This window comes from Bufo bufo, chromosome 4 (genome assembly GCF_905171765.1).
Source record: "Bufo bufo chromosome 4, aBufBuf1.1, whole genome shotgun sequence".
Taxonomy (NCBI): domain Eukaryota; kingdom Metazoa; phylum Chordata; class Amphibia; order Anura; family Bufonidae; genus Bufo; species Bufo bufo.
In genome coordinates this window covers 502,763,402-502,907,580 of record NC_053392.1, presented here as the reverse complement: position 1 = coordinate 502,907,580, position 144,179 = coordinate 502,763,402, and the positions used below count along the sequence as shown (strand labels likewise).

Here is a 144,179-nt window from a genome sequence, read left to right as displayed (position 1 = left end):
CAGGGTATGTCTATATGAGTGAGAGGCTTACAGATCACAGAGCGGAAGGTGTGTGTGAAGCAACACTGGCCTGAGTACGGATCTAAGGGAGACCCGAGCCTGCATTACTTTGTTCTGGTGTTATGGACTGACTACCTGACTCGGCTGGGATCTGGCTATACTACACTGTTAGTTGCCTGGAAATATCAATAAAACGGAATCAAGTGACTTTGTTGTGTCCCTGCTTCTTTTCAACACTGGTCGTAGGAGCTGACGGCTCTCACGTGCCGGAGACCAGGGCAAGCCTCCGGGACGTCAGGCATGACCGAATTACAAGAAACAAAGACAAGAACAGGAGGGCACAATGTACTGCACCGCGCAGCGGGTCAGAACCCACTGCAGCACTGACTAGCAATACTCTGGAGGGGTGTTACTAAGCAACTACCCAGATTTCACTAGAGCCTCAGATGGTGAGGATAGGCTTGACCATCGGTAGTTGCCAGGGGCGACTCCAGAGAGTAAACCAGCCAGTGGCAGCAGAAACCGGCAACCAGAAGGTACCTAAAAGGTACCAGCAGTACGTTGCGCAAACAGGCAAAGCATAGCATGGCAAGGCAAGACAGGAGGTGATTCCCCCTCCGGGGAATGCAGGGACCCCCTTCCGTTGGTGGATATGGACATCGTACAGGCGCAGGAGTATCGTACAGGCGCAGGCACTCAGCGATACTGCGCCTGCGTGGGATTTCGGAGGCCAAGAGAGGAGGAAGCAAGGACGGTGCAGTGAATAAATTAAATGACGTAGTGGAGGGGGCGGCGACGTTCGGCTCTGATGTGGGAGTACATTTATTTCTTAGGAGGCGTGCTGGGCTTGGAAGAAAGGCCGGCTGGGCACTGCAGGGAGGCGTTACTGGGCACTAGGGCAGAGTAATAACGCCCCTCTGGGCACCTTGAGACTTAATTTGCATATCAGAAAAATCGCTTTTTCATCTGAATGAAAAGTTGAATAAAAGAAAGAGGACACATGCAGGAATGAAGATACTTTATTGCACGTTGCTATGTTAACAGTATTATAGGCTCAAAATAGGTGACAGATTCTCTTTAATGACTCTTTGTAATGACTCTTTTTGTCTTTGTAAAGCAAAGGGTCATCTCTTGATGAACTTTTCAATGTTAGTTGACTAATGTATACAACACTGCCATCTAGAGTATGGAATCTGTACTGCAAAATATTTACTAGTCCCCTTTTACAATGTGTTGTGCCTACAGTGCATCTGTAAATTACAAACGATCCAGGAGACAAAAAAAAGTCTGAAAAGTGAAAAAAAAAAAAAAAAAAGAATCCTGAGAAAGGTAAATTGGACTTTAGGGCTGAAAAGTAAAAGAAAAAACAGGATTTTGACAAATGCACCAGTGATCCAAATTCAATGGGCTGCATCATTAAAACAACCCCATTACAGATGCCCGATCAGGAACCCATATACACTGACAAAATTGTTTCTATTCTTCGGTTAAAGAAAAAAAAATCCACAATGGTCACTGAAATAACTTGAAACTGACAAAAGAAAGAATAAATAAAAAGGTACTGAAAATTAACTAATGAAAATCAGACATTGCTGTTGAATTGTGGTTCGACAAAATAATTTATTAAAAAAACAAATGAAAGTGGCCTGGACAAAAAAATTGGTACCCCTAGAACTGAAAGATTAAAATTGAAAATAATTTGACCATAGGAACATATTTAACCACTTCCAGTCACACTAACGCCGAAAGGCGTCAGTGCGGCGGCTCTCTCAGGTCTCGATGACGCCTATTGGCGTCATCTCGTGAGACCCGAGATTTCGCGTGAACGCGCGCGTTCACAGCGGCGCGCTGCTCGGAAGTTATACTACAGCCTGCCAGCGATGATCATTCGCTGGCAGGCTGTAGATGTTAAAAAAAAACGCATCAGAAAGGTATATCAGACGCTGTTTTGTTAACAGCGTCTGATATACCTGCTACCTGGTCCTCTGGTGGTCCCCTTTTGCTTGGATCAACCACCAGAGGACACAAGCAGCTCTGTAAGTACCACCAAGCACCACACTACACCCCCCCTGTCACTTATTAACCCCTTATTAACCCCTGATCACCCCATATAGACTCCCTGATCACCCCCCTGTCATTGATCACCCTCCTGTAAGGCTCCATTCAGACGTCCGTATGTGTTTTGCGGATCCACGGATCCGCATAACACGGACACCGATAATGTGCTTTCCGCATTTTGCGGATCCGCACATTGCCAGAACTATAAAGAAAATGCCTTTTCTCGTCCGCAATTGCAGAAAAGAATAGGACATGTTCTATATTTTTGCGGAACGGAAGTGCGGACCCGGAAGTGCAGATCTGCCATTCCGGATCCGAGCGGGACAAAGTCTGTCCCCATAGAAATGAATGGGTCCGCAATTCCGTTCCGCAAAATGCGGAACAGAATTGCGGAAATGTGAATGGGGCCTAAGGGTCCCTTATCACCGCCAGTTAGTTAGTTACTTGTTAGGTAGTTAGCGCCCAGCCCACCGCAGTCACTGATTAGTCGCTGATTAGCGTCATCGCTGTCGCTAATCAGCACTAGTACTATATAGTGTCTGTAAGTGATCAAGACTGATCGCAATCAGATCTATATCAGTACATTAGGGTCACCTTAGACTCTACAAAAAACGCAGTGTTCGCCCGATCAGGCCTGATCTTGTGCGCACACTTGCGTTCAGTCCGCCCCACCGCAGTGACAGAATTTTTTTTTCTGATCACTGCAAAAACACAGTAAAATCGCTGCGGCGCTATAAAGATCACTTTTGAGGGGCATGGCGAGTTCATAGATTATTTTTTTTGGCACAAGTTAGCGGAAATTGTTTTTTTTTTCTTGTTTTTTCTTACAAAGTCTCATATTCCACTAACTTGTGACAAAAAATAAAATCTTACATGAACTCACCATACCCCTCACGGAATCCAAATGCGTAAAAATACCCTGTGAAATCCTAAAGGTACTCATTGGAGTTTGGGCCCCTTTGCGCATCTTGGCTGCAAAAAAGTGTCACACGTGGTATCGCCGTACTCAGGAGAAGTTGGGCAATGTGTTTTGGGGTGTATTTTTACATATAACCATGCGTGAGAGAAATATCTCTGTAAATTGACAACTTTGTATAAAAAAATTGAAAAAGTTGGAATTTACAGAGATATTTCTCTCACCCAGCAGTACTTTTTATGAGGGCATTTTTAGGCATTTGGATTCCAGACTTCTTCTCACGCTTTAGGGCCCCTAAAATACCAGGGCAGTATAAATACCCCACAAGTGACCCCATTTTGGAAAGAAGACACCCCAAGGTATTCCGTGAGGGGCATGGCGAGTTCATGTAAAATGTTATTTTTTGTCACAAGTTAGTGGAATATGAGACTTGGTAAGAAAAAAAAAAAATATAAAAATCATTTTCCACTAACTTGTGCCAAAAAAAATAATAATTCTATGAACTCGCCATTCCCCTTACGGAATACCTTGGGGTGTCTTCTTTCCAAAATGGGGTCACTTGTGGGGTAGTTATACTGCCCTGACATTTTAGGGTACCTAGAGAAGTAGTTTGGAATCCAAATGCGTAAAAATGCCCTGTGAAATCCTAAAGGTACTCATTGGAATTTGGGCCCCTTTGCGCACAAAGGCTGCAAAAAAGTGTCACACATGTGGTATCGCCGTACTCAGAAGAAGTAGGGCAATGTGTTTTGGGGTGTATTTTTACATATACCCATACTGTGTGTGAGAAATATCTCTGTAAATGACAACTTTTTACATTTTTTTATACAAAGTTGTCAATTTACAGAGATATTTCTCTCACCCAGCATGGATATATGTAAAAATACACCCCAAAACACATTGCCCTACTTCTTCAGAGTACGGCGATACCACATCTGTGACACTTTTTTGCAGCCTAGGTGCGTAAAGGGGCCGAAAGCCCAAAATGCCAGAACAGTAAACACACCCCACAAATGACCCCATTTCGGAAAGTAGACACCCCAAGGTATTCACTGAGGGGAATAGTGAGTCTGTGGGAGATTTTTTTTTTTTTGCCAGAAGTTTGCAGAAATGGAAACTTTATTATTATTTTTTTTCCTCAGAAAGTGTCATTTTCCGCTAACTTGTGAAAAAAAAATTCAATCATACATAAACTCACCATGCCCCTCCGCGAATACTTTGGGGTGTCTTCTTTCTAAAATAGGGTAATTTGTGGGGTATTTATACTATCCTGGCATTCTAGCACCTCAAGAAACATGACAGGTGCTCAGAAAGTCAGAGCTGCTTCAAAATGCGGAAATTCACATTTTTGTACCATAGTTTGTAGGGATCGACCGATATTCGGCCGATATTGAGGATTTTTATCGGTATCGGCATCTATTTTGCCGATATACCGTTAACGTATTGGGAACACAGAACGCGCTGCTCTCAGCGCTCTCTGTGTTCCCTCCGCAGCACAGGGGAGAAGGAAGCAGTGTCTCCCTCCCCCTGTGCTGCTGCTGCTGCTGCCGCCAATGAGAGGAGAGAAGATAAGAGGAGGGGAGGGGCTGTGGCCACTGCACCACCAATGAAGATAAGTCTTTCATTCATTTACAGGAGGCGGGAGCTGGCTGCAGAATCACATAGCCGGCTCCCGACCTCTATGAGCAATAGCTGCGGTCCGCGGTAGTTAACTCCTCAGGTGCCGCGGATCGCAGCTACCGCTCATAGAGGTCGGGAGCCGGCTATGTGATTCTGCAGCCAGCTCCCGCCTCCTGTATATGAATGATTGAGAGACTTATCTTCATTGGTGGCGCAGTGCGCCCCCCCCAAGCCCCCCAGTATTAATCATTAGTGGCGCAGTGCGCCCCCCATCCCAATAGTAAAAACATTGGTGGCGCAGTGCGCTTCCCCCCCCCCACCCAGTATTACTCATTGGTGGCAGTGGCCACAGGATCCCCTCTCCCCTGCTCCTCCGATCGGAGCCCCAGCTGTGTAATCCTGGGGCTCCGATCGGTTACCATGGCAGCCAGGACGCTATTGAAGCCCTGGCTGCCATGTTCAGCTCCATGCTGCTGTGTGCACAAAGCACAGAGCAGCAGGGACAGTGTGAGATCCTATTCACCCTGATAGAGCTCTATCAGGGTGAATAGGACAAGGGCTCTAGTCCCTAAGGGGGCTAAAAGTTAGTAAAAAAAAAACACAAAAAAAAATATTAAGTATAAATGAAAGAGATTTAAAAAAATAAAAAATAAATACACATTAACAATAAACAAAAAAATACACATTAACAATAAGCATATTAACCACTTAAGGACCACAGGTTTATACCCCCCTAAAGACCAGGCCCTTTTTTACAAATCGGCACTCCACAACTTTAGCGGTTTATTGCTCGGTCATGCAACTTACCACCCAAATGAATTTTACCTCCTTTTCTTCTCACTAATAGAGCTTTCATTTGGTGGTATTTCATTGCTGCTGACATTTTTACTTTTTTTGTTATTAATCGAAATTTAACGATTTTTTTGCAAAAAAATGACATTTTTCACTTTCAGTTGTAAAATTTTGCAAAAAAAACGACATCCATATATAAATTTTGCTCTGAATTTATTGTTCTACATGTCTTTGATAAAAAAAAAATGTTTGGGTAAAAAAAAAATGGTTTGGGTAAAAGTTATAGCGTTTACAAACTATGGTACAAAAATGTGAATTTCCGCTTTTTGAAGCAGCTCTGACTTTCTGAGCACCTGTCATGTTTCCTGAGGTTCTACAATGCCCAGACAGTACAAACACCCCACAAATGACCCCATTTCGGAAAGTAGACACCCTAAGGTATTCGCTGATGGGCATAGTGAGTTCATAGAACTTTTTATTTTTTGTCACAAGTTAGCGGAAAATTATGATTTTTTTTTAATTTAGTTTTTTCTTACAAAGTCTCATATTCCACTAACTTGTGACAAAAAATAAAAGCTTCCATGAACTCACTATGCCCATCAGCGAATACCTTGGGATGTCTTCTTTCCAAAATGGGGTCACTTGTGGGGTAGTTATACTGCCCTGGCATTCTAGGGGCCCAAATGTGTGGTAAGTACTTTGAAATCAAAATCTGTAAAAAATGGCCGGTGAAATCCGAAAGGTGCTCTTTGGAATGTGGGCCCCTTTGCCCACCTAGGCTGCAAAAAAGTGTCACACATCTGGTATCGCCGTACTCAGGAGAAGTTGGGGAATGTGTTTTGGGGTGTCATTTTACATATACCCATGCTGGGTGAGAGAAATATCTTGGTCAAATGCCAACTTTGTATAAAAAAAATGGGAAAAGTTGTCTTTTGCCAAGATATTTATCTCACCCAGCATGGGTATATGTAAAATGACACCCCAAAACACATTCCCCAACTTCTCCTGAGTACGGCGATACCACATGTGTGACACTTTTTTGCAGCCTAGGTGGGCAAAGGGGCCCATATTCCATAGAGCACCTTTCGGATTTCACTGGTCATTTTTTACAGAATTTGATTTCAAACTCCTTACCACACATTTGGGCCCCTAGAATGCCAGGGCAGTATAACTACCCCACAAGTGACCCCATTTTGGAAAGAAGACACCCCAAGGTATTCGCTGATGGGCATAGTGAGTTCATGGAAGTTTTTATTTTTTGTCACAAGTTAGTGGAATATAAGACTTTGTAAGAAAAAAAAAAAATCATCATTTTCCACTAAATTGTGACAAAAAAAATAAAATTCTAGGAACTCGCCATGCCCCTCATGGAATACCTTGGGGTGTCTCCTTTCCAAAATGGGGTCACTTGTGGGGTAGTTATACTGCCCTGGCATTTTCCAGGGGCCCTAATGTGTGGTAAGTAGGTAAATGACCTGTGAAATCCGAAAGGTGCTCTTTGGAATATGGGCCCCTTTGCCCACCTAGGCTGCAAAAAAGGGTCACACATGTGGTATCGCCGTATTCAGGAGAAGTTGGGGAATGTGTTTTGGGGTGTCATTTTACATATACCCATGCTGGGTGAGAGAAATATCTTGGCAAAAGACAACTTTTCCCATTTTTTTATACAAAGTTGGCATTTGACCAAGATATTTCTCTCACCCAGCATGGGTATATGTAAAATGACACCCCAAAACACATTCCCCAACTTCTCCTGAGTACGGCGATACCAGATGTGTGACACTTTTTTTGCAGTCTAGATGCGCAAAGGTGCCCAAATTCCTTTTAGGAGGGCATTTTTAGACATTTGGATACCAGACTTCTTCTCACGCTTTGGGGCCCCTAGAATGCCAGGGCAGTATAAATACCCCACATGTGACCCCATTTTGGAAAGAAGACACCCCAAGGTATTCAATGAGGGGCATGGCGAGTTCATAGAATTTTTTTTTTTTGGCACAAGTTAGCAGAAATTGATATTTTTTATTTTTTTCTCACAAAGTCTCCCTTTCCGCTAACTTGGGACAAATATTTCAATCTTTCATGGACTCAATATGCCCCTCACGGAATACCTGGGGGTGTCTTCTTTCCGAAATGGGGTCACATGTGGGGTGTTTATACTGCCCTGGCATTCTAGGGGCCCTAAAGCGTGAGAAGAAGTCTGGAATATAAATGTCTAAAAAATTTTACGCATTTGGATTCCGTGAGGGGTATGGTGAGTTCATGTGAGATTTAATTTTTTGACACAAGTTAGTGGAATATGAGACTTTGTAAGAAAAAATAATAATTTCCGCTAACTTGGGCCAAAAAAATGTCTGAATGGAGCCTGACAGGGGGGTGATCAATGACAGGGGGGTGATCAATGACAGGGGGGTGATCAATGACAGGGGGGTGATCAATGACAGGGGGGTGATCAATGACAGGGGGGGTCTATATGGGGTGATCACCCCCCTGTCATTGATCACCCCCCTATAAGGCTCCATTCAGATGTCCGTATGTGTTTTGCGGATCCGATCCATGTATCCGTGGATCCGTAAAAATCATACGGACATCTGAATGCAGCCTGACAGGGGGGGTGATCAATGACAGGGGGGTGATCAGGGAGTCTATATGGGGTGATCACCCCCCCTGGAAGGCTCCAGGGAGACGCCTGTATGTGTTTTGCGGATCCGATCCATCTATCAGTGGATCCGTAAAAATCATGCGGACGTCTGAATGGAGCTTTACAGGGGTGTGATCAATGATAGGGGGGTGATGAGGGAGTCTATATGGGGTGATCACCACAGTCATTGATCACGCCCCTGTAAGGCTCCATTCAGACGTCCGTATGCGTTTTGCGGATCCGATCCATCTATCAGTGGATCCGTAAAAATCATGCAGACGTCTGAATGGAGCTTTACAGGGGGGTGATCAATGACAGGGGGGTAATCAATGACAGGGGGGTGATCAGGGAGTCTATATGGGGTGATCACCACAGTCATTGATCACGCCCCTGTAAGGCTCCATTCAGACGTCCGTGTGCGTTTTGCGGATCCGATCCATCTATCAGTGGATCCGTAAAAATCATGCAGACGTCTGAATGGAGCTTTACAGGGGTGTGATCAATGACAGGGGGGTGATGAGGGAGTCTATATGGGGTGATCAACACAGTCATTGATCACGCCCCTGTAAGGCTCCATTCAGACGTCCGTGTGCGTTTTGCGGATCCGATCCATCTATCAGTGGATCCGTGAAAATCATGCGGACGTCTGAATGGAGCTTTACAGGGGTGTGATCAATGACAGGGGGGTAATCAATGACAGGAGGGTGATCAGGGAGTCTATATGGGGTGAACAGGGGTGATCAGGGGCTAATAAGGGGTTAATAAGTGACGGGGGGGTGTAGTGTAGTGGTGCTTGGTGCTACTTTACTGAGCTACCTGTGTCCTCTGGTGGTCGATCCAAACAAAGGGGACCACCAGAGGACCAGGTAGCAGGTATATTAGACGCTGTTATCATAACAGCGTCTAATATACCTGTTAGGGGTTAAAAAAAAATCACATCTCCAGCCTGCCAGCGAACGATCGCCGCTGGCAGGCTGGAGATCAACTCTCTTACCTTCCGTTCCTGTGAGCGCGCGCGCCTGTGTGCGCGCGTTCACAGGAAATCTCGGCTCACGCGAGATGACGCCAATCGGCGTTAGTGTGACCTGGGAGCGCCGCAGAAATGACGCAGGTCTCCCGATCTGACCCCCTTAGACTTTTATCTTTGGGGTCATCTGAAGGCAATTGTCTATGCTGTGAAGATACGAGATGTGCAGCACCTGAAACTACGGATACTGGAAGCCTGTGCTAGCATTTCTCCTGCGGTGTTGCTATCAGTGTGTGAAGAGTGGGAGAAGAGGGTTGCATTGACAATCCAACACAATGGGCAGCACATTGAAAACATTTTATAAGTGGTCAGAAACTTGTAAATAACTCATGAAAGAATAAAGTTACATTAAAACCAAGCACACCATTGTTTTTCTTGTGAAATTCCCAATAAGTTTGATGTGTCACATGACCCTCTTCCTATTGAAAAAACAAAAGTTGGATTCAAAATGGCCAACTTCAAAATGGCCACCATGGTCACCACCCGTCTTAAAAAGTTTCCCCCCCTCACATATACTAATGTGCCACAAACAGGAAGTTAATATCACCAACCATTCCCATTTTATTAAGGTGTATCCATATAAATGGCCCACCCTGTATAAAGGCTGGAAAAGTCACGTAATATATACATAACCCTAAATAGGTATCTAGTACATATGACCAGCCAAAGCTATGAGAACAGAGTACATATCAGATACAGTACAAAGAAGTATAAAGTGCATAGTGCAAATCTAACAGAGTACATAGGTCTATTATACTAAACTGTCCACTAGAGAGCCATAAAATAAATACCTGAGTGGTGAACCAGAAAAGCCTCAACGCACGTAACGTGGTACAAAAGGATCAGCCTGAAAAGAAAAAGTCAGTCTCTTTTTGTTTTGAAGCTGAGATGCTGCTCTCTTTTTTTTTTTTTTTCAAGAATTAGCCGATCACCCATTACGATCTGGGCAATAATTACTACTTGAGTTTTTAACCCTTTAGAGATTATGGACTGGCTAGGATACATTTTACCTGCAAAATAGCTACCAAAATTAGCAGTACAGTAATAGAGCAGAATTTAGGACAAAACATTCAGTAATGATATGGGCAGCATTGGTTATTTTAGGTTTAGAAGCAAAATATTGGTATACTAATCCAACATAGCAAAATAACCCTGAATTGCTAAATCAAGACAGGTACATATTAATAAAAATGTGTCTTTTCTGTGATGTATTTTTATTTACAGGATCATTCCAGCCTTCTGGGTTATAATAATGTGCAATAGACCCAACTGACTTTACATTCTGTGCCCCCAATATACTGGCTGTATTTATAGATATACATATAGGTACTCCATTTGACAGATGTAATAACATATTAAGGTATTATATCTGTCAAATGGAGTACATATATATATATATATATATATATATATATATATATATAAATACACAAATATTATACAGCGAGCACTACTGTATATTTCAAATAAAGATGAACTGTATGTGATTGTCACGGCTGAGGATGGGGGAAATCCTCAGCCGTGTAACGCCAGGTCATGTTATGGCCTACTCGGCCAGGAGAACAGGATAGGGAGCAGGTCACCTCCTAAGAGCATCCCTACCCTGACCCTAACTCCTAACTGCATGGGCCGACCTTAAAGGTAGGAGGGCCCATGCGCAGGAACCTCGGATCCCTAACTCACCCTCCGTCCGGTCCCTGCGCTAGGAGTCAGAGTAAGACGCCCCACTCCTCCTAGGCACGGAGGAGCAGGAGTCTCAACGGCCAAGCTGTTGGGAAAATAGGGGAACACAAACAGTACTATGGATATGGCAGGTAATGTGAACTAGCTCCACTTACCTGCCACAGCCTTGCTGACTGGATCCCTGTGCAGGCAAGCTGAAGTCCAGACAAGATTCAATGAACCCAGCAAACACACAACCACACACAGGAACCCAGATCCATAGCTGCACAAATATACACAGGAACAAATCAACTGATCATAACACAACATAGAGTATAACAATTTATGATCACAAGGGTGGCCCACACTGGCAGATGGAAAAGACCAGGAGAGTTCCTCCAGCTTACAAGGCTGGAGTACCCCTCAGAAGTCTGTCTCAACTGAGGCTTTATAGCCCAGGCAGCCACACCCACAAACGGACACACCCAGTGCACACACTAGGAAGGGGATTAACCCTTCCATCACCAGGGAAGGGAAAACACCACTTAAAGGGGAAAGTGCACACAATGACATACAACACAGTGCACACAACACACACACCTAACAAAGGGTTGCTAGGTGTGACCGCATGCCAGGGCAGCAAGCTACCTAGCGACGCTCAGGCTGCTCTGCTGCTAAAAACAACACTGGTTGCCCGCGGCAACCACAAGTGAGACCACAGACAAGCGGCCCTCACCCGTGGTTGAACGCCCATACAAAACCGCAGGCAACCGCATGCGGTAAAGGAGTCACGGTCATGGGCATGGCCGTGACAGTGATTATACAATAACCATTAACTAACACAGGAGATACCATCGATTGATGAATCCATAACGCCAATACGGATTTATGTATATATATTTGGACCAGCCGCATGAGAGATAACGCTTTATGAATTTCGCTGCTACATGAACTATGTGCCTTATTTTTTAATCCACTTTATCATTTTCTTTACTTTTCTCATTTTTTGCAATTTTTTTCCCTTTTTTTTTAAAATCATTCTGTAAATTGATTATATCAAGTTTTTATATTAATAAACTAGTTTTATTATCACAATCAAATGTTTTCTGCATGACCGAAGATATTTAGTGCCGATTTAAACCTTCTTATCCATATATTTACACATATACACAGTGGGCCAGATTTATCATGACTGACAGCTCACTCCACTTTCACATATGGCTAAAGTCAGTTTTAGCCAAGTCAGATTTATGATCGGCCCTTTAAGACTGTAATAAATCTGGTTTGATGGTAGCAGATTATTCGTCAGTAAGCAGCTTTACAAAAGTCGCACGTTTTTACGAAAAAGTCGCACGTTTTTACGAAAAAGTCGCACGTTCTATTAAAAAGTCTCATAAGATAAGCATGGTCCTCACTGGAGTGAAATTGCGCATTTTTTACGACTTTTTTGCGACTTTTTAAATAGTCCCAATAGTAAATCCGTCTAGAGATTAATTTATATAAGAAAACACGCCCACTTTCAGAAAACTGGCGAGCATAGTGCAGAGCAGAAAAAAGTCGCAAATCTGTGCGCAGTTTTAGCGTTTGCGCATTTTTTTGCGACCTTTTCACTCCATTATTCTGACTTGAGCTAATGATAAATCTGGCCCAGTGTGTATATGTATGTATGTATGTATGTATGTATGTATATATATATATATATATATATATATATATACAGAGCACATGTATATAGTAAGAGGAGGAGGATGAAGTCCGGTATGTGCGGCACCCCACCACCGCTGCAGGTTCACTCTCTGCAACAGCATTCATTGAACACATGCCCTTAAAATTAAGCTCCACATGGCTGCTGCCATTGTCATTTAGAAGATACATATAATCCTGGCAGCCAGACATCTTAAGTGGGGAGACACTGACAGGGACGAACGGGTAAGGGTTATATCCAGAGCGTGGAGACTTGGGTAGGGATGAGGGTAGCCGGTATCCGGGATAACGCGGCTCCCTCAACACTGGAGATAATTTGAGCTCTGACCACGGGGAAAAGCATAGGAAATAGGGAAGCGCTGCAATGGTGTACATCCCCTCCCCTGTAGACAATACATCCAGTTAAAGTAGATTACTACAGATTTGAATACTACTGATTCATTTTGCACTTTGGCTCAACACTGCCATCTACTGGCCTTGTTATATATTGCTATTGTGAAGAAGAGAAAATCGCGTTTCGTTTGTAACTATATGCAAAAAAGAGGAGCGCTAACGATGCTATATCTGTAAAATCGATACTTTATTGACGCGGTATAAAAATACATCCAGGAAAAACAATCTTAGTCTACTTAGAATGTGAGCCCTTACTCATGACATAGTAAGATACGAATAAATGCAGCAGATATAGTGGACTCCCACCTGTGCTCTTATTTAGGTTATCACATGACCTAAATTCCATGCTGCCATTCACGTGTGTCAATCTTCAAATAAAAAAAGCAGTTTACATTGTGTTAAGAACATAACATTATTCAACTATATATCGGAAACGGGCAGCATATTCTACATATTTATTGTCTCACAGTTGCAGGATTAAATCCAATCTTTTATTGAGTCCCTCAGGGTGACGGCTGCTTAGCTGAAATATCCAAAAGGATTTCCTGTTCAGGAGTTTTCTCCTGTGATCGCCTCCTCTCGTGGGTACTTCAACCCTCTCAATGCCTTGAATCAGCATGCCGGATGTGTCCCCATCATGGAAAACCACAAAGTGCAAGCTAGCCGCAGACACTCCACGGCTTCCATGATGCGGCACATCCGAGATGTGCTTACGTATTCTCACCTTGATGGAATTTGTAGTGCAGCCTACGTATTGAAGCTGCAAATTCGACATGTGATTAGATATACAGGTTCTTCTAAAAAAAATTAGCATATTGTGATAAAGTTCATTATTTTCTGTAATGTACTGATAAACATTAGACTTTCATATATTTTAGATTCATTACACACAACTGAAGTAGTTCAATCCTTTTCTTCTTTTAATATTGATGATTTTGGCATACAGCTCATGAAAACCCCAAATTCCTATCTCAAAAAATTAGCATATCATGAAAAGGTTCTCTAAACTAGCTATTAACCTAATCATCTGAATCAACTAATTAACTCTAAACACCTGCAAAAGATTGCTGAGGCTTTTAAAAAATCCCAGCCTGGTTCATTACTCAAAACCGCAATCATGGGTAGGACTGCCGACCTGACTGCTGTCCAGAAGGCCATCATTGACACCCTCAAGCAAGAGGGTAAGACACAGAAAGAAATTTCTGAACGAATAGGCTGTTCCCAGAGTGCTGTATCAAGGCACCTCAGTGGGAAGTCTGTGGGAAGGAAAAAGTGTGGCAGAAAACGCTGCACAACGAGAAGAGGTGACCGGACCCTGAGGAAGATTGTGGAGAAGGACCGATTCCAGACCTTGGGGGACCTGCGGAAGCAGTGGACTGAGTCCAGAGCCACCGTGTACAGGCGTGTGCAAGAAATGGGCTACAGGTGCCGCATTCCCCAGGTCAAGCCACTTTTGAACCAGAAACAGCGGCAGAAGCGCCTGACCTGGGCTACAGAGAAGCAGCACTGGACTGTTGCTCAGTGGTCCAAAGTACTTTTTTCGGATGAAAGCAAATTTTGCATGTCATTTGGAAATCAAGGTGCCAGAGTCTGGAGGAAGACTGGGGAGAGGGAAATGCCAAAATGCCTGAAGTCCAGTGTCAAGTACCCACAGTCAGTGATGGTCTGGGGTGCCATGTCAGCTGCTGGTGTTGGTCCACTGTGTTTTATCAAGGGCAGGGTCAATGCAGCTAGCTATCCGGAGATTTTGGAGCACTTCATGCTTCCATCTGCAGAAAAGCTTTATGGAGATGAAGATTTCATTCAAAACCACTGGTAAATGGTTTACTGACCATGGTATTACTGTGCTTAATTGGCCTGCCAACTCTCTTGACCTGAATCCCATAGAGAATCTGTGGGATATTGGGAAGAGAAAGTTGAGAGACGCAAGACCCAACACTCTGGATGAGCTTAAGGCCGCTATCGAAGCATCCTGGGCCTCCATAACACCTCAGCAGTGCCACAGGCTGATTGCCTCCATGCCACGCCGCATTGAAGCAGTCATTTCTGCAAAAGGATTCCCGACCAAGTATTGAGTGCATAACTGAACTTAATTATTTGAAGGTTGAATTTTTGTATTAAAAACACTTTTCTTTTATTGGTCGGATGAAATATGCTAATTTTTTGAGATAGGAATTTGGGGTTTTCATGAGCTGTATGCCAAAATCATCAATATTAAAACAAGAAAAGGCTTGAACTACTTCAGTTGTGTGTAATGAATCTAAAATATATGAAAGTCTAATGTTTATCAGTACATTACAGAAAATAATGAACTTTATCACAATATGCTAATTTTTTTTAGAAGAACCTGTACTGCATAAGTGGTATTGCAATTGAGATAAGATTTCACTGGGAAGACCTTATTATTAGCTGTGGACTTGAAAGTCCTAGCTACCACGGTATGGTCACAGCATATACATTTGTTATGTCCACATTTGTAGCTACCCTTAGTCTTCAACCAATTAGGTTGTGATGTCTTTCTATGCTGAAAGAGGCTTGGACTAACATAGGTTGCTACGCTCTGCGGGCCGCACATCTTACACCCCCCCCCTTGCTATTTTTGCCCATTGTTTATCGAATGCCAGGATCGGAAAATGTCGCTTAATGATCTTACAGATCTCAGGAAACTCCACGCTATATTGTGTTACAAATGTACTCTGGAGGGTTATGTCTGATGATACCCGTGCTTCAGTTTGTATCTGTCTCCTCGATGGGTAAACTAGCAGGTTTCTATCCATGTCCAATGTCTGCTGTACACAACTATCTATATGTTTACGTGAATATCCCCTATGTGTCAATCTGCTCATAATTTCCCCTGCTTCCTCCATAAAGGAGTCCACATTTGTGCAGTTCCGTCTAGCACGGATCATTTAACCTTTTGGTATATTGTGTACTGTGTGTGGTGGGTGACAAGAGGATCCGTGCAATATAGTGTTGCCTGCCAGGGATTTCCTAAAGGTGGAAGCATGTATAGTAGCAGTGGCAGAGTCCCCCCTCAGGCGTAAGTCCAAAAAGGAGATCTCCCGTGGTTCATGATGCACCACAAAAAAGCACTAACGCAAGAATTGAGGTACTGGGCAAAGGGTGGTATGGCCGCCACACCACCAGACCAAATAAATATCAAGTCATCGATGTAGCGGCCATACCACCTGATATGCTCCCAAAAAGGATGGGTGTCGATGAGGCCATGAAAATGTTGGCTATGGAGGGAGAGAACTTAGCCCCCATCGACACCCCAGAAACCTGTAAGTAAAATGAACTATTGAACATGAAGAAATTGCGCCTGAGGAGGAAGTCCACCAACATAACTACATATTTCTGCAGTCCCATTGTTAAGTCAGTGTATGTCCTCAAAAACCACGCCAGGGATCTAAGGGTCAGCTCATGTGGTATGTTTGTAGATAAAGAGATGACATCAGCTGTGATCTATACATAATGTTCGGACCATTCCATGTTGTCAAGTGCCTGTATTACTGATCTAGTGTCTCTAAGGAACCCTGGTATGTGTGGGACTACAGGTTGCAGAAGTGAGTCTACCCATTGTGATAATCTCTCTGTGAATGAACCAATTCCTGCCACTATTGGTCTGAAGGGGGGAGGGAAGACATCTTTATGTGTTTTAGGAAGCGCATGGAAGACAGATATAATCGGATACTCTATATAAATATATTCTGTTTCTTTCTTACTAAGGAAGCCTGACTCCAATCCTAGCGACAATAACTCCATCATTTCCTTCTGAAAGGAGGGGAGCGGGTTGCCTCTTAATACAGCATATACATTCGTATCACTGAGCATAGCCTCAATTTGTGATTTGTACATTCAGCTGTCGAGTACAACCACCGCTCCCCCCTTGTCAGCCTGTTTTATGATTATGTCATCCCTGTCTTTTAACTGCCGCAACGCTTGTGACACCCCCTTGGTCATATTATGGTTCGGCCATTCACCCCTGGATTTGATTTTATTATCCAACATAACCAGATCCTTTTTAACCAACTCCTGGTACCGGTCCAGTGCAGGGGACCTTGATTGGTCCCGATTAGTAGTATTAAAACCAATGGATGTATTAATCCGTTCAACAAGGTCTGCCTGCTCTGTACGGGACTCCTGTAGATTACAAGTATGCATAATTTCAATAAAACTCATACTACTACATTTCATAGACATACTAGATGTACTGATATCAATGTTGGGGGGGGGGGGGGGGTATTACTATATCCTGGATAGCCACGAGGTTGCCGTTTCCATGACCCTCAGGGATATTCTCATGGGAATCCCGGAAATGTCGCCTCGGTTTTTATACCGCGTCAATAACGTATCGATTTTACCTCTGCGAGACTGAGCTGGATTTTGCTTTTTGTGCTGTATATAATGCTGCAGGAAGAAGCAGCTTGTGGGTGACCACATTGATAAGGTATTGTGATTAAAGTGTGTATCAGAGTTTTCAAAAATAGTTTGCATAATGGCTATGCTTCTTTGTACAATCATAACTGAAGGAATAGGTCTTTTTCAGCCATATTATTCCCTGTTTCAAGCTGCACAGCTAGACACATTTCTCTCACAAGCAAGGGGTATCTCCCTTCTGTGAAATCACGGTACTGCTGTGACATCCTTTCCCTTATTTCCCACTATGTTTGTTTTCCTCTCCAGAGCTCACAGAACAAATAAGGAGGGGGAGATCACACTTACTGAAGGCAGGGCACTCCTGTGATCTTCAGAAGCAGTGTAGCAGCAGTTCTTTTATAAGGCTCAGGACCTCAGCTAGCTCTGACTCCCCCCCCCCTCCCATTTCCTGTGAGCTGTCTTCTGTATCTCGGTTACTAGGGACAGATCTTGCCTAACAACAGGCAATAGACTGCAAATTAGGTGGAAGGGAGACCCCAGGCATAATTTAGTTTAAATGAACTGATTTAGAAATTTGCTATTTACACAGTTCTCTATTAAATGAAGTCAAATTGTATGACACTTTTTAAAGGATATAGAATTGTAGGGTATGATTTCCAGGACTAAACACATATCTGAAACTTCGTTAAAAACGCATTTTTGGAAATGCTGAGAAAACCCCACAACATTTTACAATGGAGATGTAGTGCCATTTACAATTCAATAATTTCCTATGTAAGGAATAAAAATGCAAAACAACCTATTGCTTCCCTGGTACGGGTAATGGGCAAGGTAACAGTTTGTTCCATAGTAGGACAGGCTATGACTAGCTGCTATGCAATGTTAAATTACATAACAAGCATATTATCTGTGTCCATTACTGGATTATAAAGGGGTTGTCCGATTTATTTAAAAAAGGTTCCGCAAACTCACGAAATGTGATGAAAAAAAAAAAAAAACTACACCCACCAGTTAATCCCTCATCATTTCTTTCCAGCATTGCCACTCAGGTCATCCCTTCAGGGATTTGTGTACATGACATCAATGTCATAACATATGCTCCATGTTACCACTGTAACCAATCACTGGCCTCAGTAGTATATTGCATGAGACCAATGAGCTCAGTGAATGGCTGCGGCGGTCATGTTAAAAATACAGCAACGTCACACCTGCAGTCGCGACCAGAGATGAGACACTGCTGGCACACCAGTGTTAATCATTTCACCTATTTTAATGTTATGGCTGATGGTTTCTTGTGTAGCATAAGATATAATCAGCATCTACAGTTGCCACATCTTGACAAGCATACGTGTCATTCTGATTGTGTGAGCACTGCTAATGAGCCTCTGCAATCAGGAGGAGGGTAACTGCTGTAATGCACAGCCGCTGCTGCCCTCTAGTGGCAGAGATGAGAGGAACCTTTGTCCCACCATACCTCTGAACATATTTCCTGTTGTTAGGTCTTAACTAGGGTATGGTCTAACTGGCTCTGTCCTAGTACAAGGCTGTATTTGCCACTAGGCAATGGAGGTCCAGTGCCTGGGGCAACATATTGTGGCAGCTGGCAGGGAAATGTTTTCGTATTTATTTACCTTTTTTCACCCTCGTGCCAGACTTGCTCGGTGGGCACTGGGTTTGAGGATGGGATGGACAGCATAGGCTGCACAGCAGTGCAGGAGCTGATAGCTGGAGCGACAGTCAGCATAGCGGCTATCCCAACACAGCCATCCTCCATTTAATGGAGGGTCCGCGACCTGTAAAGTGACAAGATCTGCTGTATGAATGGCCCATTAGAGTCCTAGCTTTTTGCGCTAGTGGTAGCATTTTTAGGCACCATTTTTATATTAACGCACTGTAAATTCAACCTAGGGTGTCTCCCTGCCTCTATTTTTACTAACAGTAACACATCATGGGAGACCAAACATAGTAAGTGAAATAAATGTTATTAGTAGTCGGACAATCTGGTGAACGTTTTGCTCCTAAATCAAGAGTAGAGCGACTGGTACATAAGTACAATTGTATAGACTTGCTGATTTAATGAAAATGAAGAAGGCACACCGCTATTAATCATAGTTACAGGCGAGCTCAGTGCTTCCCTCTGAGCTTTACTCCTAGTACTGCAAACCAGATGTCATGATAGCCAATAAGTAATAATTTTTCATCTGTGCGATGCAGTCAGCACAACGCATCCAGAAACTTTAATTTATGGCTATGGAAACATTTTTTCCAGACTCATTAACTTTTATAATGCAACAATATTCATTCCAATATTGAAAAATGCAGTAGAAGCAATTTAGAAGCCACAACTGTTCATCAGTAGTTTGTAATTTAAAAAGATGTGGTTTTTAATTTACGACTTTCCATTCCTTTTGGGTGGGGGGTGGAGGCAGTCTTGTGTTGATAACTAAAGCATTATCTTTGGGTTTAATTCAGAAGACAACAAAATAAAACGACATATAAGAGCGTGAATTAGGCCTCCTGCACACGAACCCCTGCGGGCTGCAATGCACGAACACTGACCATGGGGCAACCGCAGCGGATCGCGGACCCATTCACTTTAAGGGGTCCGCGATCCGCCCGTTCCGCTAAAAGATAGGACATGTCCTATCTTTTTGCGGAACGGACGTACGGGACGAAACCACTTCGTAGTGCTTCCGTAGGGTTTCGTTCCGTGCTTCCGTTCCGCATCTCCAGATTTGCCGACCCATTGAAGTGAATGGGTCCGCATCCGTGATGCGCAATGCCCTCGGAACGGCGCCCGTGTATTGCGGATCCGCAAATGCGGTCCACAATACGGCAACGTGTGCAGGAGGCCTTAGGCTGCAGCTTGTTTATTGTCAGTGGTGTGTACGGTGTGTATCATAGGGCGCTAGGTAATAACATAAGGTCATCAAAGATTATAGATGGCAATAATGCATGTACTCAGAGAGGTTAAAATTTAAGAAAAACGAGGTACAAGGATCGAAGAACAAGAGGGTCATTCACATGTACAAGATACATTGGCCTCAGGATAACGAGATTTTTGTATAACTTACCAGTAAAATCTCTTTCTCGCTCTTCCTTGGGGGACACAGGAAACCTTGGGTATAGCTCATCTCCATAGGAGGCGTGACACTAAGTGAAAGACTGTTAAGCCCCTCCTCCAGCAGCTATACCCTCAGCCTGGAGCGAGCGACTACCAGTTATGTGCCCAAGTAGTTAAAACAAAGGCAAGGATCAACCAAATTAACACCAACAAGTCAAAACTCCCGTCAGGGCAACCAAAACAATGGGTGGGTGCTGTGTCCCCCAAGGAAGAGAGAGAAAGAGATTTTACTGGTAAGTTATACAAAAATCTCGTTTTCTCGCCCAATTCCTTGGGGGACACAGGAAACCTTGGGACGTTCAAAAGCAGTCCACAAATAGGGAGGGACCACAACCCAAGATGAATTAAAGCACCATAGGCATTAAGGCACCGCCGCCTGCAAGACCAGGCGGCCCAAAGCAGCATCCGCCGATGCATAAGTGTTCACCTTGTAGAACTTGGTGAAAGTGTGCAAAGAAGACCAGGTGGCCGCCTTACACAATTGTTCAGCCGAAGCTCGATTCCGCTGAGCCCAGGAAGCCCCGACCGCTCTGGTAGAATGAGCGGTAACACCAAAGGGCGGTTCCCTGCCCTTAGCACGGTAAGCCTCAGCAACAGCCATCTTGATGAAGCGGGCAATAACCACTTTAGATGCCGCCAGCCCCCTGCGCGGACCCTCCGGAACCACAAATAGAGAATCCGAGCGCCGAAAGGGTCTAGTTACATCCAAGTAGATCCTCAGAGCCCTAACAACATCCAGACGGTGAAGATCCCGTTCCCAAGGATGAGACGGGGACGGGCACAGAGAAGGAAGGACAATATCTTCATTCAGGTGAAAAGCGGACACCACCTTCGGAAGGAAATCCGGAACCGGGCGGAGAACCACCTTGTCCTGGTGAAAAACCAAGAGGGGTTCTACGCAAGAAAGTGCCGCCAATTCAGACACACGCCGAAGAGACGTGATGGCAACGAGGAAAAAAACTTTGCAAGACAACAAGCGAAGGGAAACCCTGCGCAAAGGCTCGAAAGGAGAAGATTGGAGAGCCGTCAGCACAACATTAAGATCCCAAGATGGAACGGGAGCGCGATACGGGGGAGCATAGTGAGCAACCCCCTGAAGAAAAGTCTTAACTGGACCGAGCAGAGCCAGAGGTCGCTGAAAAAGGATCGAAAGCGCTGAGATCTGACCCTTTAGGGTACTGAGACCTAAACCCAAGTCCAGACCAGACTGCAAGAAGGATAAAATCGTGGGGAGAGAAAACCGAAGGGGATGAACATCTAAGGTCTCGCAGAAATTCAAATAGGCCAGCCAGGTTCGGTAATAAATCCTGGACGATGCCGGTTTACGTGCACGAATCATGGTACGGACCACGTCAGCAGAAAACCCCCGCCGCGTTAGGACCGCGGTTTCAATAGCCACGCCGCTAAACGTAGCGACCCTAAATGCTGGTGGAAGATCGGCCCTTGAGAGAGGAGGTCTTCTCTTAGAGGCAGAGGCAAGGGGGCGTCTGCCAGGAGCAACATAAGGTCGGCGTACCAAGGACGACGAGGCCAATCCGGGGCTATTAGGATCGCAGGCGTGCCCTCCGCCGCGATCTTCCGAAGGACTCGTGGAAGAAGAGGCAGGGGCGGAAAAACGTAGAGGAGAGAGAACTCCGTCCAGGGAAGGACGAGCGCGTCCGCGCCGTAAGCGTCCGGATCCTTGGTTCTGGCCATGAAGGTGGGAAGCTTGTGGTTGAATCTGGAGGCCATGAGATCCACGTCCGGACGACCCCAACGCAGGCAAAGAGACTCGAAGACGTCGGGGTGCAGAGAAAAAATAAAATCTTTAGCAAAGACAGCTCTGCAGTGCAGAGAGTGTCTTGCCTCCTTGACACCAAGCAAAAAACTGGTAGTCGCTCGCTCCAGGCTGAGGGTATAGCTGCTGGAGGAGGGGCTTAACAGTCTTTCACTTAGTGTCACGCCTCCTATGGAGATGAGCTATACCCAAGGTTTCCTGTGTCCCCCAAGGAATTGGGCGAGAAACAATATTTTCAACATACAATGGTCTTTTCTGACCCATCGCAAGTTGAAACTAGACTCAGCATACAATGTCTCAGACTCAGATCCAACCAATCAAGGCCACTTCTCTGGTAAACTAGCGGTATTAGTTTCTAGTTAGCAGCTATTCCTGTTATATGTAAGGACTTGTTTTATCTGTCTTAGTTATCTGCTTATTTTCTTAAATCTTCATTTTCTCTTATCTTGGATGACATTTTGGGGCTTTGGAACCGATTACTCAAGTTATAATGGTTTCAACATACAATTGTAGTCATGGAACTAATATTGTAACTTGAGGGAGCACTGTACTTTTATTTATTTTTATTTATGTATTGACATGGACCTTTATTTTTATTGATGTATTGACATAGACCTTTGAATGTAATTCTACCGTTTACAGAGCTGCATTCACGATTCTGTTGGGATTATAAAGAATCTGGCACCAGTTTCATGCTGTTCTATCAGAACAGATACCCTTAGTAAAATGCTGAGTCACTGACTGGGAATTGACCCGCCCATTTGGCTATAATTTGTATGGAACAGTTCCAGGACCAGCCGGGTGCTTTCTCAATACAGAGTGTGCACTGGAGGGTCCTCGTATTTATGAGCTTCCAGCTCTCTCCCCTGCCGCTGGTTGCAAAAGGAAGAGACAGGGAGAGCGGTGAGTTCATGAATATGAGGGCTGCCCAGTGTGCCCTGTTTCATGAACAATCCAGATTTTAGCAAAAGAGCCTGGTCAATTTAACTTCTTGACTCGTCATTTTGGTAGGGGTATCTGTCACCAGGTTATGCTTCTCTCAGATATGGCTGCACAGAACTGGTGACAGGTTATAATGTAAATACAGTGGAAACAATATTAAAGGGCTTCTGTCACCCCATTAAACTGTTTTTTTTTTTTACTAATAATCCCTACACTGCGATCTCTCCATACATAAGCTAATTAATGATTTTCGTTCAGTAGAATTTCTTAAAAATCGATTTTTGAAATATGTAAATTACCTTGCTACCAGTAAGTAGGGCGGCTACTTGCTGGTAGCAGCCGCATTCTCCGATGGTAATGACGCCCCCTCTGCTTGTTGATTGACAGGGCCAGCGGACGGGATCTTTCTCTGCTGGCCCTGCCTGTTTTGATTCAATATCTGGCGCCTGCGCCGCGGCCGTACCTCTCTTCAATCTGCGCAGGCGCACTGAGAGGCGGCCACTCGCTCGGCGCTCCATCCTCAATGCGCCTGCGCCGATGACGTCACATCTACACCCGGCGCAGGCGCATTGAGGAGCGAGCGGCCGCCTCTCAGTGCGCCTGCGCAGATTGAAGAGAGGTACGGCCGCAGCGCAGGCGCCAGATATTGAATCAAAACAGGCAGGGCCAGCACAGAACGATTCCGTCCGCTGGCCCTGTCAATCAACAAGCAGAGGGGGCTTCATTACCATCGGAGGATGCGGCTGCTACCAGCAAGTAGCCGCCCTACTTGCTGGTAGCAAGGTAATTTACATATTTCAAAAATCGATTTTTAAGAAATTCTACTGAACGAAAATCATTAATTAGCTTATGTATGGAGAGATCGCAGTGTAGGGATTATTAGTAAAGAAAAAAAAAAAAAACGGTTTAATGGGGTGACAGAAGCCCTTTAAGGGGCTCAGTCTATTAAAAGCATACATTCCCATCCCCTGCCCTAGATACCAGGTGCGTCCAAATGTCCTAAAAGGCATTTTTTTTTTTAAACTGCCAAAGTTGATGCTTTTCAGCGGCTAAGGCAACCCTACAAGGCATTGTTCCATTGCTCTTTAGGTCTCATGCACGCGACCGTTATCCCTTTTGCGGTCCACATATCCCGGAACTGCAAAATATGCATGCTGTATGTGTCACATCCGCATTTTTTAAGAACCCATTCACTGGGTCCAAGGTCTGCATTTTGCGGACAAGTATAGCACATGTTCTACCCCTTTATGGAATGGACATACAGATGCAGAAAGCAAACGGATCATCTATGCGCTATCCGCATCCATATGTCCATTCTGCAAAATGCAGGCCGTAGAACCATTGAAAACAATGGGTCCTCAAATAAAATGAGGACGGCACACAAACTGCATCTGTATTTTGCAGATGGTGTGTATGGGGCCTAAAGGAGAGAATATGGTCGCTTTCACAGTGTTCAGTCAGTGGCTTCCATCAGTGATTGTGAGTCAAAACCAGGTGCAGGGCCAAAAAACTGAATAAATGCAAACCTTTCCATTATAACTTATCTCTGTGTAGCCTCCACTCCTGGTTTTGGCTCACAATCACTGATGGAAATCACTGACCAAACACTGACGTGTGAAAGTGGCCTTGAACAGACACCCATGAAACATGCAGAACATTAGAAAATATGGACTTTACTGTAATATACTGTATACTCTGACACAAATAAATATGTTCGCAAGACGGAAGACCATGTAAATGCGGCCTAAGATACCATTCACAAGAGACTGTTTTTATGTATTTTTTTTTTTTGCCATTTTGGGGTCATCTGTGGCTGCCACTGTTAGGGTGACATCTGTGGCTTGAATGAATTTATAGAACATTACTAGCGGACACTTTTCTTGGAGCGTTTGTGGCCGGTAGCTGGGCATGAGGGCATCTGTGGCATGCTGTTGTCGGGACATCTGCTGCTGACAAATTCCTGGGGCTAGCTGCATAAGGTCATCTCCATCCGACGCACTATTGAGTGCGTATCTGTGGCTTGTATGTTGTCTTGGGAGCATTTGCAGCTGGTGCTGTTATGGTGGCATCTGTGGTTGGCGCTCATTATAATGTTATAGGGCAGCTGAAGCTCAGACGCTTTCAAAAACATCAGGGCCAAAAATAATAATAAAAAAAAATGGTAAAACTGTTTTTCCTGTTAAAAAAAGGGACAGATAAACACGTATACATGTGACCCTTTTGTTGTCATGGCTTACGCTCAGGATAGGCTATAAATGTCTGATCAGTGGGGAGTTCCACGCCCTGCCGATCAGCTGTTTCAGAGCAGCTCCTGCAGCGGAAGCAGAGTTGCCAACCAATTTTTTTTTGTTTTTCTGGACAACTTATCCCAAAATCACGGACAGCCAACATTTTTTACGGACAAATTGGAAAACTATAATGAATGATAAAGATTATAAGTAATCCATGTCTATAGCTCAATATACCGATAAGAACTCATTACCAGCATTTACTGTGAGCCGTAAAAGGATTATAATTACCATCAAAATAATCTAATCAAGTACCATCTGCCTAAAAAAAAAAATAAAGCACGGACACATCTATTTTTTTTTAACGGACACAGGAAAAAAAAAAAAGTCAAATATTTTTACGGACTGTTCAAAAATTTCTGGACGGTTGGCAACTCTGGTCCCACACCCTGCCGATCAGCTGTTTCAGAGTACCTCCTGCACCAGAAGCCACACAGCTCCATCCTTTGTGTAGTGGACAGATCTGGTACTGCAGCGCTGCTCCTATTCAATTCAGTGCTGTGTAGTTCCCACAGCTGATTTGTGGGGGTGTCAGACTACCACCAATCAGACACCGATAGCCTATCCTGAGCATCAGCCATCACTTCTAAAATCTGGCACAACCCTTTTAACAGCCAGATGTGGGGCTATAGGAGGAGGTAGATTTTTGGGGTTGGGCGAGAATAACTGTTCAAGCTCTAGCACCACTGAACCTCCAGTCACCCAGTTTTCTCAAGAACAAACTGACAAGGACAACTCAAGGGCCTTATATGAACAAGTGAATATAGAGGGAAATGTTCTACACCATCAAGTACAGTATATCAAAAACTTCTTTCATTTACTTATAAATCAATTTTTACTGCCAACAGAAAAGAGCAAACCATCAATCTAATACTATTATGTAATATTCTCTTCCAGACATTCATTTACATGAAACTAATTTCACATTCATAAAAGCAAGCGCTTAGCTCCCAGCTCTGCTAATAAGAGGAATACTAAGAATATATGGAAAAATTCTTTATTCATATTATTGGTATTTCCTGCATGGATGAGATGTGCACAGGGCTTCAACATCTTAGAATATACATGACATACTGTGTGTGAGAGAAATGACTGGCTCTAGCTCATACTGCAAAATATAAAGCGAGGGTCTAAATTCTGTGCTAATGACTTCGGAGTTTAGTTTTTCTTAAACAAAACCCCAATGCACAGGCACAGACTGAAAAGACGACATGCTGTTTTACCTGCAACCACCACTAGATGGAACTGTCACACACTGAACTGAATAATACACTGAAATGCTCCTGAGCTCCCTCTAGTGGTAGCTGCAGGCAGACAGAATTGTATCATTTACATCTGTGTATAAGTAGGAGATTTCTGTATCCGAAGAGCAGAGCTATGGAAGAAATTTAAAGGGATTCTCCAGGAAGGATTTAAAATGGCCGCCACCAACCTGTCCTAGAATCTGAGCAAGACTGGTTGCCTCCACATGCAGAGCTGCCTAGGGGGTGAGGAGACTTGGCCGCACTACACACTATGCTATGGCACTTGGTGAGTTTTCCTGTCAGACAGCTCAGCCATGATGGCATATCACAGGCATGATCACATCATTAGTGTAGTGTGTCTTGAAGCCCCGTCCACTCACCCTCCTAGATAGCTATACAACTGGAGGAATCAGTCCTGTCCATATTTTCTAGGACATTAGGATTCCTGAAGAACCCCTTTTATAAAAACGCCATGATGATAGAAGGTGGAGGCTCCTAAGTTAAGCATCTTTTGCAGCAGAAAAGTCTCAGTCTCTGTATTCTCTCCACGCAGTCTCTCTTTTCGAAGGACAAGTGCGTATTTCACTTTCACCAGACTGTCCGCTTGACATTGGCCCAGATGGAACGCTTTAGCCCTTGGGATAGTTTTACTTCATCCCAGTCTAGTTTTATATCAGGGATCTCTCCTTCTGGTTCTGGGACTGTAGAGAGCGCTCCTTGAGGTGAAGCCACAATGTGGGGCAAAGGGCCGCATTCTTCTCTAAACTCCACCACATGCAGGCCTTTCTTGTTAGCTAGGTCTTGATGGGTCTCCTGTTTTGTAAAGCAGACAGTTAGGATCGGATATTACAATTATTAACACCACCTAAGCGTCGAGACTCTATGAAGACAATTTCTTGACAACGGTAAAACTTTCACATTTCGTTTCTACGTTTAAAAGAGACCCTCCTCTCAAGCGGCAATTTTTCATAAAATGTCAAGAGCTGACATTTCATCTCTATAAAAATTGTAGTAGTAGCAAAAGTCACTTCTGTGATCACAGCGGCAGTGATGGAAATGTATGGCCGTACAACATTTCACATACAAACAACAAAGCTGAGAATTGGGGATCATTCTAAATTAAAGTGGTATTATACCTACTATAAATGGAAAAATAGAAGCTCTTAGCGCACATTTTTGATCAAGCGTGTGTCGGGCCCATCTACCAGGCGTCAAGGTGACTTCCGCAGATGGGTCCTAACATTAGTATACCGCCTCTCTTGGACTTACCTAAGCCTACAATATTCAGGGCAGTGTAGGAACCAGCTACATTTCTACTCTGCGGAAGCCACCTTGACGCCTGGTAGATGGGCCCGACACACGTTTGATCAAAAATGTGCCTAAAGAGCTTCTATTTTTCCATTTATAGTAGGTATTGTACCACTTTAATTTAGAATGATCCCCATTTCTCAGTTCTATTGTTTGCATGTGAAATGTTGCGCTGCCATACTTTTATTCGCTTTCTGAATGCTCGCTTTATGGATATGTGCCTGTGACCATGAATGTGCTAGTCTAAACTTTCTTGTAGTAGTCATGGAAATGTACGTGACATAACCTCCCCACATGGGACATGCAGAGAAGTAGTAGTAGTCCGAAAGCATTTCCAGAGACTGCGCTGAGGTACTAGAAGTCAGCACAGTCTCCTGTACCATGTGGGTGGGCAGGGTGGCATCAGGGGGGGAATTTATGATTTCATCTGAGCCAGAAAACAGACACAAAATCAAATTTGCAATTTTTTTAGGCTGCCTTTGCCACTTTGAAAAGTGGGTTGGGAAGTTAGTGGGTGTGGCTACATATGCTAATTAGCGGACCTCCAGATTTATCAACAGTAACTTTTTCAAAAAATAATTGCAAAAAAGGCGTAATCTTACTCCATTGGAGGGGGGTGGCATAAAAATGGGAGTATTATCTCTAAACAAAATTGTTATGTTTAAAGATACGCCAAATTTCTGGAATCAAAGTTTGGGGCAAAATACGTCAGACAAAACAGACTCACAGAAAAATGACTACAAACATTTCCCTCATGATAAATTCAACCCCCCCTCCTTATTGTTTTATTAGTCAAGTATAGACTTTTAATTTTTCCATACAGAAGATCTACATACAATACAATGCAATGTCTTTGGTCTACAGACTAGTTCCGCTCTAAGACACCACTTAATATCGGCCCTTTTCTCTCTTGTTGACTTTCCATAAAGAAAATCAACTGTGAGGCCGATTTCTTTCTCTATTATATATGGATAGATCAATTCCTCTTTTCAGTTTTCATATTGTTATGCCATGTACATACTGTATACCGTCTACCGCACCCTGGTATAATACACCGTTACCTCCACCATGTACTCCATCCTGGGCCTCCTGTTCTGTATCACACATAAAATGCATATAAGTTTAAAGGGGTTGTTTGCCGCCGGGGGGCATTTAGGTAGACCCCCCCAGCGTGACAGAACCTGCATAGGGAATCATACTTCCCTGATCCACACTGCTGGGTTTTAACTCCTTCACCGCCCTGCCACTTCTGCAGATCTTGGGCTTTCCTGCGTCAACATCTGGTTCGACATGGGTCACGTGCCTGCTGCAGCCAATGACAGGCCACAGTGGAGACGCGTCTTCCATGCATCACCTTGACGTGCAGAGACCCAAAATCTGCAGTGGGCGAAGGGGAGTGAAGGAGCCAGAACCCAGCAGCGGGGATCACGTAAGTACTATTCCCTCCGCAGATCCGGTCACGCTGGGTGGTCTGCCCAAAAGGCCCCCAGGGGTGTACAACCCCTTTAAAGATATATGCACATGGTGCATAATAAAGGGGTTATCCAATCCCTATAATGACCCCCAGAATGCCCGGGCCCCTCCTCTACAGCATACTTACCTGTTCCCCGACACCCGCGCCCCTCAGGATCCCTGCACGGCCGCCACTGCATCTCCCCGTCGCTCGGATCAAAAAATCTGGTGACGGGGGTAGCAGCCAATAGCTGGCTGCAACAGTGACCAGCCTCCCTAGTGTCATCCGTAATGGTAGGGAGGCTGGTCACCGTCGCGGCCTGCTATTGGCTGCTCCCCCCGTTGCAGCGGTCTTATATTGGACGTATTGCTAGTTAAATAAAGCAATGATTTCCTGTTGACTTTTTTGCCAAATCTTTTTGTTCTCGCAGGAGACAGGCCGATGCCAGACAACACACGCACATTTGGGAGTCAAGAGGAATAGCTGCAGATTGAACGGCTCTGCTACATTAGTACACTTTTGACAGACCGTTGTCAGGCATAAAATGGATGGTGACATACCTGCTGTGCCAGACCCAAGAAGAGCGCCCTTGTGAGGTTAAGCATGTTGCAGGAACCACTCACTTTGGCATACATGTCCTGGATTCCAATTAACTTGCAGATGGTGATAACGGCTCTATGACAATGGAGACCGTGACCTAAACAAGAACACAATGTACATAAGAGTAAACCAGGAGTAGATGAGGTTCCTTACATCTCCTCCAAGTGCCGTGAGAAATGCAGTTAAATGCTACTCCTTCCTCCACAATGGAATAAGCGGTCACATCATGGTAAAGCTGAATGTACCTGACTGGTAACTTCACCGAGAACCCCACACCGAAGTAATGAGACAATAGCCAAGATTTAGTTATGTGCCTGAGCCGAAAATCTGTCTAAAAAGAGGCACAAATTGACGCCTATAGGGTTTCTATAGTGTTTCCTGAATGCTCCACAAGGGGTGGGGCTTAGCTACAAGGGGTGGAGCTTTGTGGAAAGGGGGCAGGGCCTAAGGCGCCCCATTCTGCGCCAAAAATTGCTCGATAATTCTGGTGTAAAATTTGAGTCAATGAATGGTTGGTAAAGTCAGAGAAAAGTGTCTATTCCTGCACAACATTTATCAGCCAGCCTGAGCCCCTGTGATAAATCTGGTGCAGGGATAGACAGCCGGTCTAAGCTTACACCATCTATCAGAAAATCTAGGCCAAAGTGTTCACTTCTTTAGGGCGTTTTCTCATGTGTCGTTTTCACACTGTAGTTTTGCAAAAAACGGTGACATAGGAACACACCCTAAATATGACATGAAGGAGGCACGCCACGAGATGTAGACAAACAGCGTGGATCAGTGATCACACAATATTGGTGGAGGGTTTCAAGGAATTTGTCTAGTGGTGGCATAGAACTTATCAGAACTCGGCAGTAAAAATAAAAATAAAATTATTTTTTTTAGTGATACAATTTTTTGGCCCAAATGTTTTATCTTCAAAAAGGGTAACAGGAGAAAATAAAAAGCATTTTTTTTTTTTTTAGTTAGCAACTTTTTTTTTTACTATATCTATTAGTCCTACAAGCAGACTTGAACATGTAATCCTCATGTAGTGCAGTGTATTATGCCACCAGCAGGGCTTAAAGAGCATCTGTCAGCAGCTTTGAGCCCTTAAAAGGGCATCAGTCAGCAGATTTGTACCTATGACACTGGCTGACCTATTACATGTGCACTTGGTAGCTGAAGGCATCTGTGTTGGTCCCACATTCATATGTATCCGCATTGCTGAGAAAAATGATGTTTTAGTATATGCAAATGAGCCTCTAGGAGCAACGGGGGTGTTGCCGTTACACCTAGAGACTCTGCTCTCTCTGCAATGCTGCATCCTCTGCACTTTGACTGACAGGGTCAGGCAGTGTAAAGATGATCTCACCTGACCCCGAATTCTGTCAAAAATCAAAGTGGAGAGGGCCTGGCAGTTGCAGAGAGAGCTGAGCCTCTGGGTGTAACAGCAACACCCTCGTTGCTTCTAGAGGCTCATTTGCATACATTAAAACTAGATTTTTCTCAGCAATGCGGACACATATGAACATGGGACCAACACAGATGCCTTCAGATGCCGAGGGCACATGTAACAGGTCAGCCAGTTTCATAGGTACAAATCTGCTGACAGATGCCCTTTTAATAGGCTTCTGTACATGACGGGCCATCTGGCCCCCAAGGTACTTTCCCTGCACAGAGGTGCTCCTATCCACCATCTGTAGCAGGGTACTGAAACATAGCCACGTTCACTTGAATACTGCTGTGCTCCATATCCTGGTACAGCAAGGGGCTGGAAGTACTGCTAAGCAGAAGACCTGCAGAATGTACAATTCTACCACCATTTTGTTTGGGTGTTTTCCAGGGGAATATTTTTATTTTTTAAAGTGAGAATGGGTTAAAAATAAAAAAAGAACGAAGTCTGCTCAGGCAATCACCGGCCGAGGCGAGTCACCGCTGTGGCCAGTGATCTCCATTTCTGTGTCCTGAATCAGAACCAAGGAGTGGAGGCAAGCAGGGGTGCCAGGGGAATCTTTTAGATTTTTAACCCATTCTGAAATTAAAAACTCCCCTCTCCCCGGAAAACCCCTTTAAACAGCTAAGAAGTTCTATAAGATTTTGTAGAATTCAAGATCCTTTTTTTCTACCACGATGACATTTTCTGTGTCCCTGCCTCCTGTGCGCTGGGATTTGTATTCCCTTTGCTTACTTCTCTAATGCTATTACAAGGAGGAAACGCAGACAACACATATCCGAGGCCGTTCACTTGTCTTGTACGGCAATAAATGCTCTCACCAGAACTGTAATAGGGTTCACCGGTCAGCACCGAGTGAGTGAGAACACATGCCCCACTCTTTTCTTCAGCCTGGCAGCCCAAATAATCCTAGCGATTTTCTGTCTCCGGAAAGCTATGGTGGCATTAAATTATAGTTTAATTTTCAAGAACGCGGCGTTCCCGATAGTGCACCGAAAATCTACTGGAGCAATTTACAGAGAAAGGAGACTGAGTGGCCAGCAAGTGAAATTAAAGATTTCGGCTATCTAGTAAATTAAACTGTGATGAATAGCCTTTTAAAGATCATTCAGATGAAAATGTGTCTAGAGAGTGTTCCCCCTCCTGCCGCAGGAGGAAAATCAATATATTTTTCAGGTCGTAAAAAAAAAAAAAAAAAAAAAAAAAAAGCTACTGGTACTTATAGTTTGTTTTTTCAATTATAGTTTAAAAGAAAAAGAAGTGCATTGGTGCAGGAAGGCATTGCCGGCGGTAATAGGATTTCCCCAGAATTGCTTTACAGATCAGTGCAATCCATCCGACGTGTAAGCTTTCTGTATACCTGGGCACGCTCAAACTTTTACAAGGCAGAGAGAAGACAACACTTTACATATGTAATGTTTCACGGATCAGCGTCACCAGCATAAACCGTTTTTCTAATCTCTATGGACATTTTGTGAAACCCAGTGCTGCCACATCCACTTAAAAGAACCTACTAAGTCAGACATCTGCAAAAAGAGCAGTTATTATTCACTCGCATGAATGGACCGGGGCCAAGACACTAAACGGCGTCCATTGCTTGCGGTAAAATGGTCGCAGTGGCTACTTCCAGTTGCTACCAGGGGGAGCGCTCGCTAGATACAGATTTATACAGCACCCATTGAATTCAATACTGGCTTTATAAATCTATAAGCAGTTGGCATACAGCGGTCACGTGATGTACACCTGCACTGCGCACGCCACCGACAGGTGTGACATGCAAGTGTCTGCAACGTCACCACTGCAGCCAATTGCTGTTAGACTGTTGAGGACAGCGATTGGCTGCAGCGGAAAAGTGGCAGAGGAGGACTGAACCAGCTCTGCAGAGAATGGCACTGAAGAAAGTGGTGAGTAGTAGGAGATTATTTTATGTTTAGACACCAGAGTGGTTGTCGGAATACCGCTTAAAAAAAACTTCTAAAAACGTGATACATCTGGTGGGGCACCCACTGAGGAGTTTTTTTTTTTTAAGGGGCTTCTATGACTTCTGAGTATAGGGCATATGTGTATGAAAGAAAATAGAGATCAGATGGGCAGGGATTTTTTGTACTTCTGATTAGGTTTGGCACTATGATACTGGCACATGGGGGGGGGAGAGGCACTTGATACTGGCACTTTTTTTTGGGGGGGGGGGGAGATGGCACTATGATACTGGGACATGGGGGGGAAGAGAGAGGCACTTGATACTGGCACATGGGGGGGGGGTTTGGCACTATGATACTGGCACATGGGGGGTGGGAAGGAGAGGGGCACTTGATACTGGCACATTGGGGGGGGGGGAGAGATGGCACTATGATACTGGCCAATGGGGGGTAAGGAGAGGCACTTGATACTGGCACTTGGGGGGTTTGGCACTATGATACTGGCACGTGGGGGGGGGGTGGCACTTGATACTGGCACATGGGTGGGTTTGGCATTATGATACTGGCACATGGGGGGGGGGAGAGGCACTTGATACTGGCACTTTTTTTTGGGGGGGGGGGGGAGATGGCACTATGATACTGGGACATGGGGGGGAAGAGAGAGGCACTTGATACTGGCACATGGGGGGGTTTGGCACTATGATACTGGCACATGGGGGGTGGGAAGGAGAGAGGCACTTGATACTGGCACATTGGGGGGGGGGGGAGAGATGGCACTATGATACTGGCACATGGGGGGGGGGGAAGGAGAGGCACTTGATACTAGCACATGGGGGGTTTGGCACTATGATACTGGCACGTGGGGGGGGGGGGTGGCCCTTGATACTGGCACATGGGTAGGTTTGGCATTATGATACTGGCACATGGGGGGGGGAGAGGCACTTGATACTGGCACTTTTTTTTGGGGGGGGGGGGGGGGAGATGGCACTATGATACTGGGACATGGGGGGGAAGAGAGAGGCACTTGATACTGGCACATGGGGGGGTTTGGCACTATGATACTGGCACATGGGGGGTGGGAAGGAGAGAGGCACTTGATACTGGCACATTGGGAGGGGGGGGGAGAGAGATGGCACTATGATACTGGGACATGTGGGGGGGAGGAGAGAGGCACTTGATACTGGCACAAGATGGGGGGCATCTATGGGACACTTACTGGAACATTATTGGGGGTCATTATGGGGGACACTATACCGGCAGCCTATCAGAGGCCGGACACTGAGGGCATCTACTGGGGCACTATATATGGGGCATTTTATACTGGTACATTATGGGGGGCACTAGCAGGAAGGGGGGAGAGGAGCACTATGGGGGAATTTACTGGGGGCACTATATAGGGGTATTTTATACTGGGACATTATGGGGGCACAATGGGGACATTAGCTCAACTGGGGGGGGGGGGCATTATGGTGGGCTTTATTACAACCCTTGCTCTGCTATTCCTCTGCCCTTTCTCCAAATCCTTATTATGAAATCTTTCTCATTAGGATAAAACACAACATCAGCCCCGCCAAGCCCCCGGCCAAGTGTTGAAGTGGCGTCCGAGATCCCCAAGGGCCGAGCCAAGTAATTGTAAGTTTTCATGTGAAATATGTTTATGTTATACACATATAGCCTACACTGTGCCCCACAATATACAGTATGCCGCTACACTGTGCCCCACAATATACAGTATACCGCTACACTGTGCCCCACAATATACAGTATACCGCTACACTGTGCCACACAATATACAGTATACCTCTACACTGTGCCACACAATATACAGTATACTGCTACACTGTGCCACACAATATACAGTATACCGCTACACTGTGCCACACAATATACAGTATACCGCTACACTGTGTAGGGGTTAGGCTCCATTCACACGTCCGCAAAATGGGTCCGCATCCGTTTCGCAATTTTGCGGAACGGGTGCGGACCCATTCATTCTCTATGGGGACGAAATGGATGCGGACAGCACACAGTGTGCTGTCTGCATCCGCAATTGCGGAGCGCGGCCCCGATCTTCGGGTCCGCAGCTCCGGACAAGAATAGGCATTTCTATAGGGGTGCCGGGCGGGTGTGTTGTGGACACGCAATTTGCATTTAAAAAAAATATACATTATATATGGAACATACTGCTATTTCGAGATTAGGGACCTGTCTGACAGGCCAGCCTCTGTGAATGGAGAGGTGGCCGCGCATGCGCAGCTCTTTCCGTTCACTTCTATGGGAGTTCTGAAAACAGAGGAGCATGCTTACTGATATATCATATATATATATTTGAAGTGATATTTAGCATGGAGAAAATACACTAGCGCAACAAAGCCTTCACTTACCATGGTTCTGTTTCTTCATTTTAATTGTAGTTCTCTTATAAGTTGATGTTATATCATGAAATACTAGGGGAAGAGAGGAAATTAACAGTTACGGGTCACAAGCTAAATAAAAGACCAATAGTAACAAGTTAAAGCTCCTGAAATGGCAAAGGTTTCCAAGAATTTCAGAACGCTCTGAAACTCTACCAAAAACTCTCTCTCTCTCCAAAATTCTTATTTGTTCCACCCGCCCTGCTATAATGTATTTCCTCCCTATACTATTGAGCACAGAACCTTGTAAATCCTACTATATTCAAAACAAGCTTCTTAAAGGGTTTCTGGTTGACATTAGCGATGTACTAATGTCAGCTGAACCTAACTAGCCTATTACTAGTTTTATCCATGTCCCCGTTGCTCCTGCTCCTAGAGGCTCCGTTCTCCCACCTCTGTCTCCTCCCTGTAAGTCTTAATTGACGGGGTCAGGCAGCGTTGGCATCCTCCTGCCGGCCCTGAGCGCATGGTAAATCTCACGCCGTGCAGTATTCAGCGCAAGCGCATTAAGGAAGTCGTCAGCCAGTGAGCTACCTTCCTTCACTATGCCTGTGCAGAATACTAAACGGCACAGCGTAGGCGCGAGAATTACCATGCGCTCAGGGCCGGCAGGAGGATGCGAACGCTGCCTGGCCCTCTCCATAAAGACTTGGAGGGAGGTGACAGAGGTGGTTACTTAGCTGCTTTTTTCTTGCCATAATACAAATTCTAACAGTCTATTCAGTAGGACTATCAGCTGTGTATCCACCTGACTTCTCCTCAACGCCACTGATGGTCCCAACCCCATTTATAAGGCAAGAAATCCCACTTATTAAACCTGACAGGGCACACCTGTGAAGTGAAAACCATTTCAGGGGACTACCTCTTGAAGCTCATCAAGAGAATGCCAAGAGTGTGCAAAGCAGTAATCAAAGCAAAAGGTGGCTATTTTGAAGAACCTAGAATATGACATATTTTCAGTTGTTTCACACTTGTTTGTTATGTATATAATTCCACGTGTTAATTCATAGTTTTGATGCCTTCATAGTCATGAAAATAAGGAAAACTCTTTGAATGAGAAGGTGTGTCCAAACTTTTGGTCTGTACTGTATATATATATATATATATATATATATATACACATACATACATACACACACACACACACAGGCAGTAGGCTTGTGAAGATGTCAACAATGGAACAGGCAGCATCGAGACCAGCGGCTGTAAACTCGGACCACCTGCACGCACACATTTTAGGCGCTCATAATCTTGTCTGAAGAACTCCTGCACACATGTACGCTCAGAAGATACAATTGTTCTCAATGGGATAGGGGAGTAATCTGCTGCTAGACACCTCCGCTGGATTATTTCCCCCGAAATTCAACATGTCTTCTCTTCTTTCCCCCCCAAAGTCATCTGACATGTAAAGTTGGCACACCCTCATACACATAAGCTAGTCGTCCTGTCCCTATGAAATCAACAAGCTTGGACGAATTTACGGTTATGTGTATGGGCACTTTAAGAGAAAAAGTACCAGCAGCAAGAAACCACCACACTCTTTATTGGATATATACAAATTAAACATATTTACCACTTTAGAGACACAATTTCCATTCCATTTAAAGCGGACCTCTCACCTCTGCTGACTATGCGCATGCCCCATGTAATACCAATACTGCAGCATCTTTTCATATAACTTTATGTTTTGCCCATTCCTCTATTATTCTTACTAGCAATTTAAGAATGAATTGCCAGCAGTTTGCAATGAACATCTAGCTGGGTCTTGGGTCTGACACTGCCAGCACTAACTGCATAGTATCAGACTGTGCACACACCCACACTGGTAACACCCAGCTGGATCTTCTTTGCAAACTGCTCGCAGTTCATTCATACATTTCTAGTTAGACTAATGGAGGAACAGCACAACATAGAGTCATAACAGTAGATGCTCCAGAATTGCTATGACATGGGGAATGCAAGTAGTTAAAGAAACAGACATGTAAGGAGAGGCGACAGGACTTCTTCAATCTTCTAACTAGATATGGTGGAGAGCCCAGAATAATCAGACACATGGCTCCTATTGCATATGAACGAACGCTGCAAGTTTTATTTCTAGTCTAGTGATTTTACTGGCACCTGGACATACTCGGTGGAAATTCTGAGAGGTATCTGGTCATTAAAGGGGTTTTCTGGACCACAGATATTGATGACCTAGCAGAAGCATAAGGCACTGACTGCCCGCAGCTCCATACACCCGGCAGCTGCCCAAACCAGCTGATTGGTGGGGATGCCAGGTGTCGGCCCTCCACCGATCGGATACTGATGACATATCCTGAGGCTAGGCCATCAATATCTGTAGCCCGGAGAACCCCTTAACCCCTTTAAGGCACAAAAATCCCTGTCGATGGAAGGGGGGGGAGGAAGGGGGGGTAACTGGTAATATGCAGTCATGCGGAGCTCACTTGTGTGGTTGTTGCATCGTTCGATATAATGCAGATACTGCACAGCTCTGTTCTTTGCCTGCACAGAGAGAGGACAGAAAAAAGACAACATTTATAGCGCAGTGCGCAAAAAACAGCAGAGAAAAAATCCTGCATTAGGCCTCATGCACACAAACGTATTTGGTTTCTGGTTCTTGTCCGTTTTAGGCTTTGTTACAATGGATCCGCAAAAAAAAAAAAAAAAAAATGGATGGCATATGGATGTCATCCTTATTATTGCGGATCCGCAGTTTGCATGTAGCCTCAAACAGTTTATTACCACTGCCCCCAGCAGTGTTCTCCGTTACCTTCAGTGCTCCAATGTGCAATAATTCAGGGTTTCTTTAAAGAAATGAGAGCCAACTGGCGAGACGGCGCGTCGCTCAGCGCACATTGAGTACATTCAAGCTTTGGGTGCTTTATCAGAAGTCGCCTCATTCAAAACTTCATAATAGTACTGTACGGAGATTCGTCTCCGTTATTACTAGAATGTATGGGCTCCAATGAGCCAAAGTAAGTTAAACGCGTGACTTTGTTGAATAACTTCGGGAGTTGATTTTTAAAGTGGAAAACCACTTTAAAACTTGAAACCGAACTCGGCGTGGTCCTTGGCAGATTCCCAAGGGGAAAAAAAAAATGAAGATTGCTTAGTGGAGGAGACTTACCTTTCTGAGGGCTATCAGTCTGTCACTGGCTTTTCCAACAGCAAATCCTGTCAAGGAGACAAAAATAATAATCAGTTTTCACCGTGCTGTCGTTGCTCACAGTTAGGCCTTTTCACACAAGCGAGTTTTCCGCATTGCACCCGCGCTGAATCCTGACCCATTCATTTCAATGGGTCTGTGTACATGAGCGTTTCTTTTCACGCATCATTTCTGCGTTTCGCGAGAATCGCAGCATGGTCTATATTCTGCGTTTTTTCACGCCGCCCTGGCCTCACAGAAGTGAAAGTAATGTAAGTGATGTAATCCGGATGCAATGCGTTTTTCACTGATGGTTGCTAGGAGATGTTGTTTGTAAACCTTCAGGTTTTTTTTTTTTTCACGCGCGTGAAAAATGCATCAAAACAGATTGCACCCATGTGGAAAAAAACTGAACGCAATCGGAGACAAAGCTGACTGAACTCGCTTGCAAACTGGCGCGAATTTCACTGAATGCACCCTGAACCAATCCTGACACAACCAGTATTGTTCGTGTGAACGAGGTCTTATTTCACCATTTGAGGTGGCAGCGCTCTTTAAAGGGATTACTGGCGACAGGCCGCTCTTTAGCATATTAGGTTTGTATTATATGGAGTTTTCCATTGATCCTGAGCTCACTAAGCTGGAACCGTATCTAATAGAGGACATAATGGAAAGTCACTGATCAGGAGTGCCCCTGTTTTTGGGATCAGCGGCGTTCCCAGCAGTCAGACCTACCCATTTGATTTATGGAATATCCAATTAGTCATCCATTAAAGAGGACCTGTCACCACAATCTGCAGGCAGCGTGTTATAGAGCAGGAGGAGCTGAGCAGACTGATATAGAGTTTTATGGGAAAAGATTCAGCAAAACTTGTATTTTATACATTTAAACCTCTGCTCTTTCTTATGCATTGGAGTCATGTGGGCGGTGCCGCTCAGTGATTGACAGCTAACTGCATGACTACACGTATAGGGAAGCCGGCCAATCACCGACTAGGACCGCCCACATGACTCCAATGCATAAAAAGAGCACAGGGTTCAATGTAGATCACTCTGCTCAGCTCCCCTGCTCTATAACATGCTGCCTGAAGATTGCATTGCATTTCCATAGTGACCGGTTCCCTTTAAAGCCACCGTACATAGATACGTAGGGGGCCATTTATTAAGACTAGCGTTTTAGACACCGGTCTTACTAACCCCTGCACTGGCGGTGGATCTGACAAGTTATCTAGAGTCGCCAGCCACTACATCATTTCGGCACATCCAACGCCGATCCAAGTGTAAGCCAGCTTCCTTCCATTTTCTATGCATAAAACAGGCGTAGAAAATGATAAATAAGACGGGCCTATCGGCCACGCCCCATTTTTTAGACCTGCAGTGAGCGGGGAAAAGTCACACATTGAGTCGCAAATAACCTTTGCACCGCAATCTGCGATATATCTGATAGTAAATGACCCCCATAATCTTAATAATCTATAATAAAATGGTGGTAGAAGAGAAAATTGAAACTGAGCATGTGTGTTCGCCCTCATTTAGCTTGGTAGGTGCACATGCACATTACTATTCATTTTGAACACTAGAGGGCGCATCTGGAGTATTTTTGTCACAGAAGGTAATTACTAAATTATTTTTAATGCTAAATTATACTGGGGAAGCTCTTTTATTATATCTTTTTATATGTAGTTTTTTTCCTTGTTAAATAAACCCCCACAAGATGCACTAAAGCTCTTACCGGCAGCTCCGTTGCCATTTCCGACCGCCACCAAGACACTGACAGATCGCTTTCTTCCTTCTTTGGCTGTCATGTTGAACACACTTTTCATCTAGAATGACACAAGAAACCAATCGGTATTACCCAACCACTACAGTCTACGGAAATCACAAAATCTCTGGATTTTTCAGGGCGCAATAACATTTACCGGATATAAGAGTAAGGCCTCATGCACATGACCGTTGTGTGTTTTGTGGTCTACAAATTGCGGATCCGCAAAACACAGATGGCGTCCGTGTGCGATCCGCAATTTGTGGAACGATTAATATAACTGCCTATTCTTGTCCGCACAACGGACAAGAATAGGACAGGTTATATTTTTTTTGCGGACCACGGAACGGAGCAACGGATGCGGAAAGCACATGGAGTGAATGGGTCCGCATCCAAGCCGCAAAAACTGCGGACCAAAACTCGGATGCGGACCAAAACAACGGTCGTGTACATGAGGCCTAAATCAGTCATTTTTCACTCCTCTTTTTGCACCAGGAAAGGACATAAATGGTACTTTAAGTTGTAGCCAGGGGAGCCATAACAGGTAGTGTCATCTAGGGTTTCCACAATACCAGAATGTGGACTTCGACACCAATACTAAGTGTAATATCATGCTTTTTCACAGTCTGAATCGTGAATTGTAAACCTACACGGCCACTGATACATAATGGCCGGTTAATTACATGCAGTTTTGTGGGTGGAACAGCTCTTTTCCAGCAAAATCGAGCAGCCGGACATCACTGTACAATTAGATTAGAAAACCACGACAAACACAACAGATCTGGGCTGCCAAAATGTCGCTCCATGTGGCCTCAACACCAAGACTATATTCACACGACACATTGTCAGTTATTCATAGCCATTTTATGGTCGTCTGTCTGTTTTTAATGACCGTTAAAAGCGAGTATTAAAATGGATGATTTTTTTTTTAATCCCAACCCCTGCAGTACTCTCTGTATACATAATTTCCCCTACAGTGCCCCCTGACCATTTCCCCCCATAGTGCCACCAGTATGATTAATATTCCATTACTGCATCAAGTATTCTTAACGTCACCTAATATTATTATTCCCATTAGTACCCCCTAGTATCATGAATACCACCTTTAGTGCCCCCCCTGTATTATGAATGCTCCCCTTAGTGCCCCCCCTGTATTATGAATGCTCCCCTTAGTGCCCCCCCTTTATTATGAATGCTCCCCTTAGTGCCCCCCCTGTATTATGAATGCTCCCCTTAGTGCCCCCCCTGTATTATGAATACCACATTTAGTGCCCCCCCCTGTATTATGAATGCTCCCCTTAGTGCCCCCCCTTTATTATGAATGCCCCTATAGCGTATTGAAATACTGACAATGTCAGTACGGAAGCAGTAGACGCATCGAAGTATCAAAATAGTATTAATATTTGGATGGATTGTGCAACCCTAGTCTTATCAAGTTGTTCCGGGTCCCGCCCCGTACCATCTATGATACACATATGAAGAGATTTTGCCAGGAAAAGCACAGGCTAGGCAGACATTTTCCCCGCAGTTGTCACTGCTGGAGAAATGCATTATTGTATAGCAGCCATGCAAAGGAAACCCATCCATATACTAAAAAGGTAAAGTCCACCGGAACAGATTGGCTCAAAGAGAAGGGGGGGGGGGGGGGGGTGTTCTGAGCTGAGGACGCCTTCTATGATGTCCATATACATTATTAGCGCATATGCGCATGGGCTGTCTTCATGCACACAGCAAAGTAAAGTGCTATGACAAAGGGACTGTGTATCCTGAAACGCGTCAGCCAACCTTGCATCTTGAATTTACACATGCTGTTTTACATTACGGATTTTAATCTGAACCAATAAAGAATATGAGTGATGGACATCGATGAGCTGACTACGGCATACGTGTTAAGCCTTTACTGAGCCACCAGGTGGCAGCATCAATGCACAATTCGCTCCATATTAAATGAACTCTAAAATAGGTTTTGTAGAAATGCAACACAGAGAAGACTGCTGCAAATCCCTTTATTGCCATAAAACGAATACAATTTTCCTTCTCTGTTCGCCCCCCCCCCCCCTCCCTCCCTCGTTATTGCAGTGCATCTTTTCAAAGACAAGCTGAGGAAGAGGTCTTGGGAACAAGAAGACATCCTTGAGGTAGCCTGTGGTAACTGAAGTGCACATTTGATTGTGTTTGCTGACAGCCATTAGAAAATGTAAAAAGGTCAATTTAGAGGAACTTGCACCCAGAAGATTTGTCTGCGACCTTTCTTCATTGCTCACTTTAAGGGTTCGAAGACATATAATATAGACTAAATGAACCAGTACATAGACTGCCAAGACAAGATTAATAATAGTATAAGGGAATGAAAATTAACAGTTTAGATAGATACACACACCGATATACATTATACATACACACACTGATATATATTATACATACACACATGGTAGCGCAGCTCAATAAATTAGAATATCTTCAAAAAAAATTACTTTATTTCAGTAATTCAATTCAAAAGGTGACACTCCTATTCTATAGATTCATTACACACAGAGTGATCTATTTCAAGTGTTTATTTCTTTTAAAGTTGATGAATATGGTTTACAGCTAATGAAATTCCAAAAGTCAGTATCTCAGAAAATTAGAATATTGTAAGTTCAATATTGTAGAGTCATGGTGTCACACTCTCCATCAACACAAAACACCTACAAAGGTTTCCTAAGCCTTTAAATGGTCCCTCAGTCTGGTTCAGTAGGCTACACAATCATGGGGAAGACTTCTGACTTGACAGTTGTCCAGAAGACAGTCATTGCCACCCTCGACAAGGAGGAGAAGCCACAAAAGGTCATTGCTAAAGAAGCTGGCTGTTCACCAAGTGCTGTATCCACGCATATTCATTGAAAGTTGAGTGGAAGGAGAAGGTGTGGTAGAAAAAAGTGCATCAGCAATAAAGATTACCGCTTTCTTGAAAGGACTGTCAAGAAAAGGACATTTTAGAATTTGGGGGAGATTCACAAGGGGTGAACTGCAGCTGGAGCTTTAAAGGGTTTCTGTCACCTGAAAAATGGGTGTTAAGCTTGGCTGACATTAACACATCGCTAATGTCAGCTGAAAATAACTATATTAGTGACATCTCACTGCCTGAAGCCATTACTGAGAAAAACAAACTTTTAGAATATGCTAATTAGCCTCTAAGAGCAGGGGGGCGGGGCGTTGCACCTGCTCCTAGAGGCTCCGTTTGCCCACCTATTATCGGCTTCTTTCCTCCCGCCGGCTGTGTCTACTGTGAAAATCCTGCGCCATCCCGTTCAGTATTCGGCGCAGGCGCAGTGAGGGAAGGACGCTCGGCGGCTGCTGGCTTCCTCACTGCGCCTGCGCTGATTACGTCAGAGTGCTCCCGGAAGAGAAGACAGCCGGCATCGCCGAGAAAAAGGAGGAGATTCTAGTGACGTCGCTGGATCCTTCTATGTGGTAAGAATATTCCTTGTTGCCCAGCGCTTTATTCCCACTTATACCACCAAAAATCAAGGGGGAAATAATATTTTTGAAAAAAAAAAATATACACTAATAATTAATATATTTATAAACACTGTATCACCAACAAATAAAATTAATTTGGCCACCAGATTATTTATATATATATATATATATATATATATATATATATATATATATATATATATTTACATATTCTTGTACCAAATTAATTTTATTCATTGGTGATATAGTGTTTATAAATATATTAGTATTTTTATTTTCTAAAATATAGTTTATTATTTTCCCCCTTGATCATTGGTGGTATAAGTGGGAATAAAGCGCTGGGCCTTCTTCTCAGCGATGCCGGCTGTCTTCTCTACCGGGAGCACTCTGACGTAATCAGTGCAGGCGCAGTGAGGAAGCCAGCAGCCGCCGAGCGTCCATCTCTCACTGCGCCTGCGCTGAATACTGAAAGAGACGGCGCAGGCGCGGGATTTTCGCAGTAGACATGGCCGGCGGGAGGAGAGCAGCGCTGCCCTGGCCCTGTCAATCAAGAGAAGAAAGGCGTCAAAATAGGTGGGCAAACTGAGCCTCTAGGAGCAGGTGCAACGCCCCCCACCCCTGCTCCTAAATGCTAATTAGCATATTATAAAAGTTTGTTTTTCTCAGTAATGGCTTCAGGCAGTGAGATGGCACTAATATAGTTATGTTCAGCTGACATTAGCACATCCATTTTTTAGGTGACAGAAACCCTTTAAGAGCCCCCAAACACACACACATCCAGGACATGGGCTACAACTCTCACATTCCTTGTGTCAAGCCACTGAGGACCACTGACAACGTCAGAAGCATCTTACCTGGGCTAAGGAGAAAAAGGGCTGGACTGTTGCTCAGTGGCCCAAAGTCCTGTTTTCAGATGAAAGTAAAGTTTGCATTTTATTTGGAAATCAAGGTCCCAGAATCTGGAAGAAGAGTGTAGAGGCACGCAATCCAAGGTCCAGTGTGAAGTTTCCACAGTCAGTGATGGTTTGGGGAGCCATGTCATCTGCTGGCTTTTGTCCACTGTTATATCACCTTTGGTGCTCAAAAGGGCTAATTAGCATAATACAAATGAATGAAAAAAGTTGTTGGAGTGTGTTTGTGTCTGCACCTTGATTTAAGTAAATGTGATGGCTGCCCCATTAATAGTCAAGGGCCATATCCGAGGCTACCACAGTATATCAACTTGACCGCCATTGTTTGGATTTTGAATTCCACATTGAAGTCAATGGGAGAAATCCGCAGATAATCCACAAAATATTGATCGTTTTGCAGATTTTTAAATCCACTTCACATCCCCAAATCTATACAGAAAGTTTCCGCTACAAATGGAAAACCCAATCCACTTTTAGTGTGCAATAAGCTGCTGCAGATTTGTACTGCAAATCCACCACGTCTGAACCTACCCTTAAAGAGCCTCCGTCAGCATGATCAACCCGATTAAACCAGGCACACTTGCTAGTAGAGTTGATAATACTGATTGAAATGATAACTTTCTTTTGCCTGTATGTTAAAGGGAATCTGTCACCTATTTTGACCATATAAAACCGTTAACATAGCAATGTGCAATAAAATACCTTCATTCCTCCATGGGTCCTCTTTCTTTTATTCCACTTTTCATTCAGATAAAAAAGCGATTTTTCTGATATGCAAATTAAGTCTTAAGGTGCCCAGAGGGGCATTATTACTCTCCTCTAGTGCCCAGTAACGCCCCCCTGCAGTGCCCAGTCGGCCTTTCTTCCAAGCCCAGCACGCCTCCTAAGAAATTAATGTCCTCCCACATACTTGCCGAACGGCGCCGCCCCCTCCCCACTACGTCATTTAATTTATTCACTGCACCGTCCTTGCTTCCTCCTCTCTTGGCCTCCGAAATCCCGCGCAGGCGCAGTATCGCTGAGTGCCTGCACCTGTACGATACTCTTGTTCCAGAGGGCAACAGCGCTCTGATTAAGTCACTGGGCTCAGCGCATGCCCAGTGACACTATTGAGGCTGTTGCCCTCTGGAGCAGGAGTATCGTACAGGCGCAGGCACTCAGCGATACTGCGCCTGCGTGGGATTTCGGAGGCCAAGAGAGGAGGAAGCAAGGAAGGTGCAGTGAATAAATTAAATTACATAGTGGAGGGGGCGGAGCCGTAGACAAAGAGAGGAGGAAGCAAGGACGGTGCAGTGAATAAATTAAATGACGTAGTGGAGGGGGCGGAGCCGTTCGGCAAGTATGTGGGAGTACATTTATTTCTTAGGAGGCGTGCTGGGCTTGGAAGAAAGGCGGGCTGGGCACTGCAGGGGGGCGTTACTGGGCACTAGAGCAGGGTAATAACGCCCCTCTGGGCACCTTGAGACTTAATTTGCATTTTAGAAAAATCGCTTTTTCATCTGAATCAAAAGTGGAATAAAAGAGAGAGGACCCATGCAGGAATGAAGGTACTTTATTGCACATTGCTATGTTAATGGTTTTATATGGTCAAAATAGGTGACAGATTCCCTTTAAACCGCTGCTGAGATATCTGCATTTTATTCATATGCACATAAGCATGTTGGAGAACCAGGGGGCGAGGCTGAATCCTTGGAGCACTGCTTTTGTAATACATCTGTGCTTTGCACACTCCTGCCTTGCTTTGACTGAAAGAACTAGACATCAGCATGCTGAGGGCAGAGCTGTGTCCTAGCATGTATATATCTTATACACTACTTACTATAGCACCATTTTGAGAATAGGTTTTCTATGCTTAGAAAGCGAATACGTATTACTGGTTTATTCAGAGGCACAATATATGATTTTAGAGACACCAGTATTGTGTATTAGCTTTCCAAGTATAGAAAACCACTATTCGCAATATGATAAGGTTGTAGCCTGGAGGTAAGTAGTCAGCCTTGCATGTAGATGTCCCAGGATCAGATCCCAGCAGAAAATTCTAGATTTTTTTCCCATATTTTTTTTAACCCTTATTTAACCCATAATGAAAAGCTATAACCATACTATATTGAGAATAGAGGGGGTCATCTATTACTGAAATATGCCTATATTAGGCGTATTTCAGGCACAGATGGCATTGGGACAGTTCGTCGCGCCGCTATCTGCAACTTATGCCAGGTCTAAAATTGTGGGTGTGGCGTGGGTGGGGAAGGGCTGGCAGGCCCATCCCATTCATTATTTTCTGTGCCCGTTTTAGGTGTAGAAAACGGTCTAAATGTAAGACAGCTTGGAAGCTGTCTTACAATTAGAACTGGCCCTTTATGCGCTGAAATTATGGAGAGGCCTGTGCCTCTTCATAACTTCGGCATATCCTCCACCAGCTATGGGCCTTTATTAAGACCGGCGTCTAAAAGGCTGGTCTTTATAAATGTGCCCCAGAGTTTTTCTATGCTTGGTTTAATAGGGTTGATCATGCACACTTTAAAGATTCCACCCTTAGATGGTCTGTGTCTGCATCTACAGGATTTTAACTATTTTGAGGAGGTTGAGCTGGACCTGGAAAGAGCCCTAAGCTGAACTTCATCAATAACCTTAGGAGTTGACTATGAGCCTTGACACCAGTGCTCAACCTCACTAAAGTTACTGTGGCTGAATGGATGAGAATTCCTATAGCTATGATGCCAAAATGAAGCCTTCCGTAAAATTTGCCTCAGTGGGTTGGCACGTTACTACACAAATAATACCTAATACGTGTATATGAGATGAACACATTTGTGCCCATAATATTGTATTTACATACAACTTGTTTTATTTAGAGGTTCAGTTCACTAAGACTTTCTAAGCCTGGTGTGTACTTACTAGGCTTGTCATATCGCCGTATTCTATTTTTGTTGCCACTATGCCTTTGTAATCTCTTATTCTTACTTAAAAACATGCAGGATAATGAGAAACCAAATAATTAAAAAACTGCTGACATGCTCTCCTAGGAAATAGTTGAAGACTTCTCGTTAAATGTGATCTATTGGTCATTGCTCTGGACCACAAACTTGGTCGGTGAAAATTAATGTTCTATAAGACACATCAGATATTCTCTGAAGTATCTATGAAGAGGGAACAAAATGTATTGCTCCCCGACTTCAGAAAGCTAGAGAGCCGTAATCTCGCGATGCGCGAGCTAGCGCATGCGCAGTGTCCTCATAGTGTTCCTTCCCTGTGCTGGCATCAGCCTCGGGGAAGGAACTGCGCATGCGCTAGCTCGCGCATCGCGAGATTACAGCGCTCTAGCTTTCTGACGTCGGGGAGCAAGGAGGAGATTTGGATGATGCGGGGCGGTGCTGGGCTCCTTCATGCTGGACTCATCTCAGGGACACATCTCAGGTTAATTTGCATATGTATCAAATCGTTTTTTTACACAATAAAAGCACACAGAGCTATGGGGACTGGGTATTGCGGATGTGCTAGCGGCCATCTAGCAACCCATGTCCTCAGCTCTATACACAAAATCCCGGTGACAGGTTCCCTTTAAAGTATAATTGTCATTTCAGTTTAAAGAGTCTTCTTATAAACCTCTGGCTGAGCATTACTAAGGAGAATCAGTTTTCAATTCTAGATAGTACTCAAGATATCTGTGTGTAACAATTCAGAAAGGCAGGGGGATGGGCAGTGATAGTCAAGGACTGGGGTAGCGACCAGAGGCGGCTGGTAGCCTGTATGTTACACAAAGATGTCTTCAGCGCTCAGTAGAACTGTAGACTAAAGACAGACTATCCTTAGTAACGGTCAGTCAGAGCTTTCCTAGGAAGACTCTTTACATCCTGTTTTCTAGTAGAAAGTAACATCTTTCCTTAATAAAATATATTAACCCCCCCCCCCCAAAAACAGTTACACTTTGACCCCTTCCTAAAACACAGACATTTTCTGTATTTTTTCACTCCTTGCTTTCCAGAAGCCATAACTTTTTTATTTTTCAGTAGTCATTTAATAGCACAATTTAATATTGCATACGATGCAGTGCAAAGCTGGATTTTTCTTTTTTAAATGGGGGTGAAATTATGAAAATAAAGTAATTGTTTTATGGGTTCAGCTTTTAAAGTGTTCACTATGCAGTGAAAATGACATTAGCAGTATTCTGCAGGTTAATACAATTATAGCAATACCAACGTTTTATAATTTTTCTTGTGCTTTCATACAAAAAAAAAAAACTAACTTATGTGATTTTTTCATGGGTTTGTATTACTTTTTGATTACTTTGTATTACATTTTTTGGGAAGTGAAGTGACAAAAAATAAAATAAAATAAATAGTGAATCGGTCACAAAGAGCACCCAGCTCCCTGTAAATAACCACTCAGTTGTGGTTGCAATTCCCTGCAGCATCTGAGGGGTTACAAGTCTGTGATCTGAAATGCCTGCGATCACAGGCCCTGCCACTAGGTGTCAGCTGCAGGGTGCCTGCTGTTTTATACAGCAATGTCACCCGCTCAGCTCCTGAACAGACCCCATCTTTAAGGACCCAACATCCACCGTACATGTATGGTACAATATAATGGAGCTGATTGATTCATGTAAATGCAGCTCTCTCCGCTGCTCAATGACTAAGCAATTATTGGGAATGAATGGTTTATTCCCGATAATTGTCTGTCAACCAGGTTGTGTAAAAAAGCCTTAGTTCAGAAGCAGGGACTGTTTGTCATATTTAGTTATCCTGATGGCCCCACAGTGCCCTGGCCTGGACCTCCAGTTAAAGTGTAATTCACTTCTTGTTGCCATACTTCAGAGACAATGAGCTACTCAATTGTGGAATCACTATGGGAAAGGTCCTGGAAGGGCTGCAGGTAAAGGGGTTGTCTCATCATGGACAATGGGGGCATATCGCTAGGATATGCCTCCATTGTCTTATAGGTGCGGGTCCCACCGCTGGGACCCGCACTTATATCGAGAACCGAGCCCCGCAAGTGAAGTGGGGTGCACTGCACATATACAGCCACTATTAATTATTTTCTATGGGGTCGGCGATTTTCGTCAGCCCGATAGAAATGAATGGGAGCAGGGGCTGCGCATGCGCGGTACGCTCCTATTCACTTCTATGGGGAGCCGGCTTGGTGGTGGTTGGACCGGAATCCTTTAGCCACCACCTTGCGGGGCTCCGTTCTCTATATAGCCGTGGGACCCGCACCTATAAGACAATGGGGGCATATCCTAGCGATATGCCCCCATTGTCCATGATGAGACAACCCCTTTAATCTTTTACAAAAATAGAGAAATGGATATATCACCAGTCCTTAAACGGGTGTTCCGTGAATTTAATATCAATATCAGATCGCCAGGGTTCTGAATCCCAGCACCCCCCTTAATCAGCTGTTATAAGAGGATCTGTGAGCGCCTAGGCCTCTTCCTAGGCCAGTGACATCACCATACATTGATCACATGGTCTGGGCGTAGCTTAGCTCCATTCAAGTGAATGGGCTGGACTGCAATACCAAGCACAGCATGGCACTGTGCTTGGAAATATAGCAGGAGGCTGCAGTACTCACCAAAGCTGTTATTGGCCTAACAGTAAAATTAAAGGGGTTATCCAAGAATATAAAAATGCCCCCTCACAATGAATATACTTACCTGGCTGCCCGCGCCGCTCCTGGTCCCCACACCACCGCTTCTCCCCGTGCGCGGATGAAAACATCCGGTGTCGGGGGGAGCAGCCAATGGCAGGCGGGGACGGGGACGAGCCTCCCGCGATGCAGATAATCACCTCATCCCTTGTGCTCCATGAGAATACCTAAAATTGCCGGAAGAGAAAATGCGGTGCTGGAACATTGGGACTGTCAGCAGGTGAATAGTGTTTTTTTTTTTCCTATGGATACATTTTCAGGACTTTTCTCAAACAAACCTAGCACTTTTATGATATACCCTGCAACATATTCAGCATCTTGGTGGATTCTCATTATACAGATGTAGCAGGGTTAATACACAAACTCTTAACTCAAATTTCTCAACTCATCGCGTTATCTTGAAACAAAAGCCATTAAAAAGCGATTTAAGGTGTTTGCTTAACGCATTAAGTTTAGATAACACGTCTCATAAAGCATTAGTGTTAACTCTACTACATCTGTAGTCAATAGAGGTCTGTGATAGCATCTACATTTACTCACAGCAGAATCCCCGAAAATCAGCTGCCATTAACTGCAAAAACTAAAACGTACACCCAGGCAAACTTTGTCCGTGTGGGTGGTATGTTACAAAGAGTCTGTACCTACCAATAAATGTATAATTACAAATCTCAAAAAGCTGCATGAGGGAAACAAGATTTACAGAAACTTATAAAAGATATTTCCTACAGGGAAGAAATAAAAATAATACAATATGGTGACTAATATTCCTATATTTCTTCAACAATAGTGTGCCGTTTAACCTTTGTCCGATATGCACTGCTGTGTTTCAAGGAGCACTCCCCACGCCTTTCCTTAATGTCTCCATCAAACACTATATGGTAAAGGATTACAGATCAAAGAAAGAACTACAGCAAGAACATCTCCTCCACATGTTCACTGTACAATAAAGAGGTATAATACAGGTACCTGTGGCGGAAAACCTGACAAAGAGATTGTATTCCCGATCTGCACTTCGTGACTAATGTAATGTTACGGTCTGGGATCTGTCTTCACACCGTCACTCACTGATGGTTGTATGCAGCGCGAAGTATTGTAAAATTCAATTCGGCTGCTTTGCCGAATTTTACTTAAAATTTTGCTTTGTCATGAAGAGAATTTCTTTGTAAGTAGTGGGTGCAATGACAGGGAACGGCGATGCTCCCTTTCATTGTACCCCTCAGATCCCGCATTTATCGCCGATCGTGGCATCTGACATTAATATTAAAGGGAGTCTGTCACCTCCATATGGCCATATACAGTGCTTACATGGCTCTGTAGCACACCTATACATGAATGTAATGGTACCTTTGTTCTTTTCTTTAGACTTGCACCAGCAGGAAAAACGAAGTTTAATTCATATGCAAATGAGCACTCGCAAGTGCCCAGGGGCAGCGTTCAGTGTGTAGGTGCCCAGGCTGCTCTGCCTTCTTTTCACTTTACTCCTCCCCAGCCTCTTCCTTTGCCCGCCCTCCAAGTCCGGACCCATCGATGAGGCAAGAGAATTGGAGGGCGGGCAAAGGAAGAGACTGGGGAGGAGTAAAGTGAAAAGAAGGCAGAGCAGCCTGGGCACCTACACACTGAACACCGCCCCTGGGCACTTGCGAGTGCTCATTTGCATATAAATTAAACTTCATTTTTCCTGCTGGTGCAAGTCTAACGACAAAGACAAAGCTACTGTTACAATCCTGTATAGGTGTGCTACAGATCCATGTAAGCACTGTATATGGCCATATGGAGGTGACAGACTCCCTTTAAAGTGTAAAATAAAATAAATTCAAATTTAACTCCTTCAGGACCCTGCCATTTTTCACGGTAAGGACCAGGCCATTTCTTTGCAAATCTGACATGTGTCACTTTATATGGTGATAACTTTAAAACGCTTTTACCTATCCAAGCCATTCTGAGATAGTTTTCTCATCACATACTGTACTTCATGACAGTGGTAAATATTTCATTTTTATTTAGAAAAAAAAAAATACCAAATTTACCAAAAAGTTTAAAAAATTCGCAATTTTCACAATTTCGATTTCTCTGCTTTTAAAACAGATAGTGACATCTCCTAAAAAAGTTATTACTTTACATTTCCCATATGTCTACTTCATGTTTGGATTATTTTATAAATTATATTTTCTTTTTTTGGGACGTTAGAAGGCTTAGAAGTTTAGAAGCAAATCCTAAAATTTTTAAGAAGATTTCCAAAACCCAATTTTTAAAGGACCAGTACTGGTCTGAAGTCACTTTGTGGCGCTTACACATAATAGAAACCACCCATAAATGGCTCCATTTTAGAAAATACACCCCTCAAGGTATTCAAAACTGATTTTACAAACTTTGTTAACCCTTTAGGTGTTCCACAAGAACTAAAGAAAAATGTAGATGAAATTTCAGAATTTCACTTTTTTGGCAGATTTTTCATTTTAATCCATTTCTTTCCAGTAACAAAGCAAGGGGTTAACAGCCAAACAAAAACTCTATATTTATATTACGCTGATTGTGTAGTTTACAGAAACACCCCATATGTGGTCGTAAACTGCTGTACGGGCACACGGCAGGGCGCAGAAGGAAAGGAGCGCCATGTGGTTTTTGGAAGGCAGATTTCACTGGGATAATTTTAAGTTGCCATGTCACATTTGAAGACCCCCTGATGCACCCCTAGAGTAGAAACTCCAAAAAAGTGACCGCATTTTGGAAACTGCAGGATAAGGTGGCAGTTTTGTTGGTACTATTTTAGGGTACGTATGATTTTTGGTTGCTCTATGTTAGGCCTCATGCACACGACCGTTGTTTTGTTTTGGTCCGCATCCGAGCCGCAGTTTTTGCGGCTTGAATGCAGACCTATTCACTTCAATGGGGCCACAAAAGATGCTGATAGCACTTCGTGTTGGTGCACTTTTTGTGATGTAAGGTGACAAAAAAAAATTGTTCTTTTAACACAGTTTTAATTTAATTTTTTACACAGCGTTCAGGTGAGGGGGTGGATGATGTGATATTTTTATATGGCCGGTCGTTACGGACGCAGCAATACCCAATATGCCTGTTTTTCTTTTTTTACAATTTGATGTGTTTTATTTTGGGAAAGGGTTTTTTTTTTTATTTTACTTGAAACTTTTTTTTTTTATTATGAAAAACACTTTTTTTTTTTTTTTTTACTATTTATATTTGTCCCACTTCAACTTCTGTGGTCTGATGCCTTCTGCAAGTCATTGCAATACAACCTGTATTGTAATACATTGGCTGACATCTATGTGCAGTACACATCAGTGTGTCCGTTCAGCAAAAAGATATGTAGACCATGTCCTATTCTTGGCCACAAAATGCAGACTATGGACCCAATAAAGTCAATGGGTCAGCAAAAAAACGGACGCAACACGGACGTCATCTGTATTTGGTGGATTGCAATATGGATACTGTGATGCACATGAGGGCTATTGACCGGAATGAGTCCACATCCGCCAAATACGACCGAGGATAGGTGAAGCCCCATCTTTTTGCGATGCGGAGGCACGGATCAGAAGTACTAGAAAAGCACTTCAATAGATAGATAGAACGTGTTCTGTCTTTGGCCGTATGATGCGGAACGCGGACCCATTCAAGTCAATAGCTTCACATCTGCAAGCGGAGTGCACACGGCCGGGTGCGGGCACGGAGCAAGTACGCTCATGTGCATGAGCCTTAATATTGTATAGATCCTGGTCATGCCACCAAAGCAGCTCCTACCAGTCAAGGCACAGACTTGGGCACCCATGACCTTGCCAGTTGTCCTTCATTGTGGTAGGTGCCAACAACCTCATACTGGGAACACTCCGCAAGACCTGCTGCGGTGGAGATGCTCCGAACCAGTCATCTAGCTAAAACAAAACGTCATTTGTCACTTCGCTCATAAACTGACGCTTGGCGTTTTTTTTTCCCCACTTCCAACAAATCAGTTTCAAGCACATCAAATTTCATCTGACTCTTCATCCGCTGTCTAATAGATCCACTTCTAGACAGGTGGCATTGTGAGGAGATAAGCAACGCCATTCATTTCACCTGTCAGTGGTTTCCATGTTCTGGCTGATCGGTGAATATAGAACATAGATGTGTTTGAGAAATGAGTGGTGCAACAGGACCAGATTAGGGGGGGGAAAAAAAAAAAAAAAAAAAAAAAAAAAAAGAACAACGCTTCACAGCACCAGTCATAGCCAGTTAGCCACAAAAGTAATTTATTTTCAAAACTTGCCATCTCACAGCCCTCATCTTAGGAGATTTCAAGCCAAAATGAAAGGAAGGTAAGGAAGGACACACATATATACTGCATGTAAAATCTATCTTCGGGACGGAAAAATATAAAGATATTACAAAAGTAGAAAATAAGTGAGGAAAATAGGAAAAGTATTATATATAATACAATGAGACAGACAATAGTAGAAACAAACATGAATCTTACTACACAATTAAAGGGATTTTCTGGGAGTTCAATATTGATAGCCTATCCTCAAGATAGGTCATTAATATTTAAATCGGGGGGTCCGACTCCTGGCACCACTGCTGACTATTGAAAAGGAAGCGACGCTCTAGTGATTGTTGCCGCCTTCTCACAGCATACCGAGCACAGCGCCATAAGTTGTATAGTGGCTGTGCTTGGTATTGCAGTCTAGGCCCAGTTACTTGAATGGGATTGAGCTGCACAAAGGCCACATGACCAATGAACGTGATGTCACTGGCCTAGAAAGAGGACACAGCGTTCTGCCCCACGGATTATATACCGACGACCTATCCTGAGGAAAGGCCATCAATTCAGAACTCCTGGAAAATCTATTTAAAAGGGGTTATCCCAGCTAGAACCAGCCCTGTACCTCACATGGATCCAGAGCTCTCACCATTCATTGCTACAATTGCTCTGCTAGATTTCTGGCAGTTGGCAGCTCAAGGGGCGTGTCCTTTCTCCTGCAGCTCAGGGCATGTCCTTGCTCCTGCAGCTCCCTCCCCGTAACTTTCACAGCTTCTAACAGTAGGTAACAGCTGTGGTGGTAGCTAAAAGACAGAACTGAGCATGTGCGTCCACCTCAGTAAGGTGGACAGAGAAACAGGGAAAACTATACACTGCGTGCAGAATTATTAGGCAAATGAGTATTTTGACCACATCATCCTCTTTATGCATGTTGTCTTACTCCAAGCTGTATAGGCTCGAAAGCCTACTACCAATTAAGCATATTAGGTGATGTGCATCTCTGTAATGAGAAGGGGTGTGGTCTAATGACATCAACACCCTATATTAGGTGTGCATAATTATTAGGCAACTTCCTTTCCTTTGGCAAAATGGGTCAAAAGAAGGACTTGACAGGCTCAGAAAAGTCAAAAATAGTGAGATATCTTGCAGAGGGATGCAGCACTCTTAAAATTGCAAAGCTTCTGAAGCGTGATCATCGAACAATCAAGCGTTTCATTCAAAATAGTCAACAGGGTCGCAAGAAGCGTGTGGAAAAACCAAGGCGCAAAATAACTGCCCATGAACTGAGAAAAGTCAAGCGTGCAGCTGCCAAGATGCCACTTGCCACCAGTTTGGCCATATTTCAGAGCTGCAACATCACTGGAGTGCCCAAAAGCACAAGGTGTGCAATACTCAGAGACATGGCCAAGGTAAGAAAGGCTGAAAGACGACCACCACTGAACAAGACACACAAGCTGAAACGTCAAGACTGGGCCAAGAAATATCTCAAGACTGATTTTTCTAAGGTTTTATGGACTGATGAAATGAGAGTGAGTCTTGATGGGCCAGATGGATGGGCCCGTGGCTGGATTGGTAAAGGGCAGAGAGCTCCAGTCCGACTCAGACGCCAGCAAGGTGGAGGTGGAGTACTGGTTTGGGCTGGTATCATCAAAGATGAGCTTGTGGGGCCTTTTCGGGTTGAGGATGGAGTCAAGCTCAACTCCCAGTCCTACTGCCAGTTTCTGGAAGACACCTTCTTCAAGCAGTGGTACAGGAAGAAGTCTGCATCCTTCAAGAAAAACATGATTTTCATGCAGGACAATGCTCCATCACACGCGTCCAAGTACTCCACAGCGTGGCTGGCAAGAAAGGGTATAAAAGAAGAAAATCTAATGACATGGCCTCCTTGTTCACCTGATCTGAACCCCATTGAGAACCTGTGGTCCATCATCAAATGTGAGATTTACAAGGAGGGAAAACAGTACAACTCTCTTAACAGTGTCTGGGAGGCTGTGGTTGCTGCTGCACGCAATGTTGATGATGAACAGATCAAAACACTGATAGAATCCATGGATGGCAGGCTTTTGAGTGTCCTTGCAAAGAAAGGGGGCTATATTGGTCACTGATTTGTTTTTGTTTTGTTTTTGAATGTCAGAAATGTATATTTGTGAATTTTGAGATGTTATATTGGTTTCACTGGTAAAAAGAAATAATTGAAATGGGTATATATTTGTTTTTTGTTAAGTTGCCTAATAATTATGCACAGTAATAGTCACCTGCACACACAAATATCCCCCTAAAATAGCTAAAACTAAAAAACTAAAAACTACTTCCAAAAATATTCAGCTTTGATATTAATGAGTTTTTTGGGTTCATTGAGAACATGGTTGTTGTTCAATAATAAAATTAATCCTCAAAAATACAACTTGCCTAATAATTCTGCACTCCCTGTAAACAGCAGGTGGAGCTATACAGAAAGATTTAACTGAATAACTTACTATACTAAATTTCAATTACATCCAATTATAAAAATATTCAGATCCAGGTGCTGGTTTGAAAAAAATGTAGAATATTTTTTGTGGAACAACCCTTCTAAAGAATATCATTTCCAGAAATGCCCAGTAAAAAATGCAGGCTCTGGAATTACATCTTCCCAACAAACACAGTCCATGTACCCAACACACAACAGCACAATAAAATCACTGACTTTTATTCATGTACATCCTCCAAAGTGCTGTACATCATACAGCGTGCCCCAGTAAAAGCATCTTTACTGGGGAAACTGTACAGAAACGACAAGCAGGATACATTAGACGACAGGCTGGTCGTACCACTACAACTGGTGGGTTAGCCGACAGCAGAGGTCGCACTACGTTTTTTCCAGAAGAGTAAAAATACTCCTCTGACCATTTTTGAGGAGTACTTTTACCCAAGGAGGAGTACGAAAGTTACAGTAATTAAAATACATAATACATAGGCCTGCAGTCGCCCTCATCTGCACTGGAGCCTCTGTTGCAGACAAAAAAGCCTCATATGCAGCACTTTTTTGTCTAGTAAAAAGACAGGACCCCGAACGGAAATTGAACGGATCCCATCATAGTCGGCAGAGTCTGTTCAGCTTCTTCCCTGTGGGGTGACAGGAGGAGGGGGGAGCAGGGTCACCAGTGGGGTGACAGAAGGAGGGGGGAGCAGGGTCACCAGTGGGGAGGAGCAGGGTCACTAGTGGGGAGGAGCAGGGTCACTAGTGGGGTGACAGGAGGAGGGGGAGCAGGGTCACCAGTGGGGAGGAGCATGGTCACTAGTGGGGAGGAGCATGGTCACCAGTGGGGAGGAGCAGGGTCACTAGTGGGGAGGAGCAGGGTCACTAGTGGGGTGACAGGAGGAGGGGGGAGCAGGGTCACTAGTGGGGAGGAGGGGGGAGCAGAGTCACCAGTGGGGTGACAGAAGGAGGGGGGGAGCAGGGTCACTAGTGGGGAGGAGCAGGGTCACCAGTGGGGTGACAGGAGGAGGGGGGAGCAGGGTCACTAGTGAGGGGGAGCAAGGTTACTAGTGGGGTGACAGGAGGCGGGGGGGAGCAGGGTCACTAGTGGGGTGACAGGAGGAGGGGGGGGAGCAGGGTTACTAGTGGGGTGACAGGAGGAGGGGGGGAGCAGGGTTACTAGTGGGGTGACAGGAGGAGGGGGGAGCAGGGTTACTAGTGGGGTGACAGGAGGAGGGGGGGAGCAGTCACCAGTGGGGTGACAGATGGAGGGGGGGGAGCAGTGACTGAGGGGGCCACTAAAAGGGACATAACTCTGTGGGGGGGGGGCACTCTGTGTGTGTGTGTGTAGGGGGATATCTAACCAGACATAACTGGGTGGGGGGGCCACCTAAGGTACATAACTGTGATGGGGCACTAAAAGGGGCATAACTTTTTTTTGGGTGCCATCTAAGGGGTCACAATTTATGAGGCATCATTGTGTTTGGGGGGCCACCTAAAGGGGCATCACTATGTTTGGAGGCACTGGAGAGGGCAGCACTGTGGGAGCATAACTTTTTGGGAAGCCGTCTAAAGGTGTATAATTCTGTGGGGGTCCACTAAAGGGGGCATAACTGTGTGTGAGGGCCATCTAGGTAGCGCAACTGGGTGGGGAGCTGGGCATAGCTCTGTGAGGAGGACCATCAAAGGGTGCATAATTATTTTTCGGGCATCATTGTTGGGGCCATCTAAAAGGGCATAATCTATGAGGGGGGGCCTCACTGTGTGTGGGGCTACTTAAAGGGGCATCATACTATGTGGGGAGAACTTAACGGGGCAGCACTGTGTGGGGGCCACTTAACAGGGCATCATACTGTGTGAAGTCTATTTAAGGGTACATCATACTGTGTGGGAGACATTTAAGGGGCATCATTTTGTGAGGGAAGCATTTAAGGGTACATCATACTGTGTGAGGGGGGCATGTAGAGAACATCACTTTGTTCTGGGGTCTTTTAAGTGGGGCTCATTCTGTGTGAGGGGCAGCCGAGGGATCATCCTACTTCAATACTTTTGTTCTTTTTCACACAAAAGTATTGAAAATCAGCAGTTTTTGACCATATTAAAATGCAGGAATAAAAGCGCAGTATAACACATCATCGTCACTTCAAGAAGATGAAAAAATTTATTATTTTTTTTGAAGACGGAAGAAGCACTTAACATTGAGATATTCCCCTGGAGTTTTCTCACGCTGAATATATCAGCGGCCTTCACTTTGACAAAATAATACAAATAAACGCCAAAAATGATTATCTCGCTAAGAAAACATTTTCCCTTTGTATTGCTACAGGAGGGAAGAGAAAAGAAACATTAGAAAACATCCCTCCGATAGCAGACACCTTGAAAATGGGGAGGCATTAACCCTTTAAACCACACACAATGGGTTCTTCCTGACATTGATGGGTTATTCATAGGATGAGTCACCAAAACCGGCTTAGGGCCCAAACACGGGTGGATAGGCCATCAGTATGAGGTCGCTGGTGGTCAGACTCTGGAACCCCCCCACCAATTAGCTGACCGAAGGGGCTAAAGCACTCGCCAGATTGCCGCGTCCCCTTCATTATTTACTAGGCACAGCGCTGTACAGTTTGTACAAATCAGAGTAAAGCTCCAATAAACGCCAATAACCCCATAAAGTAATAAACACTCGATATATATAAAAATATATTATTTATAAAAGTATTACATATAATAAACATATTTAATATAATATATTTTTATAGCGAGTGGTTCTTACTTTATGGGGTTATTGGCATCCTTGATGGGTTGATACTATAGTTAGGCTAGACCCCTTTCATGTATAGTTATATCTTGAAGTTGCCATCGGTAATCTTAAAGCTCCAGTAAAAACAAGTAAGGGAAGTGGACAAGGGGTTAAAAATATATCTAAGAAATTTGCCAGACTTTACATTATATAGTGATTGTACTTAATTCATATTAAACCAGAAAATCTCATTAAATTCAAATTGGGAAAATTCAGACCTGACATATAACTTGGGCAGAAATTGCACGACTGCATCTATTAATATAATTGATGAGCCCACAGACTAAAGCTTCTTCCCGCCGTACATAGGTGGAAATTGTAGTCTGAAATGTCCTTTTTCCTCTAATCTTATTTTAACCCTTTACGGACAGACAATTTTGGCCTTAAAGGTGTTGTCCGGGGACACCGTTTCTAACAGCCTACCTTCCCTACTGAAAGGATGAGACTTACTTGCTCTCTGCTGCTCTGGTCCTCCGCGTCTCTATCTTCCGGTCCAGGTTTTTTTTTTTTTCTCACCTGGCATGGTCACCTGATCCTCCTCAGCCAACCGCTAGCTTCAGTAGTGAAGCGTTACGCTGAAGGATCAGGTGACCATTCCCATGCCAGGTTGGAAGAAAACAAACCCCAGACCGCAAGATGGAGACACAGAAGCCAGTGCAGGAAGAAGGCAAGTATGATCCTTTCAGTAGAGGGAGGTAGACTGTCAGCATCTGTTAGAAATGATGCAGTCCCGGACAAACCCTTTCAAGGGCAATCTGTCAGCAGATTTGAACCTATGACACTGGCTGACCTGTTAGACGTGCGCTTGGCAGCTGAAGGCGTCTGCAATCAACCACACAGTGCCCAAGGACAGCCACAATGATAAACCGCTTGTACCTATCAAAACGGGCCAACCTGTTACTTGTGCACTTGGCAGCTGAAGGCATCTATGTTGGTCCCATGTTCATATGTGACCAACATTGCTGAAAAAAAATTATGTTTTAATATATGCAAATGAGCCTCCAGGAGCGACGGGGGCCTTGCTGTTACACCTAGAGGCTCTGCTCTCTCTAATGGCAAGGCCCCCGTTGCTCCTAGAGGCTCATTTGAATATAATAAAACATAATTTTTCTCAGCAATGCGGGCACATATGAACATGGGACCAACACAGATGCCTTCAGCTGCCAAGTGCACAAGTAACAGGTTGGCCCGTTTTGATAGGTACAAGCGGTTTATCATTGTGGCTGTCCTTAGGCACTGTGTGGTTTATAGCAGTATCTGTGGTCTAGCAATTAATCCATAACTTCTAGTAGAAATAATAGAGAAATGGCACAACATAGAACCAGAAAAATAGATGCTCCAGAATTGTTATTACATGCGGAATGTATGAAGCTATTAAAACAGGCATGTCAGGAGCGGTGACAGGTCCTCTTTTAAAGTGAATTCCCGCCGTTCATCACCAAGTCGTTTTTAGGTACAAAATTCTATGCTGAGAAATTACCCTTTTAAAAGGTCAGAGATTTCTTTATGCAGAGCTCCATAAAGGGGTTCTGAATAGCCGGTCAGCTGTTTTCAGGAGCTCTGGGTCCTGAAAACTAGCACCTAAGTCCACTGTGTAGTGGTCAGAGTGCCAACGGGATCAGCGCTACAATAACCAGCGCCGGCCAATGCACAGTCAATGGAGCTTTGAAGTTTTGCAAAACAGCTGATCTTCAAGGGTTCTGGAAGTCTGATCCACGCCATAATGAAGTTGATTCATTTAACCTCGGAAGAACCCCTTTAACATAGACATATAGTTAAAGGGGTAGTCCCATAATCATCAGCCATCCAGAGAATAGATGATAAGTGTCTACTCGAATTATGTACTCAGCCATTTCCGGTGCTCCCATAGAAATGAATGGGGCAGAGCTGCACTTTTCCGACCAGCTGCTCCATCCATTTCAAAGGGGGCTCTACAGGGTACGGTGCCTCTGTTCTCCTGATTGCTGGGGGTTCCACTGATCTGATTGTTATTCACAGGATAGGGGATAACGTGTCATACCCAGAATACCCCTTTAAGACAAATATACATTAAGACCAAAAAATTTGCCTTCTGCTAAAGTTGAGCCTGAGGGGGCCTCGATGGAGGTTGTAGCTTTGAAACAGCTAGAGAGCCACATGGATATCACCGCTCTACAATAGGAGGTGTGGGTAAACAATTCGGTGTACCTCCCCAATGCGGACTTATCAAAACTGTCCCACAAGGAAGAAGGTCCATGGTGCCCACAGCAGCCAGAACTCAGGAAACAAACTCTTAATTGCTTTCTATAGGCAACATTCCCATTTTTCCATGCCTTTCATTTACAAAAATATATGCAAAAATCTGCTTTCTTCCTGAAGGAAGAAACTACCTCATACTACCCAAACCAGAGACTCCTCCGAAAGTCAGGGACAACCATCTGTAAACAGCTGTTTAGGGGTTCTTGCCCCCTGATCAGTATACAGCAGAATACGATGTGGCTTGTTAAGATACTTTGGACAAAGCTATGGAGGAGGTACTACTTCTCACTTAAAGGGATTATCTGGGAATTTATATTGATGACCTATCCTCCAACACCTCGGACCAGCCGTTAGCTTACGGCGCGCTGGCCTCTTCCTAGGCCATGTAAGGTCACTGTACATCAGTCACATGGCCTAGTTGCAGCTTAGCCTCATTCAAGTCTATGGGGCTCTGCTGAAATACCAATGTACTTGTAAAGCTTCTGGGAGCTGGCTGTGCTCACCAGAGCTCCAGCGAGTGTGGCGGCACCCTCAAACAGTTGACCAGCGGAGGATAGGTCATCATTATTAATTCCTGGATAACCCCTTTAAGAAATCCAGCAGCATATGGAGACTTACTTATTGGCAGGGCTGCTCTGAACGGACAAGGAGCAAAAGTCCCCCCGACACTGCTGGCTACAGATGGAGCAGTCTCTCGTTGGCTGGTTTGAGGTGGTTTCCTTGCTTCCGGAGAAGACCTAATTAGCAGATTTTTCCCCACGGAGCATTGCTTGCCACCATACACCACTGGGTCTCTTTCAATGAGAACCAGTACCCCCTTCCCCAGAGCTGCAAGAGACAATAATAGGTCTACACCACCTGGATAGATGGTGCCGGACGCTAACTTTTCATATTTCATGCAGAGTCACTAACTTTGCATCTCTGACACAGCCAGTAAAATAAAATTACCGGAAAATCCTAGCATTAAAAGAGCTGCCACGGTCTGTTCAACACAAACAGCATTATTAGGTAGAAGACCACTGCAGAACTTTTTTCCAGGTTCTTTGTGCCCTTTGCAAAGTCACAAGAGGCTGCCTGGGCTGGGTATGATCTGTGGAGCTCAGCTGATAAGTCACCCATTAACATAGAGAATGCTCCATCTTGCTGCGCAATGTTTCAGGCTTCTCATACGGCACAATTCTACCGCCATAAACTTGATATATGAAACGAATTGAACCAAATGTCGCTGCTATGTTTAATTTGCTATCACATTAGGAGCATACTTGCAAAGGAATAAAGCTTACCTCAATCACTCTGCAGTCAAAATCTTCATATGTTTCTAATGAGAAAAATAAAATAAAAAAAAAGATATATTTTGCATATTTATAAAGTAACGTCAGAAGAAGACTAAACTTAGGACATTTTATTAGAAAGTGGATGGTTTTCTGCCACATACAGCCTGCAGATGTGTGCAGAACGGGTCCACAATACGGGCATGGATACCTTACATTTTTGTGAATGGGGCCTAAAGCAGACTACATATTCTATGTATCAAAAAAATAAAAAATGTAAAAACACGTACAGCTCTAGCATATGCCAAAAGGACACTCTAAGACATACACTGGGTGCATGGGGGAGCCTATGGATACACCTAGAGCTTTACCAATAGACATGCAAAAAAATAAATAATAAAAAATAAATAAAAAATAAATTAAAAAAAAAGGAGCCAAGTCATCCTCCCATCCCCCTACCTATCCATCCATCTACCATGGTTTTCAGCAAGCTATTCCTCCACCAGCCCAATCATTTATTCACCCATCTCTCTACCTAACCACTGTGCAGCCATCCTAGAATGCTCCAATAAATCTGGAAAATATAAAATGAGAATTTATTGACCCCACCCACCGTAGCTTTGTCCATGGAGATATTACCTTTTGCCCTAAAGTGAAATCAAGACACGGGCACAACTCAAATATCACAGAACTGTAGTGTTTTGCCGTTTCGACCTTTTACATAAAGGACAGTACATCGTAACACAAAGGCAAGAAGATCCAAGGGAAAAGAACTTGACAGATTGTTTCGCTATTATTGTAGACAGGTGAATAGCAAGTACAGAGTGATCTGGGTGACCGGTGGAAGGTCTTTTCCAGATGATTATTCCTTCATCACAAGAATCATCACTATCTGCCTGGTAATTAACGGATACAATATGTGATAGCAATATCTTATTTCATCTGAGGATACATTTACATACTGAAATACCCCAATATACATCTAGCAGTATTCAAGAAGCTATGCCACGACTGATGTAAAATCTCTTTCTAACAAAGCTAAAACCAGCCCTGTACCTCACATAGATCCAGAGATCTCCTTATTCATTTCTGCTAGATTCTTTTCAGAATGGCAGTGTTACTGCGTGGTGTGGGAGGGAAACTGCACACCAAACACAAAAGGGAGGTAGAAGGTACCAGGCCTGCAAACTAGGGAAAGGGGAAAAGTCACCACCTAATAAATCCCAACCCGAGCCCTGACTGCTAACAGAATGAACAGACCCCGATGGTAGGCTGTTCATCCGCAGGAACCCAAGCCTGGCTCACCCCGGAAGGCCCTGAAGATAGTGATTGGGCCACAGATGACCTGGTCCTTCCAAGCTGAATGAACAAGAGACTCTGCCTCAGGTCTGGTACCAATTAGCATATTATAAAAGTTAGATTTCCGGTGTAACGGGGGCATAGATAAAAGTAGGAATAGGCTAGTTAGGTTTAGCTGACATTAGCACATCGCTAATGTCAGCTAGCTTAATAGGGTTAAATCTGGTGACAGAAACCCTTTAACTCTGGGTAAATGGAAAGCAGGAACTCAGCCGAGATCCAGACACCAAACGATCCACAACCAGAATGAGCTATCAACCGCAAGGAGTGATGGGTAAAGCCAGACTAAGAAGGGAGTAGTAATGGTCACATGATCTACACCTGAAAAGGAGGTGTGGACATCCCAGCAACACATAGACAAAGTAAAACCAAAAGAAGCTGTCAGATCACCGACGTGCAGACAGTCTTTCAGATCTTCTACCACCTGTCACGGATGTGACAGGCAGCTCAGGAGGTGTATAATTTCTTAGGAGGAGTGTCCTTTCTGCTGTAGCTCTTTCCCTGTAACTGCCACAGTTTTTGACAGAAGATATGGATTGTTTCTAGGGGTGCACCGAAATTCCGGCAGCCGAAAATATCGGCCGAAAATGTACCTAATCCATTTCGGCCAATATTGTTACATATCGGCCGAAAATACGGGGTGTAGGATTTGTCACCCACCATCTGCGGGCGGGCGGTTTACTGCATCTTTATTTTACCTTACAATCGTGACGCTCCAGTAAGAACTCTGCAGGCAGAGCGGAGGGCCGCGTAACGTCACTTACTCACGTGACGCGCCTGCTCCGCCTCCTTCATTCATAAAGTGGGCGGAGCAGGTGCGTCACGTGAGTAAGTGACGTTACGCCGCCCTCCGCTCTGCCTGCAGAGTTCTTACTGGAGCGTCACGATTGTAAGGTAAAATAAAGATGCAGTGAGTGATGCTGTGAGCAGCAGGGCCGGGGCTGTTATGGGTAGGGGGATCGGTCTATGGCACTGCTATGGGGAGGGGGGATCTGTGCACTGCTATGGGGAGGGGGGATCTGTGCACTGTTATGGGGAAAGGGATCTGTGCACTGTTATGCCCATAACAGTGCACATATCCCCCCCCTCCATAACAGCGCCACCCACAGATCCCCCTCTCCATAACAGAGCCACCCACAGATCCCCCTCTCCATAACAGCGCCACTCACAGATCCCCCTCTCCATAACAGAGCCACCCACAGATCCCCCTCTCCATAACAGCGCCACCCACAGATCCCCCTCTCCATAAAAGCGCCACCCACAGATCCCCCTCTCCATAACAGCGCCACCCACAGATCCCCCTCTCCATAACAGCGCCACCCACAGATCCCTCTCTCCATAACAGCGCCACCCACAGATCCCCCTCTCCATAACAGCGCCACCCACAGATACCCCTCTCTATAACAGCGCCACCCACAGATCCCCCTCTCCATAACAGCGCCACCCACAGATCCCCCTCTCCATAACAGCGCCACCCACAGATCCCTCTCTCCATAACAGCGCCACCCACAGATCCCCCTCTCCATAACAGCGCCACCCACAGATACCCCTCTCTATAACAGCGCCACCCACAGATCCCTCTCTCCATAACAGCGCCACCCACAGATCCCCCTCTCCATAAAAGCGCCAATCATTAAAAAAAAAGTATTTTAAAAGTATTTGGGCAAAAAGGCAGTTTCGGTTTCGGTTTTCGGTCAAGGGCATCCTGAATTTTCGGTTTCGGACCAGAATTTTCATTTCGGTGCACCCCTAATTGTTTCCATAAAAGATTTAAAACTGAGCACGCATGACCACCTCAGCGAGGTGGACAAAAGAATAAGGAAAAGAACAAACAGCAGGTGGCATTATACAGGTACATTGTACTGAATAGCTCACGATTACATGAAATCACTTAAGTATTCAGATCCAGGTGCTGGTTTGAAAAATGCTGACAATTTTTCGGGGGACAACCTCTTCATTAATCGTCTATGGTATTCATGTAATAGACAGTAAGTAGTTTATCGTATTTTACACTTGATAAGACGCACCTGATGATAAGACGCACTCCTGGTTTAAGAGGAGGAAAATAAGAAAAAAAACTTTGGGGGACAAAGTGCATCTTATAAAGCAAAAATATGGTAATTTGAGGTTTAGAAAAGATCCCGCCATAAGATCAATGCATTGTCAAAACTGTACAAGCCCCTCCAAGAGATGAGAGCATGGTGTGCAAAGAGTCCTTGTAATGACCATTCCTGTTCGACTGATTTACACTAAAAAGAGCATTACTGCTCAATGAGGAAATATGAAACTAGAAAGGGTGTTCTTCTTGATCTAATTAAAAGGTAGAACCTGGAGATGATCACTACTACTGCTCCTAGGGGATAGTCATCCAGCTTCTGTGGACTCCTGAATATCAAATCTGCTCAGTTATTTGACAGCATAAGGGAAGGGGACTTATTTATCTTTGCATAAATGGGCAGATTTACTGAATTGAATAGGACAGGACAGTGCTCGTTCAGGCGAATATGCACACTGCAGAAGACCTGTTCCAGACAACTATGGTTTTCCTAAAACCTTATGTGTGACCTATCACAATCTGCATCTGACCTACTGTATAAAAAAATGACCTCCAAGGAAATTGGTCTCAACACATGACCACTTAGTAGGCATGGACACTTTTGTTCCAGTTAGCTGAAAATCCATTCTATGCTGTATCTCCATTGGTACTGTGAAATCTAAGTGGTTAGAGAAAGCTTTTACCATCGGTGACCCCCACGACACATGGCATTGAAGCCTAAAGAATGTTTCATCATAAACATGCAATTTTTCTGGTCTATCAGAACATGAAAAAAACCACAGTGTTCCTTAACTCCATTCCTCAGGGCCTACTTGCTGGTCATAATTTGAAAATATCCCACAGAATGAATACCTGTGGTCAGTCCTGATGCTTTGACGCTAATTATATTTCCTGCTCAATTCTAAGGAAACCCTGAAAAAATGACTGGCAGGTGGTCCTTGAGGACTGGAGTTGAGGAACACTGCCTTAGCAGACTCCTATAAAAAATCATTTAAAATAATAAATTATGCCTAAAGATGAATGTCCACCATTGGCAATTTCACAGGTAAATATCTCTCTCATGCTGGCATTCTTACCTCCATTAGGACCCTGGTCAGGATGCCCAATACTGATTCCTCCCCAGCTTTGGCCAGTCCACCCTCTTTCTCTTTTCACTCTTGTCTTCCGTTTTCTTTCAAATTCGTCCCGCTCCTGAATGATCCTGGCTTGCATTGCTTCCAACTGTTGCTGATCCCTCTTTGATATGGCCTGTGTCTTTCCGTTTGCTAATATAGCGACATTTAATCCTGGCCAAAGATGCCCAAATTTTCCTTAAAACAAAGATAACAAAAAGCCTTAGAACCAGTATAGATTTTGATCAAAAAGATTAAAAAAACAAAAACAAAAAAACAATAATAATAATAATAATAATAATAATGTTTATTTATATAGCACCAACATATTCAGCAGCACTTTACAATTCAGAGTGTTAATGCACAAGCCACATTAGACGTCAGAGTTACAAACTAATCCACAATTCAAATGACAGAAATGAGGGAGGATGTAGGGATTGGCAGCACTGTGGAGGGTTTGTGGCTAAGAGTGAGAAGTTTGAATTGTATTCAGTGGTGCACAGGCAACCAGTAAAGTAACTGGAGAAGGCTAGAGGCATCGTTGCTGCGGGTGGACAAAAACAGGAGCCTGGATATTGCATTTAGGAAAGACTGAACAGTTTAGTGAGGGGGGAAACAGATTAGTAGTAAAAATGAGGCAGATTCTTGAGATCAGAGTCAAGCATAACCCAAAGGCAGCAGTCATAATGTTCAGGATTTATGGTGGTACCAGAATTAAATTGAGTTATTAGATTTAGGTAGGTTAGTTCAGTTTTTGGGAGATTCAGTTTCAGAAAAAAAGAGAGGACATGATGTTAGAGGCAGCTGCCAGATAACCATTGGTGTTTTCTAGTACTGCTGACGTTATGTCATGGAAAGAAGTATATAGTTGGGTGACATCAGCAAAGAGAGAACTGTCCTTAATGCCAAATAGAATGGTTCATACTAAGGAGGAGTTTGTGTCTATAAGGTCAAACGCTGCATAGATCCAGAAGAATCAGTAGAAAGTAGTTGCCATTACTTTTAGCTGTCAGGAGATCTTTAGACATTTTAGGGTAGCTTCTTTAGAGTCTACAGTTTTGGAAACCAGATTGTAAAGGGTTGAGAAGAGGGTAAGCACAGAGGTAGCTTATTAGGATAGAATAGACAAAGTGTTTAAAAATTTTAGAGATGAAGGGAAGGGGAGATTTGAGACAGGTCAGTAGTTGGCAGTGTAGGACAGGTCAAGACGTCAATTATTTGTTAGTAGCGGAGTTATAACAGCAAGTTTAAAAGGGGAGAGAAAGATGCCAGAAGAAAGACACAGGTTAGGAAGATGAAAGCTGGTTAGGGACTGGAAGATTATTTCCTCCTGGAGGTTATCAATTTTATCTCTAAAAAAAGTGGCAACGAATCTTACTTCACTTCTCTTATTTCCTCACCAGCCAATAAGCCAAAATAAGTCTTAGACACTTTTTAATCTCTCCTTAGTGCATGCACCCATCACTGACCCTTGTGCTGAAGACCAGCACAAGGGTCAGTGATGGGTGCATGCACTAAGGAGAGATTAAAAAGTGTCTAAGACTTATTTTGGCTTATTGGCTGGTGAGGAAATAAGAGAAGTGAAGTAAGATTCGTTGGTATGTTTCAGACTAGCATATTCAGTCAGGGAAACTGTGTGACAGACGTTTTTCCTGGACTGAACACCGCTCCTCTGCCAACTCATAGCATCATAATGATTTATGTTGCTGTGAATTCCTGCCTCTGAACTGTAGTCATATAATGCAATGTGTACAGTACTGCAGACCCCCAGTCAGGCAGGAACCAACACCAGCATAAATCATTATGATGCTGTAAGTTCGGGACAGAGGAGCTGTTTCAGTACAGAAATACACGTGTCACACAGAACGTGTTTTCCGGACTGAATAGACTTGTGTGAAACTGAACTTATAGGTTTGAACATACAGTAAACTTATAATAGTGAAAATTTGCTGACAGAGACAAAACACTACAAGAGTAATTTAAAGGACGTACCATCTCCAATGTTCTGTCCAACATTAAGATTTCTTTTTATCCTCTTCTTGGTTCTTTTACCTCTACCCTTCCGAGCGGCACCACCAGTTTCTGCCAGAACTCCCTTCCATAGTTCAGTTGCTGTCACTGTAAATAGAAAAAGAAGAAGATGCTTAGAATCCAGAAAAACAGGAGTACAGCTAGTAGACAAATAAGTGTAATTATTATGCTATCTGTTTTTCTACCTTAGATTAGTACATATCATACAGATGTGTAGTTTCTGCATTTCTGTGGCTTTCAAAGTTACCAATCCCTGCAGTGCACTCCAGCTGTTATGGCAACTGTGCAAAACTATTATACACGGCTCAAAAAAAATAAAAGGGAACACTAAAATTCCACATCCTAAATCACAATGATCGAAATATTTCAGTTGCAAAACATAGTGGAATGCGTTGAGAACAATAAAACAAAAATGATCAATGTAAATCAAAATTAATATCCCATGGAGGTCTGGTTTCAGAATAATACTCAAAATCAAAGTGGAAAATTAAATTTCAGGCTCATCCAACTTCAGTGGAAATGCCTCAGGACAAGGAAATGAGGCTCAGTAGTGTGTGTGGCCTCCACATGCCTGTATGACCTCCCTACAACGCCTGGGCATGCTGCTGATGAGGCGGCGGATGTTCTCCTGAGGGATGGCCTCCCAGACCTGGATCAAAGCATCAGTCAACATCTGGACAGTCTGTGGTGCAACGTGGCGTTGGTGGATGGAACGAGACATGATGTCCCAGATGTGCTCGATTGGATTAAGGTCTGGGGAACCGGCAGGCCAGTCCATAGCATCAATGCCTTCATCATGCAGTAACTGCTGACACACTTCATCCACATGAGGTCTAGCATTGTCATGCATCAGAAGGAACCCAGGTCCCACTGCCCCTGCATATGGTCTCACAATGGATCTCATCCCGTTACCTAATGGCAGTCAGGTACCTCTGGATAGCACATGGAGGGCTGTGCGTTCCTCCAAAGAAATGCCTCCCCACACCATTACTGACACACTGCCAAACCGGTCATGCTGGAGGATGTTACAGGCAGCAGAACATTCTTCTGTCACATGTGCTCATTGCCAACCTGCTCTCATCCGTGAAGAGCACAGGGCGCTAATGTCAAATCTTCCAATCTTGATGTTCTTTGGCAAATGCCAATCGCCCTGCACGGTGTGGGGCTGTAAGCACAACACCGACTTGTGGACATCGGGCCCTCATGGAGTCTGTTTCTGACAGTTTGAGCTGACACATGGATTTTAGTGACCTGCTGGATGTCATTTTGCAGGGCTCTGGCAGTGCTCCTCCTTGCACAAAGAAGGAGGTAGCAGTCCTGCTGCTGGGTTGTTGTCCTCCTACGGCCCCATCCATGTCTTCTGGTGTACTGGCATGTCTCCTGGTATCTGCTCCATGCTCTGGACACTGGGCCGACAGACACAGCTAACCTTCTTGCCACAGCTTGCATTGATGTGCCATCCTGGATGCGCTGCACTACCTGAGCAACTTCTGTGGGTTGTAGACACTGCCTCATATGGGTGAGAGCAATGACAAAATGCAAAAGTGACCAAAACAACAGCCAAAAAGGATGAGAACAGAGAAATGGTCTGTGGTCACCACCTGCAGAACCACTCCTTTATAGGGGTTGTCTTGCTAATCATTTCTACCTGTTGTCTGTTCAATTTGCACAACAGCTCGAGAAATTGATTCACAATCAGTGTTGCTTCATAACGGCAGTGTATTATAGGCTTCAACAACATTTTACTAAACTAAGTCAGAAAGCCGATGGTACATAACAGGTGTCGGTTCTGCTTTTTTCAGACAGAGGTTTCTGAAGCAGCAAGCTGCCGCCCGGCAGGGGAATGGCAGCCTAAAATCTATTAATATTTTTTTTTTTTTATTAAAAAAAAAAAAAAATTGATCGATGAGACTTCTATACTTTGACAATCAAAGTGAAGAAAATCAGTGGCACATTTAAAAAAAAATATTTCATTTTATAGGTCAGTAACATATAGATTTTGGATTCATAGCATAAGTCATATGTACTCTAAAGATCAGATTATTATTTCACTGTTGTAGTAAATCATGTCACAAAATTTTCAAGGGTTTGTAAAGAAAAAAAAAATTCTCAAGGTTAAAGAGAACAAATGGTTAGGTTGCTGAAATACATTACAATTGGTTACGCACTGTAAAAATCGAGAGTGACAAGAAGCAATACCAGAGATGCGGGCGCCGTGTCAGACCAAACACCTAAAGAATCCATTATTTTCTGTATGTACGCTCTTATTCGGGAATGAAGGGAGCACACAGTAATTGTGTGACAATACAATGAGCCCTGCAATACCACATTTTCAAAGGATTATACTTGCAAATAAAATGCAATTTGCTCACTGTGCTAAATAAAACAAAAATTTCTTTGTCCAGCCCTGATATCCTGGTGGCCGAGGATTGAAGAGGAGCTCGGAACAATGTTCAAACATCATATGTGGATAAAAACCACATAGAAAAGTACAGGAAGGCACCGCTTAACGCTGGCATATCCATATGTGGATAAAATCCATTGAATGAATCTCTCTTAAAAGGAGGTTTCTGAGTGTTTAACCCCAAAAAGACTGAGCCGATTTTTGTTTTTGCATTTTTGATTTTCCTCCCACATTCCAATAGCTATAACTTTTTTTTACATTTTTCATAAACACATATATTAATTTTTATTCAGTAACTTATAGCTCGCTATAACCTGCAGTCTTCTGATGGCTTCTCCCACGGACTATAATAGAGAACTATTATGGTCTATAAGATTTTCATTGCCTGCCTGTGAAGCTGTGCCTCTTGCACAGCTTTACAGGCAGTTTAGCATGACAGGCCTCGGAATCTTCAGCAGGCCCCGTCATGGTAACTGATCTGTGCCCCACGATTTCACTGCACGGCTCTGATCGGAAGGCAGAGGCCCCTTCCTTCTGCCTAACTTCCCGATTAAATTACCAATTTCAGAGTCCTCACCAATCCCAGTCATTGCAGCCAGGTGCCTGCTGTATTATACATTTACAGCATTATCCATTAAGGGGTTAATACTGATGACCTAACCTCAGGATAGGTAGTCCGTATCTAATCGTTGGGGGTCTGACTCCTGGCACCCCTGCTAATCAGCTGTTTGAAGATACTATTCCTAGGCCAATGACGTCACATTCATTGGTCACATGGCCAAGGCACAGCTCAGTCCCATTCTTACTTTGTGCCAGAATCAAGCATCCTGAATTTACCCCTTTCCCACTTTTTGTCAGTAGGTTTAAAAAAAAAAAAAAGGTGTCTGCTACACTTAATAAATGTGACACATGGCCGTTGCGCCATGTTTGAGCCAAAATTCTGGTGCATTTACAATAGTAGATCTACTTCAGCTTGACTAACCTGTGGGGTCTTTTTGGTCATTTATTTCCTATGTTGTGCCTTTTGTAAATACAGTATATATTTGCTTACTCTCTCTACACCTACTGAAGCAGACTCTTGTGTGATGATATTGCTCAGTCTGGTGTCTCCTCCCTTCTGCTAGTCCTTCCCTCACTGCATGCAGTCTCACAGGCAAAGGGGGGGCTGCAGCTGCATCCCCCCTCCGCGTCTGATATACATTATATTCAGGGGAGTGAGAAACCCTTTTTGCACCTAAAGGCTGTATTACACCAACAGAGTGTCTGATAGATCTTCTGACCAATCATTAGTCAGATGACCGCTTACACAAACAGATCTTTTGTTATACACACACCGACTGTTGGTCTGATTGGACAGATATTGGTCACATAAGCTGTTAGTGTAATACAACCTGAGTATTCCGCGCGGATGCGATGCGTGAGTTGAACGCATTGCACCCGCACTGAATACCGACCCATTCATTTCTATGGGGCTGTTCACATGAGCGGTGATTTTTTTATGCATCACTTGTGCGTTGCGTGAAAATCACAGCATGCTCTATATTCTGCGTTTTTCACGCAACGCAGGCCCCATAGAAGTAAATGGGGTTGCGTGAAAATCACAAGCATCCGCAAGCAAGTGCGGATGCGGTGTGATTTTCACGCACGGCTGCTAGGAGACGATCTGGATGGAGACCGGATCATTATTATTTTCCCTTATAACATGGTTATAAGGGAAAATAAAAGCATTCTGAATACAGAATGCATAGTAAAATAGCACTGGAGGGGTTAAAAAAAAATAAAAAAAAATGTTTAACTCACCTCATCCACTTGATCGCGATGCCCGACATCTCCTTCTGTCTCCTTTACTGAACAGGACCTGTGGTGAGCATTCATTACAGGTCAAGGACCTTTGATGATGTCACTCCGGTCATCACATGATCCATCACATGATCTTTTACCATGGTGATGGATCATGTGATGACCGGAGTGACGTCACAACAGGTCCTTGACCTGTAATGAATGCTCACCACAGGTCCTGTTCAGTAAAGGAGACAGAAGGAGATGCCGGCATCGCGATCAAGTGGACTAAGGTGAGTTAAATTATTATTTTTTATTTTTAACCCCTCCAGCGCTATTTTACTATGCATATGGGGAAATAATACAATCTACAGAATACCTAACCAGACGTTCGGGTTTGGATACCAAACATGCGCGATTTTTCTCACACGAGTGCAAAACGCATTACAATGTTTTGCACTCGCGCGGAAAAATCACGGGTGTTCCCGTAACGCACCCGCACATTTCCCCGCAACGCCCGTGTGAAAGAGGCCTAAGGCCTCTTTCACACGAGCGTGACGAATTAGGTCCGGATGCATTCAGGGTGCGTTCAGTGAAACTTGCACTATTTTGCAAGCAAGTTCAGTCAGTTTTGTCTGCGATTGCGTTCATTTTTTTCCGCGCGGATGCAATGCGTTTTTCACGCAGCCCCATTCACTTCTATGGGGCTAGGGCTGCGTGAAAAACGCAGAATATAGAACATGCTGCGATTTTTACGCAACGCAGAACTAATGCGTGAAAAACAACGCTCATGTACACAGACCCATTGAAATGAATGGGTCAGGATTCAGTGCGGGTGCAATGCGTTCACGTTCATGCACTGCACCGGCGCGGAAAACTCGCTCGTGTGAAAGGGGCCTAAGGCAGAAACTTCCGAATGAGCTACCATGTTCCCCTTTATAGGACATACTTCGAATACATAATATACAGCGTCCCAAAGAGATCATACACCACATATCATACATTGAATATGAAACATTGAGGCAGAAGGACTCCCCATCAAACGAGGAGCTACTCTCAAGTGTTGCACATCTGATACAACATTGCATTCAATGGTTACTAAAATTTCCATTCATTTCAGTGGAGACCAACCAGGTGTGCTCTACACCGGCAGCCAGGTATAAAACATGGGTTGATCAGAGAAGTCTCAGAGGTCAGACCATATCCCCTGCCACAATGCTAAACTGGTTATACAAAAAACGCATCGATGGTGTACCCTAAGAATAGGTTGGCTGCACCAACACCTGGTCCAAGATTTCGGACTCCCGCCGATCTGACATTGATGAGCTATCCTGAGGATAGGTCCTCGGAAAACCACGTATAACATTTGTTGGTCTGTCTGCTCTATGTCTTTTTTGTCAACTTTTAAAAGCAGTTACTAACTTACTGAAAGAATACAGAACAATTTCCTTTACTTTGCTTTCCTCGGAGCTCCACGATACTGAGCTTTTAATGGTCTGCGTTCTTTTATATCTTACCTTGAAATATGCTGCCTGGGGTTTTCACACACATGCTTACAAGCTACAGCTACCTTTACAGCATCTGCAAACATCTATTCAGTGTTTTGTGCCATGACGGGAGAATAGGTCTTCGCGGGGAGCTGTACAGACCTTTAGTGAAGAGTAAGGTCTAAGACAAATGTAAACCAAATCCTGCGATCAGAGAAGACACTGGCTGTGAGATTCAGCCTTTTGCAAAGATCTGACGGAATGGTTAAAATGAAAATTGTATACTACATTATTATTCGTTTTTAGAAAATATAACAGATCACAAGTGGTCCAACTGCTGGAACCCCCATCATCCAGAGAACGGGGGGACCCAGAACCCCCTCTCTGCATGGAGTGATAGTGGTCAGTTTGTTAACCCTTTCAAGGCCAAGCCATTTTTCACCTCCGTGACCACGTCTAATTTTGCAAATCTTACATGTGTCACTTTATGTCGTAATAACTTTGGAACACTTTTATTTATCCAAACCATTCTGAGATTGTTTTCTCCTGACACAGTGTACTTCATGATCGTCATAAATTTGAGTCAATATATTTCACCTTTATTTATGAAAAAATAACAAACTTACCAAAAATTCACAATTTTCTAAATTTCAATTTCTCTGCTTTTAAAACAGAAGGCAATTTATTTTATTTTTTAATTTTTATTAATTTTTCTTTGTTTATTTTTACACTTTTTTTTATTCTTGAAGATCCAGTGGGGCTGATGGCTGTACTATACTTTGCAATGCAAAGTATGGTACTATCAGGTTTCCTGATAGATGGCAACACTGGACGCCTTTGCAAAGTGTCCAGTTTGCCATGGCTGGGGGCAGGAGGGCACAGATGCCAGCAGGGAGAGCGCATGGCCGGCAAAAAGGTTGGCGGGGAGGGGCGCGCACAGATCGATGCAGGGGGCACAGATTGGTCGCTTGCCGGCATTACTGGACTGTATGCTGTCCGTGACAGTGCAGGGGCTGAAGCTTTAATCCAAGCGTTTTGCAGCACTTGGCTTAAAGAGCTGCCATGACGTTTATACACGTGCTAGCTGCACGGGGTATGTGCAGATAGCACATATATAGCTGTATGGCAGTTGTGAAGCGGTTAAACGAAGCCATTCCCTTCTAAGGAACAGCTACGTGCGAAACGCGTTGGGTGTAAGGGCTCCTCATGCAGACTCTTTCTATGTTTAAATACCTCTCCTATTCAGCTACTGGTTTGTGGCCTTTCATGCTGGGAGCATATCTATTTATTGTGGACGCTTTTGTGCTACATTTACTGATGGGATAGTACTATTGTACCTTATGTATTTTATCTTCTATGCAGTCCATTTGGACGCCATTATACTTCGACCCCCTTAATCTAATTTATACCTACCCAGCAACTGCATTATATACTACGCATTTACTTGTCTGCACTGAGGTGGCCCCTCACTAGATTATTTTTCCTATTGTGGATTCCTCAAATTTTAATTTTCCATGTATTTTAGTAATATTAAATAAAGGATATAAAATCTTTATTCCTTGCTGTTTCTGTTTTGGGTATTCACACCATGGTTTTCTGTAGGTTTGTCCGATTCGCTCTGGTGTGCCCCTTTATTAGGTCTAGTTTTGTGTAGGATTAATCACTGCTTGGGAAGTTGCAACAGACTTTCTCCCAAGAGGAATGGAATAAGGCATTTTCTCTTGTAAGGTTCAGGAGGAAAACTCCAAAGTGCTTACCGTATTGTATAGAGCCCAGATGGTTCAATATCAATTCTACCCCCCAAAGACATGTTTGGTGGAGCTGTGAAAAATGTATCTTTTCTGAAAGTCCATAAACAACTTATTTATCCAGGTACTCTACCAATCTGTTCTGGTCCCAACCGATGGCCCACCTCTCTAAAGTTCCTAGGTCTTCTTCATTTTCAGAGAAGGGTCTGAAGACTCTGAAGATCCACCCAAGCCACTTTACTGAGGGAATGGCTGGAGATATATAGGATGGAGGAGCTGTTAGACCTAGACCAGAAGACAGATCAACTTCTTAAACTTTAGACCCCCTAGATTTCATTAAAGGATTGATCTCCTTGCATAAATCCCTGGATATTTTGTGACACAGATGCTCAGCCATTCCCATTTGTGCTGAGCTCATGGTTTTCTCAGAGCCACAGACTATAATGTGCGTGAGGGATCCAAAATCACGAACAAAAATAAGACATGCTTCCGTAGTGTCACCATGGACCCACGCTCTGTGGAAAGCCACTAGTGTGTGAACACACACATTAAAGTCAATGGATGTGTGAGCAGTCTCTGATTTACAGAGGTGTGAAAGAAACCTTATAGTGTTAACCTGTTAATCTGCTCTGACATTGTCTGTACAATCCATAGTGGTTAAACCATACAGCTGTGGATGCCACCCATAGGCCACCGCGGTGCTATGCCAATTTTCTGAAGCAGCAGTTTGATACATTTGCCCTGTGACAAAATGGGTTGAAAGTCTATGGTTCTAGAGTTTGCGGTCCATGGCATCACTTCTGATCTAGTTAGAACCAGAAATGGTGGAGACAGGAACAGCAGGATTTTCAAAAAGTGCTTTTTTATTTTTCATGTCAGGCTACCCCTTTAAGTTGCTAAGTATAGTGTTACTTCAAAAACAATTCTAGATGAAGATACAAGCATTTTCTGTAATAGTGTAACTTTCGGCAATGCGATTACTGGTATGTGTCAATGTCCCTTAGGCTACATTCACAGACCGTAGTGTTCCGCAATTTGCGGACCGCACATGCGGCCGCTATCATAGAAAATGCCTATTCTTTAGGCAAAGGATAGGACATGCTCTATTTTTTATTTTTTTTGCGGGGCCACAAAACGGAACTGAATGGGTCCGCACCAGTTCAGATGGGGACTCATTCATACGGTCGTGTGAATGGAGCCTTAGGCCTCTTTCACACGGGCCTCCCAGATTTGCTCCGGATGCACTGCGTGTGCATTGCGGGAAACCCGCGCGTTTGCGCACACACTTTCAGTCAGTATTGACTGCGATTGCATTGTTCAGTTTTTATCGCGCGGGTGCAATGCGTTTTGCACGTGTGTGATAAAAAACTGAATGTGGTACCCAGACTTTGGCTTAGGTGTTCTGTAGATTTTATTATTTTCCCTTATAACATGGTTATAAGGGAAAATAATAGCATTCTTAATACAGAAAAATAAAAATGTGGCATGAGGGGTTAAATTTTTTTTAAAAAAAAATTACTCCCCTCATCCACTGGACCTTTAAGGACCTGCAAAAGGACCTTTGATGACGTAATCGCGCTCACCACGTCAGCGCAGGTCCTGCTGAATGAAGACAGAAGATCCTTCTATCATCATTCTGCAAGACCTGCGCTGACGTCACAGTGCTCACCACGTGATTACGTCTTAAAAGGTCCTTTTGCAGGAAAGAAGAAGAAAGAAGACGATGCCAGCTGCGCGATCAAGTGGATGAGGGGAGTAATTTATTGTTTATTTTTTTAACCCCTCAATCGACATTTTAGTATGCATTCTGTATTAGGAATGCTATTATTTTCCCTTGTAACCATGTTATAAGGGAAAATAATACAGTGAATTTACTTTAATGGGGTCCGGGGTTGCTCATCCCCATGGTCTCGTAGCAACCATGCGTGAAAATCGCACCACATCCACACTTGCTTGCGATTTTCACGCAGCCCCATTCATTTCTATAGGGCTTGCGTTGCGTGAAAAACACTGAATATAGAACATGCTGCGATTTTTACGCAACGCACAAGTGATGCGTGAAAATCACCGCTCATCTGCACAGCCCCATTGCACCCGCGCGGAAAATTCGCCCGTGTGAAAGGGGCCTTAGGGTGAATATTTCCACCCAAAAAAATCTAACATGGAATCAATGGTAGAAATCTGATGATGACCCTTGCTTCTGCTATGGTTTTGCATGGCACGGATTTAGCTCAATCCATGTACCTTCTTATCACAGTTTGGAATTCGCGCCGTACGGATAGCAGTGTGGACTCCCACTGAAAACAATGAGAGGTGGTTTCGGTGCAGATTCTGCAAACAAACTCCACTGTGTGAACGAGTCCTTAGGGTGCTACGGTTTGTAGTTTACCCAATATTGCCCGGCTGCACTTGACCCGAAACTGTGGCAAATCCAAGCGCAGGCAGCAATCGGGGCCACCAACCTACCTATGTAATAGAGCTCTCAATATGTAAGAGGGACCTGATCCAGTCATTTTGTCTTCACTACCTTCATGTGCCGCTGATTACACACAGCTTCCCTCATTTGCAGCTGCCCGCTTGTTCAGTTTGCGATGCCTCCTCCGGCAATGCATCTGTTAAATCAGCTGGTTCTTTGGCTAACACATATTTATGCTGCGTCCTTATGTACGCAGGCTGCAATGGGGCGGGATGAGAGGCTTTAAACCTCACACCATAGGTGCAAGGTTTGGATAACTTTGGTTTATTCTGGGAAAAAAAAAAAACAACAAAACAACTGGGAAATAATTTATTGTTGCAATCTAAAAAAATAACGGCGATGTCTTGTGCTCGAAAAAGTCATTTAGCCTAATATCTCCAGATGCTAAACTCCTCAAGTAACAGATTGCAACAGCAGGGTTTTTCTCCAAAAGTCTAATGGTGTTTACACATAAGACGTGCGATAGCGAGACAGACATTAACGGCTTTGGTTAGAGCAGTTTTTTTTTTTTTGCTAAAAAAGGAAAGAAAAACAAAATCTCACCTCTGTAACGTCACACGATCGTGTTTTGGGGCCCTCAAAACACGAATCCTGGGTGCGTGTCCCACACTTTCCAATTCTGCGCTATTGTAGAAGTGTCTATTCTTGTCCGCGAGACAGATAAGAATAGGACATGTTCTATCTTTTTGTGGAGCCGCGGAACAGACTCCGTGTGCCGTCTGCATCTTTTGCAGCGCAATAGAAACTAATGGGTCCACAGCTCCACCGCAAAAAATTTCGATGGGGTGAGGACAAAAAATACGATTGTGTGCAAGAAGCCTAAAAGAGTATACGGCTGTCCCGTAAGCCTTTGAGGGCATACTGATCTCATATAATAGGGTTTTCCTCTACGCAGTATTGGCGTCACTACGGGTGAATAAATCCTTTTTTTCACTGAAGATTCAACTGGAGTGCAGTCCGATTTCTTTATTTTATATATATATATATATATATATATATATAACGGATCCGTTTCTCCGGATGACAAATGGAAAGACGGATCTGTTCTTGCAATGCATTTGTAAGCCAGATCCGCATCCGGATCCGTCCACAAATGCTTTCCGTTTGCATGCAGATTGCCGGATCACTCTGCCACAAGTGTGAAAGTACCCTTGAATAGAACTTGTCGTCACACGTACAGCTTCTAAAATGCCACCACAGTATTCTACAGGATGGTAGGTTTCTAAAAAAAGGTCACTCTCCGAAATGTCCCTTGAAGCATAAAGGAAAAACAAACTATAAAGAGCTGGCTACCTGTGAAGAGTCATGTGGGCGTTGTGCTTTCCTTAGGAGTCACGCAGTCCGAGCTTGAGTGACGCCAACTGAGGCCTGGATACATCAAGGCAGCTCCAGTGGCATTGGGAGCATGATGAAGCCGCTAGACGCAGCAGGAACCGCCTTGTAAGGTGTATCCATACCTGTGAGACGTCAACCAAGCCAAGACTGCAGGGAGACCAGAACCACCCAGTGCTACCATAGGCTGCAAGGGAAATTTCTGATCATCTTGGTTATCTTTAGAAACCAGGCTGTATAACACAATGTTACGGCACTGTATAGGGGATGCCAAAATGCCATTGAAATAATCCTAACACAGGGCCACTGATGTTCTGAAGACACAAAACTGCAGGAAAAATATGAAACACCAAAAATGCTTGATGTATCCACTAGGGGGCAGCAATTCACCACCACATCACGGACACACATATTCTAGGTTAATGTGCACTCAATAAGCAGACATTAAAAGGTATAGTAATCTATCAAACAGGTTGATGTACTAATCATATAAAAAGCCGAATACCAGCAATGAAGAGAGATTATTGTGACCAGCTTTGCATTTATATGAACAAAAAAACAAAAACAAAAAAGGTCAGCGCACGCTTCACCAGGGAAATGAAACTAACGCAGAACAGTGATTTCTTACAAGGACCCCCCCCCCCCCCCTCATCTTCTATGTAGACGAACGCCATATGTGCAGCTAGTCTCCATGGCTTTCTGATACTCCTTTCAGTAACTTTTACTATGCGATTTGTTACTGTCTGATCCAGGCGGCAAATGAGCGAGAAAAAAAAAGAACCATAAGTAATGTACGGTGTCAAGTCAGATTTGGGCGATGGTCTACAAAGAGATGGGTTTTATCGCTCCGCTTGCATGAGAAAAGAAAAGGACGTAACGAGAGCAGAGCAGTAAAAGGATACCGTGTTACACAGCACTATAATAGTAAAACCGTCAGGCATGAACTAAAAGAAATTGTGCTGCACCAGATACAGTATCATCACAGACAGTCAAAGGGAAGGCAGGGAGATCACTGGAAAAACGGTCTTTTCAAAAGGTTAGGCGAGATTTGTAAGGTCCTAAAATGCCATCATTGCTCATTTATTTCCTACTGGTTGGGTCTTATCTCTTCACTCTAGCCTTATATCTTTTAGGTTTCTAAGCTGAAGAGAAAAAAATAAAATTAAAAAGTATTTAAACATCATTCATCACTTCACACTGCACTGACTTTTATAGAGACCTGCAAAGTCAAAAGAACTGGTCATCACGAGAAGCTTCCTTACGGTGCTGCAGAAGAATGAAATCCAAGTACCTTTACCTGCACATCTCCAGAAGTAACATCTTTGTGGCTGCTCATCTCAGAAGCTGGAATATGACTGTACTCATGAGATGCGTCTACCCCGATAGGGCATGTGGAAAGTAGGGTCACCATACGAAATCAGGCTTCTAGCTCTTCATTTGGTCTTACAGAGTTTGTCATTTGAAGACTGGCTGAAACCATTGCCCTAGATGTTCACATTTGGTGGATGAAGAATGAGATCCTGAAATTGTTGGTTCAGTTGAAAAAGCAAGGGACTAGAGTTCTTTTACTAGCCTTGGTGCACGTGAAGAAGAGCTAGGCAACGTAGTGACAGTGGTTCCTGTACTGCACAGGGATACTAGTGCTGCTAAGGCTACTTTCACACTAGCGTTTTTTGCGGATCCGTCATGGATCTGCAAAAACGCTTTTGTTACAATAATACAACCGCGTGCATCCATCATGAACGGATCCGGTTGTATTATGTCTTCTCTTGCCATGACGGATCCATCTTGAACACCATTGAAAGTCAATGCGGAACGGACCCATTTTCTATTGTGCCAGATTGTGTCAGTGAAAACGGATCCGTCCCTATTGACTTACGTTTGGCTCTGCTTCGTCAGGTGGACAGCAAAACCCTGCAGGCAGCGTTCTGGTGTCCACCGCCAGAGCGGAATGGTGACTGATCGGAGGCAAACTGATGCATTCTGAGCGGATCCTTTTCCATTCAGAATGCATTAGGGCAAAACGGATCTGTTTTGGACCGCGTGTGAGAGCCCTGAACGGATCTCACAAACAGAAAGCCAAAACGCTAGCGTGAAAGTAGTCTTACCTTTTGCATACCATATTGATACGATTGCACAGGCAAGAACAGGTCTGGTCTAATGCTTCTTTAGGTGTGGAAATCAATTTGCATTACACTCAGTCCTTGAACCCCAATAATGTGCAGCATTTCACTTTATAAGCTCAGCCCCAGAGCTGCAGCATTGAAGGCCCAGCGAGGCCCTCTTCCAGGACACTCAGGAAAAAGCATTAGAAGCTTCTCTCTGAACACACAGCAACAAAACACGATGCATAGACATTGATTTCCCCCTCATACAGTTCTTCTAGAACCAAAATGGCAGGCTCTGAAAGGATATCTTAAAGGGAATATGTCCCCTTTTGGCAAGCCCTACTAAGTATAATGCTAAAAGTATAGAACTCCTGACAATCTGGTTGGAAGCAATTTTTCTTGTCAAAACCCTGAAGAGCCTGACGGAACAGTCCCTGTTATAAGTTAAAGGGGTTTTCCGAAATATTTTAACTGATGACCTGTCATCTGGATAGGTCATCAGTATATGATGGGCGGGGGTCTGACACCCGGGTTCTCCGCCCATCAGTGTTCAAAAAGGCACCAACACTCACATTTGCGTTGCGGCCTTCTCGCAGCTTTCCCTAGGCCAGTGATATCACGTTCATTGGTCGCATGGCCTAAGCGCAGCTCAAACCCACTGAAGTGAATGGGGTTGAGCTGTGATACCAACCACAGACACTATGCAATGTATGGTGCTGTGCTTGGTGAGCCGAGAGAAGGCCACAGCGCTACTGTGAGTGTCGGTGCCTTCTCAAACAGCAGATCAGTGGTGGTCCTGGATGTCGGACCGCCCACCAATCAGATAATGATGACCTTTCCAGAGGTCATCAGCTAAAATATGTCGGAAAACCCCTTTAATTGGGTTTGTTGGACTCCACTGGTGTCCATCATGCGACTGACTTGGCACTACGTCATGGTTTCCAACGATAATGGAAACTATGACAGAGATGTGAACCGAGCCTTAGACACTCATCAGCAAGGTCAAATCAAACTTCATTATTGTAAAATAGTGAGGAAGGAGCAGGCATCTTCAACTGGACACAGTAGTAAAGAACTAGAAAAGCTACAATTTCTGGGGAAATTGTGTGAAGTGTTCTTGCCTCCACCAGTAGTCTACAACTGGAGTGGGCGGAGTAACTGGGTGGAGTGGATGGAGTAACTGTTGTGTGGTTGGAGTGGCTGGAGTAACTGTGGAAAGGTTGGACTGGGCAGAGTAACTGTGTGGAGTGTTTGGAGTGAGTAAAGATAGTAAACATTACACAACCCAATTGATTGATCAAATTTAAAAAGTGCACATGGCAAGCTTGATAGAGTGAGAAATGCATTTCAACTTTTATTTATTTAAATGGTGCATTTAATTGCAATGTTGTTGCCCAAAGTGCTTCAAAGTTACATTAAAACATACATTTATAAAAACATTAGCAGCCGATCTGTGTAGGTGGCTTGAAAATGAGGGAGAGGTGGCAGTTTAGAAATCATGTCCTGATTTTTCAGCTCACACTCTAGCTTTTGTCACTCTGCTGGCTGCTCACACACCTGGGTTCCTATGGCAACTCACTCTACAGCAAGGGCAGAGAAGAGCGGTTAAAAACAAAACTGCTTCAACTTGCTCACTTCACTGGTGGTTGCCATCTTCAAACGGTTGTAGTTGAAAAATTATAAATCCTACAGGAAAGGCCCATAATCACAAGACCCAGACCTACATTTTGATGCATAGTATGTCTCTGAAATATTAAAAATGAAGGCACAGTCGCAGTTTAGAAATTGCCCTTCAAATTTCAGGTGGCTAGAGTGGAGTTTCAATGAATGTCAATGGGTGGCGTGAGTTGCAAACAAATGGTCATATTGTGAAAACTATCAGGACTATGGCTTAGCCGTTTTTAGTGGCAGCAGGGATAGCTGAACGTTTTCTTATAAGTGGCAATTTAGAAATCATGTCCTGATTTTTCAGCTCACACTCTAGCTTTTGTCAGCTCCCACTCTAGTTTTGAACATTCCGCCATTCATTCCTATGGGACCAATTTCTCCACAAAAACGCAGATATTTCATGACCCATTCGGCGAAACGTTCTACAAAGTAATAGCACACCAAACGGGAACAATCCGCACGTTTTGGTATATTACTGTCTATGTAGTGTAAAAACTGTGGGAGGAGTTAGGGAGGTAAATTTGGCTATAATAATAAGAATATATGTGTGAGATAACAGTAAGTGGTCTTGCCATGCAAGAACACTTAATGAGGCAACGAGAGTTCTAGTTATTGAGTACTACTGTAGCTACAAAGGACAAGGAACTGACGAGGACACATGCAACAGGAATTGCTTCCTAGACGATAATGGAAAACCTAAAAAGGAAGGCGGCAAGGATTTTACTGATGGAAATAGGAAGCAGATCCTCTGCAATAACTATCATGTAACTAGCTCGGCTTTTATTTGATAAAAGTAACACAGGGAGATAAGGACAATGGCAAAATGAACGTTATTAACAACCAGGCAATAAAGCCACAAACAGCACACAGAACAGTAACGTATGGGGCAGAGCTCATAAGAAATATACCTGGGGCAATGTGTATTTTTTAAAAAGGGGTTGTCCAGCCAGTAAAAGTCATACTCATCTCACCGATAGCACATCGCTCCTGTTTTGACACTTGCCGGGTCACCCATCCAGGCTTCTATTTCCTGGGTGCTCTCGATAAGGATAGGTGACCACTTAGACACTCACATTTCCTCTCTAAATCTTTTGAAAAGAACGACTGGCTGGAAATCCCTTAAATAAATATTTCTTTTACAGCAAACAAAAAGTAAAAAAAAAAAATAAATCGAATCACAAGTAAAAGCATAAGAGATAAACCTTATACTTTACCTTCACAAATTAGTACCAACGAAGATAAGTCTATACACAAGCACTAATATAGCCCCTAACACCTCATCTGGGATATTACTTGTTATCTATATTTTGGATCTATTCTCATGTTGGGGGAAATAAGGGAATGGTAAGCCAAGCTCTTCATCCAAGTCAACTCTTTCCACGTGTAAATCAGTAAACTATCATGGTTTCCTCCCTATTTAATACTTGGTCACTTAAAATATTTCTCTTTTAGGATTCAGATTCTCTATTTTCCCGAAAATTCAATACTTTTTAGAATAGGGTGTGTGGACAAAAGGTTATTTTGCAAATCCCTTCCTTTTCTAGGTAGGAGGGCCTTCAAGCAGAAGAAATACAAATACATGGAAAATAAACAGATTACCCAACAAACAATTATGATGTAGGAGATATAAATTTGGGATAAGTTGGGTTCCCAACTCATGTGAACCGTGTTGTGTCAAGCATAATGACCGATGGTGGCTGAGATAGGTAAGGGGAGAGAAGGAGCAAGCAGACCAAGCATCAGGGCTGTGGAGTCGGAAGAAATGTACCGACTCCAGCTTAAAAATATTTTTTTTTTAAAACGACAACTATCATCTGTTAGGCTAGTTTCTTCTTGCGGCACAGCTCTCTGGCAGGCTGCTCCAGAAGAAAAACAGCCTGCTGGAATTCTCCAGATTGGGCACTGCTGGATTTTACCAGAAAGCCTGCCGGCCCATTGACTATAATGGAGTTTGGCCGCTACCTGGCAAATAGGCCAGGATTCGATCGGACAAAAAACACTGCATGCAACAGTTTTTGTACAGCCGACTCCTGGCATTCTATGCCGGAACATTCTATGCCGGAACAGTATAGTGGATTAATGTATCCGGAGTTAGACAGGCAAACTAACAGTGTTGCATTTTCCAATAAACGCTATCATTTAAAAATTTATGACTGGAGAACCTTCATCTGAACACAGAACAAAATATTACATAAACGTAAACTGATGCAGCCTGGTGGGGAGAAGGGTCAGGTAAGCACTTACACACCATTAAAGCAGGTAATTAAGTGAAATTCCTAAGTTTTTTCCAGGCACCCCATATACATTCAAACTAGGGTGTCGAATTTGACTCCCAATGGGCAATTTTTTCCATTCGGTAAACCTGATCACATTTGTTAAGCCAGTTTGAAATAGCAGGGGAAGCTGCATCCTTCCAGTGTGCTGCAATCGTTGTTCGCGCTGTCGCTAACAAATGTTGGCACAGGCGTTCCTCCTGCTTCGAGAATGAGGTGAGTGGGATAATCCCCAGAAGCCAGAACTGTGGTGATTGGGTTACCCCATTTCTGCAGAGTTTGGTCAGGGTCTCAGAAACACATGTCCAATAAGGGACTATCAGAGGACACTTCCACCAAATGTGCAAAAATGTACGCGTGTCTTGGAGGCATCTCCAACATGTCAGTGAAGTTGTCGGAAACAGTTTATGTATTCTCTCTGGGGTGTAGTAACATCTTGTTAGAATTTTGTAATAGTTCTCTTGCAAGCGCGTACATCTCAATACTCTAGGAGTACGTTCCAGTAGAGACCTAATGTCATCATCTGAAAAAGGCTGCTTCAAATCCTTTTCCCAGTTGGTAATAAAAGTGGGTTTCCCAGGCTTACTCTTGGAAAGAAGGGCCATATATAATTTAGAAATTTTCTTTGAAGGTTCTTTAGCGCTCACGACCATCTGTTCAAAACATGTAGGTTCCATGTCAGTGGATATCTGAAGCTTTCTAAGAGCGTGGAGAAGATGTGACTTGCGAATAATAGTGAGATTTTGAGGTGGAAAAACTCTGCTAAGGCAAGGTCTTCTGTACTAGGGTCATGTTTTAATATATCCCATATTATCTGAGCGTTCTCCTTACAGGCCGCTGTCAGTGTGGACCTAAACTCCATAGTAGAATCCCAAAACACATCCCTAACTTGGACTGGAGAAGGGGAGGTAGGGGGCTTGTTAGTAGACACTTACCCAAACTCGTGTGCCATATCTTGGCTGTGTTGCGTGTTAGTGGATTATCAACAGTTTTGAGAATATCCTGTGTGTGTGTCATGGCAAGAATTAGGGAGCGCAAGGGTATTTTGGACATGGCTTGTTCGAGGGATATATCCATTCTCCCTGGGTCATATTGCATCCACTCCAAAACCCTAAAACCCTTGATAGCTCTGTAATACTGAAAAAAGTCGGGTACCCCCTGTCCCCCTTTAGTCGGTTTGGTTATTTGGGAGTATGAGAGTCTAGGCCTGCGCTTATCCCGGAGGAAGTGAACTAGTATTCTTTTCAGTTGAGTTTCATATAAATTTAGAAGAGTTTAGAAATGTTAATCATAAATATATTTTACGTTCTATCAATCTAAGGCCATTATTTATCAAACATAGTGATAACTGAGGTGTTTGACTGGTGATAGATAATCAGTTCTCACTTCTCCTGTCCCTTTATACTATTCTCACCTCTCCTGTGTTCTCTCCCGTCCCTTATACTATAAACAGTGATAAGCAGAGTGTTCTAGTGGTGATAGATAATCTGTTCTTACCTCCCCCGTGTTCTCTCCTATTCCTATACTATGAACAAAGCAGTATGTTCTAGTGGTAAAAGATAATCATTTTTCACCATCCCTGTATTTTCTCCTGTCCCTTATGCTAGGTATCTTCATGCTGCTCAAAGGCCCTTACTAACAATTCCTGAAACTGTGCACATGCTCAGTAGTACGTTCCTTTTCTAAAGACCAGAGGAGGAAGTTCACGACTGGGCATGACAGTCATCTCAGGAGAGGAAGACAGAATTAAAGGTCAGGGAATAAGTAACTTTTCATAGGGGCCTGAAGCCTGCCTCCGCTTTGGAAAATAATCATACTTACCTAATCCCCGCCGCTCTGGTCCTGCATGCTGGCTCCCGTGTGCCTATCTTCTGGTCCGTGGCCTGTTTAATTTGTCCCCAGCACTGACATGATCATCTGCTCTGCTGCAGAAAATAGCTGGATTCAGTGGCGGTTTGTCTCTTGTGGACACATCACTGCAGAATCCGATCACTGGCTGCAGCAGAGCAGATGATCATGTCCATGGCAGAGTGGAAGCAGGCAACGGGCTCCTGTGAAAAGCTATTTATTCCCAGACAGCCCTCATATAACAAGCACTGTATATAGCAGCTCCACTTTTTACCTGTTTATTTCATTCCCATTTAGACTTGCACATGATTCTGCATTTCTAGGACACACATATATAGCTTTTCTAACTTTTTCTGTGGACAAATTAATTGATGTGTATAACCGTGTGTTCCAGATATTAAATGCATAGTGCCTTACATATTTACTTCCAGGAATTTAGAAAATTTCAGGTTTTGTATTCCAGAAAATATGGTTTAAGTTCAATCTAAGAGGCCTGATTACTTAGCCTGATGTTACCATTTTGCTACAGTAAATCTGTTATTACTAAATTATTGGCCATTTATGAAGGAGTCAGAGCTGGAGTCGGATTGTGATAAAATGCAGGAGTCGGTGTCAGAACTTTGGCTTACCGACTCCACAGCCCTGCCAAGCACGCATGCATCTCTCCACTGTGGTCTATTTAGGGAACAGTTCGACTGACTCTCACCCTCTACTTTTTTGATGCATTCTTCTTGCTATAGCACTGGGTAATGCAGAGAATTTAAGGATATATATTAAATAATATTATTTTACAACTAACTTTGGATATCATTTTGTAGCTTGTATAATCTACACAGGAGTTAAGAAACTTGAAAAACACATTTCACTGCCTAAGCTTGTACTGATTTTACATTGCAGACCTTATTATCTTCCAAAGCGGAATTCACAATGTCTTTGGAGACAGTCAGCATGCGCACACACATCGCTAACAGCTTAGCTATGGCTATAATCCCATTTAGTAAGTCTAGGATACGCCACCACTTTATAATGTGTGGAAGGCCTAACTCTGGGACGCCCCTTAATCCTGGCAAAGAAAGGGCTGCAGCCATACGATTTAGTGCTGCGCCCCCTTTCCCTGCACATTAGCTTCCTGGTAGCACACTGTCTAGGGAACTGCAGCACAGCCACCTTCACTTGAAATGGCAGTGCTGCAGTTCTCTGTGCAGAAAAAACTTAGGAGAGGACAGCGCTAAGGGTACATTCACACTAGCGTTTTTCTTTTCTGGTATTGAGTTCTGTCCTAGGGGCTCAATACCTTATAAGAACTGATCAGTTTTATCCCCATGTATTCTGAATGGAGAGCCATCCGTTCAGGATGCATCAGGATGTCTTCAGTTCAGTCCCTCTTACGGTATTTGGCTGGAGAACATACCACAGCATTCTGCAGTATTTTCTCCGTCCAAAATTCCGGAATGCCGAATCCGGCATTATTTTCCATTGAAATGCATTAATGCCGGATCTGGCAAAACGGAACCAGTTTTCCGGTCTGCGCATGCGCAGACCTTTAAAAATGCAAATAAAATAAATACCGGATCCGTTTTTCCGGGTGACACCGGAGAGACGTATCCGGTGTTTCAATGCATTTGTTAGACGGATCCGCATCTGGATCAGTCTACAAATGCAATCCGTTTGCACACGGATTTCCGACGGAACTGCCTGCCGGATCCTCACAACGCAAGTGTGAAAATACCCTAAATCAAAATCAGCAATGCAGCTCCTTCATGGACTGATGGCAGATCCTATAGCCATGCCATCACATTATCAACGGGGAATACAGTATCTCACAAAAGTGAGTCCACCCCTCACATTTTTGTAAATATTTTATTATATCTAGTCATGGGACAGCACTGAAGATCTGACACTTTGATACAATGTAAAATAGTCACAGTGCTCCAGACAAAAAAAATACCTTGTAGCCATTGGCTCCTGAACTGAAAAATTTAGGAGCCAAATTAAATTTTTAGTTGCCAAATCGAAACCGAATCAAAAGTTTGGTATCGTGACAACGCTATGCCGATCAGATCGGCATAGCGTTGTTTCGATACCAAAATTTTGATTCGCTTTCGTCACCAAAAAAACCCGCGTGCATTTAGCATTTTATGAAACGGTCGGCCCATAATAGAACAGTCCTATCCTATTTTTTGGGGTGACAAGGTGACTAAAAAAATGGCGAATCGCATAGTTTTTATTTATATATTTCTGTTACAGCACTCACCGCATAGGAGATATTTTTTAATAGTTTGGACTTTTCGGACGCACCGCTATGTAATATGTTTATTTATTTATGGTTTATATATTTTATATGTAAAATTGGGAAAGGGGGGATTTAAACTTAATATTTTTGGGTACTTTCACATTAGCAGTTTTCTTTTCCGGCATAGAGTTCCGTCACAGGGGCTCTAAACCGGAAAATAACTCATCAGGCATATCCCCATGCATTCTGAATGGAGAGCAATCCGTACAGGATGCATCAGGATGTCTTCAGTTCAGTCATTTTGACTGATCAGGCCAAAGATAAAGCCGTAGCATGCTACGGTTTTATATCCGGCGAAAAAAACTGAAGACTTGCCTGGATGCCGGATACGTAAAAATGTGTAAAAAGGTACAAGACGGATCCGTCTGTCCGCATGACAAGCGGAGAGATGGATTCGCTCTTGCAATGCATTTGTGAGATGGATCCACATCCGGATGCGTCTCACAAATGCTTTCAGTCACATCCAGATTGGCGGATCCGGCAGGCAGTTCCGACGACGGAATTGCTTGCCGGATCACACTGCCGCAAGTGTGAAAATAGCCTTAGTGTTTGTGTTTATTTTTTTTACTTACTATTAGCCCCCTTAGGGGCTTGAACCCTAAGATTTCTGCGCGGGTGCAATGCGTGAGGTGGACGCATTGCACCCGCACTGAATCCGGACCCATTCACTTCTATGGGGCTGTGCACATGAGCGGTGATTTTCACGCATCACTTGTGCGTTGCGTGGAAATCGCAGCATGCTCTATCTTGTGCGTTTTTCACGCAATGCAGGCCCTATAGAAGTGAATGGGGCTGCTTGAAAATCGCAAGCATCTGCAAGCAAGTGCGGATGCGGTGTGATTTTCACACATGGTTGCTAGGATGAAAGTCTATTCACTGTGTTATTTTCCTTTATAACATGGTTATAAGGGAAAATAATAGCATTCTTTAATACAGAATGCTTAGTAGGTGGTCAATTGAGGGTTACAAAATAAAAATAAATGAACTCACCTCCTCCAATTGATTGCGTACCTGCCGGTCTCCTGTTCTTTCTTCAGGACCTGTCAAAGGACCTGTAGTGACATCACTGTGCTCATCACATGGTACATCACCATGGTAATGGACCATGTGATGAGCTCAGTGACGTCACCACAGGTCCTTTGACAGGTCCTGAAGAAAGAACAGGAGACCGGCAGCTACGCAATCAATTGGAGGAGGGGAGTTCATTTTTATTTTATTTTTTTAACCATCATTGGCACTGCGCCACCAATGTTTATTATACTGGGGTGTTGGGGGGCACACTGCGCCACCAATGAAGATAACTGACCTGTTAATACAAATACAGGAGGCTGGTGCCGGAATCAAATAGCCGACACCCGACCTCTATGACAGAGAGCTGCGATCCGCTGCAGTTAACCCCTCAGGTACCGCACCTGAGGGGTTAACTGCAGCGGATCGCAGCTCCCTGTCATAGAGGTCGGGTGCTGGCTATTTGATTCCTGCACCCGCCTCCTGTATTTGCATTAACAGGTCGGTTATCTTCATTGATGGCGCAGTGGCCACAGCCCCTCCCCTCCTCCTCTTGTCTCTCTTCTTATTGGCGGTGGCAGCACAAGGGGGAGGGAGAGACTCCTCCACTGCGCTGCTGAGAAGAACATCGGCGGCGGGGCAGAGAACTATTATCTCCGGTGCCCCGCCGCTGTATTCAACTGCAGAGCTGCGGTGGCGGGTCTAGTCGCAAATGGCGACAAGACTAAAAAGTCTTGTCGCCATTTGTAAATTCTAAGTCGCATTGGCGACCATTTTGGTCGCTATCTGGAGCCCTGAGTCAGTGTACAGCTTTTATAACAGTGTAAATTTGGTGTGCCCTCAAAATAACTCAACACACAGTCATTAATGTCTAAACCGCTGGCAACAAAAGGGAGTACACCCCTAAGTGAAAACGGCCAAATTGTGCCCAAAGTGTCAGTATTTTGCGTGTCAATCATTATTTTCCAGCACTGCCTTAACTCTCTTGGGCATGGAGTTCACTAGAGCTTCACAGGTTGTCACTAGAATCCTCTTCCACTCCTCCATGATGACATCACAGAGCTGGTGGATATTAGAGACCTTGGGCTCCTCCACCTTCCAGTTGAGGATGCCCCACAGATACTCAATAGGGTTTAGGTCTGGAGACATGCTTGGCCAGTCCAGCACCTTTACCCTCAGTTTCTTTAGCAAGGCAGTGGTCATCTTGGAGGTGTGTTTGGGGTCGTTATCATATTGGAATATTGCTCTGCAGCCCAGTTTCTGAAGGGAGGGGATCATGGTCGGCTTCAGTAGGTCACAGTACATGTTGGCATTCATGGTTCCTTCAATGAACTGTAGCTCCCCACAGCTGGCAGCACTCATGCAGCCCCAAACCATGACACTTCCACCACCATGATTGACTGTAGGCAAGACACACTTGTCTTTGTACTCTTCACCTTTTTACCGCCACACACGCTTGACACCTTCTGAACCAAAAAAGTTTATCTTGGTCTCATCAGACCATAGGACATGGTTCCAGTAATACATGTCCTTAGTCTACTTGTCTGCGGGGTCTCTTGTGCATCATCGGTAAAAGAAGCTTCCTTCTGGGACGACAGCCTTGCAGACCAATTTGATGCAGTATGCGGTGTATGGTCTGATCACTGACAGGCGGACCTCCCACCCCTTTAACCTCTGCAGAAATGCTGGCAGCACTTATACGTCTATTTTGAAAAGTCAACCTCTGGATAGGACGCTGAGCACGTGCACTTAACTTCTAAGGTTAACCATGGCTAGGCCTGTCCTGAGTGGAACCTGTCTTGGTCTTGGCCACCGTGCTGCAGCTCAGGTTCAGGGTGTTGGCAATCTTCTTATAGCCTAGGACATTTTTATAAGAGCAACAATTCTTTTTTTCCAGATCCCCAGAGAGTTCTTTGCCATGAGGAGCCATGTTGAACTTCAGTGACCAGTATGAGAGAGTGTGAGCGATAACGCCAAATTTAAAGGGGTTGCCCGAGTTAAGGAAAAATAAGATATAGCACTGTAAATCTGATGGTCAGCGATATATAACGAAGCTAAGCAAGTTTTAGGTAAAAAAAAATATCTATTTCCTCATTTCCCTGGTTCTCTTCTGGCCCTTTGTTTACTTGCAATAAAAACAATCTCTGCCCCTCCCCCTGCTCTGCTAAGGGAGTGGATACAAGAGCTGCCCTGAGTGACATGTCTGCCTGCTGGGAGACTCTGCAGCATGTTGTATGTGTAGGACTACAAGTCCCAGCTGTATAATGACACTGCTAAGGGAGTGGATACAAGAGCTGCCCTGAGTGACATGTCTGCCTGCTGGGAGACTCTGCAGCATGTTGTATGTGTAGGACTACAAGTCCCAGCTGTATAATGACACTGCTAAGGGAGTGAATACAAGTACTGCCCCGAGTGACATGTCTGCCTGCTGGGAGACTCAGTAGCATGTTGTATGTGTAGAACTACAAGTCCCAGCTGTATAATGACACTGCTAAGGGAGTGAATACAAATACTGCCCTGAGTGACATGTCTGCCTGCTGGGAGACTCAGCAGCATGTTGTATGTGTAGGACTACAAGTCCCAGCTGTATAATGACACTGCTAAGGGAGTGGATACAAGAGCTGCCCTGAGTGACATGTCTGCCTGCTGGGAGACTCTGCAGCATGTTGTATGTGTAGGACTACAAGTCCCAGCTGTATAATGACACTGCTAAGGGAGTGGATACAAGAGCTGCCCTGAGTGACATGTCTGCCTGCTGGGAGACTCTGCAGCATGTTGTATGTGTAGGACTACAAGTCCCACCTGTATAATGACACTGCTAAGGGAGTGAATACAAGTACTGCCCCGAGTGACATGTCTGCCTGCTGGGAGACTCAGTAGCATGTTGTATGTGTAGAACTACAAGTCCCAGCTGTATAATGACACTGCTAAGGGAGTGAATACAAATACTGCCCTGAGTGACATGTCTGCCTGCTGGGAGACTCAGCAGCATGTTGTATGTGTAGAACTACAAGTCCCAGCTGTACAATGACACTGCTAATACACACAAGATCTTCCCCCTACCTGCAATGCTCTGCAGAACTTCTTTCAGCTCCTGTGCCCAGCATTTGTCTCCTCACTGCCTGCAGCTACACAGTAAGGGTCCATTCACACGTCCGTAAGTGTTTTGCGGATCCGCAAAACACGGACACCTGCAATGTGCGATCCGCAATTTGCGGACCACACATCACAGACACTATAATAGAAAATGCCTTTTCTGGTTCGCAATTGCGGACAAGAATAGGACATGTTCTATTTTTTTCAGGAACGGAATTGCGGATTCTGAAAAAACGGATGCGGATCCCGAAAATGTGGATTTGCATCCGTTCCAGCCCTATTTAAAGTGAATGGGTCTGCAAATTACCGACGTGTGAATGGACCCTAAACATTTCAGCCCTGAGTCTATGCAGCTGAAGGGGTTAAGAATCCTGGGAGAGAGCAATAAGCAGCAGCCGGCAGTGCAAGGGGGCGTGGCCAGCACAGTGACCTCTGGTGTACAGATCTCTCAGGCTTGTGCAGGAACTTTATCAGAGCAGGGAGAGAAGCTGACATCACAGGTCTTGTGACCCTCAGTGAAATCTGAGAAACCAGCCACTGGAGATAAAGTGAGTGAATTGGAAAGCTGTTACATTTGCCTGGTTAGAAACATAGAAAGAACAAAAAAAATAACTGGGACAACCCCTTAAACACACCTGCTCTCCATTCACACCAGAGACCTTGTAACAATAACAAGTCACATGACACCGGTGGGGGGGGGGGGGGGGGGGGGGGAGAAATGGCTAATTGGGCACAATCTCACTTTTGTTGCCAGCGTTTTAGACATTAATGGCTGTGAGTTGGGTTATTTTGAGGGCACACCAAATGTGCACTGTTGCTACTTTACATTGTATCAAAGTGCCATATGTTCAGTGTTGTACCATGAAAAGATCGAATCAAATATTTACAAAAATGTGAGGGGTGGACTCACTTTCGTGAGATACTGTACTCCTCCAAATTGAATATATTAACAGCACACATCCATAGTAATAGTCATAGTGTAAAGAAACAGGACAACTCACATCTGCTGAAGAAGCTGCTGGACATTCTTGCTTGCTGAATAGTGACACTGTGAATTGCAGATAGGTGACATGGCTCTTGGACAAGTGCAAATGTGTTGAACTGGCATCTGCTTCTTACCTCTGGTATGGAGATCCCACCTGTGGATTCCCAAAAACATTTTTCATTACATAACAATGCATGTATACCATAAAGAAACAATGTTCTCCTGGAGATTAGAGGGGTTCCCCCATGATTTTGATATTGGTGGCCTATCCTCAGGTTAGGACGTTAATATCAGAGCGGCAGAAGTCCCTCTTGCTGATCAGCTGTTTGAAGAGGTCGCCACGCTCACCGTCGCTCTAAAGAGTACTGTGGCCTCCTCACATCTTACCAAGCACAGCACTGTCCATTGGATGCTTACAGCTGCAGCTCACACCCATTCACATGAATGGAACTGAGCTGTGCCTAGGACATGTGACCGATGTACGGTGATGTCACTGGCCTAGAAAGAGGCCTCAGCGCTCATGGCCTCTTCAAATAGCTGATCGATGGGGGTGCAGAAACTCGGACCCCAGCTGATCTGATATTGATCTATCCTGAGGCTAGGCCATCAATATGAACATTCCAGATAATCCCTTTAATGACAAACTCTGTGCATAATGACTATTTCACGTTTGGCGATGTGGAATGGATCCCTTTTCTGTTTATACAGATGTCTAAAAAAAAAAAAATTATATATATATATATATTAGGGCTGCACGATATATCGCAAAAGTAATCGAATCGCGATAATCGGCAAATGCGGTTAGGCGATTCGGCCGAGCCGAAAATGCCGCGATTATTATATATGAAGGGGCCACTATTGATAAAAAAAAGTCCTATTACAGCCTCTGTACTTACTTTCACGATGAATGCACTGCAGCGACGAGCGGGAGCGAGCGAGGCAGCCGGCCGGAGCGGGACTGACGTCACTTAGTCACGCTCCTGCTTCCTGAATTAGGTGGGAGGAGCGTGACAGTGACGTCAGTCACGCACCGGCCGGCTCGCTCTCTGCCGCTCTCTGCAGTGTGAGTGCATTCATAGTGAAACTGTGAAAGTACAGAGGCTGGCCATTTTATGAATAGGAGAGTTAACACATGAAGGGACACATGGGGCCATGAGGGGGACCAGCATAAGATGCTATATGTGTGTCTTATGCTGGCCCCCCTCGTGGCCCCATGTGTCATAGCACACATCCCCCATAACAGTGCCCTCCGCAGGTCCCCCATAACAGTGCCCTCCGCAGGTCCCCCATAACAGTGCCCTCCGCAGGTCCCCCATAACAGCGTCCTCCACAGATCTCCCACATAACAGCGCCATCCACAGATCCCCCATAACAGCATCATCCAAAGATCTACACCTCCACAGATCTCCCACATAACAGCGCCATCCACAGATCCCCCACATAACAGTGCGTCATCCACAGATCCCCCACATAACAGCGTCATCCACAGATCCCCCACATAACAGCGCCATCCACAGATCCCCCACATAACAGCGTCATCCACAGATCCCCCACATAACAGCGTCCTCCACAGATCCCCCACATAACAGCGTCATCCACAGATCCCCCACATAACAGCGTCCTCCACAGATCCCCCACATAACAGCGTCCTCCACAGATCCCCCACATAACAGCGTCCTCCACAGATCCCCCACATAACAGCGTCCTCCACAGATCCCCCACATAACAGCGTCCTCCACAGATCCCCCACATAACAGCGTCCTCCACAGATCCCCCACATAACAGCGTCCTCCACAGATCCCCCACATAACAGCGTCCTCCACAGATCCCCCACATAACAGCGTCCTCCACAGATCCCCCACATAACAGCGTCCTCCACAGATCCCCCACATAACAGCGCCATCCACAGATACCCCATAACTATGTCATACCCAGCTGCGTCAGCGGCTCTTATGGGAAAATCCAAGCAAATAGACCTCTAGCACAATTCCCTTAAAATATCGCATCGCACATCGTTATCGCAATTTTTAGGGCCCTAATCGCAAAAAATTCCCATATCGTGCAGCCCTAATATATATATAAGCCTGAACCAACACTATATTAATAATAATTTGGACCCATAGCGCTAGGCCGAACTACCAGATCAACAGGCAGAAATGGTCGTCATGCAAAGCAAAGGAGCTGCATCCACAGGGCCTGAAACGTCACCCAAGAGACCGTACAGTAAGTTACCGTAATAACATCTTATGACAGTTTGTGTTTGTTAAGCCATAGTCAGAATAATGGCTGTCAATAGCCTCCTGGACCACTAAGTTAAGTAGTGATTGGTATTGTAGCGAGTGGTGGGCATTCTCATAATAAAATAGTTTTAGGAAATTTCTGTAAAATAGATAAATTACCTGATTAACTTTTTTCCCCCCAAAAAGTGGAGGAAAAATGGCAGTGCATCTTATAATGTGAATAATAATGAACGCTTCCATTATGGAAGCCCTCATTAGTGAGATGCGGGGAGCGGCGAGTGTAGTGCTGCTAGTGTTAGTATGGCTCACCGCTCCCCGTCTGCTGCCGGGCACTGTGCCCTGTCCTGACAGCGTACAGGATCACTATGCCCTGACACTGCAGGAAATGCCACAGGATGTGCCATAAATGTTCAACAAGTGCGGGTCCCACCTCTTGGAGTGCGCAGTGCATGCATTGCCTCTTCTGCATTCACTGCATTGTGCCATGGACTCCTGTTCTTAAGATAGGAGCAAGTCCCAGAGGTGGGACATGGGCCTATCAGACACTTACAACATATTATGTAGAATACTCCTTTAAGAAGGAAGTCTATCACAAGAGACCTCTGAAAGATTGGGAAGGGGGAAAAAAGATTTTCATCTGGTGACCTACAGCTATCTAACCATGCTCTTGGTTTGATAGGGAGGTCTCTGGTGACAGACTACCTTGATTATACTTTATTTAGCCTACTTGATAAAAAAATAAAAATAACCTTAGCACGATCCTACACAACAACACATTACATATTGCCAGCCATCCATCCATCCGTCCACATATTTTTGATAACCTACATCTGATACATCAGCAAGAATGGAGAAGGAAGGACGTATTACATCAGGATCTGACTACACAGAGTTTATTTGTAGTCTGTTACCATAGAGACAGATGAATAATCGGGAGCTGTAAAATGTTAGGATATTTTAATGAAGACTCTAGGGGAGAGTTACCAAATCTGGTGTAAATGAAAACGGATTTAGTTGCCCATAGTAGACAATTAGATTTCAACTTTTCCAAAGGTGGAATCTAATTGGTTGCTACGGATAACTAAGGCAGTTTTTCATTACACGAATTTTGATAAATCTCCCCCATTGTGTCTGGTTTAGGGTACATTCACACGACCATGGTGCCACCATGACAGTGTTGCGGATCTCAAAGATGGATATACTATTGAAATAAAAAAAAGCTTATGACTTTTACATTAGCTTTTATTATACTTCTTTATAGGAATACAGCCAACTGCTTAACCCCAAGGACTTTTCTTTGATTATTTAGAAAGAAAGAAAAAAGTTGTGTTCATTAATTCATTCAAGTGCACCATCCAAGCTTTGGTTTATTTGCAAATGTTTTATTTTCTTATGTTTTAATTACGAGATTGGAAAGAAAAGAAGAAGAGCAGCAAACAAACAATATGAAACCACCCAAAAGCCCAAGAGGCTCTAAAGGCTAATACAATTTGCATATATTGTAATTATTTGTGTGTGTACTGAACACGGAGAACACACAACATCAGCTATTACAATGAAACGTCCATTAAAACATTTAGTTTACTTATTCTATATCGTCAAAGTGGTTTGTGGAGCTATTGACCTTTGTTCCAGAGCTTCTGGTGGTGCGGGATCAGCAAGAACCAAAACCTACAAAGTGGTCATGTCGTCTAAAATCTTGACAAACCAAGGCAGAAAACAAGGATAATGCAAACGGAAAAAAAACCTTCAAGGAACGGACAGGCCATCAGTATTAATAACACGGAAAGCCCTTTAATTCATGCAATGACATAACTTCACTATAATTCCATAAAGCCTTCACATTAGCATCCTTAGATTAATAGGTCCGTCATAGTGATGTGTTCTCTTTAACCCCTTGGCGAAATATGACGTACTAGTATGTCATAGCGGGAAGTGACTTCCTGCAAATTGATGTACTAGTATGTCATAGCGGGAAGTGACGTCCTGCAAATTGATGTACTAGTAAGTCATGATGATCAGGCGGGCACTGGAGGTTGGCACGCCCAATCAATTCAGGGGCTCGGCTGGGACTGACAGCTGGGCTCCTGCTGCATCCGTCGGCTTCACTGTAAATTCCGATGTCGGCGGACTAACCCCTTATATGCCACAATCAATGCTGACCACAGCACATAAGAGGATCGCAGAGGGAGGGGGCTCCCTCGGCCTCTCTATCAGCCCCCTGCACTGCACGACAGGAGGCCGATGGCTACCATTGCAATCCCCAGCCACGCAAAGACCTTGGGATCTGCCATGTACGGAAGAAGCCTGTAAGGTCCAGCCCTTAGGCTGGGTCTCACAGGCACACTGTCAGTGTATTACACGGACAGCCAATGTAGTACAATATAGCATGTATCGTACTACATTGAAACAGGGAAAACACCATGAAAAAGAAAATAGACATATTAGGTATTGCTGCGTCCATAAAGACCTGCTCTATAAAAATATCACATGATATACCCCCTCAGATGAACGCAGTAAAAAAGATAAAAACGGTGCCATTTTTTAGTCACCTGGCCCATAAAAAGTGTAATATTAAAGAGGACCTTTCACCGCTCCTGACATGTAATAACTCTGCAGCATCTATTCTTAGACAAGACGATTGGCAGAAAAAAAAAAATACTTTCAGAAAATGAAGACATTAAAACATGATTTTTTTTTTCCCCAAAAATGCTTTATTATGCAAAACAAAAACAAACACACGTGCGCTATAAAAATAACACGTGAACTACGTGCCATGTAGGGTAAATCAGCCCAAGCTGTAAGAACTGTATTTCAAGATGAGTGAATATTGTACATTTTACTGCCTGACTACTTGACTGTATTGCTGTTTTTTTTCTTTGTTCTCAAGAATAAAAAATTGTGAATTGCAAAAAACAGAACAAACAAAAAAAAAAACAACACAAATGGTCTATCCTGTCAGGTGAACGCTGTAAAAAACTAAAAACTAAAATCGTGCCAGGTGCCATTTTTTGTTACCTTGCCTCACAAAAAGTGTACTATCGAGCAATCAAAAAACATATGTACCCCAAAATAGTACCACTAAAACTGTCACCTTATCCCGTAGTTTCCAAATTGGGGTCACTTTTGGGAATTTCTACTGTAGGGGGTATTAAATGCAACATGGCAACTTAAAATTATCCCAGTGAAAACTGCCCTCCAGATCCATATGTTGCTCCTTCCCTTCTGTGCCCTGCTGTATCCCCATACCACAGTTTATGACCACATATGGGGCGTTTCAGTAAACTACAGAATCAGGGTAAAAATATAGAGTTTTGTCTGGCTGTTAACCCTTGCTGCCTTACCGGAAAAAATTGATCAAAATTGAAAATGCAAAAAGAATTTTCTTTAATTCTTGTGGAACACCTAATATGTTAACAGAGTTTGTAAACTCATATTTGAATCCCTTGAGGGGTGTGGTTTTTACAACGGTGTCATTAATGGGTGGTTTGTATTATGTAAGCGCCACAAAGTGACTTCATAACTGAATTGGTCCTTAAAGTGAAAAATGGCTCTATCTTGAAGGGGTTAATTACTTTGTGAATGTCTTTACTTGTTTAACACACATGCTCAGCTTGCGCCATACGTAGTGGGTGCAGCTGTATAGTACAGCAGGCACCCACCAGCAGTGACCAGGATCGGTGATGATGCTGATCCTGGTAATTTAACTCCTCAGATGCTGCTGTGAATAGTGACTGCAGCTATGTGCAGTTAAAAAGAGGGAGGGGGCAAAATTGCAAGACTCCGATCTGTTGTCCTAACAGACTGGGGCCCTGTGAATGTTCCCAGGCTTGTCACGGCTGGCTGCCTAAAAGGACATGCCCAAGACAGGGCTTAGGCAGCCTGTCAGAATACCATAGACTGCATTAGTACTCTATTGCTGTCTGTGGGACAAGTGATCAAAAGACTGCATGATCAAGCCACCAAACAGGTAAGTTTAGAAAAAATTCAAACCAATTTTACATAAAAAAGTAAACAAAAAATAACAGGTATCGCCGGATTTGAAAATGTCTGAACTACTAAAATATAAAAATAAATTTTTATAACGGGAAAAAAAAATAAAAAAAATGATTCACCTTGCTCCCCCCAAAAAAATTTAATAAAACGTGTTAAAAAATTCATACATACCTAAAATGATACCAATAAAAAACTACAGTATGCCCCGCAAAAAAACCGCAATTCGACTTACCGGTAATTCCGTTTCCTTGAATCCACCATGACGGCCCACATTGAGATTGACCCTTGACCTCTGTAGGGGCAGGAACACATAGAGAGTTTAAGAACCCCCCACCCCTCCACCTCCTCAGTGCTTTACAATTACCCGAAAGGTGGAACAAAAGTAAAAGGATATTGATTCATACCCTTAAACTCCTAAATAATCATCTGCATGTATATGCAACTTATAAACAAAAAACATTTTTTTTTTAATATATTTTTTTTTTATTTTTTTTTTGGGAAGGGGAATAGTATGGGCCGTCATGGTGGATTCAAGGAAACGGAATTACCGGTAAGTCTAATTGCGGTTTTTCCATTTCATCCACCATGACGGCCCACATTGAGACATATCAGATAACTAAATGGGTGGGGATATCGCCTGTAAAACCTTCCGGCCGAAAAGAGCTTCATTCGCGTCCGGAAGATTAAGACGATAGTGTCTTACAAAAGTATTAGTGCTAGACCAGGTTGCGGCTTTACAGATCTGGTCCAGCGAGACCCCTCCTTTCTCGGCCCAAGAAGAGGCAGTGGCCCTAGTAGAATGGGCTTTAATATTACCAGGACTGGGTTTGTTCTGGATCTTGTAGCAGCATTCAATAGTGGATTTGATCCATCTGGCTATGGAAGACCTGGCTAACTTCTTTCCTTTATTTTTTCCTGAAAACTGAATAAGAAGGTTGTTATCCACCCTGAAATCTCTGGTAGAATCCAGGTAATGGATAACTATGTCCCTAACATCCAGGAGATGTAACCTATCTCTAGACCCTGTATGTTCGGACCTAGGGATAGAGGGTAGGAAGATCTCCTGCTCTAGATGGAAAGGTGAGACTACCTTAGGGAGAAAACCTGGGTCGAGAGTTAGACGGATATAATCTTTGCTAATCTGGAGGTAGGGCTCTTTAGAAGAAAAGGCCTGGATCTCTCCAATGCGTCTGGCTGAGGTGATAGCGATCAGGAAGGCAGTTTTTAGAGAAAGGTGTTTTAAAGAGATCTCAGATAATGGTACAAATGGAGGTTTTGTTAGGCCCTCCAGGACGATGTTAAGATCCCAAGTCGGAGCTCTGGATCTCAGAGAGGGTCTCAATCTAGAAACTGCTCTGAAGAACCTCCTGATCCATCTATGGTTGGCCAGGCTGCAGTCATAGAAGGAGCTGAGGGCAGAAATTTGGACCTTCAGAGTACTAGGTTTCAGGCCTAACTCAAGGCCGCACTGTAGAAAGTCCAAAATTCTGTTGATGGGAGGAGAGGTGGTGTCTGGGTGCTCAACTCCTAACCAGGAACAGTATTTCTTCCAGATCTTAAGGTAGATGGAGGAGGTCACCTTTTTTCTACTCGCCCTCAGAGTAAGTATCACCTTTTCCGAAAGTCCTCTGCTTCTTAATGTCTCGCTCTCAGGATCCAGGCTGACAGTCTGAATATACCTGGGTCTGGATGAAGAAGAGGGCCCTGGACTAGAATATCCCTCTGGAAGGGAATCTCCCACGGATCTTCCAGCGATAGCTGTTTTAGAGTGGAGTACCAACTTCTCTTTGGCCACAGAGGGGCTATCAGGATGAGAGTAGTTGGTTCCTCCAGGAGCTTCTGGACGACCCGCGGTATTAGTGGTATTGGGGGAAAGGCGTAGGCTAGTTTCCATTTCCATTGTATTGACAGGGCATCGATTGCCCATGGACTGTCTCCTGGGTTTAGGGAGTAGAAACCTTTTACCTGCGCATTTCTTCTGGAGGCGAATAAGTCTACCTCTGGACAGCCCCATCTTTCTGAGATCTTCTGGAAGATATTCCTGTTCAGAGACCATTCTCCTGGATCTACTGTCTCTCTGCTCAGAAAATCTGCTACTGCGTTTTCGCAGCCCCTTAGGTGGATGGCGGACAGAGATAAAGCGTTCTCTTCTGCCCAGGAGAAAATTCTTTTTGCTATCTCTCCAAGAGGCCGTGACCTTGTCCCTCCTTGGTGACGCAGATAAGCCACCGTTGTGGTATTGTCTGACATTATTCTTAGGTGTCGCCCTTTTAGAAGACACTCTCCCTTTAATAATGCCTCCAGGACTGCGTATAGCTCTCGGTAGTTGGAGGAACTGTGTTTTATCTCGGCAGGCCAGGTACCCTGTAGAAGATGATCTCCTATCTTTGCTCCCCAGCCTCCGAGGCTTGCGTCCGTGATTACTTGCACGGCGGGATGGTTCCGCCACTGAAGGCCTCCTAGCAGACGTCTTTTTACTTTCCACCAATCCAAGTCTGTTTTTACGGCCTGAGGGATCCGAAAAATCCTGTCTAGACTTACTTGTCTTCCGTCCCAGATAGTTAAGATCCAATTTTGGATTACTCTTGTGTGGCTTTGGCACCATGCCACTGAGGGAATGCAGGCGGTTAGGCTTCCCAGGAGACTCATGGCCTTTCTGATGGAGCAATTGCGAGCCCTCTGGAATGTTCTGATCTTCACTGTCAGTGCAGTAGCCTTGTCCTGAGGGAGGAAGGTCATCAACAGGGACGAATCTAATTCCACACCCAGGAACTTTATTCTCATGGACGGGGTTAGGGTGGATTTTTTTGTATTTATAATCCAGCCAAGGTTTTTTAAGAATTCCGAGAATCTTTGGGTTGCCAAACGGTTCTCGGATTCTGTCTTGCCCAGAATTAAAAAGTCGTCGAGATATGGAATGATTGTGATTCCTTCCTGACGAAGGTAGGCCACCATCTCTACCACGACTTTTGTGAAGACCCTGGGGGCCGAGGAAATACCGAAAGGGAGGGCGACATATTGGAAGTGATGGATAGACCTGTCTGGTCCTCTTAGAGCGAATCTTAGATATTTTTGCGAAAGATGATGGATGGGGACATGGTAGTAAGCGTCCTTTAGATCGATTGACGACATGAACGCCCCTTCTGGAATCAGAGGGATTGTGGATGGGATGGTCTCCATCCTGAACCTCCTGTATAGAATAGACCTGTTTAGGGGTTTTAGGTTTATTATCGTACGAAAGGATTGGTCTGGTTTTTTTACTAAAAAAAGACTGGAATAAAATCCTCTCCTTTCCTCCGAGATAGGAACCTTTTGAATTACCCCTAGCTCTAAGAGGTCCTGGACGCCCTGCCAGATTTTTGGAAGATCTGATCTGCTCTGAGGTGTGATGCAGAATCTTCTCGGGGGGACTGATGTGAACTCTATCCTGTAACCGTGAGAGATTACATTTAGCACCCAGGGATTTGAAGTTACCTGACTCCAGGAGGATAGAAAACCCATCAGTCGCCCCCCGACCCTGGCGTCATTGTTGTTTATTTTGCCTATTCTGGGGATTGAGGATGAAGCCTCTTCCTCTCCCTCCTTTGGGATAGCTCCATCGGCCAGACTTCCCTTTCCCCCTGTAGGATCTCTGCTGGGGTTGGTACTGACGAAAGGGCTTCTTTTTTGGTTCTTTGTCCTCTGGAAAACCCTTCTTCTTGTCTGCTGCTCCCTCTAGGATTTTATCCAGAGTGGGGCCGAAGACGAATTCCCCTGAAAAGGGGATAGAACAAAGCTTGGCCTTGGATGCCTTGTCTCCTGACCAGGCCTTCATCCATAAAGCCCGTCGGGCTGCATTAGAGAGAGCAGCATCCTTGGCGGAAAACCGGATGGACTCTGCAGACGCATCGGCCAAAAAAGCTGTGGCGGAGCGGAGAAGGGGGAGAGAGTCCCTGATCTCTTCTCTTGGAGTCTTATTTTTTAGATGTTCGTCCAACTCTCCTAGCCATATATACATCGCTCTGGCGACGGAGGTAGCAGCAATATTAGTTTTTACCCCAAACATAGCTGACTCCCAGGATTTTTTTAGGAGGCCATCTGCCTTTCTATCCATAGGATCGCCTAGCTGAGAGGAATCCTCAAAGGGTAGGGCGGTCTTTTTTACTACTTTGGCCACCTGTAGATCGACCTTAGGCGTCTGGTTGTATATCTTGCTTTCAGCCGGGTCAAAGCAGAGCCTATTCCTGAATTCTTTGGGAACGCCAAGCCTTTTTTCTGGATCTGACCACTCCTCCAATATCATTTCTTTTATATTTTCATTAATGGGGAAAACAATAGAGGACTTAGATCTGAGACCCCCAAACATCTCATCCTGCACCGTACGGGGCCTAGGAGTATCTTCAATGCCCATAGTGGACCTGACCGCACGTAGCAACTCCTCCATCTCATCAGCCGAAAAAAAGTATTTTTTATCTTCTTCTAGAATTTCCCCGTCCGACAAGGGTTCCTCATTAGGAAATTGTCTGGATGAGGCGGAGGCCACTTCAACCTCTTCCCCCTCAGAAGAGGAAATAACGGACAGTTTGCGTTTCTTAGAAGGGATGGGGTTGCTGGAGGGGGTAGACAAGGTGGCTAAAGAGGACTTAATCTCGTCTGAAATAAAAGACTTCATTTCCGAGAGTATATCTGGTTGCTCTTCCTTCCAAATTTCCGTAGTGCAAGGTTTGCATAGCCTCTTTTTATAATTTTCAGGGAGACGCTTGGAACAAGCACAGCATTTTAAGGGTTTTGTTTTTGTTTTTAACTCCTTGCTGCCCTGCAGAAGGAAGCAACCAGATATCCCAGCATTAGTAATTCAGATTAAAGAACTGAAATATATACCCCCCAGAAGGGGACTCACGGTACTGGTGGCAGAAGGATCAGGACCCTCCTGGCGGGGAGCAGGTGTCTCAGACATCGCGGTGTAGCAGGCGAGGGGCCGAAAGGAACCGCGGTCTTCTCTTTTTAAGATTCCCGGCGTCTGACGTCATCTAGCTGCGCCCGGTTTGATGGCATAGGCCTGCGCCGCACCAGCCTACTAAGAGGTACGTGCGTCGCCCGGCCCGCCCATAGAGACGCTCCATGCGCCGTACCTGCTCCCCCTGCCGGACGCTAGAACTCGGCCCTCCTCCAGAAGGAAAGGACGCCGAGCACAGCGCGCGATGATCCGAGAAGCCGGCACCTCCAACTGCTTCCTCAAGGAGGGAAGGGAGTCTGAAGGTATGGGGAGGACCGCAGGCCTCAGCATAAGCCGAGACGAGGGTCCTCGATGCTCCTAGCTGGCCAGCCTTAGCTCCTGCCGCTGGAGGCCAGCTGGAGAACCTGTAAAGAAAATAAGGTTGTTTTATCCTCCATGAAGGAGGAACTCTCCACATGTTGGCCCCTGTAGGGGCAGGAAAGCACTGAGGAGGTGGAGGGGTGGGGGGTTCTTAAACTCTCTATGTGTTCCTGCCCCTACAGAGGTCAAGGGTCAATCTCAATGTGGGCCGTCATGGTGGATGAAATGGAAAAAAAAGCCTCAACACACAGGAAGTGACTGCTCAGCCAATCGCTGGCCACAGCACCGACATTTCACAGTCAGTAAATGGTCATTTCCCGTGTGACAGGAGGGGCCCGGAAGCAGAGAACAGGAGGTGGAGTACTGGGAAGCATCATGGGCACAGCAGAGAATCAGTAAGGTGAATATGAAATATTTTACAGTCGAATCTGTTGAATAACCATTTTAATTTGAGTCCCCAAGGATACATAAGATCCATTATGATGTGAGGCTAAAATATGGATCTCACTTTACACACTTCTGATTTTGGCCAGATTGGTGATACCATACAAATGGTGAATGTCCCTGATGTAAAGAAACGGAAACCTCACATGGATAAAATGACATGGATGTGAACACTGACTTTGGTCCGGCTCATGTCAAGCTTCCATTCCTAGACAGGAAGAATACCGTAGTTACTGTACATACAACAGTACCTTAAAAAAAAAAAAAAAAGCCATCAAATTCAACGAGGGAATGACAATAGGTTAGAATGCTGCCCTCTTCCATCCCATAAAAAAAATAAAAAATTAAAATAAACCTGACATGCCCATTATAAGTCAAAAAGTTTAAAAAAAAAAAAAGCAACCTAATGGACTATAAATGGATCTATCAGACACTGTGAAACTGAAAGCCATCATGTCAGTGTGAACTTCTCATATACTAGTGTCCCCTTTTCTAGTATAGAGATAAAGATGCTAATCTCAACTAGAGTGTGGCAACCTCATAATAGGGCTTCCAAAACTCAGACAGTTACTATTGTTGAAGGTCCGTGTGCTTGTGGTGGGGTCGGCAATGACAGACTCACAGGTTTCAGGGGTTAAAAGTCCAACCAACTTTTATTTTTCCACACAACACAGGACATCCAAGGTCATTAGTCACTTTTAAGGATCCAAATGCATAGTTAGCACCGTCCGGGCGCTAACTATACATGAGGTTACCTCACCCAAGTAGGGTTGTTGCGGGTATCGAAATTTCGATACCCAATCAATACTTTTGTCCCGATACGATACCGGGATTTCCATTTTTTCGATACTGGGCTGCACAGTCTAGTATTTCTGAACATGAGCGCGCTGCTGTCAGCGCGCTCATGTTCCTTCAGCAGCACAGGGGAGAAGGAAGCTGTGTCTCCCTCCCCCCTGTGCTGCTGCCGCTGCCACCAATGAACGGAGAGAGGGGCGGAGGAGGGGCGGGCGCACTGCGCCACCAATGATACGAATTTTCCTACACAGAGCGGCGCCCAGGACTAATAGTAAGTGTTGGGACATCTCTGGGCGCCGCTCTGTGTAGCCTAATACTGAAAGTCTGGACCCAGGAAAAGTAGTCTTTAACACATAATACAGGAGGCAGGTGTCGGCAGCAGAATCGCATTGCCGGCACCCTGCCCCTGACAGGGAGCTGCGATCAGCGGCAGTTAACCCCTCAGATGCGGCACCTGAGGGGTTAACTGCCGCTGATCTGCCAGTACCCGCCTCCTGTATTAAGGGGTATTTATCATTGGTGGCGCAGTGCGCCCCCCCTCAACCCCCCACCCCATTAAAATCATTGGTGGCACAGTGCGCCAGCACCTCTCAACCCCCCCCAGTATTAAAATCATTGGTGGCAGTGGCCACAGGGTCCTCTCCCCTCCCCCTCATTGGTGGTGCAGTGGCAGGTTCTGATCGGAGCCCCAGCAGTGTAAGCCTGGGGCTCCGATCGGTTACCATGGCAGCCAGGACGCTACTGAAGCCCTGGCTGCCATGGTAACATCCCTGATGCTGTGTGCACAGAGCAGCAGGGACAGTGTGAAGTCCTATTCACCCTGATAGAGCTCTATCAGGGTGAATAGGACAAGGGATGAAAAAAATCCCAGGCTCTGGCCCCTAAGGGGGGAAAAAGATATTAAATAAAAAGTGTAAAAAAATAAAAAAGTAAAAAAAAAAACACCAAAATATTAAGTATAAATCACCCCCTTTCCCAATTTCACATATAAAATGTATAAATAAACATATTACGTCACATCAAAAAAGTCCAAACTATTAAAATATTTTAAAAAATCTATGCGGTGAACACCAGAACAGAAAAAATAAATAAAAACTGCGCGATTCACCATTTTTTAAAATGCGGAATGCACGTGGCTTTTTGGTTTATTTTTTTCGCGTGGTATCGAGTATTGCAATACTTTTTCATGGTATTAAAACCGAATCAAAAATTTGGTATCGCAACAACTCTACACCCAAGTACTGCAAATTCAACACAGGGGGATCAGGCTTTGCACAGCCACCACCGGCCATGCAGCTTCCAGGCATTGAACGTATATATGAAGCACTCAACCCTGTCCCCACAGTAATGAGCCCAGCAGCTATCTATGGGTTTGCCTCAGGCTAGGAGAAAGTGTTGTACTAAAAGGGAGGGAATGGCACGTCCCCCTACCAACACCTACACGTCATTCCATAAAATAAGAGGACCAGTCACCGGATTTATTATCTTCAAAAATCAATAACTTATACTGTATGTAGTTCACCATGAGCAGATGTCATTATGTTTTTATTTATTTTTATTTGGTCCCTAAACTCCCTACATTGCGCCTTGATGCCCACCATTCTGTTCTCATGCCTAATGTGCATTGGTACAGGGAGGAGACCGCCTCTGCTCTTCTCAGTGGGCGTCTCCTTCTCCTTGGCTATGACGCTGTCCAATTGCATCACAACCAGGGAGAAGGAGATAATCTTATGAGATTTGGTAAATCTCACGAGAACAGGCTATGTAAGCGAGAAGCAGGGGGCGTGAAATCTGTGAAATCTGCCTTCACTGTACTGCTGTGACATCGTTTCCCTTATTTCCCAATAGGTTTGTTTTAAGCTCCGGAGCTCACAGAACAGATAAGGGGGAAGTCACACTTACGGACACATAGGAGGCTCCTATAATCTTCAGAAGCAGTGTAGAAGCAGTTCTTTTATCAGTATCAGGATCTGAGCTAGCTCTGACACAACCCCACTTCCTCTTTCCTGTCTTCTGAGTTTCTATTACTAGGGACAGATCTTTCTCCACTTATGAGCCACTTTGCATCCTCCCTCAGCTTGATCATTCACACTCAATTTGCAGCTAAAAATCATTTTGGAGAGATAAGACCATCAGGTCACTGACATACCAGTCTATGGAGGGGGTAGGATAAAATAGCTGTAGAATGAGATGCAGAAAGACGTTACTGAAGGAGCTAGTAATTGTTCTATCGCACCCCATTGCTGGGTTCACAACTACATTGTTCGGTACTGTTGTATAATGTTCTCCAACATACTGCTGATGTGCTACATAGAGCTAAGGGAGCAGAAGCTCTAGTTTTTTTTTTTTTCCACGTGTAGTCTACGGGAGACATCATAGCAGGTCGTCTCCACCTACTGGCTCAGGGAAAACTGACAACTAGAGATGGAGCCTGCGGAAGGGAAAAGTAATGAAAAATGCCCAACAAAAGTCACATAAAGGGCAGAAATAGTTATTCTTCATGTGCACACAGGACTGCTTATTCTAAAACATTATCTGGACGAAAAGTACCCTTTAAATCACACCCGACCCTGAAGCTTATATAATCCATTTTCAGCAAGGTGTGACTTATTGGTTCACCTGTATACCAGAAATCACCCATCCCTTGGTATTCCAGAAAAGAGACGGACCTGATACCTCAGCCTGTATTCGTGCTCACAATGACAAATGACTGCATCCCTTTAAGCCCAGAGGAACTTCTTTCAACGTTCCCGGTCCGCAGCAGCTGTGTCTCTTATTGTTCCCAGCCTCTCCTTTTTGCAGTTTCATAAATACATAACTGGGATCTTCCACATTTTTAGTAGCGCTTACAAGCACTTCTGCTAGAGAGGCGCTTTCATCGATGTGTCAGTGAGATGAACATAAAATGAGGTAGTGCAAGCACTAAATAGGTAATGAAGGCTCTTTCCCCGAGTCCAGCAACTTCAGATGCACAGAAACAGCGATGAAAGAGTTTAGACGTGACCCCTAAACATGACGCTGCTGACACAACATGTCTACACCGTGTTTAGAGAGGACCTGTCCCCCCTCCTGACATGACCGTCTTAGCAACTACTTGCAATAACAATTCTGGAGCATCTATTCATCTACTGAACAGGAACAATGATTTCCAGTGGGGACAATGGATTGCTGTATTGATAGCTTGTCCCCTTACAGCCAAAGTGATTGTTGCGAGGAAATGCTGCCACTTTATGTGGTAATAGCTTTGGAACACTTATTTATCCAAGCCATTCTGAGAATGTCTTCTCGTGACACATTGTACTTCATGATCGTCATAAATTTGAGTCAATATATTTTACCTTTAATTATGAAAAAATCCCAAATTTACCAAAAAAAATTAAAATTTTTTAATTTCTCTGCTTTTAAAACAAAAAGTGATACCTCACAAAATAATTACTACTTAACATTCCCCATATGTCTACTTTATGTTGGCATCATTTTGTAAATATCCTTAGATTTTTTAGGACGTTAGAAGGCTTAGAAGCAATTCTTAAAATTTTTAAGAAAATTTCCAAAACCCACTTTTTAAAGGACATTTCAGGTCTGAAGTCACTTTGTGAGGCTTACGTAGTAGAAACCCCTCATTAACGACCGCATTGTAGAAACTACACCTCTCAAGTTACTCAAAACTGATTTTACAAACTTTGTTTACCCTTTAGGTGTTCCACAAGAATTAAAGGAAAATGGAGATGACATTTCAAAATTTCACTTTTTTTAGCAGATTTTCCATTTTTATCCATTTTTTTCTTTAACACATCAAGGGTTAACAGCCAAACAAAACTCAATATTTATTACCCTGATTCTGCGGTTTCCAGAAACATCCCACATGTGGTCGTAAACTGATATAAGGGCACATGACAGGGCGCAAATGAAAAGGAATGCCATATGGTTTTTGAAAGGCAGATTTTGCTGGACTGGTTTTTAGATGCCATGTCCCATTTAAAGCCCCCCTGATTAGGTCCGGATGCGTCCCGGTACATTGCAGCAAATGTGTTTTGCACGCGCGTGATAAAAAACCGACTGTGGTACCCAGACCCGAACTTCTTCACAGAAGTTCAGGTTTGGGTTAGTTGTAGTGTAGATTGTATTATTTCCCCTTATAACATGGATATATAGTTAAATAATAGTTAAAGACAGAAGAGATGCCGGCTGCGCGAACAAGTGGATTAAGGCGAGTTAAAAAAAAAAAATCTTTTTTTTTTTTAACCCTTCCAGCCCTATTGTACTATGCATTCTGTATTCAGAATGCTATTATTTTCCCTTATAACCAAGTTATAAGGGGTAATAATAATGATCGGGCCCCCATCCTGATCGTCACCTAGCAACCGTGCGTGAAAATCGCACCGCATCCGCACTTGCTTGCGGATGCTTGCGATTTTCACGCAACCCCATTCATTTCTATGGGGCCTGCGTTACGTGAAAAACAATATAGAACATGCTGCGATTTTCACGCAACGCACAAGTGATGCGTGAAAATCACCGCTCGTGTGCTCAGCCCCATAGAAATGAATGGGTCGGTATTCAGTGCGGGTGCAATGCGTTCAACTCACGCATCGCATCCGCGCGGAATACTCGCCCGTGTGAAAGAGGCCTAACAGGTTGCCTAGGAGACGCAGCCTGAGGCTGGATCTCCTGGGCACCTGTAGAAGGCAGGTCCCGATGCCGTGCAAGGCATTGGGCAGCCTCTGCACGGCATCGGGCTGCCTTGTCACGCATCGGGTCCCCACCACAGCAGCGTGGGGACTCGATGGCTATCAGGGACTGCCACACCCCTGCAGTGATCGGGGGTGCGCAAATGCGGGAAATAGTCTGGCAAGTTAGTCTCTTTATAGGTCCATGGAGACGCAGTGGCGGGTCCACAGGGGCTGCTCGTGCCTAGATGCCATCGCTACATAGCGGTCCATTGTCACAGACACTAATGAGTAGAGACAGCCAAGCACAGTCCCACAGACATTTAACAGCAGGGTGAACGCAGGGCCGCTGCACCTCCTCATTCATGGAGTCATCTCTGGCTCCATTTACACAGGCCAGTTATTGGGAACAAGCATTTCCAAAAAATGACCATCCCTGATAATTGCCATGATTATTGGTCCGTGTAAAAGCTGCACTGGCCTGTCTCAGGTAAAGCAACATAAATGAATCCTTGCTTACACTCATATTACAAATAAAACATAACTTTGAGCAATGATAATGTACAAGTTTTACCGTGACCTGGCTGGCAGGACCCCAGTAGAAGGGGGAACTCTGCTCAGAACTGATGTTTTTTTTTGTTACATAGGATGTTTCTGAACACAAAGGGGTTATCCAAGCGTTTTTTACTGATGACCTATCCTCTGGATAGGTCATCAGTATCTGATCGGTGGGGGTCCGACACCCGGGACCCCCGCCGATCTGCTGTTTGGGAAAGCACCAGCCTTTCCTAGGCCAGTGACCTTCTCCAGCCTTTCCTAGGCCAGTGACATCACGTTCATCGGGCACATGGCCTGGGAGCAGCTCAGTCCCATTGACGTAAAGGGGCAGAGTACAATACCAAGCACAACCGCTATACAATGTGCGATGCTGGGCTTCGTAGGCAGGGAGAAGGTCACAGTGCTACTGCGAGCAAAGGTGAATAATTAAATGAAATAAAATTAGGATAATCAGAAAAAACACAAAAAAAACAAAACAAAATGCAGCCTGATTAATCGACTTAATCTTACCCATGTGAATTATTTTAATTACTCTGGTTACAGCTAGCACTGCTCTCCTCCACCCTCCCCTGCTCTTTACATGTTTGTGTCAGGCTCCTCCATTCACTCTAAAGAGGTTGTGCAGGACATACATATTGATGACCTATCCTCAGGATACAGTAGGTGATCATTATCTGATCGCAGAGGTCAGACACCCGACACCCCCCACAGCTATCAGCTGTTTAACCACCTCAGCCCCCATAGCTTAAACACCCTGAAAGACCAGGCCACTTTTTACATTTCTGACCTACACTACTTTCACCGTTTATTGCTCGGTCATGCAACTTACCACCCAAATGAATTTTACCTCCTTTTCTTCTCACTAATAGAGCTTTCATTTGGTGGTATTTCTTTGCTGCTGACATTTTTACTTTTTTTGTTATTAATCGAAATTTAACGATTTTTTTGCAAAAAAAATGACATTTTTCACTTTCAGTTGTAAAATTTTGCAAAAAAAACGAGATCCATATATAAATTTTGCTCTAAATTTATTGTTCTACATGTCTTTGATAAAAAAAAAATGTTTGGGTAAAAAAAAAAAAATGGTTTGGGTAAAAGTTATAGCGTTTACAAACTATGGTACAAAAATGTGAATTTCCACTTTTTGAAGCAGCTCTGACTTTCTGAGCACCTGTCATGTTTCCTGAGGTTCTACAATGCCCAGACAGTACAAACACCCCACAAATGACCCCATTTCGGAAAGTACACACCCTAAGGTATTCGCTGATGGGCATAGTGAGTTCATAGAACTTTTTATTTTTTGTCACAAGTTAGCGGAAAATTATGATTTTTTTTTTTTTTTCTTACAAAGTCTCATATTCCACTAACTTGTGACAAAAAATAAAAAGTTCTATGAACTCACTATGCCCATCAGCGAATACCTTGGGGTGTCTTCTTTCCAAAATGGGGTCACTTGTGGGGTAGTTATACTGCCCTGGCATTCTAGGGGCCCAAATGTGTGGTAAGGAGTTTGAAATCAAATTCTGTAAAACATGACCAGTGAAATCCGAAAGGTGCTCTTTGGAATGTGGGCCCCTTTGCCCACCTAGGCTGCAAAAAAGTGCCACACATGTGGTATCTCCGTATTCAGGAGAAGTTGGTGAATGTGTTTTGGGGTGTCATTTTACATATACCCATGCTGGGTGAGAGAAATATCTTGGCAAAAGACAACTTTTCCCATTTTCTTATACAAAGTTGGCATTTGACCAAGATATTTATCTCACCCAGCATGGGTATATGTAAAATGACACCCCAAAACACATTCCCCAACTTCTCCTGAATACGGCGATACCACATGTGTGGCACTTTTTTGCAGCCTAGGTGGGCAAAGAGGCCCACATTCCAAAGAGCACCTTTCGGATTTCACTGGTCATTTTTTACAGAATTTGATTTCAAACTCCTTACCACACATTTGGGCCCCTAGAATGCCAGGGCAGTATAACTACCCCACAAGTGACCCCATTTTGGAAAGAAGACACCCCAAGGTATTCGCTGATGGGCATAGTGAGTTCATGGAAGTTTTTATTTTTTGTCACAGGTTAGTGGAATATGAGACTTTGTAAGGAGGGAAAAAAAAAATCATCATTTTCCACTAACTTGTGACAAAAAATAAAAAATTATAGGAACTTGCCATGCCCCTCACGGAGTACCTTGGGGTGTCTTCTTTCCAAAATGGGGTCACTTGTGGGGTAGTTATACTGCCCTGGCATTTTCCAGGGGCCCTAATGTGTTGTAAGTAGGTAAATGACCTGTGAAATCCGAAAGGTGCTCTTTGGAATGTGGGCCCCTTTGCCCACCTAGGCTGCAAAAAAGTGCCACACATGTGGTATCGCCGTATTCAGGAGAAGTTGGGGAATGTGTTTTGGGGTGTCATTTTACATATACCCATGCTGGGTGAGATAAATATCTTGGTCAAATGCCAACTTTGTATAAAAAAAATGGGAAAAGTTGTCTTTTGCCAAGATATTTCTCTCACCCAGCATGGGTATATGTAAAATGACACCCCAAAACACATTCCCCAACTTCTCCTGAGTACGGCGATACCAGATGTGTGACACTTTTTTGCAGCCTAGATGCGCAAAGGGGCCCACATTCCTTTTATGAGGGCATTTTTAGACATTTGGATCCCAGACTTCTTCTCACGCTTTAGGGCCCCTAGAATGCCAGGGCAGTATAAATACCCCACATGTGACCCCATTTTGGAAAGAAGACACCCCAAGGTATTCAATGAGGGGCATGGCGAGTTCATAGAATTTTTTTTTTTTTTGGCACAAGTTAGCGGAAATTGATTTTATTTTATTTTTTCTCACAAAGTCTCCCTTTCCGCTAACTTGGGACAAAAATTTCAATCTTTCATGGACTCAATATGCTTCCACGGAATACCTGGGGGTGTCTTCTTTCCGAAATGGGGTCACATGTGGGGTATTTATACTGCCCTGGCATTCTAGGGGCCCTAAAGCGTGAGAAGAAGTCTGGAATATAAATGTCTAAAAATTTTTACGCATTTGGATTCCGTGAGGGGTATGGTGAGTTCATGTGAGATTTTATTTTTTGACACAAGTTAGTGGAATATGAGACTTTGTAAGAAAAAAAAAATAATTTCCGCTAACTTGGGCCAAAAAAATGTCTGAATGGAGCCTTACAGAGGGGTGATCAATGACAGGGGGGTGATCAATGACAGGGGGGTGATCAATGACAGGGGGGTGATCAGGGAGTCTATATGGGGTGATCACCCCCCTGTCATTGATCACCCCCTATAAGGCTCCATTCAGATGTCCGTATGTGTTTTGCGGATCCGATCCATCTATCAGTGGATCCGTAAAAATCATGCGGACATCTGAATGGAGCTTTACAGGGGTGTGATCAATGACAGGGGGGTAATCAATGACAGGGGGGTGATCAGGGAGTCTATATGGGGTGATCACCACAGTCATTGATCACGCCCCTGTAAGGCTTTATTCAGACGTCCGTATGCGTTTTGCGGATCCGATCCATCTATCAGTGGATCCGTAAAAATCATGCAGACATCTGAATGGATCTTACAGGGGGGTAATCAATGACAGGGGGGTGATCACCACAGTCATTGATCACGCCCCTGTAAGGCTTTATTCAGACGTCCGTATGCGTTTTGCGGATCCGATCCATCTATCAGTGGATCCGTAAAAATCATGCGGACATCTGAATGGAGCTTTACAGGGGGGTGATCAATGACAGGGGGGTAATCAATGACAGGGGTGATCAGGGAGTCTATATGGGGTGATCAGGGGTGATCAAGGGTGAATAAGGGGTTAATAAGTGACGGGGGGGGGGGTGTAGTGTAGTGGTGCTTGGTGCAACATATTACTGAGCTGCCTGTGTCCTCTGGTGGTCGATCCAAACAAAGGGGACCACCAGAGGACCAGGTAGCAGGAATATTAGACGCTGTTATCAAAACAGCGTCTAATATACCTGTTAGGGGTTAAAAAAAACACATCTCCAGCCTGCCAGCGAACGATCGCCGCTGGCAGGCTGGAGATCCACTCTCTTACCTTCCGTTCCTGTGAGCGCGCGCGCCTGTGTGCGCGCGTTCACAGGAAATCTCGGCCATCGCGAGATGACGCATATATGCGTGACTCTGCGCAGGGCTGCCACCTCCGGAACGCGAATCTGCGTTAGGCGGTCCGGAGGTGGTTAAAGAGGAGAAGGCGCACCATGGGAGTACTAATTCCTCTATTACACTACGCGTTGTCTCAGAAGCGCAGTATAATCACAAGTACTTGCTCCATTTACTTGAAATTACACTGTGTCGCCCCTGCAAGGGAGACAACTGGCAGCGTAATGTAGAGGAAGCAGTGGTTGCATGGAGTGTCACCTCCTCTTCCAGACAACTGATCAGCGGGGGGTGCTGGGTGTCAGAACCCCACCGATCAGATAGTGATTATTTATCCTGAGGATAGGTGCCTGGGCTGCCCTGGCCTCTCTCTCTGCCTGGGCTGCCCCACCCCTGGCCTCTCTCTCTCTCTCTCTCTGCCTGGGCTGCCCCACCCCTGGCCTCTCTCTCTCTCTCTCTCTGCCTGGGCTGCCCCACCCCTGGCCTCTCTCTCTCTCTCTCTCTGCCTGGGCTGCCCCACCCCTGGCCTCTCTCTCTCTCTCTCTCTGCCTGGGCTGCCCCACCCCTGGCCTCTCTCTCTCTCTCTCTCTGCCTGGGCTGCCCCACCCCTGGCCTCTCTCTCTCTCTCTGCCTGGGCTGCCCCACCCCTGGCCTCTCTCTCTCTCTCTCTCTCTCTGCCTGGGCTGCCCCACCCCTGGCCTCTCTCTCTCTCTCTGCCTGGGCTGCCCCACCCCTGGCCTCTCTCTCTCTCTCTGCCTGGGCTGCCCCACCCCTGGCCTCTCTCTCTCTCTCTGCCTGGGCTGCCCCACCCTTGGCCTCTCTCTCTCTCTCTGCCTGGGCTGCCCCACCCCTGGCCTCTCTCTCTCTCTCTGCCTGGGCTGCCCCACCCCTGGCCTCTCTCTCTCTCTCTGCCTGGGCTGCCCCACCCCTGGCCTCTCTCTCTCTCTCTGCCTGGGCTGCCCCACCCCTGGCCTCTCTCTCTCTCTCTCTGCCTGGGCTGCCCCACCCCTGGCCTCTCTCTCTCTCTCTGCCTGGGCTGCCCCACCCCTGGCCTCTCTCTCTCTCTCTGCCTGGGCTGCCCCACCCCTCGCCTCTCTCTCTCTCTCTGCCTGGGCTGCCCCACCCCTGGCCTCTCTCTCTCTCTCTGCCTGGGCTGCCCCACCCCTGGCCTCTCTCTCTCTCTCTGCCTGGGCTGCCCCACCCCTGGCCTCTCTCTCTCTCTCTGCCTGGGCTGCCCCACCCCTGGCCTCTCTCTCTCTCTCTGCCTGGGCTGCCCCACCCCTGGCCTCTCTCTCTCTCTCTGCCTGGGCTGCCCCACCCCTGGCCTCTCTCTCTCTCTCTCTCTGCCTGGGCTGCCCCACCCCTGGCCTCTCTCTCTCTCTCTGCCTGGGCTGCCCCACCCCTGGCCTCTCTCTCTCTCTCTGCCTGGGCTGCCCCACCCCTGGCCTCTCTCTCTCTCTCTCTGCCTGGGCTGCCCCACCCCTGGCCTCTCTCTCTCTCTCTGCCTGGGCTGCCCCACCCCTCGCCTCTCTCTCTCTCTCTGCCTGGGCTGCCCCACCCCTGGCCTCTCTCTCTCTCTCTGCCTGGGCTGCCCCACCCCTGGCCTCTCTCTCTCTCTCTGCCTGGGCTGCCCCACCCCTGGCCTCTCTCTCTCTCTCTGCCTGGGCTGCCCCACCCCTGGCCTCTCTCTCTCTCTCTGCCTGGGCTGCCCCACCCCTGGCCTCTCTCTCTCTCTCTGCCTGGGCTGCCCCACCCCTGGCCTCTCTCTCTCTCTCTCTGCCTGGGCTGCCCCACCCCTGGCCTCTCTCTCTCTCTCTGCCTGGGCTGCCCCACCCCTGGCCTCTCTCTCTCTCTCTGCCTGGGCTGCCCCACCCCTGGCCTCTCTCTCTCTCTCTGCCTGGGCTGCCCCACCCCTGGCCTCTCTCTCTCTCTCTGCCTGGGCTGCCCCACCCCTGGCCTCTCTCTCTCTCTCTGCCTGGGCTGCCCCACCCCTGGCCTCTCTCTCTCTGCCTGGGCTGCCCCACCCCTGGCCTCTCTCTCTCTCTCTGCCTGGGCTGCCCCACCCCTGGCCTCTCTCTCTCTCTCTGCCTGGGCTGCCCCACCCCTGGCCTCTCTCTCTCTCTCTGCCTGGGCTGCCCCACCCCTGGCCTCTCTCTCTCTCTCTGCCTGGGCTGCCCCACCCCTGGCCTCTCTCTCTCTCTCTGCCTGGGCTGCCCCACCCCTGGCCTCTCTCTCTCTCTTTGCCTGGGCTGCCCCACCCCTGGCCTCTCTCTCTCTCTCTGCCTGGGCTGCCCCACCCCTGGCCTCTCTCTCTCTCTCTGCCTGGGCTGCCCCACCCCTGGCCTCTCTCTCTCTCTCTGCCTGGGCTGCCCCACCCCTGGCCTCTCTCTCTCTCTCTGCCTGCCTGGGCTGCCCCACCCTGGCCTCTCTCTCTCTGCCTGGGCTGCCCCACCCTGGCCTCTCTCTCTCTGCCTGGGCTGCCCCACCCCTGGCCTCTCTCTCTCTCTGCCTGGGCTGCCCCACCCCTGGCCTCTCTCTCTCTGCCTGGGCTGCCCCACCCCTGGCCTCTCTCTCTCTCTGCCTGGGCTGCCCCACCCCTGGCCTCTCTCTCTCTGCCTGGGCTGCCCCACCCCTGGCCTCTCTCTCTCTGCCTGGGCTGCCCCACCCCTGGCCTCTCTCTCTCTGCCTGGGCTGCCCCACCCCTGGCCTCTCTCTCTCTGCCTGGGCTGCCCCACCCCTGGCCTCTCTCTGCCTGGGCTGCCCCACTCCTGGCCTCTCTCTGCCTGGGCTGCCCCACTCCTGGCCTCTCTCTGCCTGGGCTGCCCCACTCCTGACCTCTCTCTGCCTGGGCTGCCCCACTCAATTGTCCTGGCGCTGGTCATGGAGTAAGATGGAAGACTGCAGAGAAAGCCGCTTTCTGGGAGGTGAGAGAGTCGGGCCTGTTCTGTGTGCTGTGCAGCTGCCAAGTCTCCTCCTCTGCACACGTATAGTGACATCTTTACTACAGTGTTAGGCCACATTCACATGACCGTATTTTTGTTCCGCATCTGATCTGCATTTTTTGCAGATCGGATGCAGACCCATTCCACGAAAAAAAGTAGAACATGTCCTACTCTTGTTGGCATGCACTCAGACGTGATTTATGTTTTGCGGATCTGCGATTTTGCAGACCACAAAACGGATACAGTGCATGAGGCTGAAATGGTGATATGTATACAGCTCTATGCACAGGTTAATAGCGGTATGTATGTATGTAAGCTCTACACATATGTGTACATGTAGACTCAGCCCCTACCTCTAAAATCTATTCCATAGAGGCAGCCCTGGGACTGTGTGTGGGTTCTGCAGTTATGTCTGAACTATAACATACAGACTCTGTACTACATGCATACGCACTGAAGCAAAAAATGTACATGTTAAACCTATGTGTGTGCTGTAAGCTATGCCATGGCAGATTCTGCCAATAAAAGCTGTGTCCCAGGATGGCTGAGGTGTGTCCCGCTATCAGCTGTCTCCGTGTCCATAGGACGCAGAGACAGCTGATTGTAACGGTGAAGCAGATAGCGGTCTGCTCCCCGATTCACCATTCAGCTGCAGGAGCTCGCCCGTCTGGGCACAGCCACTGTGGAGGGGGCCCGTCTGGGCACAGCCACTGTGGAGGGGGCCCGTCTGGGCACAGCCACTGTGGAGGGGGCCCGTCTGGGCACAGCCACTGTGGAGGGGGCCCGTCTGGGCACAGCCACTGTGGAGGGGGCCCGTCTGGGCACAGCCACTGTGGAGGGGGCCCGTCTGGGCACAGCCACTGTGGAGGGGGCCCGTCTGGGCACAGCCACTGTGGAGGGGGCCCGTCTGGGCACAGCCACTGTGGAGGGCTGGACATTACTACTGGGCGCTGGCACAAAGAGGAAATAATTACTATGTGGGGGCATTAAGGGGACTGGTTGTGTATAGTTATGTTTTGGGCGGAGTTAGGCCCCTTTCACACGAGCGAGTTTTCCATGCGGGTGCAATGCGCGACGTAAACGCATAGCACCCACACTGAATCCTGACCCATTCATTTCAATGGCTCTGTGTACATGAGCTTTTTTTTCACGCATCAGTTCTGCGTTGCGTGAAAAACGCAGCATGTTCTATATTCTGTGTTTTTCACGCAGCCCTGGCCCCATAGAAGTGAAGGGGTCTTCAGTGAAAAACATTGCATCCGGAAGCAGGTGCGGATGCAATGCGTTTTTCACTGATGGTTGCTAAGAGATGTTGTTTGTAAACCTTCAGGTTTTTTTTATCACGTGCATGAAAAACGCATCAAAACGCATTGCACCTGCGCGGAAAAAAACTGAACAACTGAGCGCAATCGCAGACAAAACTGACTGAACTTGCTTGCAAAATGGTGCGAGTTTCACTGAACGCATCCGGACCTCATCCAAAACACTCGTGTGAAAGGGGCCTTAGAGGTGTGGTCTAGTATGAAAAATTGCAGGACAGAGGCGTTTTGGTAAATTTACTAACATTTACACCTGGAAACAAGTGTAAACTGTGGCGAAAAACGACTCGTCAGGGGCTGGAGTCGTTTTACACCAGGCACACGGGCTGACGTAGACGCACCTAATTTATGATGAGGTGCATGCCCAGTCATAAATTAGCCGAATCTTATGGCAGCGTAAAAAGATAGTGTTAGTAAATGACCCCCAATATCTTTCCATGTTATAACGATATACAGATATCCGTGTAATACATCCCTAATCGCCACAGCAGAAGAATGCTAAATAAAGGGCAGCGCAGCTCATTCCTATATTAATAGATAGCCATCAACTGAAAAGCTGAGGCCTAAAGGGGTCTTCCTGGAAGAGAAGCCTTGATCGGACAATGCTGACACAATGTGAAAAGCCTAAGGCTACTTTCACACCAGCGTTTTTACTGGATCCGGCAGGGCTCACCAAAAACGCTTCCGTTACTGATAATACAACCGTCTGCATCCGTTATCAGCGGATCCGGTTGTATTATCTTTAACATAGAAAGGATGTATCCATCATGAACTCCACTGAAAGTCAATTGGGGACGGATCCGTTTTCTATTGTGTCCAAGAAAACAGATCCGTCCCCATTGACTTGCACTGGGGGTCATGACGGATCGGTCTTGCTCTGCAGCCCATAACAGAAAGAAAACCGCATCTTTGCTGCGGTTTGCTCTCCGGTATGAGAACGCAACCAAACGGAATGGAACGCATTTTGGAGCATTCCGTTCTGTTCAGTCACGTTTTATCCCCATTGACAATAAATAGAGACAAAATGAAAGCTTTTTTTCTCTGGTATTGAGACCCTATAACGGATCTAAATATTGAAAAAATAGAAACGCTGTGTGAAAAGCCTTAGATTAGTGTGGTCGAGCACTGCTGCTCCATCACCTGTTCACTATGGGACTGCGGGTGGTCTGCTGCTATCTCCGATAGTCCTATAAAGTTTAAAGGGAACAGCAGTGTGCAGGTTTGACCGACGCTCCACTCTTCTCATGTCCCCTACAGGGGATATCCTGTATCTGAAATACCCCTTTAACTACATTTCTCCTGCAATGCATGACCGCCTGCAGCTTGACAGTATAAACCGATGACCCAGGGTTCCCAAGGCCAGTCCTACAGCGATCAGCCGATTAATGGGCCAGCTCTGCACGGAGAAGGATCTAAATAGAATACGTCTTCTTGGGATAATACTTTTAAAGGGGTATCCACACAATAGGCGATTATTGCTAGGGATCGTTGGGGGTCCAACCGCTGGGATCAATAGGCGATTATTGCTAGGGATCGTTGGGGGGGGGTCCAACCGCTGGGATCACCACCCATTGCCAGAACAGGGTCCTGTTTAAATGGAGTCAGGCACACCTCCATACTGGGGACACAGGGCCCTGGTCTGGTGATCAGTAGGGGGTCCCGGCAGTTGGATCCCCACCGATCCAGCAGTTATCACCTTTCTTACAGAATACCCCTTTAAGGCCATACTGATACAGCAGCAGGGACACATGAGAAGATAGCAGGTCACCAGAGGAGAAGCAGGGTGGTGTGCATCACTATAGCTTATGGCTGACGTCTACCACACCATATTGCTCCATATAAACCGCCCTACATAACGCACATTTCAGGGGCAGACTCTCACCTCTACACACAGAGCGGAGGACACCACCGCACCATCTGAACGCCGCCATCTCTGCACAGGGCTGCCCACACCGCTGCCTTTTGAATCATCTCACAGAAACGTCAAATTTTCTGTTCAATAAACATTTTTTCTAAGACACAACCTTTAATACAACGTACCTACATAATTCTAACCAACGAAACGAAAGTGGTAAAGAATAGGATGCCTATAAGTTGCAACTTCCGTTCAGGCACTGTGTAAACAGCTTGCTCCGGGGTCCTGTCACCTCAGGACCCACTGAGCTTGACAGCGCGATTCAAAGCATGGTAAAGTCTAGGAGGGCTGACGTCACGTGCCATTGCGCTCACGTGACCGGTTTCCAAATTTGTTGTACGGAGGTTCCCGGGAGAGGGGAACATGTTTTGGTCTGGGGTCTGCCTAACGGGAGGGCGTGGGATTTAGTGCTCCCGTTCTGGTCTGGAATCTCTATTGGTTCTGGTGGGAAAGAAATGTATTTATTTAGGGAATCGACCGATATAGATTTTTTAGGGCCGATAATTTATACCGATATTCTGTGAAATTTCATTTTTGAAAAAAAAAAAAGAATTCCTACACAAATCTGCTGAAAATGATTTTTTTTAATGTTAATCTTTCTTTTTCATTTATACTTAAAGGGTTTCTATCACTTCGTTTCACATATTTAGGTGTCAGACACTAGCGATCCGCTAGTGTCTGCTCTGGCCAACCATCCTAATATAAGATCTTTTGGGGCAGCCGTTTTGCAAAAAAAAGAACTTTTATTAATATGCTAATGAGCCTGTAGGTGCTATAGGGGCGTCATTAGCACCTAGAGGCTCCGTCTACCTTCAGAAACTGCCGCCGCCCAGCGTGTCCCTCCAGCCCGCCCATCTCCTCCTGAATGCGATCCTCCCTGTGAGCGCCTGTATTCGGCGCATGCGCAGTGAATGTCTGACCGCTTCCCTGCTCAGACATCTCCACTGCGCCTGTTCCTATGTGGCATTTCCAGCCTTGATATGTTGAGTGATTAGTGGTGTCCCATGTCGTCCTGTGTGTTTTCCATCCACCATTATATTGTTTTTTACCTGTATTATATCGTATTTTGTCTCGTATAGAGACTATAATAAAGTTTATATTAACTACTATTTGTGCTAGCCCTATATTTCTTCTTTGGTGTCCAGCCTATGACAGAAAGCTGCGATCAGCTGCAGTTAACCCCTCAGGTGCCGCACCTGAGGGGTTAACTGCTGCCGCTGATCGCAGCTCCCTGTCAGAGGCAGGGTGCCGGCTATGTGATTCTGCGCCGACACACCCGCCTCCTGTATTAAACGTTAATTATCATTGGGGGCGCAGTGCGCCCCCCCCCACCCCCCAGTATTAAAATCATTGGTGGCACAGTGCACCCCCCCAACCCCCCAGTATTAAAATCATTGGTGGCGCAGTGCGCCACCCCCCCATTGGTGGCAGTGGCCACAGGGTCCTCTCCCCTTCTCCCCCATTAGTCGCAGTGGCAGCTTCTGATCGGAGCCCCAGCAGTGTAATTGTTGGGGCTCCGATCGGTTACCATGGCAGCCAGGACGCTACTGAAGCCCTGGCTGCCATAGTCGGCTCCCTGCTGCTGTGTGTACTATGCACAGGGCAGCAGGGAGAGTGTGAAGTCCTATTCACCCTAATAAAGCTCTGTTAGGGTGAATAGGACAAGGGATGAAAAGATCCCAGGTTCTGGCCCCTAAGGGAGGAAATAGTTATTGAATAAAAAGTTTAAAAAATAGAAATTATAAATCACCCCCCCAATTTTACATATAAAGTATATAAACAATAAATAAATAAATCACGTATTGCCACGTCCGAAAAGTCCAAACTATTAAAATTTAAAATCAAAAAAAAAATCTCCTATGTGGTGAACACCGTAACAGAAATTAAAATGCACAGAATATCGGTATAAGTTATCGGCTATCGGCCTGAAAGTTCACAGGCTATCGGTATCGGTTCTAAAAAATCAATATCGGTCGATCCCTAGTCCTATTATTGTCCGCATTGCGGACAAGGATAGGCCTGTTCTATTAGGGGCCAGCTGTTCCATTCCGCAAATTACGGAATGCACGTGGTCGGTATCCGTGTTTTGCGGTCCTCAATTTGTGGGCTGCAAAAAATCCAACAGTCGTGTGCATGAGCCCTAATGCAGAGGTAGATATTTCGGGGTACAGGGGTCTCATACCTCCCAACTTTTAAAAAGGCCACAGAGACCCATGTAGCGTGCAGTGTTGACTTTTTTTTTTTTTTTCACTAAGGCACGCCTGTAACTGCACCCAATACCTATATATACACGCCCAATCTCTTCCAGTCCCTTTTGTGCCCCAACACAGTAGTTATGCCCTCTAGTGCCCACACACACTACATACACACTATTTATGCTCCCATAGGCCACCTGCACACGTGTGGGTGAATGCACGTAAGATCCTCACGGATTTCCTGTAGAATTATGTCTATTTGTGTGTAGGGTTGGGCAATATACCGGTATTCATGATATACCGCGGTATTAAGATATGGCGATATGGGCATTTCTTAATTTCCGCTGTATTTTAGTAACGTCATAGGGGCAGTCGCACTTCAGAGTGCTGACTGCATCTAAAACGTCGAGCACACATTACAGTGCAGTACGTCCGCCAGCCGGCACAGTGGACAAGGAGGCAGTCCCTCCCTCCACACTGTGACGTGGCTGCCACTGTGCCACCACTGATAATAGCACTGAGTTGGGAGAGAGGGGCTGTTGCCTCTGCGCTACCAATGAATGTAATTAACCCTTTAATACAAATGGAGGCGGCGGGTGTCGGCCGTATCACACAGTGGTCACAGCCCCTCCTCAGTATTATAATCATTGGTGGCGCAATGGCCTCGCCCCACCCACCTCAGTATAATCTTCATTGGTGGCGCACTGCGCCCCTCCAGCCCACCCCAGTATTATCTTCATTGGTGGCGCAGTGGGAGCAGGCGCCCCCCTCCTCAGTATTCTGATTGGTGGCAGCTTCCGATCGGAGCCCCAGGAGTAAAATTGCAGGGCTCCAATTGGTTACCATGGCTGCCAGGACGCTACTGAAGTCATCCATGGCTGCCATGGTAAGTTCCCTGCTACTGTGTGCGCAAAGCACAGGGCAACAGGGACAGCGTAAAATTCTATTCACCCTAATAGAGCTCTATTAGTTTTCTTTCACGTGGTATCAAATGGTATCGCAATACTTTTTTATGGGATCAAAATCAAATCAAAATTTCCGTATTGTGACAACCCTAATTCACGGGGGCACAACGTCATCTCAGGTCCTTTAGCTCACTAAGAAAAGGTATGTAGCGGCTGTAAACCTGCTTTGCGGAGAGACTGGCGCTAGATAACAGTTGCTGTGCTCCGGGGGCTGCTACGCAGAGAGCCACATGCTGGGTCTGAGATAATATGGCTGCAGTGTATATTGACTAAGACCCATATGGGAAGCACTGGTCTTTAGTAAATGACCCCCAATGTTTTATGTGACTGAAAGGCATGTTTATGATGCCAGTATGCCCTTTCTGACAATGTGCACCTATGATGGGCACACTCTGAACAACCCACTTATCAGGGTTTTCCGTTAGCATGTCCCATTTTCTATGGCAGCGCCGAAGATGTCTGATCATTGCTATCTCCAGCACTCCCATAGAGAATGAATGGAGCAGCAGGGCGCATGCCCCATGTGCTGGTCCATCAGATTGCGGGGTATGGTGACCCTGTTCTTGGTGGGGCAACTAAGAGATATTACAGTATGGGGGCATCAAGAAGATATTTTAATGTATAGGGGCAATAAGGAAACGCGTACATGTTGTGAGGATTTTTTATTCTAAATCTAATATTTTTGATATCACCCAACCCTGTGCGCCATAGCCACGCCAAAATCTGCAATGTCTAACAGCGGTTTTTGGTGCAGATTTGATGCAGTTTTGCCCCTCCATTGAAAAGGGTGAAATCCACAGCTAAGTCTACTTTCACATCTGCGCCTTTCCTTTCCGATATTGAGATCATTTATAGGATAACGCTTCAGTTTTGTCCCCATTTATTGTCAATGGGGACAAAACTGAACGGAGTGTACCAGAATGCATTTCGTTCCGTTTGGTTGCATTCTTATGGCGAATAGAAAAACGTTGTAAGCAGCGTTTTTGACCAGTGCAAGTCAATGGGCACCGGATCCATTTTCTTTATTGTCCGAGAAAACGGATCTGGCACCAATGTCTTACAATGGTTTTAGTGCCGGATCCGTCATGGCTATTTTAGAGATAATACAACCGGATCCGTTGATAACGGATGCAGACGGTTGTATTATCCTAACGGAAGCGTTTTTGCTGATCCATGATTAAAAAATACAAAAACGCAAATGTGAAAGTAGCCTAAGACCGCAAACATGAACATTAACATGTTATTTACTTTGAAATCCACAATACAGGTCAATTGTCCCACGGAAACAATCCACACAGTGTACATGAGATTGGTGTAATCACATACACTTTGCTGGTACTGTAATACGCTGTGGTTTTTCCGCACGTATTCCGCAACATGCGCAGGTGGCCATAGTGCTCCCACACAGTAGTTATGCCCCCTTCCTATAGTGTGTAAGCACGACCATCACAGGGTGGTCATAAGCTGCTGGAAACGAGCAGTGTATAATGTGATAGAAAAATGAATCCAGCCAGCAAAGGAACCAATATGGACAATCACAATACATTAGGGTACTTTCACACTAGCGGCAGGACGGATCCGACAGGCTTCACCCTGTAAGATCCGTCCTGACGCTATTTCGCCGTGCCGCCGGACTAAAAAGTCGGACATGCAGTACTTTTAGTCCAGCGGCCTTTCGCCGTGCATTGCCGTGCTGCGCCCCCACCCCCATTATAGTCAAAGGGGACAGAGCTGCGGCAGGACGGATCCAACAGGGTGATAAATGCCATTTGCTGAAGTGAGACAACCCCTTTAAACTTACCCTTATTAAATATTCTCACCCTTCCCTCAATTCCACCCTTCATTCAGTTCCAGTTCATTGTCTTCCTCTCCTATAATGTAATTGCCCTACGCCTCGGTCCCTAAACTCTTCTCCAACCTTTTACCCATCCACCCTCCCCAGGCACAGCTGCACCTTGCCCATCCAAACACAGTTCATTCATACTGTAGAGCCTGTGCCAAATAGAGAAGTCTGCCCAGTTCTCCAGGAACCCAAAGCCCTCCTTCCTTGAGCCATTTGTTGAATGGCCCCCAAGGTCTCCCGATCTGACCCCCTTAGACTTTTATCTTTAGGGTCATTTGAAGGCAATTGTCTATGCTGTGAAGATACGAGATGTGCAGCACCTGAAACTACGGATACTGGTAGCCTGTGCTAGCATTTCTCCTGCGGTGTTGCTATCAGTGTGTGAAGAGTGGGAGAAGAGGGTTGCATTGACAATCCAACACAATGGGCAGCACATTGAACACATTTTATAAGTGGTGATAAACTTATAAATAACTCATGAAAGAATAAAGTTACGTTAAAACCAAGCACACCATTGTTTTTCTTGTGAAATTCCCAATAAGTTTGATGTGTCACATGACCCTCTTCCTATTGAAAAAACAAAAGTTGGATTCAAAATGGCCGACTTCAAAATGGCCGCCATGGTCACCACCCATCTTGAAAAGTTTCCCCCCTCACATATACTAATGTGCCACAAACAGGAAGTTAATATCACCAACCATTCCCATTTTATTAAGGTGTATCCATATAAATAGCCCACCCTGTAGAATTGCATATGTTCAATATAGAGTCACATATAATCGGTCCAAAGTCTGGAAGTGTTCCTGTGGATCTTACCACTCACATCAGACCGACCCCCTCATTGCACTAGCAAACCTGAATTTCAAAAACTATGAGATAGTCGTGGATTATCAAGTGGAGATGATATTTCTGTGTTGATTATATAAGGAACAATATACAAGTGTGATATTGCATAACAAATAGATTCATATTAAAGATAGAAAATACTATTTATGTAGGGACAAGATTTGTTTTAGAGTAAAACAGTGGGAGCCTTATACTGGTCATCAAGCCATAAAAAGTACACATTTCTCATGTACATACATTATATGAATGAATATCCATATCCTCTTTAATTAGAACGAGCGGCAAAGAATATACCGGTAATAACTCATTTTCTATGTATATGGAACATGGCTCCAAAACTAGGACAAAATATAATAGTCTATAACTACCATATACCGATTTAAGGATATCATTGAGGTACACTATCAGCAAATATTAACTAAATCTCTGGAATCAAGTATAATATATAGGACATAGCTCCATAGACAGCCGTATTGTATAACTAGAGATATAGAAACCTGAATAGTCTATTAACCCTTGAAGTGCTCTACAGACCGCTAAGTAGCGACCGCTGCTCATAGATGTTCTCTTGATAGATATTTTACAAACTGTCTCTACAAGCAAGTTTTGGATTTATACCCATTTCTCCTTAATGCAACCTGTGAAGTAAAAACTAAGACATAGGAATGTTAACATGACCAATGGAGATACAATAGACCAAAAAACGCATGAGTCCATTTAAAAAGGCACCTATACCGCAAGAGAACTGCAGCTATTGTTGCTCATTGATGCTCTCTCTATATATATTGCACAAACTGTCTATGAGTAAACTTTGAACTTTTAGCTATTTTTCCCGCAATCTACGAAGTGAAAATCAAGACAGGAATTTTATTACGACCAATGGAGATACAGCAGACCAAAAAACGCATGAGTCCATTCTGCAAGAGAAACGCAATGATAAGAAATCACTGGATCCAACCCATGTTTTCCAGGTATTCTGGAGAGCACCCATATAAAACCCGGCTACCAACCCAGACCGAGCAGAGCCACTGAGGAAGGAGACAGTAAAGTCCCCGAAACGCGTGTGGCGTGGACGACATACTTGGTCTTCAGACAAAATAGCCGGACATATGCCTGCATACACCGACTAAGTCTCCAACAAGTGAAGCGCTTCACTAAAGGCATCTGACAGCGGCAACCCGGAACTGACATCTACACAGGAACAGACACATCACTGATCCATTCCCAATACTGGGACTCTAGCTACGTTAAGACACGTGGGACGCCCAAGAAAGCTTGCCCACAGTGTAACAAGCTGAAACTACCGGGACCGTGAATAACATCTTGCTACAAACTAGGAGACGAATATAGACTCGCTACAAGAGTGTAGCGAATGCTTTCTCAGAGCATAGAAAGCAGGAGGTAAGCTTACTTCTCAGCCATTCCACGTGGGACGCCACGAAAGAAAGCCGAATCGTGAGTACTACCTTCTATATTGAAAGCCGACTACATAACCACCGATTATATACTGTAAAAGTTCTAATTCACGGAATAACCTGCTGACAGTATAAGCGAAGTGATACATCAGATAAGATCCTCTGCACTGGCAGATTAAGACTGATATCCAGTGACCACTAGTTCAAAGCTTTACATTAACGCATGCCTGGAGAAACATGAACTATAGTGTATGATTCACAGGAACATTTCCAGACTTTGGACCGATTATATGTGACTCTATATTGAACATATGCAATTCTATATTGGGGACTCAAAATCCATGAGTCTGCGAGAATACTGAAAGGAATACACCTGGTAGCGTCATACACCTGGTAGCGTCATACACCTGGTAGCGTCTGTGTATTTTATTTTGGATTTTATTTTAAAGAGGAGGCAGCCAGTCTACATTTTATTCATTATAATTTATTTTATTACTTACAAATTTGATGTATTTTGGAAGCCACATGCCTTGATAGGGATATTTTATTATTATTTTTTATCTTAGTGTGTTATTGCCTTTAAATAAAATTCTAGTGATACAGTCAGGTCCATAAATATTGGGACATCGACACAATTCTAAGATTTTTGGCTCTATACACCACCACAATGGATTTGAAATGAAACAAACAAGATGTGCTTTAACTGCAGTTTGCATATGTGCCTCCCACTTGTTAAGGCACCAAAAGTAATGGGACAATTGGTTTCTCAGTTGTTCCATGGCCAGGTGTGTTTTATTCCCTCATTATCCCAATTACAATGAGCAGATAAAAGGTCCAGAGTTAATTTCAAGTGTGCTATTTTCATTTGGAATCTGTTGCTAACAGCTCTCAAGATAAGATCCAAAGAGCTGTCACTATCAGTGAAGCAAGCCATAATTAGGCTGAAAAGGCAAAACAAACCCATCAGAGAGATAGCAAAAACATTTGGCGTGGCCAAAACAACTGTTTGGAACATTCTTAAAAAGAAGGAACGCACCGGTGAGCTCAGCAACACCAAAAGACCCGGAAGACCACGGAAAACAACTGTGGTGGATGACCGAATAATTCTTTCCCTGGTGAAGAAAACACCCTTCACAACAGTTGGCCAGATCAAGAACACTCTCTAGGAGGTAGGTGTATGTGTGTCAAAGTCAACAATCAAAAGAAGACTTCACCAGAGTGAATACAGAGGGTTCACCACAAGATGTAAACCATTGGTGAGACTGAAAAACAGGAAGGCCAGATTATAGTTTGCCAAACGACATCTAAAAAAGCCTTCACAGTTCTGGAACAACATCCTATGGACAGATGAGACCAAGATGAACTTGTACCAGAGTGATGGAAGAGAAGAGTATGGAGATGGAAAGGAACTGCTCATGATCCTAAGCATACCACCTCATCAGTGCAGCATAGTGGTGGTAGTATCATGGCGTGGGCATGTATGGCTGCCAATGTAGCTGATTCTCTTGTATTTATTGATGATGTGACTGCTGACAAAAGGATGAATTCTGAAGTGTTTCGGGCAACATTATCTGCTCATATTCAGCCAAATGCTTCAGAACTCATTGGACAGCGCTTCACAGTGCAGATTGACAATGACCTAAAGCATACTGCAAAAGCAACCAAAGAGTTTTTTAAGGGAAAGAATTGGAATGTTATGCAATGGCCAAGTCAATCACCTGACCTGAATCCGATTGAGCATGCATTTCACTTGCTGAAGACAAAACTGAAGGGAAAATGCCCCAAGAACAAGCAGGAACTGAAGACAGTTGCAGTAGAGGCCTGGCAGAGCATCACCAGGGATGAAACCCAGCGTCTGGTGATGTCTATGCGTTCCAGACTTCAGGCTGTAATTGACTGCAAAGGATTTGCAACCAAGTATTAAAAAGTGAAAGTTTGATTTATAATTATTATTCTGTCCCATTACTTTTGGTTCCTTAACAAGTGGGAGGCACATATGCAAACTGTTGTAATTCCTGCACCGTTCACCTGATTTGGTTGTAAATAGCCTCAAATTAAAGCTGACAGTCTGTAGTTAAAGTACCTTTTATTCGTTTCATTTCAAATCCATTGTGGTGGTGTATAGAGCCAAAAATGTTAGAATTGTGTCGATGTCCCAATATTTATGGACCTGACTGTATATTCCAGCTCTACGTGACTCCATCTATCAGAGTGCCCAACCACTTTTGCATAGTTCTGTATTTATTCAGCGGTCTATTTTTATTTTTTAGGGGACCTGTAGTACCCCCAGTAGTTATAAGGCCCCCTCTATTACTCCCAGTAGATATAATGCCCTCTATAGTGCCTCCAGTAAGTATGCTATATAGACACAGACACTTCTGTGGTTAGTTACATGCTGCTGGAGGTTCTCCTTCTCCTCCAGTCATTTGGTGGCTCATGGAGATACAGTCATATGACATGCACACATCATCAGTCCCAGATGTTCTTTACCGGCTCCTGCACACAACTATGCCTAGGGGTCATTTTACATTGCGGTTTTGTAGTGGTTTTTCTCCAGAATAGTAGCAAAAATTACTATAAAACCATGATGTACAATAATCCCCAATGACACAGATGTGTGCAGGAGTGCAAGGCTGGAGGCTAAATTGCCACCCTCCTGCAGTCCTAGCACACCATTGCCTAAGGCCGGAGGCTCAGTTTGCCTAATGATGATGCGGGTCTCTGTGCGGCCACAACATCCAGAGCTCAAGCTTCCAATGCTTTGACCTAGCGACGCCCCTGGTCCCTTGCAAATTGAAAGCTTTTTAGAATATAGAAAAAAAATCATATTTATGTCCACTCGATATTTCTTGCTTTTAGTCCAAGCCATGTGTTAATTGCATCTGAACTAACAATTTGTTTCCAGCTGAGTAAATCTGTTTGCTGCATACAATTAGTCTATGATTATGAAACAGCACTTTTACTGTCCATCAGTTTATGGGACTGCTGGTGTGAAATAATTAGGCGGCCTGAGCCGTAACTTTAGAAATTGTCCTTGTACAGTGCCATTCCCATCCAAGCCATATTCACTTAAAGAGGTTGTGCCACCATTAAATGTTATTTTAAAATACAGTAATTCAACATGAAGAACTAGTTAGTTTCGTAATTTGCTTTCTGTTTCAAAAATGCTCCAGTTGTGAGATATTTACTTAATCATAATGGCACCCTCTGCTGTTTATTTGTATAGTAATGTGTACGTCCACCTACTGAGGTGGTCGCCCACGCTCGGTTTCATCCTTTAACTGCCACCAGCTATAGCTACTGTTAGAAGCTGTGATAGTTACAGGGAGAGAGCTGGACACCAACATGCTCCATGAGCTGTGATAGGGAGATGGCTGTAGCAGAAAGGACATGCTTTCTGAGCTGTGATAGGGAGTGAACTGCAGCAGAAAGGACATGCTCTCTGAGCTACCAGCTTGAAATGAATCTAGCAGAGCAATTGAAGCAGTGAATTGGGTGATCTCCGGATGTGAGATACAGGGGTGGTTTTTGCTTTGTTAGAAAGAAATTGCGATGCGCTATATTATGTTTGATTTAAATTTTTGTATATGAATTACAGCATAACCTCTTTAAATGTCTCAGAGCTAGTTCTCTGCACAGTGCTTGTACAGGAAAGGCGTCATGCAGAAAAATGCCTCGTTCTTGTGATTGAGGTTGGGGTTCCTGCTATCAAAGTCCCTGTGATCAGTAAGTGATGTCATATTCTAGAGTTTAATCCTTTTAAAGGGGTTCTTCACTTCTTCTATATTATATATCGTGAGGATAGCTCATCAGTATCAGATCGTCAGGGTCCCACACCCGGGACCCCCTCCAATCAGCTGTATGAAGAGAACACTGCTTTCACGTCTCACTGCTGCAATGTCGACGGCGAGGAGAACACCGTGCGTTCTCATGATATTGTACAGCTGATCGGAGGGGTGCTGGCCGTCGTGCCCCTGACAGTCTGATACTGATGACCTTAATAGTATTGGGGTAAAAAAGTAGTTTTTTGTTGAGATGATAATGAACAATGACAACAATTTTTTTTGTAATCAAAAAACAGGATTGTTTAATCTACAAAATAGCTAATAGTAATGGACTGTTGCAGCTTTCTGTACAAAATTAAATCCTCAATGTATCCTGCTATATATTAAAGGGGTTATCCCATGGGGAATTAAAAAAAGGAAAATCAGATATCATATAGTACATGACAATACATTTCTAACAAACGTATAACCAACCATTTATCTCACATGGATCCAGAGCTCTGTCCATTCATTGCTGCAATTGCTCTGCTAGATTTATTTCAAGCTGGCATCTCAGGGGGCGTGTCCTTTCTGCTGCAGCCGATGGCAGTTGAAGGAGGGAACTGAGCATGTATATCAACCTCAGTGAACCGGACAGAGAATTTAGAAAAAGGACAAACAGCAGGTGGCGCTGTACAGATAGTTTTCAGTAAAACAATTACATGCAATTGCAAGAGTATTGAGATCCAGGTGCTGGTTTTATAGAATGTAGAATATTTTTCATGGGACAACACCTTTAAGATAATAAAAGTATATAATGGAACTTCATATAATGCAAAAACCTAAAGTCTTGGTCAAATGCTTTTAAAAGAGGAGGTGCAATCTCTAATATTCATTCTGAATGTACACTTATAGAAATAATAAAAAAAATACTAGAACTTGTACGAGTGCTGCTTTCTCTTCAAATAGCAGTATGAAAAAGCAGACAACACCTTTAACTCATTTATTTATTATTATACTCACTTATATAGCACTGAGATATTCCGCAGCGCTTTACAGACATTAGCATCACTTGCTGTCCCCAATAGGGCTCACAATCTACGGTAAGTTCTCTATAGTACACTGGTCGCGAACCTATGGCACGGGTGCCAGAGGCGGCACTCAGAGTTCTCTCTGAGGGCACCCGCTCCCAGGAAAAAGTCTATGGTGTACAATTATGCCTTAGATTTTTTCCTGCCATTTATCAGCGCACAGGCAGTTACAGGCAGCACACTGAATGTAGGCAGGCTCTTATAGCTAAATGATAAAGCACATGGAAGATATACTATATTGATATTCAGATTAAATTGCCGTGTTGGCACTTTGCGATAAATAAGTGGCTTTTGGGTTGCAGTTTGGGCACTCGGTCTCTAAAAGGTTCACCATCACTGCTATAGTATATCTTTGGAGTGTGGGACAAAACCAATGCAAACACAGGGAGAACATCCAAACTCCATGCAAATGTCATCCTTGGTCAGATTAGAACCTAGGACCCAGCATTGCAAGACATCATTGCTAATCACTGAGCCACCATGCTGCCTGTTTTAGAACCATATTAGCTTTTTAGCAATGATCTGCTGGGTTACGACATATGGATCTATGGTACAGCACCCATAGAATTCTTTGGGATTCTACTGTGCTTCTGTATAGAGGTGTCCTCCTTACTAGAGTTGAGCGGACACCTGGATGGTCGGGTTCGACGAGTTCGGCTGAACTGGAAAAAAAGTTCGGGTTCAGGACCCAAACTTGACCCCGAATCCCATTGAAGTAAATGTGGACCCCGAAAATGGCTCTAAAATAGTCCTGGAAAGGGCTAGAGGGCTGCAAAAGGCATCAAAATGTTCTTAAAAGCATGACAACTGTTCTGCAAATGTGGATAGGGAAATGACTTAAAATAACATAAAATACAGAAAAATTAAAAATAACAATCTGGATCTAGGAGTAGGAGGTTGAGGAGGCGGTGGATGGGTGGATGTGGCGGTGTAGGTTGACGTGGCGGTGTAGGTGGAAGCGGCGGTGAAGGAGGAATAGGTAGTCAACACTGATTTGTGTTATTTTTTATTTTTAACCACTTCCCGCCACGCTAACGCCGAAAGGCGTCATTTCTGCGGCGCTCCCAGGTCACACTAACGCCGATTGGCGTCATCTCGCGTGAGCCGAGATTTCCTGTGAACGCGCGCACACAGGCGCGCGCGCTCACAGGAACGGAAGGTAAGAGAGTGGATCTTCAGCCTGCCAGCGGCGATCGTTCGCTGGCAGGCTGGAGATGTGATTTTTTTAACCCCTAACAGGTATATTAGACGCTGTTTTGATAAAAGCGTCTAATATACCTGCTACCTGGTCCTCTGGTGGTCCCCTTTGTTTGGATCGACCACCAGAGGACACAGGTAGCTCAGTAATATGTTGCACCAAGCACCACTACACTACACCCCCCCCCTGTCACTTATTAACCCCTTATTCACCCTTGATCACCCCATATAGACTCCCTGATCACCCCCCTGTCATTGATTACCCCCCTGTCATTGATCACGCCCCTGTAAAGCTCCATTCAGATGTCCGCATGATTTGTACGGATCCACTGATAGATGGATCGGATCCGCAAAACGCATACGGACGTCTGAATGGAGCCTTACAGGGGCGTGATCAATGACTGTGGTGATCACCCCATATAGACTCCCTGATCACCCCCCTGTCATTGATTACCCCCTGTCATTGATCACCCCCCTGTAAAGCTCCATTCAGATGTCCGCATGATTTTTACGGATCCACTGATAGATGGATCGGATCCGCAAAACGCATACGGACGTCTGAATGGAGCCTTACAAGGTGTGATCAATGACTGTGGTGATCACCCCATATAGACTCCCTGATCACCCCCCTGTCATTGATCAACCCCCTGTAAAGCTCCATTCAGATGTCCGCATGATTTTTACGGATCCACTGATAGATAGATCGGATCCGCAAAACGCATACGGACGTCTGAATGGAGCCTTACAGGGGCGTGATCAATGACTGTGGTGATCACCCCATATAGACTCCCTGATCACCCCCCTGTCATTGATTACACCCCTGTCATTGATCAACCCCCTGTAAAGCTCCATTCAGATGTCCGCATGATTTTTACTGATCCACTGATAGATGGATCGGATCCGCAAAACGCATACGGACATCTGAATGGAGCCTTACAGGGGCGTGATCAATGACTGTGGTGATCACCCCATATAGACTCCCTGATCACCCCCCTGTCATTGATTACCCCCCTGTCATTGATCAACCCCCTGTAAAGCTCCATTCAGATGTCCGCATGATTTTTACGGATCCACTGATAGATGGATCGGATCCGCAAAACGCATACGGACGTCTGAATGGAGCCTTACAGGGGCGTGATCAATGACTGTGGTGATCACCCCATATAGACTCCCTGATCACCCCCCTGTCATTGATTACACCCCTGTCATTGATCAACCCCCTGTAAAGCTCCATTCAGATGTCCGCATGATTTTTACTGATCCACTGATAGATGGATCGGATCCGCAAAACGCATACGGACGTCTGAATGGAGCCTTACAGGGGCGTGATCAATGACTGTGGTGATCACCCCATATAGACTCCCTGATCACCCCCCTGTCATTGATCAACCCCCTGTAAAGCTCCATTCAGATGTCCACATGATTTTTACAGATCCACTGATAGATGGATCGGATCCGCAAAACACACACAGGCGTCTCCCTGGAGCCTTCCAGGGGGGGTGATCACCCCATATAGACTCCCTGATCACCCCCCTGTCATTGATCACCCCCCCCTGTCATTGATCACCCCCCTGTCAGGCTGCATTCAGATGTCCGTATGATTTTTACAGATCCACGGATACATGGATCGGATCCGCAAAACACATGCAGGCGTCTCCCTGGAGCCTTCCAGGGGGGGTGATCACCCCATATAGACTCTCTGATCACCCCCCTGTCATTGATCACCCCCCTGTCATTGATCACCCCCCTATCATTGATCACCCCTCTGTAAGGCTCCATTCATACATTTTTTTGGCCCAAGTTAGCGGAATTATTATTTTTTTTTCTTACAAAGTCTGATATTCCACTAACTTGTGTCAAAAAATAAAATCTCACATGAACTCACCATACCCCTCACGGAATCCAAATGCGTAAAATTTTTTAGACATTTATATTCCAGACTTCTTCTCACGCTTTAGGGCCCCTAGAATGCCAGGGCAGTATAAATACCCCACATGTGACCCCATTTCGGAAAGAAGACACCCCAAGGTATTCCGTGAGGGGCATATTGAGTCCATGAAAGATTGAAATTTTTGTCCCAAGTTAGCGGAAAGGGAGACTTTGTGAGAAAAAAATAAAAAATATCAATTTCCGCTAACTTGTGCCAAAAAAAAAAAATTTCTATGAACTCGCCATGCCCCTCATTGAATACCTTGGGGTGTCTTCTTTCCAAAATGGGGTCACATGTGGTGTATTTATACTGCCCTGGCATTCTAGGGGCCCCAAAGCGTGAGAAGAAGTCTGGTATCCAAATGTCTAAAAATGCCCTCCTAAAAGGAATTTGGGCACCTTTGCGCATCTAGGCTGCAAAAAAGTGTCACACATCTGGTATCGCCGTACTCAGGAGAAGTTGGGGAATGTGTTTTGGGGTGTCATTTTACATATACCCATGCTGGGTGAGAGAAATATCTTGGTCAAATGCCAACTTTGTATAAAAAAATGGGAAAAGTTGTCTTTTGCCAAGATATTTCTCTCACCCAGCATGGGTATATGTAAAATGACACCCCAAAACACATTCCCCCAACTTCTCCTGAATACGGCAATACCACATGTGTGACACTTTTTTGCAGCCTAGGTGGGCAAAGGGGCCCATATTCCAAAGAGCACCTTTAGGATTTCACAGGTCATTTACCTACTTACCACACATTAGGGCCCCTGGAAAATGCCAGGGCAGTATAACTACCCCACAAGTGACCCCATTTTGGAAAGAAGACACCCCAAGGTATTCCGTGAGGGGCATGGCGAGTTCCTAGAATTTTTTATTTTTTGTCACAAGTTAGTGGAAAATGATTATTTTTATTATTTTTTTTTTCTTACAAAGTCTCATATTCCACTAACTTGTGACAAAAAATAAAAACTTCCATGAACTCACTATGCCCATCAGCGAATACCTTGGGGTGTCTTCTTTCCAAAATGGGGTCACTTGTGGGGTAGTTATACTGCCCTGGCATTCTAGGGGCCCAAATGTGTGGTAAGGAGTTTGAAATCAAATTCTGTAAAAAATGACCAGTGAAATCCGAAAGGTGCTCTTTGGAATATGGGCCCCTTTGCCCACCTAGGCTGCAAAAAAGTGTCACACATCTGGTATCTCCGTATTCAGGAGAAGTTGGGGAATGTGTTTTGGGGTGTCATTTTACATATACCCATGCTGGGTGAGAGAAATATCTTGGCAAAAGACAACTTTTACCATTTTTTTATACAAAGTTGGCATTTGACCAAGATATTTCTCTCACCCAGCATGGGTATATGTAAAATGACACCCCAAAACACATTCCCCAACTTCTCCTGAATACGGAGATACCACATGTGTGACACTTTTTTGCAGCCTAGGTGGGCAAAGGGGCCCATATTCCAAAGAGCTCCTTTCGGATTTCACTGGCCATTTTTTACAGAATTTGATTTCAAACTCCTTACCACACATTTGGGCCCCTAGAATGCCAGGGCAGTATAACTACCCCACAAGTGACCCCATTTTGGAAAGAAGAAATCCCAAGGTATTCGCTGATGGGCATAGTGAGTTCATGGAAGTTTTTATTTTTTGTCACAAGTTAGTGGAATATGAGACTTTGTAAGAAAAAAAAAAAAAAAATCATCATTTTCCGCTAACTTGTGACAAAAAATAAAAAGTTCTATTAACTCACTATGCCCATCAGCGAATACCTCAGGGTGTCTACTTTCCGAAATGGGGTCATTTGTGGGGTGTTTGTACTGTCTGGGCATTGTAGAACCTCAGGAAACATGACAGGTGCTCAGAAAGTCAGAGCTGCTTCAAAAAGCGGAAATTCACATTTTTGTACCATAGTTTGTAAACGCTATAACTTTTACCCAAACCATTTTTTTTTTACCTAAACATTTTTTTTTTATCAAAGACATGTAGAACAATAAATTTAGAGCAAAATTTATATATGGATGTCGTTTTTTTTTGCAAAATTTTACAACTGAAAGTGAAAAATGTCATTTTTTTGCAAAAAAATCATTAAATTTCGATTAATAACAAAAAAAGTAAAAATGTCAGCAGCAATGAAATACCACCAAATGAAAGCTCTATTAGTGAGAAGAAAAGGAGGTAAAATTCATTTGAGTGGTAAGTTGCATGACCGAGCAATAAACCGCTAAAGTTGTGGAGTGCCGATTTGTAAAAAAGGACCTGGTCTTTAGGGGGGTATAAACCTGTGGTCCTTAAGTGGTTAAATTGAGGTATCCCCCAAAATATTGGGACATATAACAAAATAAAACAAAGAAAAAAAGTGCACTTGAGTACAAGAATGGATGGTTGAAGCTGGTATAAATGTCTATTCTGCACAAGGTACGGACAAGTCCTGTGGGATCCATGCCTGGTTCATTCTAATAAACGTAAGCTTGTCCACATTGGCTGTGGCCTGTGATAATGCTCTCTGCCGTGCTAAACACACGTTCACACTATACACTGGCTGCAGGGCAGGTCAGCACCTCCAAGGCTGACAAAGCTTTTCCACATTTGGGCCATGCTAACCCTGCCTTCTCAGGTGCTGGCAGTGCCCCAGCTGCGTTGGAGACCTCTTCCTTCTCCTCTGCCTTCGCCTTGTGCTTCCACTGTGCCCCCGCTGTCAGGTGGGAATGCTATCATCAGCGTGCGCTTGTAGTCGCGCATCTTCCGATCAGTAACAGATGTTTTCACTAAATTTAGTTCCCTGTCAGCAATGCAGAGCAGGGGTTCATTCACGGCAAAAGGGGGTTCATGTCACCCAGCAATAGAACAGAGGATTTTGAGAGATTTAGGCCCTTGTCACCCAGCCACAGCAGGGGTTTATTCACGGCAAAAGGGGGTTCATGTCACCCGACAATAGAACAGAGGATTTTGAGAGATTTAGGCCCCTGTCACCCAGGCACAGCAGGGGTTCATTCACAGCAAAAGGGGGTTCTTGTCACCCAGCAATAGAACAGAGCATTTTGAGAGATTTAGGCCCCTGTCACCCAGGCACAGCAGGGGTTCATTCACAGCAAAAGGGGGTTCTTGTCACCCAGCAATAGAACAGAGGATTTTGAGAGATTTAGGCCCCTGTCACCGAGGCACAGCAGGGGTTCATTCACGGCAAAAGGGGGTTCTTGTCACCCAGCAATAGAACAGAGGATTTTGAGAGATTTAGGCCCCTGTCACTGAGGCACAGCAGGGGTTCATTCATGGCAAAAGGGGGTACATGTCACCCAGCAATACAACAGAGGATTTGGGGAGATTTAGGCCCCTGTCAGCAATGCAGAGCAGGGGTTCATTCATGGCAAAAGGGGGTACATGTCACCCAGCAATAGAACAGAGGATTTTGAGAGATTTAGGCCCCTGTCACCCAGGCACAGCAGGGGTTTGTATATGCCAAAAATGGTAAAATGTCACCCGACAATTGAAAATAAGAATTTTTCAATTTAGGGCACTAAAATTGGCACTTTTTTGCATTAAAATAGTCCTTGAAAAGGCTAGAGGGATGTAAAAGGCAGTAAAATGTGCTTAAGAGCATGGCAACTGCTCTGCAAACAAATGTGGATAGGGAAATAACTTAACATAAAATAAAAAAACTCAAAAATTACAAATTATTAACCTGCAACTCAGAGAAAGAGGTGGATATGGAGTCGGAGGTTGAGGAGGCGGTGAATGTGGTGTTGTAGGTGGAGGCAGCAATGGACGAGGAGGAGGTAGCCAACAATGTTTTTTTTTTTAAAATTTATTGGGGTAGGTAGCCCCCAAAATATTGGGACAAATAAAAAAAAAAGAAAACAAAGAATTATTGCACTTGACTTGAGTACAAGAATGTATGTTCGATGGTGGTATAAATGTCTATTCTGCACAAGG

At 44.7% G+C, this 144,179-nt stretch overlaps 1 protein-coding gene across 1 annotated transcript; it reads right to left on the bottom strand.

Annotated features, from left to right (window-relative positions):
• Positions 1-27,136: 27,136 nt before the first annotated feature.
• MRPS5 (mitochondrial ribosomal protein S5) lies at positions 27,137-125,036 on the bottom strand. The gene is made up of 11 exons (XM_040429630.1): positions 124,971-125,036; positions 96,716-96,853; positions 70,156-70,281; positions 68,128-68,361; positions 63,649-63,683; positions 40,572-40,662; positions 38,822-38,868; positions 38,139-38,196; positions 35,665-35,727; positions 29,887-30,023; positions 27,137-27,378 (listed from the first exon to the last, which is right to left on the bottom strand). Exons 1-11 carry the CDS (start codon positions 125,017-125,019, stop codon positions 27,154-27,156), a joined length of 1,203 nt encoding a protein of 400 aa, XP_040285564.1. The 5' UTR covers positions 125,020-125,036; the 3' UTR covers positions 27,137-27,153.
• Positions 125,037-144,179: the final 19,143 nt, after the last annotated feature.

What these genes read in the sequence shown, in the direction of transcription:
- MRPS5 (XM_040429630.1), bottom strand. Translation starts at nt 125,019, where the DNA reads ATGGCGGCGTTCAGATGGTGCGGTGGTGTCCTCCGCTCTGTGTGTAGA. An exon ending in TGGACAGAACATTGGAGATG is followed by an intron (nt 68,362 to 70,155) that starts GTACGTCCTTTA and finishes CTTTGTTTTAAG; the next exon opens with GAAAATTTGGGCATCTTTGG. An exon ending in GACTGATAGCCCTCAGAAAG is followed by an intron (nt 38,197 to 38,821) that starts GTAAGTCTCCTC and finishes CTCTCTGTGCAG; the next exon opens with GCAAAGAACAGAGCTGTGCA.